Source organism: Schistocerca cancellata, chromosome 3, assembly GCF_023864275.1.
Source record: "Schistocerca cancellata isolate TAMUIC-IGC-003103 chromosome 3, iqSchCanc2.1, whole genome shotgun sequence".
In the NCBI taxonomy this organism is placed as follows: Eukaryota; Metazoa; Arthropoda; class Insecta; order Orthoptera; family Acrididae; genus Schistocerca; species Schistocerca cancellata.
The window spans coordinates 250,999,354-251,123,142 of record NC_064628.1 but is presented as its reverse complement, the minus strand read 5'-3'; the positions used below and the strand labels follow the sequence as shown (position 1 = coordinate 251,123,142).

The 123,789-nt window shown below is 41.9% G+C and overlaps 1 protein-coding gene across 1 annotated transcript; it reads right to left on the bottom strand.

The window, feature by feature from the left end:
- Window positions 1-17,735: 17,735 nt before the first annotated feature.
- On the bottom strand, window positions 17,736-111,376 carry LOC126174892 (uncharacterized). The gene is made up of 6 exons (XM_049921315.1): window positions 111,279-111,376; window positions 95,230-95,324; window positions 71,428-72,156; window positions 61,347-61,398; window positions 33,736-33,998; window positions 17,736-18,018 (listed from the first exon to the last, which is right to left on the bottom strand). Exons 2-6 carry the CDS (start codon window positions 95,302-95,304, stop codon window positions 17,965-17,967), a joined length of 1,173 nt encoding a protein of 390 aa, XP_049777272.1. The 5' UTR covers window positions 95,305-95,324; window positions 111,279-111,376; the 3' UTR covers window positions 17,736-17,964.
- Window positions 111,377-123,789: the final 12,413 nt, after the last annotated feature.

The following is a 123,789-nucleotide window of genomic DNA, read 5'->3' as shown; positions in this document are numbered from 1 at the left end:
ACCAAATAACCCTGTGACGAAACGCGCCGCTCTTCTTTGAATCTTCTCTATCTCCTCCGTCAACCCGATCTGGTACGGATCCCACACTGATGAGCAATACTCAAGTATAGGTCGAACGAGTGTTTTGTAAGCCACCTCCTTTGTTGATGGACTACATTTTCTAAGGACTCTCCCAATGAATCTCAACCTGGTACCCGCCTTACCAACAATTAATTTTATATGATCATTCCACTTCAAATCGTTCCGCACGCATACTCCCAGATATTTTACAGAAGTAACTGCTACCAGTGTTTGTTCCGCTATCATATAATCATACAATAAAGGATCCTTCTTTCCATGTATTCGCAATACGTTACATTTGTCTATGTTAAGGGTCAGTTGCCACTCCCTGCACCAAGTGCCTATCCGCTGCAGATCTTCCTGCATTTCGCTACAATTTACTAATGCTGCAACTTCTCTGTATACTACAGCATCATCCGCGAAAAGCCGCATGGAACTTCCGACACTATCAACTAGGTCATTTATATGTATTGTGAAAAGCAATGGCCCCATAACACTCCCCTGTGGCACACCAGAGGTTACTTTAACGTCTGTAGACGTCTCTCCGTTGATAACAACATGCTGTGTTCTGTTTGCTAAAAACTCTTCAATCCAGCCACACAGCTGGTCTGATATTCCGTAGGCTCTTACTTTGTTTATCAGGCGACAGTGCGGAACTGTATCGAACGCCTTCCGGAAGTCAAGAAAAATAGCATCTACCTGGAAGCCTGTATCTAATATTTTCTGGGTCTCATGAACAAATAAAGCGAGTTGGGTCTCACACGATCGCTGTTTCCGGAATCCATGGTGATTCCTACATAGTAGATTCTGAGTTTCCAAAAACGACATGATATTCGAGCAAAAAACATGTTCTAAAATTCTACAACAGATCGACGTCAGAGATATAGGTCTATAGTTTCGCACATCTGCTCGACGACCCTTCTTGAAGACTGGGACTACCTGTGCTCTTTTCCAATCATTTGGAACCTTCCGTTCCTCTAGAGACTTGCGGTACACGGCTGTTAGAAGGGGGGCAAGTTCTTTCGCGTACTCTGTGTAGAATCGAATTGGTATCCCGTCAGGTCCAGTGGACTTTCCTCTGTTGAGTGATTCCAGTTGCTTTTCTGTTCCTTGGACACTTATTTCGATGTCAGCCATTTTTTCGTTTGTGCGAGGATTTAGAGAAGGAACTGCAGTGCGGTCTTCCTCTGTGAAACAGCTTTGGAAAAAGGTGTTTAGGTTGTTAACCGCTGCGCCATCTCGTTCAGCCCAGGGAAGGCAGTCATATTGGATGCTATGGTTTCGAGAGAAGTCGGCGTTCTAACTCACCCAAAGATATTTCATTCGGTTTCCATCGCGACTTTGGGCTGGCTGGGTCATTTCAGGAATGTTACTGTCCACAGGATGCGTTGTCGTATTGACAAAAACAATCTTCGCCTCCGAATTGTTCCTCTACTGAACACAGTATAGAATTCTATTAAATGTGTTTATATCCTCTCGCATTTAGCGTTCTCTTAAGCGCAATACGGTAAGGACACCCTAACCACGAAAAATACCCCTATACCGTAATATCACCTCCCTCCTGCACTTTTGGCACTGCAGGAAACATTCGCCGGGTATTCGCCAGATCCAAATTCCCCTATCCGATTTCTGCAAGATATAGCTTGAATCAACACTCCAGCTCAGTCGTTCCCCGTACCGCACTGTCCAGTGGTGCCGCTGTCTGCACCACCTCATGGGCTGCTCAGCACTGATTACAGTTCTGTGTAGCTTATGAGGAACTGCTCAACCATAGTGCCGATTCTTTTAACTCCCGACACATAGTCATTCTGCTAGATGGATTGCTAGTACCTCTTTGGAACTTGAGAGTGAATCTTCTGATCATTTAAGGAGACTTTAACAAGCACCCCCCGCAATAGTAAACGTCTCTGTCCATGAATAGATAACTTCTACCTGGTCCTGGTTTGCTTTGGTTGTTCCTTCGCGTTTCTACTACACAATCACATCTCTAACAGTCGACTTGCGCAGCTTTAAGGGGTTGAAATGTCCCTTAACTGTTACTTTGTTTACGACAAATGACCAGTCAGCGCGGCGTGGCCGAGCGGTTCTAGGCGCTAAAGTCTGGAACCGCCCGACTGCGACGGTCGCAGGTTCGAATCCCGCCTCGGGCATGGATGTGTGTGATGTCCTTAGGTTAGTTAGTTTTAAGTAGTTCTAAGTTCTAGGGGACTGATGACCTCAGAAGTTAAGTCCCATAGTGCTCAGAGCCAACCAGTCCACGTCCGAAGTCAGTCAGCTCTCCCGCCGATCCATTGTGCTGTTATACTGCTTCTCTGCTGATAATAACCCGCCTCCTCTTACACTGGTTGGGACAGACCCTTGTGGCGTGTAGTGTTCGACTTTGCGTTACATAGGGGTGTCCGGATACTTTTGATGAGATAGTGTATCTGGAAAAATTGACAATAAGAAGGGACCGGATGACGGGATATGTGTTGAGACGTCAAGAAATAGCTTGCATTCTACATGTGGCAGCGGTGTAGTGCATAAACTGTTGGGGAAAACAGAGACTAGAATGTATCAAGCAAATAGCTGAGAACGTTGCATGCTAGTGGTACTGTAAGATGAAGAGGTTGGCACGTGATTCTCATCAAACCATGAGGAATCCTGTTGACCCGGAAAAAAAGCCTTCGACGTGAATGAAGATAAAACCTTGGGGTGAATTTTAACTTACGCTTAGGATTACTTAGCTTTCGTTTTCTAAAGAAAAGTTCAATTTTACAAGGATGTATGTTGCAGATTCATGTACTTACGACCTTCAGGAAATAATTTTAGAAAAAATTTTAAGTTTTCATGTACCGTTCGCAAATGTTCCGTAAGCCTACCAGCGGACGCACGACAAACATCTACACGATAGTCGAACTCTACCCACAGCTTTGAGAGAGTGTCTGGAGTTTATGCTTTCACCGTTGTTGCAAAGCAGCCTCACAGTTGACCCAGAGCTGTCGGAATGGGAGGCAATCTGACGGATTCATTCACAAACCCACACAAAACCGTACCGAGAAATCAGGCGAGATCGCAGGCCAGTGTTGCAGGGCGTATGCCTCTTACCATCCATACTTGAGGCAGCTCAAAGTTAAGAAATGCTCTTAAAATCAGATGCGACTACGACAATACTCCGAACTGTTGAGAAAAATATCGAAATGTTATCTGAATTGTGGTAAAAGCTAGTTCTCCAGCATGTCCAGATGTGTGATTCCTGTAATCGTCTTTTCTGTGAAGGAAGACGGTCCCTAAATCGTTTTTCTAGGAATGACGCAAAACGTATAAAGCTTTCGAGAGTCTCTCTCCTAAGTAGCTATGGTATGAGGATGCTGCTTTTGTAACACCTATTTTTGACTTATTTTGTATCTGTATCAGTATTTCTACGTCAATTTGTAGTATTGCTTATGTATAATGTATCTGTTATGGAAATTCTTTGACTATGTATATATGTTTCAGTTATGTGACTTTTTGAACGATGTTGTTTAAATTATGCTTGTGAATTTAGATAACTACTGAAATGATTGTCATGTAATGTACTATAAATGACTTGGTGCATAATTAGAGAACGTAGGGTTAAATGTAAAATATGTGGGGAAGCCACGCAGCTAGGGAAGTAGCCTGGCACAGTGGAAAAGGCGTGGTCGGTGCGCAAGTGGCAACTCGTTCTTTGTCTGGGCTGAGCAGTGCTGTGGTAAACGCTTAGTTAGCAGCAGCGGATAACAGTGGCTCATATTCCTGCAGTTTTGATGCCAGGAGACCTTAAGGGCAGTATTCATGGGCCTCGGATGCTCAATTTAGTGATACCATTATCATGGCATGGTTTTTGGCCATATAAAATTGTTACTTCGACACCAAGATCAGTAATAGGGCTGTCATGACTGCATCGACGACTGTTTAATAGCCTTTGAAAATTGCACCACAAGTGCCACCAGCCTTCCAATAAATTGTTTTGCGATTGGCACTCTGTAAATGGACTAAGTATTTGTGAAATTTGCTTGAATTTAATAGCAATAGTGGTATTACTAAGAAATCTCTATCTTACACCCGTGATTATCCCAAATCACAAATATGTACAGGATTCCTATCATAGTGAATTTAATTCCGAGTGTCCTAATTTATTACGAAAATGTGTCTGAACTTGAATTTAACGTTGTGTTGTCATTTTCACGGGCAATTATAATTCTGAGCAGGTCAAAAGACTGCTTATGAAAGCAAATTTCTTATTTAAAGAGTTATGGTTTGTTGTGCTTCACTTAACTAACAATTAATGATAACAATACTTACCTTTTCTGATACATACTGGTGTAGTTCTGTTAATGAGCATGGTTCTTCAAATCATGAAAGCTTAAGGGTCCTCATGTACCAGCCTAGTTATTTAATGCAGTAATGAAAAGGCTCCTTCAGAGCCAGTGTAGTTAGATTTGCATTCTGATAAGTTGCCTCAAAACGAGTTTAAGAAAGAACTGTTTACAGTGTTATCTATTGTAATGCAAGCTGGTTAATGCACAGGCATAGATACCCTGTATTAGGCAATGAATTTATAAATTATGATCATTGGTAGATCCCCTGATTTAAATTCAGAATCATTTCTAGCTTTTCCTTGTTCAGTATCGCTTCTAGTTTCATGTGTGTCATTATTTGGCTTTATGAACTGTTACACCTAGTTAGTTGAGGTACATGTTGAGAGGTATATGTTGCTGCTTACTATCTCATTGGCCATTTGCTTATCTGACTTACTAGTCAGTACCACATTTATCTACAAGGTTAGCCGGCCGCTGTGGCCGAGCGGTTCTAGACGCTTCAGTCCGGTTAGATAGGTTTAAGTAGTTCTTAGTCTAGGGGACTGATGACCTAAGACGTTAAGTTCCATGGTGCTGAGAGCCATTTGAACAGTTTTGCAACCTTAGTTTACTGTGTTATAGTGTGAACAGATATAAGGCAAGAGTTCAGTCAAGAAAGGTTAGGTTAGCCTTCGGACTGCTTCTGCTTTATTTTGCTTGATACAAGAATACCTAATTAGGCTGGCTACCTGTTTTAATAGGCAATGTTACAACTTACTTTTGTGCTGAGAGAACGTCTGTTCCTCATCCACCGTTTACTATTGTATACACTCTGCTGGAGTATTTCGGAAACGATTCCCATTTTGATAGCTCTGTTTCCATTACGTTCTCTCACGGTCAAACTTTCAAAAACTCTTCGCAGAGGTATAACGTCAGCATCGATTATCGTTTGAGGTGGTCGGTGGTAGCAGTACATGTTCCACAATTTATCGTTGCTGGCGGCCCACTTTTCCATTTAAATGGAACGTAGCTTTATCACTGAACACTAAATGTCAGAGGAAACTTATCTTCTCTCTCCAAGCCCTGCATGTATTCGCATAATTCTACACATTGTTTTCAACATTACTAACTGCCTTGTCCAACGAATGATGCACTCCACAGAAAGCAGTTCTGGATGATGGGCAACTTGTTGACGCAGCAGGACGTTGGCTCCGGCGTCGACCAATAGAGTGGTACCGTGCAGCCATAAAGACGAACGGAAATGTCGCCTCAATACGAGACAGACGCGGGAGGAATGGCTAGCTCCCGACTAGTAGGACGAGTATGCTTCTCTGGACTATTTGCGGAAACCGTTGAATGGTTCAAATGGCTCTGAGCACTATGGGACTTAACGTCTATGGTCATCAGTCCCCTAGAACTTAGAACTACTTAAACCTAACTAACCTAAGGACAGCACACAACACCCAGCCATCACGAGGCAGAGAAAATCCCTGACCCCGCCGGGAATCGAACCCGGGAACCCAACCGTTGAATGCACGCTACGTCTTGAAGAGGTGCACGGGGGATACTTGTGGATTTATAATTACATAAACAACTGGTGTCCTGAAACTGTTGGAGCATAATCGAATGATTTTAGCTGTTGGAGGTGCACTGCTGTATCCTCGACGAAAATCACGTAATTAGCGAGTGACCAAGTGATATAGCTGCACGACAGAGACACCTACCAGCAATCACAAGAAACTTAAAGCTGACGCGAAGGTAATATTTTAGCTTTTATGCTTAAGTTGTCCATATAGGAGATATAGTCTTACGAAAAGCCCTGTTCGCTTCTTTTAAAGTGCGACTCACAGAAATCCTTTCATGTTGATGTTGTCTATATATTACCATTTGCAGCTAGAGTTTTGTAGCCGCGTACGCACTGTGTCCGCCTCCATGTATGCTTGATCAGCGCGGCTGGCTGATATGCAGAAGACCCGGATTTTCCTTGCTGGGAGGAGTAGAACGGAGTGAACTAAGACTCACGATGTTAAATGAGGCGCTATTCGACTGAACAGAAGCGGCTCATAGTCACGAAAGCTGAAGAAAACGGTGCGCTGGCTACACGCCCTCCAATCGCATCTAGAGGCGCAATTGACAGAGGACGACATGGCGGTCGGTGTACCGATGCACCTTCCCCCTCCCAGTGCCTGCGGATGGCGTTTATGTACCCGGCTTCCACTAATATGAAGACGAATTTATTTTCCAAAAAAGATTATAAGAAACCGGGACAAAATGGCAAATTTTCCCTACATCTAACGCTGTCTCAGTGGTGGATGCGACGACTTAATCTTTAGCTCCATGTCGTCTCCGCGGTATGTCTCACAGAACGAAGTTTCCGTTACTGGCTTAGATAACCGACAGAATAGCTTAGTAAGATGACATCATTTTTCTATGGTGAGTGTCGTGCATGCTGATACATAGTAAACTTAGGTGTTTTACTTTTCCTCTTTAGCAGAACACTCTCCGTGATTAGCGTTTACGGCCAGTTAAGACTATGGGGTCTGGTATTTGGGCGTCTCTCTTGGTCCTTTTCACTATTTATATCGTCACAAATCATAATCACTTCGTATACTCCATCAAAGAATCTAAAGTTAAAAGATCTCAGTAATATGTCTGGATGCACTGGAGTCGAATCCTACGCTATATCATTTCTCCCTCCGTATCTCGATCTTTGAGAAGATTCGAAGGTCTAAAGAGAGATGACCTAAGGGCAGGCCGAGGCTTTGAGTTAGTTTGTGAGAAATGTAAAATAGTGGAACCGCAGTGCGCTGCCAGATATAGGCTGGAGTCCTGTTTGGGTATGGAGTCCCGTTTGAGTATACAGATTTCACTTGTCGCAGTGCCCATAGAGTAACTAATCGGAAGACAAAGTAATGACGTGATGTGTCGATAAGTTAATTTAGGCGCATGCTTATGGAGACAAACAAGGAGACTCGTCGAAAACTGCGTGGTTTGTGCCCACGAAGGTGGTATAGCGAATGGTAAAATAGAAAGATGTCATGCGTTGCAAGTGTTGTACTGCGAAACAAGTGATGGAATTCGTAGGAATATAACACGGCAGGTAGGAATGACATACTGGCCGAAGTGTAGCATTTAGAGCTGGTCGTGCGTCATGGCTGTAACGGCTCACTCGACAGAGCACTTGCCTGCGAAAGTCAAAGGTGTCAGGTTCGAGTCGTGGTCTAGCAGGTAGTTTTAATCTTCCGAGAAAATTCATCACTACTTTTATATTCCGCAAGCCACCATACGATTTGTCACGCAGGATACACGTTGTACCAAGATAATCCATGTTCTTGACGGATCTGGCGATGTTTTACTAGTAAAAGGAATGTTTTCATGTGTCTGTACAGTACAAAACATCTAAATCCACTGATAATAACGCTAGATGAAGGCTGGAGGAGATAATATGTTTCTTGATTCGCATTAGGACGTAAGATTACAGAATTTTAAATGTATGTCTGCACGCAGTCCACAACGTCTATTTTGTAGACTCTACCACTGGAGTTCGGTGACAGTTATTGTGAGATACAGGATGATGTAATTAATTCAGTGTTACCTGAAGATAATCTGTTAATCGAAACTAACGGTGAATAGACGTTTACCTCGTCAAAATCTATTGGTGGTTATTAACACGATTTTCTTCTAATATTTGCCATCCTGAGACACAACGTACACAAAATGTATTTAAAGGTTTTCTCTCATGAGGGTGACCTCCTAAGGCGAATTTTAAACATCTGTAGGTTTCATCTGATAAATCGTAGTGCAGCATCTGCCTGTCCCACCGCCACATTATGTGATCGTTATAGGTAAATGACTCTGCACACATATTCACATTTGCTTCCTTATTGGGAATGAGACCAGTAACAGATCGCCTATCGTGTAGTCGAACGCTATCGTGTCGTAACCATCTGCAAATCTTCCTGGAGTTCGGAACTGTTTCATAACGACGTGACTTCCCTGTACACAACGACGTTTTCCGCGAAACCCCCTTGAAGAAGCAGGAAACGTTTATCAAGTCATCTTTATCACAAACGGCAACATCCTGGCACCCTTGCCTGGGATATGCCGGACGCATATTTTCCTTCTAACGATGTCCCAACCACAATGAACGACGTATCGTAGCAATTTTTGAGTGTGATTGATGAGACTTTAGTGCGATGGAAAGTATACATTTTCTCAACTAGTCGTCACATAATTCATGCGGAACTGAACGGAAGGCTGTCTGATAACTCAAGAAAGAAGGTATGAATTATAGTGCCGCTATCTGTAGTCTCATGGTTCTCTTTGAACAACTATTGCAATGTGCGTATCGTGCAGTCGGTGATTAAAGGAATTCATGTGAACCCTGAAGCGCTTTCCGCTCTGTCCAAAATAAGTCAACATATGTGACCGTGAAGCTTGTTACAGGGTTTTACAGCGGGTTGGCCTCAGTAGGATAGCTCCTTAGTATTATGGATCTGTCCTCTGCACTGGTATAATCTGAATCTTTTCCAATCACGTATCCCAGTGACTATGACAGGCATTGTACACTGTCTAGTGACATTAATGTAACCACCTGTCAAAGTAGTTGTGTGGTTCCAAGGGACTGATGCGTAGTTGTGTTGATCCACTACGCCTTCCAGAATGAACCAAATCGCCCACACAATACCAGGAAAGCATTCCTCAGACCGTAACGCTCATCCTCCAGTCTGGACCCTTCCGACGACTGTAGCAGGGTATTTGTTTCCATATGTTTCACGGCCATCTTTCCGAAGTTGCATAAAACGTGATTCGTCTGAAAAGACCGTCTGTCACCGCTTAGTGGATGTCCTGCTGCAGAACTGGCGTGCAATTTACAGTCTTCGTCATCAATGAGCAGCAGGCAGCATTGGTGCATGAACAAGGCGTCTCTTGCGGTGGACGATATGCAGCAACTTTCGCTGAACGGTCGTTGAGGAGACGCCACTGGTAGCTCCTTATGTCATCTGGGCGATCAGTTGCTCAACAGTTGCACGTCTATTCCCCCGTACACGTCTCTTCAGCTGTTCTTTACCCCTGTCATATAAGCCCCTGGTGCAAAACACTCGCCTCGGCGCCGGTTTCGGATAATGTCATTTCGCCCCGCACGGTACAGTTCAACTACGTCGTCACACGAACGGTTTATAAAGTTAGCCGTTCCAGTAAGGCTTCCACTCTTGGCCCGAAAGCCAATGATCATGCCCTTTTGGACGTCAGACAATTCGCTCCGTTTTATGTACCCTCCACTGCGGGTACTGTCACCAGCGGTCTGTGAGTGGTCATTTACGCTGACGCGGTCACATTTAAATTAGAGATTAATCAGTTGTCGATGAGAAGGTCATTAGATGTAGAGATCAAATTCAGTTACAGAAAAGACGGGAAACAAAATCACTATGTCTATTTAAAACGAATAGTCCTGGAATTCACGCTGTTTACGGAAACCACGGAAAATCTCATAGGAGAAAGCCGCACAACACTTCGAAACCCTCTACTCCCAAATACGACTCCACTGCCTGCCAATGGTGGACCACCGCGTTGTTGACTTGCTCAGTTTGTGAAACCCTTTATCTCGAATAAATCGTCCAAGTTTTCTGAAAATGTAAACGTTTGTTTGTCTTTACTTTCACATCACATCTACTGATTTCCTTTCCATTCCGATAAGTACTTCATGGTGCGTCGTCTTTTCTTTTTTCTTTCTTTCTTTCTTTTATGTTTTTTTTCTCGTAGAGTGTACGCAATGTGTTCAAAATGCACCAATGCAAACAAACTATGCTCTGTGACTGAGCCTATCCCCCAGCACATATTTTTCTTTAGCGTTCACTCGTTTGAATGAGAAATAATTTTATGTCCGTGTATTTGATATTCAGAAATACGAAAGTTTGTATCCAATAAAGGCTTCAAGAGCATATAGTATCTAAAATTAGAAATGACCATTCAGACCATTCATGACTCACGTAATCATTGTAGTAACTGTTGGACGAATAACCAAAACGTACTTTTCAATAGACAGACGAAGACAGTATTCTTACTTTTATCCACATTGCCAACGGAAAATCTATTTATATCTGATGGCAAACTACCGTTTCAGATAATGAAATTTATTCCTGAAACCCGGATTTACCACTTATTGCGAGCAGTTTTCTAACCACTTACGTTTTCCGAGCACACTCCCCAGACCGACCTCAGCTTTCACATGTCACACACTTATCTATTTATTCTCATACATTATTAATTCATTTATCTACACACGCACATCCCGTGATTCCCTGCAAGTTTTAGAACCAAGACAACAAGAAGTCATGTTCTACCATTGTCGTTTTCGTCGCAGGCCCATCTTCGCCTTATGTATATTTATGTTCGATGACGAACTACAATCAAGTACAGAAATTTATTCCAGAAATTCGACTTAACTGTAATAGATATAGACGTACTATCTAAAGTGACGTATGAAAATTGGTGCCGGACGGAGACTTGAACCCGGATTTCCCACTTATCTTACCGCTTAGGACATCAGATTACACCTATCTATTTCCTTTCATAGATTATTAATTCATTTATGCACATTCGCACATCTCGTGATTCCACTGCACGTTTTTCGAATTAAGACATCGAGAATTAATAGTGTGTGAGATGAAATAGACAGGTATGTGACATATGAAAGCTTGGGTCTGTCCAGGGCTCGTGTTCAGGTAGCCTAAGTGGTAGGGCGAGTGATCGCGATAAGCGGGAACTCTGAGTCCGAATCCCACTCCGGCACAGGTTTTCAAATGTCGCTTTACGCAGTACAACTAGTTCCATTTTAGGAATGAATTTAAATGGAAAATCTGTTTATGTGAAGTTCTGAACAGTTCATCACAACCATGGAGAAAATATAAAACAGATACTATGATAGTATGAAGGTTTTCCACGGACATATCATATTTGTATGTAAACGAATTCCTTAAACAGATGTTTCAGGACACATGACGTGTGCATTTATGAATATCAAATAAATTTGTACACATAATTTACTAACTTGGATGAGCGCATCATGGAAAAATTTGCCTACGTGTGTACTCAGATCTTTGACATCGCATGCAAGAGTTAAAGAGCTTACCACTGACAGTGGGAAGGCCTCAGAAACCGCCAACTGATTCGCCTGCTACCGGTATTTGTGAGGTCCAAGGTGTACTTCCTAAAATGAAAGACTTTTTAGATATTTTGTCTCAACTCCCCACCGTTCATGAGTAAGCCACACCTAAAGTTGACGACGTGCAATCGGCTCAAAATTGACAGGATAAATAGATAACTGAAAATTGAGCATTTGCCATCATCATATATGTTGCATTCAAACGCATATATTCCTAGAAATCAAGGAAATAAATTTTCACGACTGCCGCTTATGTTCCCATAACTTTTCATCGAAAGCGCCGCTAGCGTAGAGACAATGGAATCTGACTGGAGACCAGAGAAAATGTGTTGGAGTCCCAAATGCTGCGCACTTTCTTTTTTCGTTTGTATTTTTTTCGTTCCGTTCGTAGAAATAGAAGGATTAATAAGGTGACTAAATCAATAAGGAATAATAAGGCAGGTAAATAAATTGTTCAAAGGCTTTGATTAGTAAACAATTAAAAGTTTAATCCTTGTCACTTTACAATGGTTCTTCCACTCACTCTTTCAGATGTACTCAGTTCCCTTCGAACATGATGGAAGTTACTTCTGATACAAACATTCGAAGCAAATATACTCCCAGCACTAAGAACATCTAATGAATCAATCTTCGCGCAACTACATCGTTCCTCCCAAAGAGGCGGCGGAAACAGACTTGGTTTACATTTCAAAATATTTCTTTTTTGAGAATTAATTTCGATGTATACCAAGCATACTATAACAAAAAATGGTTCAAATGGCTCTGAGCACTATGGGACTTAACATCTATGGTCATCAGTCCCCTAGAACTTAGAACTACTTAAATCTAACTAACCTAAGGACAACACACAACACCCAGTCATCACGAGGCAGAGAAAATCCCTGACCCCGCATACTATAACATTTCCTGAAAATCGGTGCTGAAAAAAATGTTGAAATGTGTGTGAAATCTTATGGGACTTTACTGATAAGGTCATCAGTCCCTAAGCTTACACACTACTTAACCTAAATTATCCTAAGGACAAACACACATACCCAGGCCCGAGGGAGGACTCGAACCTCCGCCGGGACCAACTGCACAGTACATGACTGCAGCGCCCAAGACCGCTCGGCTAATCCCGCGTGGCTCGGTGCTGAAAACTGATCATGAATTATGCTGTGAATTGCTATTACATCCTGCGGTTATGCAATTCTGCTGAGTTGCTGACGGTAACCTTGAATCTTCTAAATAAAGTTTACAACTTGGCGATAAAAATAAGCATAACATGGCTGGCACACAGCTGTGCATTTTGACAGTATTGCCCTATCGCCCAAGTCGGCTGACCCTCGTCGTCTGTAAATAAGCTATTGTTCATGGCGGCATTAGTTTGTCCACTCTAGGTATCCCCTATCCGACCTATCAGACAAAACTTGTTATCGGCAACATATAGTTTTAAAATGTTCTCCAGATATGTTCTGTAAACTCAATTTGTGAATTTATCGAATTTTGCAGCAAATGATGTAAGCATTTTATAAGAATTGGTTAAATTATTGACCTCTTGTACACACCGAGGACCAAATTAAATATGAGTTTCTTATAAGCACAGGGAAATCTTAGGCAACAATTTTCCGGACGCTATGGTGGAACATTGAGTCGCATGCAAAGACGTTACTTTAGTTGCCTAAACTACCTTTTGAAACAAGGATTCGTTTTCTCCCTTAAGCGTTAACATCCGTTGTATGCTCGTCTTCGCAGTAGTTTACTCGGAATCGTTTTCACACAAAGAGGCTTAAAACTTTAAATCTTTATTTATTCAAGTCGTTTAGAAATTTATTTGCATCTCTTGTTATTATACCTCGTTGATTAAATGAACTTATAGGACCACCTATTCCTACCCGTTTCAATGCGAGAAAAATCCAAACGAAAGAAAAGGAACTAGTGAATGCGCTTGCAAACTGAACACAGTTCAGAACTGTAGTTGAACAGCGTTTATCCTGTGGATACATTCGAGGCAGTCTTAAAAGTTGCTTTCCTCGATTTCTAGGAAAATGGGTAACTGCGGACCCCATGCTAATCATGATGAAAAAGTTCAGTTTTCAATTATCTGTCTATCATGTCTATTCTGAGTTGATTAGACGTCATAGAATTCAGGTATGGTTTACTCGAAAACGATGGGTTATTAAGCCAAAATTTCTTAATCCCTCCTTTTAGGTTCTACACAAGCGACCTGCCAAATATGAGCCAAATCGGTTGGCTATGTCTGAGGCCCTGCCCTTATGAGCCTCCAACGCTCCACAGTGACAAACACATATAAAGTGTATAAGAACTACAGCGATCAATCTTCGAACGCCATTTCCTCGATAGTTAAAGGAAGTGAGGACACTGAAGAACGGAGGTGAAGTACATGCAACGTTTCTTTACCAAAGGTCGGACATCAGATTAAGAGGAGGTGAGTGTAGGTGCGTTTTGTTTCATTGATGTGTTGTATAGCGTTCAAGTGGAATTATGAGTGAGTATATCCACACGAGGTAGCCGAGAGAGTTTGTCTATACTTCTGGACCATTTCATTATGTTCAGTAATTGCCTTCGTAAAGATTTGATATCTTGTGAATGTGCGATGTATTTGTGAGCTGAGCGATTTATTCATGCGAGTTACTATGGCGAAAATTAAAAATAATTTATAATGTTTGAATCGAGCTAACCAAGGATAACTCGACTAAGTTTTAAGAGAATATTTTTGTCGATACCATGAGTAGATTAATAACGAGTTGGTGGTGGGTAGCTCCTCGTTTGTGTTGTTAGCACTCGTCCATCTTACATCCAATGTCAACGTAAAGAAAAACAAGAGAGAGTGATGACAAAATATTTCTTTCTCCTTTGACTATACCGTGAGCCGTATTTCGTCATACGTATATTGATGAGACTGCATTTGTAGGTGATTACTAGTAAATAAATAAGGCATGCACTTTGCCACACTTGTTATGGCGGAACTTAAGTGGTTGTAAGTAATTAAAATGGAATTCCTTTTTAACTGTTTTGATTTCGGAGGACAGGCATGCCAGTGTGGTGCATTTAAGTTATTCTGTCATATTTATTGTATGTGATTATGGAGACCGCTGCTTTGTAAAGCAACTATTCGACTTAGTGTAATGTAGATCTCTTAAGTGCAATGATGAAATGATTAACGTGAATTTTAAATACATATATTAGCATTTGTTAGTTAGCGCCACTAAGGTATTATTTGCGTATGTATAGGTTAAGGAGCTAGTCGTTCACAATTTCGTTTTTGTCATTTTAATATAATGTAGTATACATTTTAGTAGGCAAGTGACTACCAGACAAGTAATTGCTAAGTATTGTCTAGTACGCAAAGAGTATTAAACTTTAAAAGAAGACGTGAAGGTGAAATAGGATGCTAACCCCTATGTATGTGAATGTTGCCAGCGACTTACGTTCGTCGGAGTGAAAGAAGGTGCTTTTAGACTGATGGGCTGGCTCCGCCGATGCATTCATGAGCAGACCCATAACGGAACGCTGAGGGGCGTGTCCTGCTCAGGGGCTTTCTGGTGGGTTTCCCGCTGAGAGCCGCAGTAGGTACATCCGGTAGTCTACGGCAGAGCACACTGGCACTGCTGGTCGTCGGCGTTACCTGCCAAGCCACCCAGCTGATGCGAGGGGCACATCCGCCAACCCAGGGACAGCTTTCTGAGTGTGTGTGCATCCCCACTTTCCTTACCGAAGGCGAAAGAGAACTCACGTCCAGGACGTCATGGGATCATAATTACTCAACAGAAACAATCTACTCCGGTGTTTTGTGACGCGAGGTGGAGGTGAGGCACACGAATTGGAGCAGCTACAGAGACAATGACTCTAAAGGTAAGGTTGTTTGGGAAATTGTAAACATGGCTGGAGCAGAAATAGTGTTGTGGACGATCACATTCAATGAAGAGGCAACTGCTAGTGTCAGAACTATTGAAATTTTGAAGAATTTGTAATGGTTCTTTATTTACGTGACCATTACGGCACTCCAGCCCCAATTCTCGATACCAGTAATATCGTACAATTTTCTATGAAGTAACAGATATATTTTTGTGACAATTTTCTCATTTGGTTTTATTAATGTATAGGTACTCCGATGTATCGATATATTACAGTGATATGGTTCTTGTGTGTATTCATTTCTGTGAGACTGTCATAATCTTTGACTTACTTGTAACCGTTTTGGCGCGAATGCGCACAGAGCAGTCTTTTTTTCACTTTGCAGAAGTTAAGTTGTTATTTCGCTTTGTTAAAGAACAGTCAAGTCTTCTGTTTGGTTAAAGTGGAAATTAAATATATGAAGATTGATACAAAACTGTTTTCTTGATGATGTGACAATTAAGAAGAAGTATAGGTCAATTTACAAGAAGTTTAATAAAAATGTGGATCGTGAACACCAAGTCAAAAATTATTTCTACCATACCATTGTTCTAATCTGGGATTGTTTGATCATTAAGAATTTCCTGAAAAACGCATTTGTTAGGTCTTCAAATATTGCTAAAATACAGATCTGGACCTTCTATCAGTCAAAGTGGAGTCACCCTAGAATCAGCAAGATAAGCCATAACAACTTCGACGAAACCTACGTGGGATTCCATTCAAGATAAGTGCCAAAATTAATTACCTTTTTACAGTGACTTCATTATTTCCATTCTGACGATACCATCCACAGTCAATAACTTTGTTGTTGCCCGATAAAGCGAACATATGCTGCGTGAGCAACTTTATTAATCTGATTTCTAACCTACTTTGCAAGTGGTGTTATTGTTAGAAGTTGCACTAAGTCGTCTTTGAACAGTAACATACTGAGTTTCGTGGTATATTGTTTTCCACGAAATATGAGTTAACGGGACTGGATTATATGCAACATCTCTGGATTTGGCGAAGAAAACATTACTATCACTGGGTCGGCATGGTATTATGAGGATCCAAGAACTGCGAGGACAACATCGATTCGACGGTAGCAGTTAATATTCTGGTAATATCGGTTAGTGTTTTTAGGTGGATAGCACCGTGTCATACACATAATACATCTACAAGGCTAACATTTTTTTAAAGGATTTACTATGACGTAATTAAATTTTCCACATACTGTAATGTGAAAGTAAAAAGTAGGTTCTAAAAGACAAGATCGAGATTGAATTACATTTAACAGCAACATGTCATCATCTTTTTGCTGGAGTGCAAAGATACAAGCAAGTGATCCCTCAATAGAACAAAAAACCAGTCCAAGTTGAAAATTTTTGCTTTTTATTCATTGGATGACTAGATTCTGGCCGAGACCCATTTTCAAATCATAATAACAAAGTCGAAAATGGCCCTTTCGAAGATGTTACAAATGTGCAGCGCACATTTACAGTCCATACAGCTATCTGTATGCACTGTAAATGTTCACAGCGCATTTGTGACATCTTCTAACATGCCATTTCTTTGTTATGATGATTTGAAAATGGGTCTCGGTCCTAAAATAGTCATCGAATGAATAAAAAGTGGACTGGTTTTTCGTTTTATTGATTAACAGAAGTTGCTAACCCAAGCTACTCCAGCATGCTGGAAGTTCTCAAGGTACCTCGCAGGAACCTTTGGAAGTCCTCCCTATCGATAAACCAGATCATGCCTGCCACCCTACCATTACACATTCTCGTAAGTATTATTTCAGAGCACTGAAACTTCTGTTATTTACATGTCCTGAGTGTAATCTCAAGTTGTCAGTCTTCATATTTTAATTATTTGTTGTTTTTATTCGTTTGTGCATTTAATGAGAATTGGCTTGTGAATGTTGTAGCTACCGTGAGCCGCCAGTTTGCCGTATGAAGTTACCAAGTGTTCCTGGTGCAATGCGTCTCCAGTCCCGTTGACAGACTCCAGCACATGACTGTAAATTGCGTGCGTTGAAGTTGTTGCTATAAATTGTCTTAAGATTGCGGTTTTGCAGGTGATTATATTCTTGTATTTGTTGTTAAGCCCTACGATAGTTAGATTTCACTCTTTTGTGGAGTACTGGATTCAGTAAATAAAATAATTAACTTTTAGAACAAATATTTTTTTGAGTGGAAACTTCTGCTATAGCTCCTTGCCCTCAATCCTTCAAGATTTTTTTTTTTCAGAAACATTCTTTTCATAGTAGAGAAATATTACAATAGTTGCTGGAAATTAAGGATGCCACTCGCCAACATATTTAAAAGCTGAACAATTTTGGAAATGTCGTATTTATTTAGTATATTGTACATATTCTAAAATAAACAGTAAACAGGTAAATAAATATTCTACAAAATAGAAGAAATAGAAAATTGGTGGTGATTTACAATCCAATTCAGGTATCACAGATATTGAATTCCTGAAATGTGGAAACAGGTAGTCACTTGATACCTATAATTTGGTGTATGTATATGTTGTATTTTGATTATAAAGACGTCATTCTCAGCCCAGGTTGTTGAGGAGCCGATTTACTGAATTCAGTGCAGAAATAGGTATCTGAAAGAGAGAAATGTGATGCTTTAGTATGAATATGCAGCGTTGCACATGAAACAAAATGAAATAAAACAGAGCAAACAGTGGTAGCTTAGGTAATACTGATTCATGCATTACGATGTAAACTTAAAATTCTCTTTCTCTTTACTCTCTCTATTTCTTCCTCTGCATCGTGACTCAAAAATGATGATTTATGACTGCAGTTAAGTAGAAGGACCGTCTACTAATCAAATGTTTCTTACTAGACCAGAGTCTCAAATGTCAAACAGCTATACACAAAATTATGGAGAAAAAATAGTTTTTATGAAGTGTTGTAATTTCTGAGTGCAGTTAAGTGTGATAATTGTATAATAAAAGTTATTGACTTGCTTAACAAAACATAAATATTTATGATATTACCACGATAAACTACTGTTGATATTGGCGTTGTTCAGCGTTTCGTCGTGCAAGGTTAGTATATGATTAACTTATTTAAGTAAAAATTTCATTTTGATGTAAATTGTTGCTAACATTACCTGTCAATATTTTCCAACAATAATAATTAAAATTCAGTCTTGTAAGGTTCAGGTGCTTTAGAATTTGCATAATCGATTATGAATGTATTTATATTTTGCCATGAGGAGTATTGCCATCGCTGCAGACAGGTATAATTCCCACGAATATACATTGAACTGAAGATGAAAATATACCAACTGCCATGTATTGCAGAAAGCACTTTAGCATTTGCTTTTTCTGACTCCAATAATGGCTTCACAATTACAAGCAATGTCAAAAACTTATCGTGGTCGTGTGACAATGAATTGGAATATGCGAAGTGCAAAATACATTTTATTTGCATATCAACATAAATCATGGTAGAAATTTAAACATATTGAATTGACTTAGAAGATGCTTAGTTACTTTTTACTCTACAGTCACATGGAGTGTTTCCTTCTTTAATGAACATGTCTTAGTATGACGCGCATATGAAGACTTCAGCGTTCATTACAATGTCTTCCACATTAGAAGAGTTACAGGGCATTAACATTAACTTTTCATTTAGTGGAGAGCTGAAACACTGACAGTGTCCTTTAGCTCTGTGAAACTGTTTGGTTGTTTTCTTGAAAGACTAGATTGTGAGCAAAATGTGGATCTGGATTGTTGAAGACTATGCAGAAATTGCTCTGGACCAGACACTTACATCTTGATGTTTGCCATGCAAACCCTTATAGGCTTGTATCATACTGTGATAACAAACAGATGATGTAAGTGATATGTATGGTAACAAATAATTAGAAAAGGCATTGAGTCACTAAGAAATAAGACATATCACACGGCTAAATGCCACAACCCAGTGTGAGTAAAACAGAAGCGTGTTGCTTCCATTGACATAATCGGTTGGTGAACGTAAAACTGGAAGTAAGTTTCAGAGGCAAAATTCATCGTCATAATTGGAGCCCAAAATATCGTGGTGTCATCCTGCACCATATACTATGCTTCAAACAACACCTTCTTCACTTGGCCCAAAAGTTGAGGACTCGAAACAACATTCTCCATAAGCCATGCGGAACTAGCTGGTGATCTTCAGCAACCACCCTGCGATCTTCAGCTCTGGGTTTGGTGTACTCAAGTACTGAGTATTTTATTTTATTTATTTATTGTTCCGTGGGACCACATTAAGAAGAAGTCTCCATGGTCATGGAACGAGTCAATACATGAAATTATAACACGATTGTAGAAACAGATAAAATGAAATATAAGAAACATATTCAGGCAACACGTCATTAGTTTAAATAAAGAAAATCAAGAATGTAACACTGGAATTTGCTTAATTTTTTAGCTCTTCCAGGAGCTCCTCGACAGAATAGAAGGAGTGAGCCATGAGGAAACTCTTCAGTTTAGACTTAAAAGCGTTTGGGCTACTGCTAAGATTTTTGAGTTCTTGTGGTAGCTTATTGAAAATGGATGCAGCAGAATACTGCACTCCTTTCTGCACAAGAGTCAAGGAACTGCATTCCACATGCAGATTTGATTTCTGCCTAGTATTAACTGAGTGAAAGCTGCTAACTCTTGGGAATAAGCTAATATTGCTAACAGCAAACGACATTAAAGAAAATATATACTGTGAGGGCAATGTCAGAATTCCCAGACTATTGAATAGGCGTCGACAAGGGGTTCTAGAACTTACACCACACATAGCTCGAACAGCCCGTTTTTGAGTCAAAAATACCCTTTTTGAATCAGAAGAATTACCCCAAAAAATAATACCATACGACATAAGCGTATGAAAATATGCGAATTAGACTACTTTTCGTGTTGAAGTGTCACTTATTTCAGATACTGTTCTAATGGTAAATAAAGCGGCATTTAGTTTCTGAACAAGATCCTGAACATGGGCTTTCCACAACATCTTACTATCTATCTGTACGCCTAGGAATTTGAACTGTTCCGTCTCGCTTATAACTTGCCCATTCTGTCTGATTAAAATATCAGTTCTCGGTGAATTGTGAGTTAGAAACTGTAAAAACTGAGTCTTACTGTGATTTAGCATCAAATTATTTGCCACAAGCCACGAACTTATTTCATGAACTACATTATTTGATAACGTTTCAATATTACACACAAGATCCTTCACTACCAAGCTGGTGTCATCATCAAACAGAAATATTTTTGAATCACCTGTAATACTAGAAGGCATATCATTTATATAAATAAGAAACAGCAGTGGCCCCAGCACCGATCCTTGGGGAACGCCCCATTTAACAGTGCCCCATTGGGACTGAACATCATTACCACTCTCAATATTGCGGAGAATTACCTTCTGCTTTCTGTTCTTAAAGTAAGAGGCGAACCAATTGTAAGCTACTCCCCTTACTCCATAATGTTCCAACTTCTGCAGTAATATTTTGTGGTCAACACAGTCGAAAGCCTTCGTTAAATCAAAGAAAATATCTAACGTTCGCAACCTTTTATTTAATCCGTCCAAAACCTCACAGAGAAAAGAGACTATAGCATTTTCAGTTGTTAAGCCATTTCTAAAACCAAAGTGAACATTTGACAGCAAATTATGTGAATTCAAATGCTGCAGTAACCTTGTATATACAACCCTCTCGATAACTTTAGCAAACACCGATGGCATAGAAATAGGTCTATAATTATCAACATTATCCCTGTCTCCGTTTTTATAAAGTGGCTTCACTACTGAGTATTTTAATCGGTCAGGAAACCGACCACTCCTAAAGGAAAAGTTACAGATATGGCTAAGTACTGGGCTAACATACATGGAACAATACTTCAATATTCTGCTAGATACCCCGTCATATCCATGAGAGTTCTTGGTCTTTAGTGATTTAATTATTAACTCAATCTCCCTCTTGTCAGTATCATGGAGGAGCATTTCAGGTAACAGTCTCGGAACACTTTTTTCTACGAGCGCTATATGATTCCCTGTTGGGACTAGATTTCTATTTAGTTCACCTGCAATATTCAGAAAGTGATTATTAAATACTGTACATATATGCGACTTATCAGTAACACGGACATTCCAACTACGCACTGATTGTATATCCTCGACCTGTCTCTGCAGACCAGCCACTTCCTTTATGACTGACCATATGGTTTTAATTTTATCCTGAGACTTAGCTATTCTATCTTCATACCACATACTTTTTGACTTCCTAATAACTTTTTTAAGCACCTTACAATACTGTTTGTAATGGGCTACTGCATTTAGATTGTGACTGTTTCTAACGTTTTGATATAATTGCCACTTTGTTCTACAAGATATTCTTATACCTTTAGTCAGCCACCCAGGCTGGCTGTTTGTGCTAGTACCCTGTTTTGAACGTTCTAACGGAAAGCAACTTTCAAAGAGCACGAGAAAAGTCTTGAGGGAAGCATTATATTTATCGTCTACTGTTGTTGTTGTTGTTGTTGTTATGGTCTTCAGTCCTGAGACTGGTTTGATGCAGCTCTCCATGCTACTCTATCCTGTGCAAGCTTCTTCATCTCCCAGTACCTACTGCAACCTACATCCTTCAGAATCTGCTTAGTGTATTCATCTCTTGGTCTCCCCCTACGATTTTTACCCTCCACGCTGCCCTCCAATACTAAATTGGTGATCCCTTGATGCCTCAGAACATGCCCTACCAACCGATCCCTTCTTCTGGTCAAGTTGTGCCACAAACTTCTCTTCTCCCCAATCCCATTCAATACTTCCTCATTAGTTATGTGATCTACCCATCTAATTTTCAGCATTCTTCTGTAGCACCACATTTCGAAAGCTTCTATTCTCTTCTTGTCCAAACTATTTACCGTCCATGTTTCACTTCCATACATGGCTACACTCCATACAAATACTTTCAGAAATGACTTCCTGACACTTAAATCTATACTCGATGTTAACAAATTTCTCTTCTTCAGAAACGCTTTCCTTGCCATTGCCAGTCTACATTTTATATCCTCTCTACTTCGACCATCATCAGTTATTTTGCTCCCCAAATAGCAAAACTCCTTTACTACTTTAAGTGTCTCATTTCCTAATCTAATACTCTCAACATCACCCGACTTAATTCGACTACATTCCATTATCCTCGTTTTGATTTTGTTGATGTTCATCTTATATCCTCCCTTCAAGACACCATCCATTCCATTCAACTGCTCTTCCAAGTCCTTTGCTGTCTCTGACAGAATTACAATGTCATCGGCGAACCTCAACGTTTTTATTTCTTTTCCATGGATTTTAATACCTACTCCGAATTTTTCTTTTGTTTCCTTTACTGCTTGCTCAATATACAGATTGAATAACATCGGGGAGAGGCTACAACCCTGTCTTACTCCCTTCTTAACCACTGCTTCCCTTTCATGTCCCTCGACTCTTATAACTGCCATCTGGTTTCTGTACAAATTGTAAATAGCCTTTCGCTCCCTGTATTTTACCCCTGCCACCTTTAGAATTTGAAAGAGTGTATTCCAGTCAACATTGTCAAAAGCTTTCTCTAAGTCTACAAATGCTAGAAACGTAGGTTTGCCTTTCCTTAATCTTTCTTCTAAGATAAGTCGTAAGGTCAGTATTGCCTCACGTGTTCCAACATTTCTACGGAATCCAAACTGATCTTCCCCGAGGTCGGCTTCTACCAGTTTTTCCATTCGTCTGTAAAGAATTCGTGTTAGTATTTTGCAGCTGTGGCTTATTAAACTGATTGTTCGGTAATTTTCACATCTGTCAACACCTGCTTTCTTTGGGATTGGAATTATTATATTCTTCTTGAAGTCTGAGGGTATTTCGACCTGTTTCATACATCTTGCTCACCAGATGGTAGAGTTTTGTCAGGACTGGCTCTCCCAAGGCCGTCAGTAGTTCCAATGGAATGTTGTCTACTCCGGGGGCCTTGTTTTGACTCAGGTCTTTCAGTGCTCTGTCAAACTCTTCACGCAGTATCGTATCTCCCATTTCATCTTCATCTACATCCTCTTCCATTTCCATAATATTGTCCTCAAGTTCATCGCCCTTGTATAGACCCTCTATATACTCCTTCCACCTTTCTGCTTTCCCTTCTTTGCTTAGAACTGGGTTTCCATCTGAGCTCTTGATGTTCATACAAGTGGTTCTCTTATCTCCAAAGGTCTCTTTAATTTTCCTGTAGGCAGTATCTATCTTACCCCTAGTGAGATAAGCCTCTACATCCTTACATTTGTCCTCTAGCCATCGCTGCTTAGCCATTTTGCACTTCATGTCGATCTCATTTTTGAGACGTTTGTATTCCTTTTTGCCTGCTTCACTTACTGCATTTTTATATTTTCTCCTTTCATCAATTAAATTCAATATTTCTTCTGTTACCCAAGGATTTCTACTAGCCCTCGTCTTTTTACCCACTTGATCCTCTGCTGCCTTCACTACTTCATCCCTCAAAGCTACCCATTCTTCTTCTACTGTATTTCTTCCCCCCATTCCTGTCAATTGTTCCCTTATGCTCTCCCTGAAACTCTGTACAACCTCCGGTTCTTTCAGTTTATCCAGGTCCCATCTCCTTAAATTCCCACCTTTTTGCAGTTTCTTCAGTTTTAATCTACAGGTCATAACCAATAGACTGTTGTCAGAGTCCACATCTGCCCCTGGAAATGTCTTACAATTTAAAACCTGGTTCCTAAATCTCTGTCTTACCATTATATAATCTATCTGATACCTTTTAGTATCTCCAGGGTTCTTCCATGTATACAACCTTCTATCATGATTCTTAAACCAAGTGTTAGCTATGATTAAGTTGTGCTCTGTGCAAAATTCTACCAGGCGGCTCCCTCTTTCATTTCTTAGCCCCAATCCATATTCACCTACTACGTTTCCTTCTCTCCCTTTTCCTACACTCGAATTCCAGTCACCCATGACTATTAAATTTTCGCCTCCCTTCACTATCTGAATAATTTCTTTTATTTCATCATACATTTCTTCAATTTCTTCGTCATCTGCAGAGCTAGTTGGCATATAAACTTGTACTACTGTAGTAGGTGTGGGCTTCGTATCTATCTTGGCCACAATAATGCGTTCACTATGCTGTTTGTAGTAGCTTACCCGCACTCCTATTTTCCTATTTATTATTAAACCTACTCCTGCATTACCCCTATTTGACTTTGTGTTTATAACCCTGTAGTCACCTGACCAGAAGTCTTGTTCCTCCTGCCACCGAACTTCACTAATTCCCACTATATCTAACTTTAACCTATCCATTTCCCTTTTTAAATTTTCTAACCTACCTGCCCGATTAAGGGATCTGACATTCCACGCTCCGATCCGTAGAACGCCAGTTTTCTTTCTCCTGATAACGACATCCTCTTGAGTAGTCCCCGCCCGGAGATCCGAATGGGGGACTATTTTACCTCTGGAATATTTTACCCAAGAGGACGCCATCATCATTTAATCATACAGTAAAGCTGCATGCCCTCGGGAAAAATTACGGCCGTAGTTTCCCCTTGCTTTCAGCCGTTCGCAGTACCAGCACAGCAAGGCCGTTTTGGTTATTGTTACAAGGCCAGATCAGTCAATCATCCAGACTGTTGCCCTTGCAACTACTGAAAAGGCTGCTGCCCCTCTTCAGGAACCACACGTTTGTCTGGCCTCTCAACAAATACCCCTCCGTTGTGGTTGTACCTACGGTACGGCTATCTGTATCGCTGAGGCACGCAAGCCTCCCCACCAACGGCAAGGTCCATGGTTCATGGTTCATGGTATCAGCACTATAAACATCTTGCCACTCTTGTTCCTTGATAAGGTTTACAAAAGTCGCTACAGCAACTGGATCAGCTTTCCTAAAACGTTGGTAACTATATTTAACCTGCGTTGCAGCACAAAAATCTTTTAGACTTAAAATTTGTGCATCATGATCTGAAAGGCCATTCACAATTCTGCTAACAGAATGCCCTTCTAGTAATGGCGAATGAACAAAAATATTGTCTATGGTTGTTCTACTGTTCCCTTGCACTCTCGTTGGAAAGAATACGGTTTGCATAAGATTATATGAATTAAGGAGGTCTACCAGCATCCTTTTCCTTGCACAATCACTTATACAATTTATATTGAAGTCACCACATATAACTAACTTTTTGTATTTCCTATAAAGTGAACCAAGAACCTACTCTAGCTTTAGCAAAAACGTTGTGAAATCGGAGTCTGGGGATCTATAAATAACAACAGTAAGAAGTTTAGCTCCACTAAATTTAACCACACCTGCACAACATTGAAACACCTTTTCAGTGCAGTACTTTGAAACATCAATTGACTCAAATGGGATACCGTTTTTCACATACATGGCTACTCCCCCACACCGCAAAGAGCTCCTAGAAAAGCTGCCAGCCAACCTGTATCCTGGTAAAGGAAGCCTCTGAATTATCTCCTTATTTAAGAAGTGTTCAGATATACCAATAATTTCAGAGTCAACATCTATAAGTAATTCAATAACTTTATCTCTAATGCCTTGTATGTTTTGATGAAATATACTAATTCCCTCATAAATCGGATACCTAAGCTATGTCGAAAGTGGTTTCTTTGTTAGAGAGACTTCCCTTAAAAAAATAGTTGAAATGGCTCTGAGCACTATGGGACTCAACATCTTAGGTCATAAGTCCCCTAGAACTTAGAACTACTTAAACCTAACTAACCTAAGGACATCACCCACACCCATGCCCGAGGCAGGATTCGAACCTGCGACCGTAGCAGTCCTGCGGTTCCGGACTGCAGCGCCAGAACCGCTAGACCACCGCGGCCGGCCGAGACTTCCCTTAAGCAGGAATACCTGTCAGCTGACTTCAATCTAAAAAAGGTACAGCTCTAACACCCACAACTACCGGAATTTTCCCATGAGTGATCCCACCACCCCCACCTATGCTGTCACCTATAAGCTTTGCCAACCTCCCCTTTCCATACCTGTTGAGGTGCAGGACATGTCGAGTGAAACCCGTCCTGCTGATAGACTCCACCGACACCACTGAATTGTGACTCATGCCTTCTGTCATTAGCGCACCCCCAAGTCTCATGTTATTACGCCTGACGGCTGTATTAATATGAGGCCGATCGTGACGCTGAAACAGTTCCACGAAATGCACATTCGTGTTGCCAGTCTGAGTGGCTATCTTTCCCAGGTCACCATCTATGTCATACTCCCCATCCCTATCAATACTATTACCAGCCCCACCCACAATCACTACCTGATCCTCTTTTGTAAAATCCCTACATAACCCCCCCCCCCCCTATGTTAAAAGTCACCTGAGCCAATCCTGCATTAGGCTTCACAATGCTGGTGACCTGGTACTCACTCCCCAAAACTTCCTGCAACTGCTGGCCTACACCTCTACCATGAGAACTACCTAACAGCAGAACCTTCTTCTTTCTCTTAGACTTTGCAACTGTCCTAGCCACCGTAACTGCTGAGGTCTGCTGCATACTTCCTACATCTACAGCTACTAGAGATTGCTCTCCACTAGACACTGACAGTTGGTCAAATCTATTACAAACACCAATAGTAAAACTATCTGAAAATCTCCTTCTCCTAGCAGATCTCTTGCCAACAGCCAGCTCCCATTCCCCAACCCCCTTCTCCCTCCTCATCCTATCTAGCACCTCCTGTGCGTTTTTCAACTGCACCTGAAGGGCACAGATCTTACGCTCCTGCTCCTCTGTCAACTTACTCTTGCTACATAACCTGCAGTTCCAGGAGAGGATCTCACCAGAATGCCCACTGGCTTCCCCACTGCATTCCCCCCAGTGAAAATACTTCGAACAAGTCTCACACCGCAATCCACTACTCACGAACCTACGGCAAAGCCCACACTTCTCACTCATGGTAAAATTTTACAGTTATTGAAACAAGAAAACAACTTTATCTAAGTTCCGCTACTACAATAAGAAGATGTTAAAAACTGATTACAATAATCACAAACTTGCTCCACAAGGAAAGTAACTACTATTATTGACAGTATTAATCAACAACAAATGAGAATATAACAGATACTAACACAGAAAGAAAATCAAACGTCTAATGACAGTAACGAAACTGAAAGCAGTTCGCAAAAATTTCTTCTGAAGTTATTTCACCGGAAAACACCAAGAACACCGGCTGAAGGCTAGTAAAGTTCCTAAATAAACTACTATACACAAACAATTAATTAGTACTCTGCTTTCGATGCGCCGCTACAGCTGCAACTGGTCAGCGCGGAATGGAAACACGAGTAGAGGTTAAGTTGCTCGATACGAAACACTCACAAATACCAGGTAACAACACAAGAAAGGCAAAGGTGAATGAAGAAACCACTAATAAGTCACTTATATAGTAAATATTAACACAAAAACCGTTAAAATATATATCTGCAACCTAAAAATAGATGAAAACTTAAAGAGCGATCTCACACGCAGTCACGCGCGTACATATATATATTTAAGTATTGTGCATGTGTTTGGATTAACAGTCATCATACGAGGCTTGTTGACACCCAGGTGAATACGACAATGCGCATAATATCTGGCGCAATCAGATCTACTCCATTTTATTGGCTTCCACTGTTAACTGGTATAATGTCTGCTGATCTTCGCAGATGTGCTGCCCTTATGAGGGAATTCCACAAGATCTCAAGGAATTTTAATCTACCTGTGCATAGCGACCTGCCACTTTTAAATCGTAAGAGACTGAGGTCACATCATCCAACTCTGTGCGATGCTCCTGACATGGTTTCTAAGGATTTCAAACCCCTTGAATAATGGAAAGGTCGGTGGGAAGCAGTGACTGATGAGCCCCTGCACAACATCTTCTTAGGTGCTAAACTTCCAAGTGGATTCGACCTACCACGTATAACGGATCTTTTACGTTGGGATAAATTTATTTTATTTTTTGTTAGATGTTTTCGTTAAATACACTCCTGGAAATGGAAAAAAGAACACATTGACACCGGTGTGTCAGACCCACCATACTTGCTCCGGACACTGCGAGAGGGCTGTACAAGCAATGATCACACCACGGCACAGCGGACACACCAGGAACCGCGGTGTTGGCCGTCGAATGGCGCTAGCTGCGCAGCATTTGTGCACCGCCGCCGTCAGTGTCAGCCAGTTTGCCGTGGCATACGGAGCTCCATCGCAGTCTTTAACACTGGTAGCATGCCGCGACAGCGTGGACGTGAACCGTATGTGCAGTTGACGGACTTTGAGCGAGGGCGTATAGTGGGCATGAGGGAGGCCGGGTGGACGTACCGCCGAATTGCTCAACACGTGGGGCGTGAGGTCTCCACAGTACATCGATGTTGTCGCCAGTGGTCGGCGGAAGGTGCACGTGCCCGTCGACCTGGGACCGGACCGCAGCGACGCACGGATGCACGCCAAGACCGTAGGATCCTACGCAGTGCCGTAGGGGACCGCACCGCCACTTCCCAGCAAATTAGGGACACTGTTGCTCCTGGGGTATCGGCGAGGACCATTCGCAACCGTCTCCATGAAGCTGGGCTACGGTCCCGCACACCGTTAGGCCGTCTTCCGCTCACGCCCCAACATCGTGCAGCCCGCCTCCAGTGGTGTCGCGACAGGCGTGAATGGAGGGACGAATGGAGACGTGTCGTCTTCAGCGATGAGAGTCGCTTCTGCCTTGGTGCCAATGATGGTCGTATGCGTGTTTGGCGCCGTGCAGGTGAGCGCCACAATCAGGACTGCATACGACCGAGGCACACAGGGCCAACACCCGGCATCATGGTGTGGGGAGCGATCTCCTACACTGGCCGTACACCACTGGTGATCGTCGAGGGGACACTGAATGTGATCGTCGAGGGGACACTGAATAGTGCACGGTACATCGAAACCGTCATCGAACCCATCGTTCTACCATTCCTAGACCGGCAAGGGAGCTTGCTGTTCCAACAGGACAATGCACGTCCGCATGTATCCCGTGCCACCCAACGTGCTCTAGAAGGTGTAAGTCAACTACCCTGGCCAGCAAGATCTCCGGATCTGTCCCCCATTGAGCATGTTTGGGACTGGATGAAGCGTCGTCTCACGCGGTCTGCACGTCCAGCACGAACGCTGGTCCAACTGAGGCGCCAGGTGGAAATGGCATGGCAAGCCGTTCCACAGGACTACATCCAGCATCTCTACGATCGTCTCCATGGGAGAATAGCAGCCTGCATTGCTGCGAAAGGTGGATATACACTGTACTAGTGCCGACATTGTGCATGCTCTGTTGCCTGTGTCTATGTGCCTGTGGTTCTGTCAGTGTGATCATGTGATGTATCTGACCCCAGGAATGTGTCAATAAAGTTTCCCCTTCCTGGGACAATGAATTCACGGTGTTCTTATTTCAATTTCCAGGAGTGTATATATATATTGTGAAAAGCAATGGTCCCATAACACTGGCACGCCAGAGGTTACTTATACGTCTGTAGACGTCTCTCCATTGAGAACAACATCCTGTGTTCTGTTTGCTAAAAACTCTTCAATTCAGCTGTTAAACAAAGGAACGGTTAGTCTCTGTACGAGTAATAAAATTAAATCTAAAAACATAATTAATAACGGCTAACTCCTCTTTAACAAACTGTATTGCGTGTCGTCATCGGGCAATAACTGCTCAACCCTGGAGACTTGTGTGGGTAAATTAGAAGTCGGGCATATAAAACTAACTTAAAAATCCATTCAAGCTACAGTGGAGTCGGCACAACACGACGTGGACAGTTATACACGCAAGACCTGGACTGCCATCAACAGAATCCGTACCAGCCATGGTCGATGAAGGGATGCTGTCTTTAAATGGAAGAAGCTGCCTAATCCAGCCTGTGACTGTGGGGCTCCATACCAGACTGTTCACCACATTGTCAGTGAATGCAGGATTCGAGCCTATCACGGTGCTGAAGAAGACTTCCTGCTAGCAACTCCAGATGCAGTGTGCTGGATTGAAGGACTGAATATTCAGTTTTAAAGCCCAACTTAAGTTTGGGTGTAAATATGTATATATGTTTACGTAATTGAATTTTATGAAATGTCTGTGTTAGCCATATGCTAAATAAATAAATAAATCAGTGACTTTGTAACACTTATGTTATACTTGTGTTTGCTACATGTAGCTTCTATGTTTTCCTACGTGTAATGTAATATCTGTGTTACTATGTTCTTTGGTTCAACATGTCTGTAAATAATTCTTCTTATTTTCTGCAAAGTTATTTGGCAATAATTTATTAGTAATTGTACATTTTGTATCTATGTAATAAAAATATATCAAAGTATTGTGTGTAAAATTGGTTCATTCATGTGGCACGTAGGTTTATATAGATGTATAACCTGAATGGAAGTCCCTCCACCAGGGAAAACTGTAAGCGGGAATCTTAGAAGGTGGTCTGCCGCGAAGTACCGCAAGAAGTGTTTGTGACATACACAGTCGGCGGTCAGCATTCATCCATTTAACACCTGGTTTGCTAAATCAAGCAAGAATAACCGCAAGATTAAATTAATTATCCCTCTGATGGGGATATATATTGTCTGTTAAGTCTTGAAATTTGTTGGATTGCTCTGAATTAATATACTTCATAAGAATTACTGGAAACAAAAAGTCGTAATTAGATTGTTTGATTTTCATTCTTAATAGAATCTTTGCGTAGTGCTAAAGGTAACAGGCAGCTGTTGTGATTATAAGCAGGAGTTATAGGCCATTACAGTTTAAATTTTTTCGCGGTTATTATTTAATTAATAGGTTTTAATAGTGCTTTCCTTAACATTATTGTGTTTATGTGTGTATCCTCATTGTGTTTGTTTTAAGTGGTTGTCCTAAACCCAGTCAGTAGGTAGAGCAGTCTCTGAATCACTTCCCCTCCCCCGACACCCTGATCCGGTAGTTCAGTAATTCTCACAGCGAACGTGTTTATGCAGTGCAACAACCATTCTAGAGATATTTCAGTTCTTGTAAATCTAACTCGCTACAACTTATTGAAAATGTATCAGATTAAGATTCTCCTTATGCTCTACATAATGCTCCATCTGAAAACAAATAATAACCATGTTGGTTAGCAATACAGTTCGACAAATATTTCTACTATACTGTGTTTCAATAGTAAAGTATTAAATTCACCGCACATCAAGATTAGCTTGCGCCCTCCTTACAAAGTGTTAGTGTGTAATGAACACTGTCTTTTTTGCTTTAGTACAGACGGTGCACGTTGGTGGCAGATACTTCGTTGCTAAAACATTTTAAACTTTCATGTGTGTTGCTCATGGTTAGCTGCCTGTCACAATTCTTGCTAGATTATACTGTTAGTTTCAAGTTCAATTTACAAATCAGATTTAAGACCCATGTAAAGCTACAACAGTAGTCAGTTTTCTTCATTAACAGTGTATTTACTTGGACTCACATTGCCTAATTACCCTCTTTTATTTAGGAGACATCAGTTTCACTTTACAACCACAATAGCATTGGCTCCATTCCAGATAAATTACACTACTGGCCATTAAAATTGCTGCACCATGAAGATGACGTGCTACAGACGCGAAATTTAACCAAAAGGAAGAAGTTGCTGTGATATGCAAATAATTAGCTTTTCAGAGCATTCACACAAGGTTGGCGCCGGTGGCGACACCTACAACGCTCTGACATGAGGAAAGTTTCCAACCGATTTCTCATACACAAACAGCAGCTGACCGGCGTTGCATGGTGAAACGTTGTTTTGATGCCTCATGTAAGGAGGAGAAACGCGTACCATCACGTTTCCGAGTTTGATAAACGTCGGATTGTAGCCTATCACGATTGCGGTTTATCGTATCGCGATATTGCTGCTCGCGTTGGTCGAGATTCAGTGACTGTAGCATAATATGGAATCGGTGGATTCAAAAAAATGTTCAAATGTGTGTGAATTCTTATGGGACTTAACTGCTAAGGTCATCAGACCCTAAGCGTACACACTACTTAATCTAAATTATCCTAAGGACATACACACACACCCATGCCAGAGGGATGGCTCGAAGCTCCGCCGGGACCAGCCGCACAGTCCATGACTGCAGCGCCCTAGACAGCTCGGCTAACCCAGCGCGAATCGGTGGGTTCAGGAGGGTAATACGGAACGCCGTGCTGGATCCCAAGGGACTCGTATCACTAGCAGTCGAGATGACAGGCATCTTATCCGCATGGATGTAACGCATCGTGCAGCCACGTCACGATCCCTGAGTCAACAGATGGGGACGTTTGCAAGACAACAACTATCTGGATGAACAGTTCGACAACGTTTGCAGCAGCATGGACTCTCAGCTCGGAGACCATTGCTGCGGTTACCCTTGACGCTGCATCACAGACAGGAGCGCCTGGGATGTTGTACTCAACGGCGAACCTTGGTGCACGAATGGCAAAATGTCATTTTTTCGGATGAATCCAGGTTCTGTTTACAGCATCATGATGGTCGCATCCGTGTTTGGCAACATCGCGATGAACGCACATTGGAAGAGTGTATTCGTCATCGCCATACTGGCGTATCACCTGGCGTGATGGTATGGGGTGCCATTGGTTACACGTCTCGGTCACCTCTTGTTCGCATTGACGGCACTTTGAACAGTGGACGTTACATTACAGATGTGTCACGACCCGTGGCTCTAGCATTCATTCGATCCGTGAGAAACGCTACATTCCAGCAGGATAATGCACGACCGCATGTTGCAGGTCCTCTACGGGCGTTTCTGGATACAGAAAATGTTCGAGTGCTGCCCTGGTCAGCAGGTTGTCCAGATCTCTCAGCAATTGAAAACGTCTGGTCAATGGTGGCAGAGCAACTGGCTCGTCACAATACGCCAGTCATTACTCTTGATGAACTGTGGTATCGTGCTGGGCAGCTGTACCTGTTCTGATTGACTCAATGCCCAAACATATCAAGGCCGTTATTACGGCCAGATGTGGTTGTTCTGGGTACTGATTTCTCAGAATCTGTGCATCCAAATAGCGTGAAAATATAATCAGTTGCCAGTTCTAGTATAATATATGTGTCCAATGAATGCCCGTTTATCATCTGCATTTCTTCTTGGTGTAGCAATTTTAATGGCCAGTGGTGAAACTATTGCTTACTATCAATAAGTAATCTATATTAGGCAGAGTTATAACTTTGCCTGAAAAGTCCCTGACAGCATAAACCATCAGTTTAAGATGTGAGACTGTTTGAATCTTCTGTGATATTCCAAGGTAAATGTGTTTCCCCTATTTCTCGTTACAAGGCTGGAAGGAGGGAACTAGCAGAGACTGTGGCACTCACGTTGAAGATGGCGTCGTAGTTGACGGGGTGGCCGCCTGCGGAGCCCCCTGCTGAGACCGAGGCGCCAGCGCTGGACGCGGCGCCCGACCGCGAGCCAACGGCCCCCTGATGGCTGGCGCTGTTGGAGCTGCCCTGGCTGTATGTGTACGTCTTCTTGGGGTAGTGCCGTCCCGCGCCGCCGTAGTTGCCGTAGCGTCCGTAGTTGCCGTAGCCTCCGTAATTGCCGTAGCCTCCGTATTTCACCACCGTCACCCCTCCAGAGGCTGCACAGTCCAACACAACGAAAAAAATTTTCAGCTGAGCGACTCGGTGGCAATACCATTGTGACAAAATAATAAATATCTAGGACAAATAGAGGTGTAGGGTCGGGAGAGAGAGAACAGTGGCGGAGTGGGGATAGAGTTGAAGTGAGGATGAGGGAGGAGGTTGAGATAAACGTGCGTACCAATGATGAAAAAATGAGGGAGCGGGTGGGGAGGGCTAGCTGGTAGCAGATGGGAAAGGAGGGTTAAATTTCGGGGTTTTTCAAAAGATAACAAAGTAGCCTTGAGGCTAGCGCATTGCCAGTTTCACTTATCATACAATTAAATACATCCAAAGAAAATTACCAGTTATTGATAGTATGCAAAAACGCTGTATAAGATGTCGTGCCCACTTGAAACTTCGCTTTTCTCAGCCACGCTCTCTATTGGAGTGCCACAATGCAATTAATAGTATAACAAATGTACTGACAGTACGCTATTCTCGAGGTTACTTCGTTAACATTGAAAATCCTTATATTTCTCCCCATCCTTCCGACATCCGCTTATTATGAGCCACTATTCCCCCCTCCAATACACCCATACATTTTTGAATGTTCGGTTTTTATCCTTCTCTTTTCTTCACTTAACATGCATCTGTACAATATAGCATTCCTGAATACATACAGTGATAGGTGCAAACCAGTTAAGATACATAATAGATACATAATACAATGCATAGATATTTCATGATTTCATGTTATTGAAATATGTGCATGATAGTGTCCATGATGAACGATAAATAGTAGCGACTCTCCACAGTTAGACTGAATATCCGTATTTCACAGTAATGTCACTAATTTTGTATTCATAATAGCAAAGTTTATGCATGTATCTCTGAAGAACTTTGCAATTACATCTATTGGTAAATGATCAATGTAAGGTGATGACCACATAGTTTTAGGTAGTTGATTGTGTCACACGTTCTTTTAACAGTTTGAACTGTGGAGTCAGTTACATGCTGTGTATTTCCCATCTGAATTTTGTTTTTATAAGCAATGAGATGAATACACTAAGCAGATTCAGAAGGATGTAGGTTGCAGTAGGTACTGGGAAATGAAAAAGTTTGCACAGGATAGAGTAGCAGTCTCAGGACTGAAGACCACAACAACAACAAGAAACAGTGACATCTCTTCCTATGGGCTGGAGATCCACCTAAGGTCACATTGCATTTAATTGTAAGACAAATGTAACTGACAATGCACTAACCTCATGGGTACTATGTTATTTTTTGAAAAGCAATGTAATTACCCCTTCTTTCCCGCCACCTTGCCTCTTAGGACTCCCTTCTTTCTCCTTCATTCTTTTTCGTCATTGTTACCCACGTTTATCTCAACATTTCGCATACGTCGTACTCAGCCCCACCCCCACGACAGGTCTGTTCTCTCTCCCCACTCCACACCCACCCCCATCTTCGTCCCCAGTTTTAACGATCTATTCTTATGTTCCTTCCCTTCATTCCATGTACACATGAAAAATAGCATATATGAAAACATACGCAGTGATTAATGCACACCTATTGGGATAAATGTAACTTTTATCGTTAACTAATGAATTTTATATACTCAAAGTGGGTTCATAATGTTGTCCATCATAAACTGCATATAGCAGTCAATATTTACAATGAGGCTACGGTCGTATACAGTTTATAAGTAAATCAGTAACTCTGTACCTGCACTACGATGTTTTACCCATGTCCTTCCAATGAAGGACTGTGCTTTCACATCGATCTCTTAAAGAACAATATGAAGTAATTTTACTCATTTCATCACTACACTTCTTGCATTTGCAGCCTGTCAGAGGCTTTTGCAAGTAAATTTAAATGAGAGATGTATAATGAGTTTCGTATTTACTGTGTACGTAAATGGTGAGTTTTGTCACAAGCTATCTCATCTATCGGTTTGTGATCTAACTCTAGTTATTACTTTTTCTCTAAATGCAACACCCTCTATTGGTTTGTGTTTTAACTCCACTTACTTCTGTTAGAATACAATTACTTGTAGGACAAATGTAATAGACAATTTGTTAGTTTTAAGATTACTTCTTAACTTTTTAAAATTTTAAAAAAAATAATATACACAATCGTGTAGGTAATCGGCAAACGTATCACTGCATCAGTGCCCTCCTGCCTCCGACTTTAATTAAGATCACGCAGCGTTATGATCAGTTTGCTCTTGGCTGTGGTACACAACAGATAACGAGACAGAATGTACTCGGTTTCAAGAGTATTTTAGCATGAACATTTTTCATATTTTCAAAATTTCGGAAGATATATCGATGAATTTTAGGAGATTCATTGTGACATTTATGTAACCATTACTTACTTATAATACCTTATATATACTTCTTCGTAACCCTTGGAAAAGATGTAGTATCGAAATGCGTAAAGCAATTTTCATCCAGTAAAACATGTAACTGAGACAAGCAAAGTTTCAGTGACTAATTACAGCACCAAGGACTCAGCTGGTTGGCTGTGCATCAGAGGAAGGTGTAGAGCAAGGTAAGATACTTTTTTGCAGCATGCTGTGTTAATAACGGGAGAGCAAATTGTGTTAACCAGTTTTATATAGAAAACAGCCAAAGTTCCAAGATAAAGCTTTTGTATTTAATTGATGACAAGTTTTAGTTTACCTGAACCTATTTTCAAGTCATCATGTGGAAGGGAAAGTTCAAATCACAATTTATCTAATAACTAGCTACAAAAATTTAGTGCATATAACAAGATACAGAGCATGTCATACAGGATACTTATACCAAACGGACTAAATGCTATATTCGATAGCAGCATTCAAACAATGTTATGATTGTACACACACTTATATCAACGTCAAGTTTTTCAGTAAAGACTAGCAGGATAAGCCTACAACTGATAGTCTACTTCCATCACTGTCACAAGGTAACGACAGGTAGGGGGCGTTCCATAAGGATGCAGTGAATTTTATTACAATTACCAATCAAGGACAAAAAATCAATACAATGGAAGTCAACTACCACATTCCGTTTTTTTTAATTTTCCAGAAACAGCAAGAATTTTGAAAGCTCTTTAAATTTTTTTCCGAAAACAGCAAGGCATTTAAAAGCGAAGAACAGTAAACAGTAGCAGCGCCACATATGGCGTACATAAACAATTGTCGTATGCTATGGTGATTCATCATTCGTTGTGAACCATAAATGCTGTGGAAAGAAACATAGTATGATATTTAAAAATGCATCACCTTTCTAAGTACTTCATTCTCATAAAACACTTAACGAGAAGCAAACCTAACAGAATACACACCAATGAAAATATTTTTAATGACTTCATAGGTAAAACAGAAATTAAAATGCTAGGTTGTGTCTTTCACTGTCCAAAATGCTGTGTTTCATAAAGGTATACAACATGATATGTGTATTTTAACCAGTAGTGAAGCAGGGTGTCAGATGCGTAAAATACATAAAGAGTTAAAACCAAAGAGAAACATCCATCCCGGAGAGAGGCGAGAAATGAAGCACCTCCCGGGAAAAAATAAGTTGACGGGGATAGGGTACAATTTATTGGATAAACTGTAATTTTAACTTTCCATGTCACAGGATGATTTGAAAATGGATTCACATAACTCGGATCTAGTCTTCACTTAAACAAAAAACTTGATCCTGAAATCTGGCTGTTTTGTACATCACATAGGGTAAGATACGCATCACCTTTCAGAGCTCATGAAGATATCAGCAATAGTCATAAAATTATCATCTCGAAAATATGAAGTTACGTTGTTAATTTTTTGTTCGTTTACAAGAACGTGTCTGCAGCCCTGGTACATATTGAGATACCTGCGCAACAGTGCTTTATTACACAGCTACAGAAGCCAAAACTAAGTGGCGACGTCGATTGACATGATGCAGTCTCGTGCTGCAATTCGTTTCCCGCATTTGAAGGGCAACAGTTCCTTCTGAGCTGGTCGAAGTGCATCATTGAATGATATCGAGGTGCAGACACTTCAAGCTTGGTCAGACAAGTATGAAAGATGGAGGACCACCCCTCTGTAAAGAAATGGGATTTGCAACAGATGTGGAGGCCGAGGTGCTCGAAGACATGTATATCAAAGTAGGGACGACTGTAGAAAGACAATCATGTCTCAGTTTTCAGCTGCATTTCAAGACCGTTTGCGCAATTCAAACAGCCAGTCGAACCGAGAAAGCCACAGAAATGTTGCAACTGGATCATACCAGTGCGTATGACTTATTGACCATATGAATCACCAAAGAAGAGCGCTGGATATTTCACTATGATCTCGAGATAAAGGAGAAAAGCAAAGCAGTGGAAACAGGTAGTTTCACAACTACCGAAAACGACGCAGAGGCAACCATTATCGGGCAAAGAGTTTCTGAGTGTTTTTCGGAACTGCTCTGTTGTGGAGCTGACAGATTGTGCTGGTAAGAGGCAAGCCGTCACAGCGGCATAGTATCGAAAGCTGAAGATATTACGGAAGGCGTCACGGAAAGCTATCAACAGCTTCTCAACAACATCCGAGCTCATCCTCTTCATGACAGTCACACATGCTATTTCTTCGGACTATCAAATTTTTACTCTTCCTCCAATATTTTCCTGACATGCTACACAGTAACTTCCTCCTCTTTCTTCAGGTGAAGGAACCACTCAATGGCAAGCATTTCCAGAATACTGACGACGTCTTGTTTCTGATGGGCATTTCCAAAAGGCAGACGTTTACAAAGAAGGTGATCGTCATTGGGAAAGATAGGAAGCATTGAAAGGTGAATGTGTAAAGATCAACTAACATCGTCACCAAAGTTAATGGTCGCCTTAATAAGTTTATAGCGAGTCGTAATTACATTAGTTAGTGTGATGAAAACACGTGCAGTGCAATTTTAAATGTTGTATAGTGGCACGTTTAAAATGCACCCAGTTTTCCTTGGTTTTCTGCTATCCAAATTTCACTAATATCCAGGAAATGCTGAAATACCAATTTGAAGACGACTGAATATAGACGACAGTTACCCCGAGAAAAGATACTCGCAAAGTACCCGCATTAACTGGAACATCTAGATCTATGGCCGAACTCCTCGCATACTGCTTCTGAATGTACCACGAAAAAAAATTATGCTGACTGCAACGCGCATACAGACATTTAAGCAGTCATTATTCGCGGAACATGTGGTGCAATGTCTCACAGTCGTTAGTACGACGGCGGGCTGTAAAGCAATGCTTCCGAATTTTTTATGTGAAAACTCTTAGTTATTATATTCTACACCTTTGTTGTTCATATCTGTGCAGGGGATATGCAAAATAATATGGACACCTGTTATTACTTGGGAATGGCTTATTAGTAAGGGGTTGGACCCAAATTTGCTCGTAATACCGCTGTGATTCTTCTTGGAATATTGGCATATAATGATTGTACAGTCTCCAGTGGAATGTTATGCCACTCTTCGATCCAGAAACTCTTCGAACGCTGCAGTTCAGTTCCGTGCTCCTCATATCACGATTGTACTGTCCTGGCTGTGTGAATGGGTGCGTTGTCGTTCTGAAATATGGCATCATTGTTGCTGAACGACATTTGAATCATGGGGTGCACCTGATCTCTTAAAATGTTCATATAATCGTTGGCTGTAACACGGCCTTTGAGACTAATGATGGGACGAACAGAGTACCATGATATGGCTGCACACACCATCACACTTCCACCTCCATGCTTAACCGTCGGAATCAAGAAGGCAGGACTGTAGGCTTCTTTTGACATTCTCCAGACGTAAACCCGGTCCGACGTTGCAAATAACGAGAACGTCCACCGATCAGCCGTCGAGGATTTATGCTCCTCACACTATGTTTTACGCTTCTTTGCGTTGGTTGTCGTCAATAATGGTTTTGGTATAGCAGTTCGTCCGTGAATATTCGCTTTATGGAGTTCTCGACAGAGAACCATTTCAACAGTGTGTTGCTGTTCCTGCACAGTTTGTTTAACTGCACGTTCAGATGGAAACGTGAACTTACAAGAACACGTGTTTCTCGAAACGTGCCGAAAACCCTGGTAAACACTCTACGATCAGGGATTCGACATGTCGGAAATCACCGGTGGTATTCTTCCATGGCCGTTCGTTGTGGCCGAGCTGTTCTAGGCGCTTCAGTCTGGAACCGCTCGACCGCTACGGTCGCAGGTTCGAATCCTACCACGGGCATGGATGTGTGTGATGTCCTTAGGTTAGTTAGGTTTAAATAGTTCTAAGTTCTAGGGGACTGATGACCTCAGGTGTTAAGTCCCATAGTGCTCAGAGCCATTTATTTTTCAAAGCAGCAGGAGCACTACCAGCGTAGAAGCAGTAACCATACACTCTATCTGCACTGTCTTCATTAGTGTAAATGTGTGGCATTTTATACAGCTCGTGTACAAACACAATTAACCGTTGCTTCTCTCTGGTACACACTCACTTCCTCACACTACTTTACTCGTAATACACTACGGACAGCTGAGAGTTAACGGGTTAATTTAATGGCAGAAAGACATCCCGAGCAAAGAAGTTGAAATCAACGAGGCAGGGTGGGCTGGAACAAAATTTTAAAGAGTTTGGATTGGTGAGAAACACACGTGCGTGATACTATCACAGAAACAAATCTATACTAAATGTATTCTAAATTGTAAAGCTTTCGGAATAGGGCAATATGTTCATATAAAGTTTCTTGCTTCAGATGAGCGTTCCTGTCATATCCCTGAATATTGACGTTTCCTCCTGGGACACGCTTTTACAGGCTATCCGTATGTACCATATGAGAACTCTTTGTTTTAATACGAGTACAACAGAAGTTTGTACGCTGTTAGAAGCTTACGTTAGTTCTTCCTGTGTTCTATATGAAATTTTGCAATTTTAAACAGAAATACAACCTGTTATATCTACCTCTTAGATTCTCGCACGCCTCTTGCATTCGCGCCGCTTTACTCAATTGTCACAAGACTGTTCGAGCGGGCTCGATTCTATATCAACCACTGTGGCATGTCTCGAGCCAGTTTGACAGCAAAATTTAGTTTGGCCACGCCTATGTGAGATCTGAATTTCTTCTGATTTTACCGTTGGACCATTTTGTGAGGCATATGTGCTAGTAAGTGATATGTTGCTTGATTCTTTATTGAATACGAGCTCTTGGAATTTTTACAGTAGTCCACGCCTCTTTTTAATTTCATTTTGCTTTCTTACAAAATTTTACATGATCCTGAACCACAGCTACGAGAAGTTAATCCAAATTTATGACTGAGATTTGTTCAATATGTTATATTACAAGGTCAAGAAAACGTTCCCAGAGACACTAAATGGAAAATATTATTATCTATTACTCGTATTATACCATTTTCACGCCTTAGTTTCCCATCTTTTAAGTTCACTGCCAGGATACTAGGCACATGTCGTTCTGTTTTCGTGTCGTAACAGGGGTAGTTCTCTGCTTATGTTTTGGTGTTCTGTGTTCTCCACTCACGACACTTTTCCTCTTTCCTCTGCAGAGAACCTGCTCATTCCGTATTTTGCCAGTCCACTTAATTTACAACATTCTTTTGTAGCGCCGCACCTAGAAATGCTTCGATTCTCTTCTGTTCACTTTTCCTTCGCAGTTCATGATAAATTACCATTCAATGTTGTGATTCAAACGTACAATCTCAGAAAATTCTTTCTCAGAAATAAGCCCACGTTTGATACTAATAGAATTATTTTGGCCTGGAATTCCCTTTTTGCTTTTGTTAGTCTGCTTCTTATGTCTTCCTTCCTTCGTCCATCATGGGTTATTTTGCTTCTAATGTAGCATATTTCCTTAACTTCGTCTGTTTAGTAATCACCAGTTTTGGTGTTAAGTTTCTTGCTATTCTCTGCTATTTCTCGTTACTTTCTTCTTTCTTCGATCTACTCTCAATCCATGTTCTGTACTCATTAGAACGTTCATTCCACCCGACAGGTCCTGTACTTCTCCATCTCCTTCATTAAAGGCTAGCAATATCATTAGCAAATCTTATTATAGATATCCTTTCACACTGAATTTTAATCCCAATAATGAAACTCGTTTTATTTTCATCATTGCTTCTTTTTAATACGAGCATATCGTTCTAGATCGTCTAATCTTTTTGTTTCCTCTTGGTTCTTGTATATATTTGATATTACCCTTCCTTCTCTGTAGTTTATTCATATTTTTGCACCATTTTACATTGTTGAACGCTTTTTGCAGGTCGACAAGTGTCTTGATTTTTCTTCAGTCTTGCTGAACGCAATGTCATGACTGCCTCTCTGGTGTCTACCTTTTCTTAAGCCAAACTGATCCGCAATTTTTTCCCTTTTTTCTGTATATATTATTCTTGTCAGCAACTTTGATGCATGTGCTTTTAAGCTGATTGTGTGATAGTTCTCACAGTTGCAAGTTGTTGCTGTTGCGTGGATGATGTGTTTTCCCGAAAGTCTGCTGATATGGCGGCAGTCCCATAGATCCTGTACAACAATATGAATAGTCATTTTGTTGTCACTTTTCCCAAAGGGATGGGTGTTATCTATTCCTTCTGACTTGCATGATCATAAGTATTCCAAAGCACTTTTAAATTTCGATTCTAGTACTGGATCATCCATCTACCTCATCCCAACTACAATTTATTCTTCTATCACGTCATCACACAATTCCAGACAAACCCTACTTTTTTTAGAAGCCTTCAATGTACTCTTTCCATCCATCCACGCTCTCCTCCTCTTTTAACACTGATATTTCCATCGAACCCTTAATTTTACCTTCGCTGCTTCTAATTTCACCGAGGGCTGTTTTGGCCTTTTTATATGCTATAGTCGGTCCTTCTGACAATCATTTAATTTTCTATTTCTTCACATTTTTCATGTAGCCATTTCGCCTTGACTTCCCCTCCCTTTCTGTTTATTTCATTTTTAAGTGATTTATATTGCTGCATTCCCGTCTTTTCCTCTATAATTTTGTTCTTCCTTCTACCGTCGATCAACGGAATTAGGTTTCTTCTTCTGTCATCCAAGTTTTCTTCGTGGTTACCGTCCTAATATCTATGTTTGCCTTTCCGCATGTGTGACTGAACTTTTTAGAGATATCCACTCCTCTTCAACTGAACTGCCTACTGAGGTGTTCCGTATCGCAGTGCAGACATCTTCAGCGAACTACAAACGCGTCTCACCCTTGCGCATGAGTTCAGTGTCCAACTTACTTTCACAATAATTCTTCCGTACGATTCTCTTACAGTCTAATCTTCATTATGACTAAATTGTGAGCTGGGTCCATTTCGTTTCCTTGGTACGCCTTACAATCGATAATCGTTTTTCGGAATTTTTGTCTAGCCATGTCGTAGTCCAGCTGAAATATCTACTCATGTAACCAGGCCTTTTCGACATATACCTCTTCCTCTTGTGAGTTTTGAACAGAGGAATCGCCTTTACTACTTAAAAATTATTGCAGAATCTAATTAGTCTTCTCTCCCATTGCTGCTACCATGCCCATATTCTCCCGAAATTCTTTCTTGTATTCCTTCCCTCACAACCGCTTTCCAATCCTCATGCTTATTAGATTTTCATCTCGCTTTACATATGAAATTACCCGCTCAGTATCCTTATATACTTCCTCTATCTCTTGATCTTCTACTTTCGACTACGACATCTATACATGGTTTACTGTCGATTCTGGTGAAAACAACCCAGTCACTAAACTGTTCTCACTAACTCGTGCGCTGCCCTACTTTTCCAATCCTCATGCTTATTAGATTTTCATCTCGCTTTACATACGGAATTACCCGCTCAGTATCCTTATATACTTCCCCTATCTCTTGATCTTCTACTTTCGACTACGACATGTATACATGGTTTACTGTCGATTCTGATGAGAACAACCCAGTCACTAAACTGTTCACACTAACTCGGTCCCTGCCCTACTTTTCTGTTTACAATAAATCCTACTCATGTTATACCACTTTCTACTGCTGTTGATACTACACTATAGTCGTCTGATCCGAAATGCTTGTGTTCGTTCCCCTGCCTTTTATCTAGATTGAGACTCAACATTTCCCTTTTCAGATTTTCTATCTTCTCTACCACTCTGAAACTTCTGACATTCCACTCCCCGACTTGTAGATCGTTACGTTTCGTCGTTTATTAAATTTTTTCTTCACAGTCTCCTCGTCTTGGCGGGTAACTCCCGGAGATCAGCATGGGGGACTAATTCGGAATCTTTGGCCAATGGAGAGATCATAGTGACACTTTTTCAATTACAGGACAGATTTCCTGTGGGTCGCCATTATTTGTCTTTGATGCAGTGCTTTCCATTGTCTACTGCATCCTCACACCTTTGATTTTAGCTGATTCAGCCGATTCTTAGGAGCAGTGTTCCACCCCAAGGACAAGGGAGGAACGTGAACATCTGTCCACTCCTCCGACCTCTTTGATAAGGCCAGTGGCCGAACATGGATGACTTCTTATACCGGAAGTCTTCGGCCACCCTTTCTGATGATATTTATTCAAAATCTAAACAGTGGGCAGATTCGACTCCAGGGGCCAGGAAATTTTAATTACTAGCAAAAGATGCTGTCCCTAGGCCGGAGCTCTCGGAACATACCCACGCTCAAAATGACGCACCATTTTATTCTATTATCGTTCCTGTTGCAAGAGTCTAGGTCGCAGTTCAAAGGATGAAAGCTACGTAGCTCGTAGTCAGGCGCCGGAGGAACAATAGCGCTCTGAAAAAAGCGATGTGAGAATGTGGTCGGGCGCGGCCTTCGCAACGCGGCCTCGGCGTGGCCTGGCCTGGCGTGCCGACACTGGAAAGAGCCTGCTCTGGCCGACCAGGAAGCCTGATTGGAGCTCCCGCGCACGCCGCACCCGCTGACAGCCGAATGCGTCAAGAGTGTTTTCCGTATTGTCGCCTAGTGAAGAAAATACGAGCTTAGCGAATATCGGCCTAGCTATGTGACTGGACTAAGTGATTCAGGGTAGAGAGAACTTGACATTTCGTTGTTAAAACAAAGAAATGGTTAGATGTTACAGTAACTTCAGGCGTCCCATGACTGAGTGCTATAGGACGGCTACCTCTGTCGATGTGTATAAGGAAACTCATCGACATGCCGGAAACTACGTGAAGCTGTTAGATTATAACGCTATCACTTATAGAGAAGTCGCAACGCTAAGAAACTGTAGCGGACAAACTATTAATGACCCCTTAAAAAAAGGAAAAAAATAATGGTCTCCTTGGAGCGCTGTAGATGGATTAGAAGTGAAGTGACCCTCCACCGGTGGCGTACTTCATAACAGTGAAATGGTATGTACACTGATGAGCCAAAAAATTATGACCACTTGCTTAATAGCTTGTTTGTCGTCTCTGCAACGAAATATATCACTGAATCTGGGTGTCAGGGATCCGACATTTTGTTGGTAGGTTTGTGGAAGTGTGTGGCATTATATGTCTACGTAAACGTCATGTAATTCCAGTAAAAAACGGGCCACTGATTTACGTACGCGGTGATGGCGCCTAACAGAGACCCAAATGGGAGCCATAGGATTTATATCAAGCGAATCTTCTCGCCGAGACACCGACGTGAATTCACTATAATGCTCCTCAGACCACGTTAGCACGGTTCTGGCTCCGAGACACAGATACTTGTATTGATAAAAGATGACATCGTCGTGGGGGAAGACATCAAACATACAGGTTGGCCGGCCGGTGTGGCCGAGCGGTTCTAGGCGCTTCAGTCTGGAACCGTGCGACCGCTACGGTCGCAGGTTCGAATCCTGCCTCGGGTATGGATGTGTGTCATGTCCTTAGGTTAGTTAGGTTTAAGTAGTTTTAAGTTCTAGGGAACTGATGACCTCAGATGTTAAGTCCCATAGTGCTCACAGCCATTTGAACCATACAGGTGGTTCGCAGCTGTCAGCGAGTCTTCGACTACTACCACAGGACCCATTCAAGCGCAGAAGAATTTCCCCTATAGCATAATACTGGTCCCACCGTCCTGCATCCGTGGCGCACTGCATTTTCGAGCCGCCGTTCACCTCGGCGACAGCGTTTGGGGAGACGACCATTGATCTAGTGTAGCAAAAATGCGACTCACCCGAAGAGCCGACACGTTTCCACTGATCGACGATCGAATATCCATGGTCCCGTGCTCACTGTAATCGTAATCGACGATACCGTTGGGTCAACATGTGATCACGTAGGGGTGCTCTGCTGCGGAGCTCCATGTTCAGCCATGTACGATGAACGGTGTGCTCAGAAACACTTGCATTGTGTTCTTTCGGCAGAGATGCCAAACATCACCATCTGTCCTACTTTACAGAGCAGACGAGCCTGCGAATCCCAAGTTCTGTAAATAGTCGTGAACGTACAACCATTTAGCGCCTAGTGGAACTTTCATTATCCTGCTACCTCTTTCCGTAGGTGCTCACGACAGTAGCACGTGAACATTCGACCAGCTTCACCGTTTTCGAGACAGTCGTTCTCCGGCTTTGCACTGCAATAATTTGCCCTTTGTCAAAGTCTTTTATTTCAATGGATTTTCTCATTTGCAGCCCGTTTCATTGCTAGGATGATCCGCATCCATGTCTGCTTCGCTTACATACTTCTGATACCGCCTCAAGTGCCCGCAACGGAACCATAATCGATCCAACTTCTAACTGCGCAGTGGTCATAATGTTTTGGCTGATCGGTGTATGTGACTGTTGTTTATATGGAATCAGATGTTAATAAAATGGTCAACGTGGAGACGTAATAAAATGGCAGAAAGAGGTTACCCTGATTACGCTTTTCCATGACTACACCATGAATGAAGTAGAGTGGCCAGATTTGTTAGTGAACCAACACGGATTTGCCAACCTGTCTACAAGGAACAGTGTACCACTTTCAGCCATGGAATACGGAATAAGAACAGTGGTCGTAAAGAGTTCATAATCGACAGGGAATCGAGACGTCTGTCATCCCTTGTCATTCAAAAGAGACAGGAATTTTTTCTGTCAGTGAATTCAGGTCCATTTCAAGCTGTTTCCGAGGAAACACTGCTACGAGAACTCCGGTCAGTGGAAACTTTGGTTTGGGTACTTTGAGAAACGCTGAAAATGTACTTATTCAGTGAGCGAAGCAACACATAAATTGACATCGAATGACAGTAGATGTATAGTGTGTTACGAAAATACGCTGTTTTGCCACTTTTTAAAGGAGAAAAGGCGTCAGGCACGCCGGCGGCCCAATGATCAGGCTGGAGGTTGTTCTGTTATGTTTTGCGAGTGTTTTTCATACCAGGAGTTGGCCTTACTCAGTCTAGTTACCGTGAATATGAACCAGAAAGCTTCTCGGCGACCAAGCGTTGCCCTTACTCCTGTATCTTCATGATGAGAATGCTGTGAATCCTTTCGACTTTCAGGACAACAGCATATTTGTTCACAGACCTTTATGCCTACACTCCTGGTTGACGAACACCCATGTACCCGATCGCACCTCGATTGGCCCCCTAAATCACCCGATCTTATTCCAATAGAAAATGTCTGTGCCTGTTTGGAACAGTAGGTCGAGCTTAGCAATGGCAATTCTCCTAATTTTGTAACCCTAAGAGATATAATAATCTATATGAGGCTTCAGATGAACATGGATACCTAAAATAACTTACGCACTCTCTTCCTCACCAAATCGAGGCGGTATTACACGATATTAGAAGGATATCTTGTGCAGATGATTCATTGCTTGTCCCGTGTGGTTATAAAGAAAACCCTGCAGAAGTTCGATACTTTCGTCAAGGAATGGCAATTGGCAGTCAAGCTAAACGAATACTGGGAAATAGTCATTCACGGAAAACTACTAATCGCGCGCTGTTGGACAACACGGCACAGTCATTTATGGGAATATCAGAAGTAACAAAAGTCGTTAGGCATTGGATAAGTTTTCATTCTTATGTCGCTACTAAACCTTGTCTCAGCGTGTAATTCATTGTAGGTTGGCTCTGTTGTTGCCATGCTGTGTTGTCTTCGACGTGCTGAGTTTTGCATCGTGAGATGTTAACTACGCGCGTTACGTTTTATTTGCCAACGGCCTTGCGACAATGGTAACACCAGTTCCCGTCAGGTCACCGAAATTAAGCGTTGTCGGACTTGGCTAGCACTTGGATAGGTGACTATTCGGTCGGCCGAGGGCTGTTGGCAAGCGGGTTGCATTCAGCCCTTGTGGGACCAATTAAGGATCTAATTGATGGGGACGTAGCGGCTCCGGTCACGAAAAGCGACAAAGACCGGAAGAGCGCTGTGCTGATCACATGCCCGTCCATATCGACGTCCAATGACACCTGTGGACTGAGGATGACACGGCGGTCAGTCGGTACCGCTGGGGCTTCAAGGCCTTTCGGAAGGAGTTTAGTTTAATTCACTATGTCTTATTTAGTGCACAGAAGCTGATAGCGTGCTTCACTCAGTGCTGTCTACTTTCGATCAGGCTACATTAGCAGCGAGGAATCACTGTCAGTTTCTATCGAGTACCTATGATTGGTATCCATTCAGTTAACCATCATCATCCACCCATCGAGTGCCTTGATGGAGTGCGCGAATAATAACAGTAGTATATCTGAGACTTTGTGTCCGGAAAGCAGATGCAAGGCTACGATTGATTATGAGAACCTTAATCAAATGTATTCACTCTCGGAAGAGGCACCTTATAAAACCCCCATTAAGCCAAATCCTGCGTAATGGGACTCTTACCAGGTATGATTAATAAAGGAGACAGTGAAGGTGTAAGAAAGAGCGGAATGTTTATTCACGCGTGCGCGCAGTAAGCGCAAAAGCGTCACGGATATGCTCAACAAACTGCACGTGGCAGTTACTGTAAGAGAGGTATCGTGCATCACGAAGAGGTTTCGCTGTCACAATAGCGATAGCATGCATTAAAGAGGAGTTAGACAATCTGTTACTTTGTCCCTAATACATCCAGAAATTCGAGCTCATACCGAGGCTTACCGACATAATTGACGAATATAATCAGAAAGGGGGAGGGGGAATGATAAAGGCATCCGATGATAAAGGCATTGTAAACTGGTTTACTGAGTACTGATGTTAATGTGGACACAGAAAATTATTTTTTATTTGAACCGTGTCCTCGTAAAGCAAACACAATAATATATGTCTACAGTGAAGTCTCTGACTGTAGTAACACCAGGACTGCCGCAGCAAGTGCGATATATGTATATATATAAACAAGCACGTGTGTGGAGAAGATGGACAAGTGTAGCTGTTCAACGGATATGTAAACGGACTGGACTTAAGTCATCTAGTTTATCCCTATACTACTGGTATGTCTTTCAGCAGATAGTGAGGAAGCCTACGTTATCAGCAATGCACCAGAAAGTGAACGGGTAGACACACACTTCAGATTTCTTGTGGATAAAAAAATTACAGTTACCACGTCGGTTTTTCCTTCCCTAAATCGAAAACAATTTGGACTTAGTACTTTTATCGTCAGTGCAACAATTTAAAAAAATGTTTTGACTATCGAAATCTGATAGGTGTTTTGCCTGATATTTGAAATAATTTCCCGCATTGGTAATAATTCGTAGACTTGATAAATGACAGCCAGTTCCCTCTTTAGAGTTCCACCTTGGAGTGTAGATTTCATGTCACTACAAGGAGACAGCACCCTTCATAGAACCGTACCTTGTGAGGCACTGTTGTCCGTCAACCAACTCTCAGGTTGGCACTATTGCTTTTTTTAAGATCTTCTCTTTAGTGATTCAGCATATACATTCTGTCTGCGTCGAATGCAGTGCTTTGTTGCAAGGCTGTTCGGCTCATCTTTCATTTTACACCTGGATTTGATCTTGATTTCATATTTTAGTATTAATTTGTTTAATAAATGGATGTCTGGACGGACGCTGGTTTTTTAACAACTTCTTTAAGAGGGAGTCCTTCCACAATAATCCGGAAATTTCTGGTTGCAACTTCGTCTCCATTATTTCGTCTGAGAGTGTTGCGATGTCATCTATTTCTTGGGCAAAGCAAATAGAAAGGTGCCCGTCGATCACCATGTCGCTGCCACCCGCCTACTTCAGTGCTGTTACTGTACCCGACACAAATAACGCAGATGTGAGACTGATAACAAAAGCGATCCTGATGTAGTTTCCTCCCACAATGATAGAGACGATTTACTTGTGAAGCTGTGAGCCGGCCGGTGTGGCCGAGCGGTTCTAGGCGCTTCAGTCTGGAACCGCGCGACCGCTGCGGTCGCAGGTTCGAATCCTGCCTCGGGCATGGATGCGTGTGATGTCCTTAGGTTAGTTAGGTTTAAGTAGTTCTAAGTTCTAGGGGACTAATGACCTAAGTCCATAGTGCTCAGAGCCATTTGTGAAGCTGTGAGAATAAACAAACTGTATCGCCTCCTGTTGATTTTTGTTTCATACGAAATGTATTTTAAAGGTATAACTCTTATAGGATATCCTAAAAATTTCAGTAAATAATTCCAACTAGGCTGCCTTTCGTCTTGTATAAAGTTGTGTAATGGTAAAAGTCGCATATGGATCGAATGACGTGATCAGTAATGATACTGTGTTTATTGCCTCGAAGGTGGCAGAAACACTGGGGGAAGAACTGTAAGACTGATGTAAACTAACGACGCTGATTTATAGTCCTCACTGGACTGCAACTTCAACACCTTATTGATCAAAAATCAAATGCTCTTAGAGATTTCGGCCATATAATCGGTTAAAATTAAACCATAGCACACGCCCCATCACTTCCCTGTCCATTGCTGTTAAGACGTAAACGCTTTGAGGTAGAAGTTGGCTTCATATATTTGCGATAGATCATTTATCTATCGTCAAATGCTGAGATCATAATCACGGCTGCGTGAGCAACAGCTGTTACTGTCAAAATCATAAGAAAAGCATTGTGAAGTAGATATCTACCTGCAAATACTAAACTGCAGGTATACCACCACATTTACCTACATCGTCTTAACGAGACGATAGGGCTGACTCAACACCTCTTATCTACGCTGTTTCCATAAGCTCCCCTGATGAGGGACGAATACCAGACAGTTTCTTTTCAGAGTATGCTGATACAATAGCTCCATATTTAGCAATGATATTCAATCGCTGACTCGTCGAAAGAACCGTGCCTAAAGGCTGGAAAGTAGCACAAGTCACACCAATACCCAGAAAGGACATAGCAGTAATACACTGAATGACAGAATCATATGACTATCCTCGATTTGCAGTAGGATTTTGGAACATATAGTGTGAGTGTACATTACGACTCATCTCAAAGAAAACGATTTATTGACAAACAGCCAACGCAGATTCAGAAAATTTCTTTTGTTGTGGAACACTACTAGCTCTTTATTCTGACTTAGTAATGAATGATATTGACAGAGGAAGTCAAATTGATTCCATATTTTTACATTTCCAGAAGGCTTTTGACACCGTTATCCACAAGCGACTTCATCGCGAGGAACGGGAGTAAAATGTGGCGTTCCCCAAAAAACTGTTATAGGCCACCTGCTGCTCCTCATCACAAAAACGATTTGACAGACAATCTGAGCAGCCACCTTACGTTTTCTGCAGAGGTGACTGTTATTTACGTTGTATAAAATAGTAAGATGATCGAAAAAAATTGCAGAACGAGTTAGATAAGATATTTGTATCGTGCGAAAAATGGCAATTGATTCTAAATAATGAAAAGTGTGAAGTCATCTATATGAGCACTAAAATGAATCAGCTAAATTTCGGTTACACGATAAATCACAAAAATAAAAGGGCTGTCAGTTAAACTACATACTTAAGGATTACAATTAAGAATAACTTAAACTGGAACGATCACATAGACAACGCTGCGGGTAAAGCTAACCAGAGATCACAATTTATTGGCAGAACACTTAGAAAATGCAACAGGTATAGTAAAGACAATGCTTACACTACGATTATCCGTCCTCTTCTGGAGTATTACTGAGAAGTTTGGGATTCGCATCTGATAGGATGCACGGAGAACATGGAGAAAGTTCAAAGAAGGGCAGCTCGTTTTGTACTATCGCAAAATAGGGGAGAGGGTACACCGGAAATGATACTTGAATTGGGCTGGTAGTCATTAAAACATAGGCGTTTATAGTTGCGGCAAGATCTTTTCATGAAATTTCAATCAATAACTATCTTCTCAGAATGTGAAGATATTGTTTTTGGCACCCACCCACGGAGAGGGAAATGATCATCATAATCGCGTTAGAGAAGTGAGAGTTCGCACGGAAAGATTTAAGTGTTCGTTATCTCCTTGCGCTGTTCGAGAGTGGAACGCTAGACAAATAGCTTGAAGGTGTTCCGGTGAACCCTCTGCCAGGTACTTAATTGTGAAGAGCAGAGTAATCATGTAAATGTAGGTAACTACGTCCCATATGCTTTATGTACATGTTGTTCGTCGTTGACAGGTTCTGTGGTTAGACCCTAACATTCTCTTGACCATGTACAAGGACCTCGTCTGCTCTGTCATCTATTATAAATGTTCCGTGTATCACAGCGCTGATAGACATGCAGTTCATAAACCTGACATGATACAATTCCGATGCCTGCGCGTACGCCTTGGAACAAAGAGGTCGGCTCCGACAAACATCTTATTAGTAGAAATTGCGGAACCTCCATTGTATATTAGATGTTAGTACTTGGCAAGAAAATTTATTTAGCAAAAGTGATTAGCCCACTAATAATTATCCTCCTATGTGAAATGAGAGGTAATCTTCCACTCATAAGATCTACCCGAGAAAGGTGCAAACTTTGCCCTCCACTATTGGCAGCTACGATGTCATATTTTGCTTTCCATTCCGATATCGGTTGAAAAATACCGATAATCACTATTGTTTTGGTACTATCATTTCAAGCTTCATTGCCGGCCGCGGTGGTCTCGCGGTTCTAGGCGCGCAGTCCGGAACCGCGCGACTGCTACGGTCGCAGGTTCGAATCCTGCCTCGGGCATGGATGTGTGTGACGTCCTTAGGTTAGTTAGGTTTAAGTAGTTCTAAGTTCTAGGGGACTGATGACCACAGCTGTTAAGTCCCATAGTGCTCAGAGCCATTTGAACCATTTTTTCCAGCTTCATCACTTACAATTATCTTTATCAGCCGCACTTTGTTCAGGTGTACACTAATATCTCTAGTCAAGAGACTTCAACAGTAAACGTGCGTTTGTTGTCCCGAAGCCGAAATGTTTCAAGTAATTTCGTCTGGCTCCATACTGGTAAATTTTACATGGAAGCGATAGTGCTTCGAGAGGCTCACAAGTTTGCTTGTTACACGCGGTTCCAGAACCTGCTGATAGTGTCAGCGTGCCGCGCTGGGTAAACGCGCGGTCTTGGACGCCTTGTCGCGGTCCGCGCGGCTCCCCCCGTCAGAGGTTCGAGTCCTCCCTCGGGCATGGGTGTGTGTGTCGTCCTTAGCGTAAGTTAGTTTAAGTTAGCTTAAGTAGTGTGTAAGCTTAGGGACCGATGACCTCAGCAGTTTGGTCCCATAAGACCTTACCACAAATTTCCAATTTAGTGTCAGCGTAATGCAATCTACTGAAAACCAAAAGCGGAGCAGTAAAATTAATATTGCCGTACTGGAAAGTATACGAGAATCATTTCCAAATTAACGAAGAGGTATGAGTGTCTCCTGTCTGTGGGTTCCGCGCTCAAGTAGAGTTGTTTCACAATAAAAAAAAACCAGCCAACTGACGCAGGAAATCAGTGCTTCTGAGAGCCCTACAATGAACGTCAGTATACCATCATCCGATCACAAGTTACGGAATCGAAAACTGCTTGAGGAAGAAAATGATAAAGATTGACGCCTTTCAACCTGCCATAGAGGTCAATATTACGAAGCGATCCAACCAGTAATTAGATGCCCCCCCCCTCCCGGCATCGAACATTTCAGGCTAGCAGGAAGATGCTAACAGCCTTGGTACAAACCATAGTTCAACTCCTTACCACTTACATCGGGTAGGCATCACGCGTAAGAATTTCTGCGACAGTCAGATTAATGAAGAAGCGTGTTTAGAGCACATGCTGTTTACAGCAGATTCTTCGAACCACAGTGAAACCGTTTACTGAAAAACCTTGTGAAATGGAAGGCAATCGTTCCAACAAGTGCTATTGTTTTACTGTACCATGAAGATCATCAAATATACAAAGCCCTTTTTGATTTATGCGATATATATAAGCTAGTGTTCTATTTGTGGCTACGTGGTGACTCTGATCTCAAAGCGTATGCTTCTCTATTTGTGTTGAATTCTCTGATTCCTTAGCTATACTGCACCTACATGGAAATTGCTAGTAATTTAAAATCATCTTTCAAACTGTTTCTGTTGTGATTGCGCTTTCTATACGATTTCATATTTGTATCAACCTGGCAGCAGTGTGCTTCAATAAACCCAAGCTAAATAAAAGAAATATAAGCAACTTAATATTGCGACGGCATCATTCGTTGCCAGGTCTGCTAGACAGAATTCTGGGACGCTGACAAGCAGGTAACAGGTAGACCGCAGTCCCAGCAGTGTTGAATGAACTACAAAGTGTAGGTACAAGGACTTATTGTCGGTTTCGACGAAACACAGGAAATATTCTTCGTACGTAAGTAACGTGTCGACCTAGAGTAACCACTCCATAGGGTCCAACTTATGGGTTTAACTAGCGACAAAATTCAGCTGTGCATGCAAAGATTATTAGACAAGATAATAAATTTTTTGATGTGCTATACAACTTTTTATTTCACATGACATACTTTTCGGGTTACAAGTTCGGTTCTCACGTTACGCTACTGTCTTGAATGCGAAATTATTGTCATGTGAAATTAAGATTTCAGAGTAGTACGAATTTGTATGTTTACATGAACAATTATTTTAATGACTTTTACTAAGATCTCATGTACAATTGTAATGTTTTTTTACTAGGATCTCAAATACAATCAACCAAAATATACACAAGCAGCCATTTGCAATACCTACCACCGCCACAAAATCTGCAGTTCCAGAAATCAGAGTACCAGATATTCAAAGTAGTTTATCTGTATCCCAAAGTCTGGAAGCGTGAGAAGCGGAGGACTCATTTACAGTAGATTGTGCGACGTAAAAATTGAACCATAAAGATCGGAGGAATCTGTTTCTAACATAACTGTCCAGGTCTAGTTAATGGATTCTCATTGCATATTTATTCTGTGAGAAAGTGTCCGTATTATCACATGAACATCTTGGAAACCGGTCAATTTTTAGGTGGTGGTGTTCTAAGGTATCGTGTTTCAAACACATACAGAGATCCATACATCGCTGGAGAACGTCTGTTAAGCCTCAAAATCAGTGAGATGAGGCGCTGCAACCAGTTGAACGTTTCTACAAGCGCAGATGGCTTCAACTTCTCTTCATCAGTGATAAAGACTGACAACTCGCCTCTGCTCTACTTGTGATTTTTTATTTCTGGAAATATCCACAACGAGTACTGAACAGCAACCTCTTTAGATCCAAATAGTTTAGATATAGCTAGTCTGCGTTGCATTGAAGAGGCGGACTACAGCCTCTCCACCACTACCAAGCACTCTTTCACAACTAAGCAGTGTTTTTCCTCTTGCGTCACGTCATACTGTGTGCGTCATATGCTGTAGAGAAAGAAAACCGACTGGGGTTCACAGTATCCTTTATTAAGTGTGTTCTTTTTGTTATGTAGATTATCATGTCTTGTTACTTATTTGTAAACGTGTATCTTCTATTAGAGTGCTTATTTTAATGCACTTTTTGGATACCGTTTTAGAGGTATATCTTGCTCCTAACTTTATCTAGTTGCGTTGCCCTTCAACAACCTGTTCAGAAAATTCTCTCTTCTTTCTGGGTTATGCCTAAATTTTGCATATTAGCGTAGTTATTTATTTCATTACTGATGTTATCTTGATAGTAACACTTTAGGTCAGTCTGATTACGACTGAATAAAAGGAATTTTTCGTGCGATATGCGTATCGCCTTTATTATTTGAAAGGCTTCATCAGTGTCAAATCTCATAATGCTGCTCTACTTTTGTTCCATTCGCAGTTGTAGAGCTGTCCTTCTGCTTACTACCAGTCGAAATTTCATTTTTACAGCAATGGTAAATGAACGCCCATTTACTTTATTTATTGTTTTGGATACAAAACCGGAACAATAACACGTGTAGAGTAGCATGTACGAAATTTGCAGCAGATGTTGCTTTTCAAATAATAAAGGCGAAACGCGTGTGGCACGAGGAATTACTTTAATTATACGTCATTAGATGAATCAGAAGTGATAATCACCCAGATAATACTACACGCAACTGAGAGCGACAGAACAACAGAAGTTAAAAATTTAATCACTAATGTTTGCTACAAGCCAATACAGAACAGGGATATCACTAGATAGGTGTTAAATTTATTACATGCGTAGCAGAAACACCACTCGTAAAAAATGGATATTTTGTGACACCCACCGAAGTTTAAAAAGATTTCATTTGCATCAAGGTATTTTATTAGACATCCTTTTGATCTCCTCTCATTTTACCCGGGCTTCACAATTTACTGTAAGTGGCTTCTTATAGTTATCTTGTAACGTTACCCCGTACGTCCTTCATCGGGAAAAGGCATCGCAAATAGGCTTTGGACATTTCAGTTAATAAGTAAACGAATATTATCTTATTTGATCGCAGTAGTCATAATGCGTCGAACGTGAATTCCAAATAACACATTCATCGCGTATTTATTTGAGCTACAGTGGCATTAAAGATACATAATACAATCAGTCCCTTTCTATAGAGCTCGTTTATTTCAAACCTGTCTCGTTAGCCGAGGGACTTCACTGTAGGACGATATCATTCGGTGAGGCAGTAGCTGCTTCGAATATTAATCAAGGAAGAAATTTTCATCCCAAGGGGATGAAGAGTGATTTACAGCTCAAGATTATTAGCCTGCGTTGGATACCAAACCGCTCCATAGTGTCTTCTAGAGTAAGCTTTCGGAAAACTGTTGATAGTGATTCAGCGATCCGATTTGGTGAGCATCGGAGACCCATTTGGTGCTATTTAAGATGATCAAGTCGCTTGACGACATCAGGTTTCGCCCTATCGTTTCGTTTCACTCCATTACCATCTAATAACACGAACATAGTAGTACAGTCCATAACCATTAGTCATCGACAACTACAACCACAACCTTATTGTTCCAAGATGTGTCTCGGAAGGTGTAATAAGACTAGCTCCATAATGACCTAGAGCAGACCAGTTGTGTCGAAACTCCGTATTCTACCCAACGCTCGCTGGATGTTTATAGGATGGTTACAATTAAGCTTTCGCTACTTGAGAGGGTCCCCAGGAAAAATGAGTGAGCCTAGGACAATTAATCTTCTGGGAACATTTTTAACGACATGAAAAAGAGAAATAACGAATAAACCATTTAAAGAAACACATTTCAATTTCAAGAGGGGAGGGTAACGTCTGTTAATTGCGTACCACGTTTACGTTCGAGGTAGCAGACTTTGCTCAATGTGACGACCATTTACACACACGACAGCCTGCTCTACTCTTGCCCGACACGTCTCAGGTGAAATATTGGCTACCTCTCCACAGTGCTCATCGTCAACCAAGTGTCCAGAACTCTCCGCCATGGCGACAGTAACTTCTTCAACAACTTGTGGCAAAATTGGCCATTGGCATCCCCCACGAGCAATTCCAAAATCGCCAGTTAATTCGAACTTCCGAATAACGTTCTTCAACCCAAATACTGAAAGAGAACCTCTCCGTACTCCTTTACTGCGTATATACTCAGGAAGGGCAGCAGACTATTGCTGTCGTTTTGATAAAACAGCTTTACAAGGAAAGCCCTGCCCTCCTTGTCCATGTTGACTGTCGGAAACTTCAATGGAAACTGATGCTTGTGTTTCATCCCTGTGTCGTCGTACTAGTATCGGCACCTGGCGACAAATCATGACACTAACACTACTAACAACGCAAATAGCGCAGCGCATACTCTGAACAACATTCCTATGATGTTGGGTACCCATTGTGTAAATAGTTTTCCATCTACACTTGTTTAAGAAGTGAAAGTTTAATTAGTACCATCCAGTAGGTCTCAATTGACTCCATTACAGTTTTATTTGTAGGTGAGAACCGATTGTAAAGTTATACAGCCACACATTTCTCTTCTTCCACATGTGCGAACAGAAATACACTTTCTATGTCTAGAACGAATGCTGCGAGGAAACGTAATTCTCTCTTAAAATGTGTTTCATTTGTGAAGCGCGTTTGAACGGTACTACTGTTTCTGCATCAATAAAATTTGGCATTTCTTGTCTATTAGAAATGACTGCTGTAGCTCTGCAACAGCAACTAAAATTTTAAAGTGTAATGCCATTCAGGATTTTATCTTGTGCAACATTTGTTCCATGAATTAATTCACTTTAAATGTCGAAGCAGTTCACCAGACAAACAAAATCCATACAAAGAAAACGTTGCAAAATGTGCAGATCCACTGGTATTGCTCGAAATCAGAAGACAGCTTCCTAAGCATAGAACTTGAAATCAAATTAATAAATTTCTTCAGATTCTTTGACAACGTTGTGAAATCAAACAAAATTAAAACAATAATGATAGAAAAAAGTAGTCATGTACCTGTTACAGAGTAAATAATTTTTATTTTTCATGTTATTACTGAAGTGTACCTTTTCTGTGAAAGTAATATTTATGCTTTATGGCGACTTTTAACATTATTTTTCCCTGTCTGTCTTATTACGGTTTTCTGCTAGCGATGATGGCCAACGGTGACTTCCTGCATATTATTCCCAAAAATGAAATATGATTTTACATTGCTAGAACCTATCGGACAAGTAACTCTATATTAGTAAGATTACGAGGTCGATGCGACATTTCACGCGAAGTACATATAATTAAGATGTAAAATATAAAAACAACTGAGAATGGGAATTACTTCCCGAAACGCATAGCACACAGGACAAAGTAGATAAGTTGGTTGGTTGGTTGTTTGGGGAAGGAGACCAGACAGCGTGGTCATCGGTCTCATCGAATTAGGGAAGGATGGGGAAGGAAGTCGGCCGTGCCCTTTCAGAGGAACCATCCCGGCATTTGCCTGGAGTGATTTAGGGAAATCACGGAAAACCTAAATCAGGATGGCCGGACGCGGGATTGAACCGTCGTCCTCCCGAATGCGAGTCCAGTGTCTAACCACTGCGCCACCTCGCTCGGTAGTAGATAAGTAATAAACTTGACTGCCAGCAGTGTGTGTTATTTTGATGGCGGCAACACGTTAGCGTTAAGAAAACAATATGTATACGTCAACATTACTCGCATTGATTGTGGTTCTAGGTGCCTTTCAGTACTCAATTATGAAACAGTGCAAGTGCCACCGCCAGTGAGATGTTCTTCCGTTGTTAGCCATGACGAGAAATTTCACTGTTATTTGAAACTGAATAGATGAAGCATAATTTTCATCGTCTTACAATATTTAATAAGTGTGTCACTGAACTGTTAATTATATTGGCAGCCAATTTGCATACCGGAAGTGTCCATAAACGAAAAGGATACGTAAAACGCAATATGTGGGTGCTTATAGCACTAAGGATATTTGAAAACATTGTACAGTAATACTCAAAGACATTACTTAAGAGTGTTAAACATATTCGATACTTTATGTTCTCCAATATTTACTTTTCAGTTTTCAGGTAAACAGTTTCAATTTTTTTCTTAACGTATCTATGTAAGTTGTTAGTAAAATTAGTTCTTTAAGTTGGTTCGTAAAATTTAACATATTATGAATTAACGTAACGTTCTATTTACAGATATTTACAACAGATCCAATTAGCAGTATCTTATACTACCAAACATGCAACACACATACAGAGATACAGTTTGTTTAAACAAAACAGAGTAAGAGTAGAGGGGAAAAGGGCGTACCGTCCTAATTTACAACAGCCTCTTATCGTCTACAAATGTACAAAAATATTCACTGGGCGAAAATCATGCACGTGTTCATTGGAAGAAAAATACGCAAGTGAAGGACACAGGGAGAGTGAAGTAGTGTTTTGACACTTGGTAAATAAATGTACGTATTTATCTATGATGTCCACACCCAGCCCGATAGATTTCCCTACTATTCGTGATACGCACTGTACGATAATCTTGGAGTTGAGCAGTCCTGGCACACCTCTCAGCTTATCGCTCCAAGCGGCCGCTATTAATTATGATACATCCTGTATGGAAATCTTACAGTCGTAGCGCCAGACGACGGTTTATGTCGCGTGTACCTTAAGTCGACTCTTGAGTCAGTGTAACGAGCATAGTTGTCAATACATGGTTGGTGTCATACTACAAAATCTGATCCTATGAGATGCGAAGATGTTTTTAGGACTCCGAATGTATTTGATATGGGTGGGCAATGTGTGGTATACTATAGGCGACTCTAGAAATGCCCATTTTGGAAGAATTAGCGTCGATGTTTAGACAGTCTTTTCAAATATGAAACTAATAACTGACCATGAACTGCATCTGTGTAATTGAGTTGTAAGGTTGTGTTTAGTGGGGTACTATTAACAGTGACTTCACTGTAGTTCAAGCTTTACATGATTTATCAACGAACGGCCAGGTTTGTCAGGCGAACTATTCCTGTTCATCTCTCCGACTTACAACCTATCTATCGTTTCTGTAAAGTGACATCTTAACCTTGGTGGGATTATTTACAAGAGGTCGGAAAAATGATCACTTAAGTCCCATAGGACGCGATTGGGGAAAGTTTGGAAGTGTTTAATGTCGAAAGAATGACGACGTCCGTTGTTTTATATTTTTTTTATTAAACTAGATTTAATGTAATTTTTTTCTAACCAAATCTCATATTTGAGTATGGTCATCATTTGGAAAGACATGTTACTGCATTAATACAGACTTTCAGGGAATTTTGGGAAGTTACGTAGAAAACGTTTCACGATTGTTGTAATGGTTGGCCGAAGACTAATATCGAACACTTTCGGTTAATGTCGCAGGTACAATCTTCAAGGTGTTGACACAAAAGTTTAGGTAGCTAGAAGACCCAACATGCGTAATATTTTATTTGAAACAGACATTTATGTTCCGCAGAGAGCTGTCGATTTCTCAATACTATGCTGCATATAACGACCAGTGGGAGCATTGTGCGTTGTGTGTAAGGAAATTATGAGATCTACTATTAAGGGTTGTATACTGCAGTAAAGTGGAAAACAATCATGCGGGAAATACAATTCAAGAACAGAAAGCCTAATTTCCATGCGGAGGGATAGGAACAAAGAGCGTGCTCTTCACTTGTCATGACCACAGATCCCAGGCTTGGCTACTTGCCCTGTTTATTGTTCAGCATCTGGTTCACGGCTTTCAGCACGGATGTCGGGATCTGAAAGAAAACAAAAGGAGGCAATGAGAATCAATGCTATGATAGCGACCAGGTGAACGGGGCAAAAGAGGAACTTCGTTTGGCATCTTAAAGTGAAACTAGTTTATTGTAAATTGATCTTAATGCACACACACACCCTATATATATATATAAACTAGTTTCACTTTAAGCTGCCAAACGAAGTATATATATATATATATATATATATATATATATATATATATATATATATATATATATATATATACGCTCGCGCTGACATTGATGTTTTTAATTTTTAAACGTAATAACCTTCAACTAAAGTCAAATGACACTTAACAATGATTATCAAGTTTGGAACATTTTTGTGACTAACTGTCATTTCAACAACGTGCAAACAAACAATACGTTGGGGATATTCCTGTCGTATTACAGCTCCTCTGCTGTTTTGGTAGCGGGCAGGCCGAAGTGGCCGTGCGGTTAAAGGCGCTGCAGTCTGGAACCGCAAGACCGCTACGGTCGCAGGTTCGAATCCTGCCTCGGGCATGGATGTTTGTGGTGTCCTTAGGTTGGTTAGGTTTAACTAGTTCTAAGTTCTATGGGACTAATGACCTCAGCAGTTGCGTCCCATCGTGCTCAGAGCCATTTGAACCATTTGTTTTGGTAGCGTTTAGGGAATTTACCTCATGTTACAAGCATTTGAAATAATTTATTGAGTTCAAGAACACTGTGATCTCGTATACCGGGTATTTATAATTAAACTTTCCCTATTTAACACGTTATAACATGGAAACTAATTACTGTACGAGTACCAGACATGGTAGCATTAATGTCCAGAGTATGGGATGCATGATTTCCATGCGTCACAGCGCCACCGCCCAGTTCGAACTATGGCCACCAGGTGCCGTGATCAGTCATCGTGATTCATGCTCTCTCACATCTGACAAGTCGCAGTGCACTTGTTGACGTGTGAACATGGGCTTGGATAAAAGGAGCAGGGTATTATTGGTAAAGCTCTGTTACCAAAGCAACAGTAATGCTGCTCCTGCACTTCGAGAATATCGCCGGCTGAAAGGATTCCGAAAGGGTCCTCTTTCTCCACCTGCGGTGCGGAGCATGATGAACTACAGGAAGAGGCGAACAACCGGTTGCACCACAGGTGGGTCATGAAATCACTGTTGCTATGGCAGACAACGCTGCGCGCAATTCCCGATCGTCAGACAGTCAGCGTGTTGTGTCACGACAGTTGAACACCCCGTGGTCCACTGTACAGAAGGTGGTTCGAACCATTCTCAAATGGTATCCGTACAAGAGCCATAAGCTTGCACCACAGGACGCACAACGACATGTTGGCTTCGTTAACCACTTTCTCGCAATGGTTGAAGTTGAGAGGGCTGGCCGTGGACCATCCTATGGACAGACGAAGCTCATGTTTCTCTGACGGGAAAAGTGAACTACCGAATCTGGGCATCTTCACGTCAAGTCACTGTGCTTGAAGTTCCTCTTGTGGTGAACGTGTCACCATACGATGTGGCTTCAGGGCTATGTTCATCATTGACCCATTATTTTTTGAACAGGTTGGCCCTCAAGACGTACAGTGTGACTGGCCAACATTACTGGGATATGCTTCGCAGCATGTCATACCCGCCCTGAAGCGCAGCATATCAAGAGAGGTAGTAGCATACCAACGGACATGCTTCGTTCTGTTGTGCATAATGCAATCCATCGCTTTCAGTATCCTCTGGACGTTGACGGGAGCCATATTGAAACCCTCTTGTAGCAGTACTGGAACCGGTATGTAATGGTATGATGAACCGTAACAGCACATTAAAAGTGTTTCAATTGAAGTGATTCTACATTATTTCTCTTCCCCATGAACTTGAAATTAACGCTACAATGTTTGGTCCTCTTACGGTTATTGGTTTCCACGTTGTAACGTGTTAAATAGTGAAAGTTTAATTATAATCACCCGGTGTTTGAGTTATAAGCACACTGCACAAAAAAAAAAAAATTAAAAAAAAATCTCCAGGAGATATACATGACGCTAATACCGTCTAGCACTGTCTGTAGCATATATAACGGCTTAAATTGGGCGAGTAAGGGACTCCACTTTCTTCACATATGCCATACACAACCATTCGTTGACGATTACATTTCGCAGAACTATGAAATTGCGGGAATTGGTATGTGTCACCCACTGTGCCAGATAGTAGCCGAGATTTTCCATCGCATTAAGATTGGGTGGTCTGGCGGGCCAGTCGAGTGATCGGGAAATCAATGACGTACCTGTACAGTTCTGGGAACACGGATGTTATCTTGGAACTCGAAAGTGCCACCAGCATACTCATCACGAAGATGTATATGAATGGGCAACATTAGGTCACAGAGAATGTTGAAATAAACATCCTGGTTCGTGTTCATGGTAACCTGAATGAGTGGGCACAAGTCATGATGTGAGAACACCACTGTACCCTTCATATCCTGTGGACCAGACGACTCGCGACGCGTCTAACTACACTACCCTCTCCCAGTTAGCTACTGTATGTATCTGTGTTGCTCCTTGACCCACTTAAGACGTGCAGTTCATACGCTCACATGGTTCAAATGGCTCTGAGAACTATGACACTTAACTTTTGAGGTCATCAGTCCACTAGAACTTAGAACTACTTAAACCTAACTAACCTAAGGACATCACACACATCCATGCCCCAGGCGGGATTCGAACCTGCGACCGTAACGATCGCGTGGTTCCAGACTGTAGTGCCTAGAACCGCTCCGCCACTCCGGCCGGCTCATATGCGCCTACGGGCAATTGCTTTTTGAGGGCTACTCCACTATTTAAGTTTATTGCATGCAGTTTGCTTCTCAATTTTCTTTCGGAAATTTGATGAGATGGACCAGAATTCACAGACAACAGAAATTCCCATTGGACTGAAGCCGAGTTTCACTGACAAGGTTTGAAACCCGTCCCCGGTCGCTATCAGCTAGCATCTTTTTACGACCACTGCTCTTACGCCGTGTTACGTGGTCTCGAGTTGTAAACCATTCATTGTAAACACGTTGGACAGCCGATGTTGATACTCCAACAAATTGAGCGACTTCATTCTCGGTGTGTCGTATGGAAACGTCGGAACATGGTAGCTCCTTTCCGCCATTCTGTTACTTTTACGCTGACGATCCAAATCATTATGACTGCCCACCGTAACGGTGGACGCCGCCTGGAGGCAAAAGTATACTAGCTGGGCAGACACGGACGGGGGATCACCATAGCGAAGATATAGCCTGCAAATGCGGAAATATATTGAGATAAGCGAGTTTGACAAAGGGCAGAATACTATTGTTACGCAAAGCCTGTGAACGAGCCTCTCGGAAACAGCGAAGCTCGTCGAATGTTCACGTGCTACTGTCGTGAGCACCTACGGAAAGAGGTAGAATCACTGCACCGGGTGCTAAATGATTGGACGTTCACGATTCTTCACAAAACGTGGGTTTCGGAGGCTTGTCTGATGTGGTAACTAGGATAGATGGTGTTCTGAGGCATCTCTGCCAAAAGGCACAATGCTGGTGCGTGAAATTCTAATACGCTTGCATGGGACATGCGGTAGTTATCGAAGACACGCTGACAGGAGGGTAACCACCTGCATCTCTTCATCCTTGATATCTTCCCCGATGTCATCGTTCAGCAGTATAACTGTCCGTGTCTCAGAGCCGGAACCGTGCTACAGTGATTTGAGGAGCATTGTAATGATGCTGATGTCTCGGCGACGAAATTCGCCTGATGTAAATCCTTTGGAACCCATCTGGGTCGCCGGCCGGAGTGGCCGTGCGGTTCTAGGCGCTACAGTCTGGAGCCGAGCGACCGCCACGGTAACAGGTTCGAATCCTGCCTCGGGCATGGATGTGTGTGATGTCCTTACGTTAGTTATGTTTAAGTAGTTCTAAGTTCTAGGCGACTGATGACCTCAGAAGTTAAGTCGCATAGTGCTCAGAGCCATTTGAACCATTTGAACCATGTGGGCCGCTAACGGGCACGATCACCCCCTACGTAAATCAGTGGCCCGTTATGATGCGAGTTACATGAACTGTGCGTAGCCATCTAATGCCACCTACCTACACAAACCTACCAACGAACTGTCGCATCCCTGATACACTTTACGCGAGAGGTTGCCTTAACCGCTTTGGTTATCCATCCACGACTCACGGCCAGACCAAAACTTCCATATGTCGTCGTTACGACGTCATAACCTATACTCGTATACACGTTATGTAATTACCATCCACAGGAGAGCATTTTAACTGAGTCGCTGCCTGGTATCGGCGGATAAATACGATACTGCGGTGCATACGGTGTTCCTACGTTCCCAGACAACACTTTGAATGAAGTCGCTCTATTTATTGGTGTATCAACACAGTTTGTTCAACGTGTATACAAGGACTGGTGTACCACTCGCAGCAGTGTAACACTGGGTAAAAACAGTATGAATGTCCGAAGGAACATTGCATCGTTCTTTTTAACAACACAGGCACTATAGTATTGTAATATTTTATCCCGTGAACCTAGATCTTAATGCGCAGATCTTACAAATTAAATTTCAAGGCCCAATGAGAAATACTTTAATAGTACTATTCGCGTAAAACTACAAGTTCTTTGCTTTATGATATTTTTCGGTAAGTAACTCATTCTTGCATCCACTAGCGTGAATTTCTTTATGGACGTCAAGATTATTGCTTATATATATATATTTTGGTCACAGTATAAAGGGTTGTCGACATCGTGATAATCACTGACTAAGTGACACTTGGGTCCTAAAATCGTCACAGATCTCATAAAATTGACACCATGAAATTTATTTGTTTGTTATTTATCTCATCTCTCCCTAAAAAACTTCATACTTGTTTACAAAACCAGTTATTATCAGAGGTTACATAATTCTCCGAAAAGTTTCGCCGAAAATTTGCTATAGCGTCTTAAGGTCAATGGTTATTAATGATACTGCGATGACAACCATTTAATATTTTACTTGATGTACCTATGATGTACTATGAATACATTCTTCGTGAATGTTGTGTAATAGGTCATAACAGGGAAACGGTAATACATAAGTGAAAATTGAAGTATCATGAAGGAATCATACATTTAAAGGAGATACTGCAAGTGAGTGACACACCATTCTGAAACAGAATATCAACAGGAAAACATTAGTATTATATGACTAAACATTGTGAACTGAGGATCATTTACGTACAAATATACTGTCTTTAGCCGAACCAACTTGTAGTCAACAGTTCGAGTCTCGGAACGTCGGAGTTACTTCTTTCCAAATAAGGTTCTATAAATCATATCGGTAAGATGAACACAACATATTTACTCAAATTCCGGGGACTGAGGTCTGTATGTGGTTTCATTAGCATCAACAGTGGTCCAAACATCTACAAGTGCACACTCGCGGAAACCACCTGTGGTGTTATGCAGTATTACGTTAGCTCTCAGGATCTAATTTTCTTACGTCATTTCGTTCCTCGTACTTTCCTCTTCTTGTTAGCCGTTCTGTGAGAAGTTACAGGACTTACGGGTGTGTTTGCGAGCATCGTTGGCAGGAATGCGGTAGGTTGCTGGGAGATGTAGCGACTTAATACGCTTTGCCGTCGTGATTGATAATGACTTGAAACACTATTTCAGAATTGATAAAGACTAGTTCAAGACTTGAAATAAAAAAGCTCTAGGTGCAATAATAATAAGGAATTTTGAATTTTTTGTGTAATACGATCTACATGTCAAGCCCAATAACGCATAAAAGGCTCAAAGTGGTACGAATGAAAATGTTGTACCAAATACAATCGACAGATGGCATGTGGTTTAGCAGCCACTGCTGTTCAAGTGTGTAAGGCTTCATGTTCCGTGCGATTACTCCTCAGTGTTAAACTGGCGGAGGCAGCAGATGTTTGTAACAGTTTAAGTGAAAAGAAACAGCGAATTAAAGGAGAACGTTGTGTGGCAACAATGAGGAGGAAACTGAAAACTGGAAGAAATGAATACATAAGTTCAAATAATAAAGGTATTCTTGCGAAAGTTCATCCAGCACAGGACGTAAGTCTCATTACTGATCGCTAACCTATACCATAACTGGACAGATTGTTTATTTTTGAGTTACTAAATGTATTGTTCCAGAAGATTTCCAGGGTTTGATACAGAAATCAAGATAAATAAAGCCACTTAGCGTCAGTACCATGAATGCATCTGACTTCTTAGATATCAAGTAAGCAGCAGATTGTAATATAAACAAAGCAAATCTAAACATATCCAATGTACAGTGACTATGGTTAGACAGACACAGGCCTCGTGTAGTTAACAGCAGGAGAAGCTTAAATGAAATTGATGCCTGGGAAGGTATCCCTATTTTGAGAAAAGTGGTAGAGTATAGGACATCAGGAAAATTCAGCTACCTGCCCTGGATGTCTGTGAAGGAAAGAAGAAAGATTTGATGGAAATGATGCAGTACCTGACAAATAATGACTACATGGAGTTTTACGAAAGTAGAATAATGGTTTACTATCTTTTAGCTGAAGTATGGCATTTAGAGATTTTCATTGCATTTCCACGTTCAGTAAATTTTTCGTACTATTACGACACAACATTGTTATTTGCTTTTCTCATGATGACAGAGTGAAACTTTTCGACATGACACAAATTTGACCATGGTATCAGTGTGCCTTTTTATTTTTGTTGTATTGGTACATGATGGGGAATAACATAAATCAACTGTTCTATTCGAATGCGCTGTATTTATATTGTTGAGGGTGATCTGCGTGAAAGACGTTGAGCCAAAGACGGCAACCACAGATGACAAGATCAATAAAGTACACAGTCTGGTACTAGACCATTGGCGGTTGAAATGGATGACATACTAGCTGACAGCACAGTCGTATCAGGGTACAGACAATGATGGATTGTACATGAATTTCTCAGCGATTTAAACCCTTTAATAAGGATTCAATTAACGTAGCCCTAGGACACTAAATGGGGAAAAGCTACATTGTCACTACAACACTGTAAATTTTACTACTCCATATTTTATTAAAGGAAAGACATAATTTACAGTTTTCCGCGCTAGTTAATTACAAGGCCTCCAGTGGATGTCACCTACAACGTAAGTGCAATAACAGATTGGCGGGAACCGTGAACTAGTACGAGCTGCAATCGTAAATTTTACGAGGGTTTAGAAATCTAGAGTTGATACTCCGGTTTTTTGACAGTATTTGAAGTACATCACTTTAAGCCAAGAGTGGAACAAAATTCAAGTCAGCGAAGACCGTAATGAAATGCAAAAAGACCTGCAGAGAATCGACTATAAGTGCAAGGACAGACACTTGACGGTGATAATAAATAAATGTAACGTATTTCGCAAAATTTGGCCAAGATATCCATTACACTTCAAATAAACTATTGGCGATTATTCACTAGAAACAAAATAGCTGGTACTACCGATCTAATGTGCTCAGCTCTTCTTGGCACATCAAACTAGTTGTAGGAAAAACATATGCAAGGCTAAGATACTGTGGAAGGCTGTTAAGGGAATGCAGTTGGTCCACAAGAAAGATCACATAACGTAGTTGTAGGCTTTGCTTTAAGACTCATGAGGAAATTCAGTTCATCCATGAAAGAAATCGTTTACAAAACCCTTATTATAGTGATTCTTCAGTAAGGATCATTATTTCTGAACCTGCGTCAGGCTGTATTAATAGAATAAAATTGGTTATCGAAAGAGTTTAACAGAGATCCTCAACAAGTACCAGCGGCAGATGGTAGAAGATGGGCGCGAATCTCGCAGAATTTTACCGTTGAAAATCTAAGTTCGTACGTCCAAAGAATAGTTGAGCAACATGTTACTTACCGTCACATATGTCTCGTAAAAAGACCATAACGAGAGACTCAGAGAATTTAGAGCTCATACGGAGGCTTACCGCTGCGCCATTCGCAACTGGAAAAGAGATCGTGGGGGAAATGATAGTGGTGTCACAAGTGTCATCAAACGTACACCATAAGGTGCAATAACTTGTGCAGAGTAAAAGCAGATATAAATGTGGAAAGAAAGAAAAGGGCAAAGTCGATGTTAATGTTCCGAAAAGTTATGACCAGTATTTCCTATAAATTAGAAAGATTCTTCAAACTGATTGTCTCCCAAAATCAGCTACAGAAAGCACCAAAATTTCCTGTACCAATAGATTAAATTGGAAGACTTCAGGTACACGTTGAATGATGATGCTGAAAACTGTGATTTTTCCAGTTAAGATTGTCTCTGTTGATTCTCGGTCTGCAGGTATGCCCAGTGTTGTCAAGTCCTTGAAGGAAGCACTCGAATAACGAATTTACGGTATCCAGATGATGATGGCTGCAGTTTGCTAATATCGATACACCTGACTGTCTGCACATGAAATGCACATGGGCCCTGAAGATGGCATACTGAAATGCCGTAACTGGTTGTCTAAATAAAAAAAATTAACTTACAAAAACGTACGGCTGCTTGGAGAATTTTATTCGTTACAATTAAGATTATGGTTGCATCGGCCTTGTGCTAATGAACAGCAAAAGAAGAGTTGAACACGGGTAACGAAATGTAGACAGATTAAATCAAGAAATAGTGTGAGAATTATATTAGTAGACTGGGCGGCAAACTGACTGGCAATGGCCGAGGTACAGAGGATGTAAAGCGCAGACTGGGAATGGCAAGCAGAGTATTTTCGGAAAAGAGAAATTCGTTAAAATTCAACATAAATTAAGTGTAAAAACTTCCTAAGGTATTTTATTTGCACGGAAATGAAACTTGAATAGTAAGCAGCTTAGCGTCGCTAAAGGTTAAAAAGTGACGCCATTGGATAAGTGGATGAATGGAAATGAGGGATTTAGAGTGATGAATCACGTCATATTCCTTGGAAATCCGATTTAAGGGTTTGAGTGAACCGAATGCTTGGCGAACGTTACCTGCCATCATGTTTAGTGCCAAATGTTAAGCATGGGTGAGATAGCGTTACGACATGAGTGTGTTTTTCGTGGTTGGGGTGTGTTCCGCTTATTGCGCTTAAGGGAACTATAAAAGCAGAAGGCTATGAACGTAGGGAGGATAACTCCGTCTCAGTGCCTGCATCCACGATATCAAGGACCAGTTACAAGAATGTAACGAGCAATAAATGAACTAAAAACTGTACTTTCAACCTTGATTTATTCCAGAGATCCAGTTTCGGTATTCCATTATGCCATCATCAGGTTCTCTATGATAACACAGTGGATGAGCTTGTATTACCAGACGAAACATCATCCAAAAGCGAACCATAATTCGTGCCAGCTTACCTTAAAAGCTATTCACTCGTAAGAAATCTGAGCGCTCAGGTTGTTTACGAGTGTACAGTCGTGTTACATGCTATGGCGCGGATACTGTTTCGCTTCTGCATGATATTTTGTCTGGTAAAACAAGCTCAGCCACTGGATACAAGGAAGGTGCTTCCCCGAAGATCACTCCACTGATAAAATGCTGCTCCCTGGGAAATTCTTGAAGTTATCCTAACGGGACAACCTTCCACCATCAGGACACAACAACAACAGAAATAGGTCAGCCATTATGTGCCACAGAGGGCCTTATGATGGCCCAATGGAATGCTGAAACTGGTTGTATCTGGAATAAATCAGAGATGAAAATACAGTTATTGGTTTACTTATTGCTATTTATATCTGTGTTGGTTGTCGTCCTGTCGTAACTCATGGTAAGAATGAATGAAGTTACAGCTGTTGTCAGCCAGCTTGTCGAAAGGGTGGGGAAGGGCTTCACGACTACCTTCCCAACCGAACCAGTGCATGCATCCAGCCCAGAGGCGGTGGACTCACACCGCTAAGTTGTTCGTAAATCTGATTCGATATTGTAATCACTGAAACAATGTCAGTGAAATTTCATTTCATTTCCTCGTTCCTTTCTCGGCATTTCACTTTGTTTGTCGTATAGAGTATATGGCTTAAAGTTAAAACTTTTGTTAATGCAAATTACTGAGCCATAAACTTACGTTGAAAATATCGTCGAACAGGGTCCTTCCAGGCTGTTGATGGACGACCTTGCCGCCGCCGCCTCCGCCACCAGTAGCGCCAACACCGTAACCGCCAGCACCACCACTGCTGCTGCTGCTACTGCTGCTGCTACTACTGCTACTGCTACTACTGTAGCCACCCCCGCCAACACCACCCCCTAGGCCGGCACCGGCAGCGGGGCCGCCGCCGCCTACGCCCGCTCCTGCGTGGAGCCCGCCGCCCGCCTTGTAAACGACGCCCCCGCCGCCGCCCGTGGAAGCTCCGCCAGCTCCTCCAGCCGCGGCGCTGGGTCCGCCGCCGCCCACAGTTGCCCCGGCGTAGAGGCCGCCCCCGGCCCTGTAGCCCAGGCCGTCAGCAGCGGCGCCTCCCCCTAGTCCGGCCGCCGCGCTGGGTCCTCCGCCGCCCACCGTGGCGCCGGAGTACAGCGCTCCTCCTGACGTGTAGCTGCCGCCTCCGTTCGAGGCGCCGCCACCGAGTCCAGCGGCAGCGCTCGGTCCACCGCCGCCCACTGTCGCCCCTGCGTGCAGCCCACCGCCTGCCGCTTGTGACGACCCGGAGGACGCGCCGCCTCCCAGGCCGGCGGAGGCGCTCGGCCCGCCGGGAGTTCCCGCCCCCGCGTGGAGGCCTCCGGGTCCGATGCCGGCGCCTGCCGTGAAGCCACCGAAGGAAGCCGACACTCCACCAGCCCCCAACGAGACAGAAGGGCCCTGTGTTGCAACACAGTGATTGGTTTAACTTACGACAGAGAATTTATGATGTAAAAATCGGTGTGCGTTGTGCGTTTGGAATATTTTGTAACCTGTAAAATGTGTGTTTGTGTGTGTGTGTGTGTGTGTGTGTGTGTGTGTGTGTGTCGTGTGTAAGCTATGAAATGTAACTTCCTGGCAGATTAAAACTGTGTGCCGGACCGAGACTCGAACTCGCGACCTTTGCCTTTCGCGGGCAAGTGCTCTACCAACTGAGCTACCCAAGCACGACTCACGCCCCGTTCTCACAGCTTTACTTCTGCCAGTACCTCGTCTCCTACCTTCCAAACTTTACAGAAGCTGTCCTGCGAACCTTGCAGAACTAGCACTCCTAAAAGAAAGGATACTGCGGAGACATGGCTTAGCCACAGCCTGGGGGATGTTTCTAGAATGAAATTTTCACTCTACAGCGGAGTGTGCGGTGATATGAAACTTCCTGGTAGATTAAAACTGTGTGCCGGACCGAGACTCGAACTCGGGACATTTGCCTTTCGCGGGCAAGTGCTCTACCAACTGAGCTACCCAAGCACGACTCAGGCCCCGTCCTTTCAGCTTTACTTCTGCCAGTACCTCGTCTCCTACCTTCCAAACTTTACAGAAGCTCTTCTGCGAACCTTGCAGAACTAGCACTCCTGAAAGAAAGGATATTGCGGAGACATGGCTTAGCCACAGCCTGGGGGATGTTTCTAGAATGAAATTTTCACTCTACAGCGGAGTGTGCGGTGATATGAAACTTCCTGGTAGATTAAAACTGTGTGCCGGACCGAGACTCGAATTCGGGACCTTTGCCTTTCGCTGGCAAGTGCTCTACCAACTGAGCTGTGATGCCCGCGGAAGGCAAAGGTCCCGAGTTCGAGTATCGGTCCGGCACACAATTTTAATCTGCCAGGAAGTTTCATACCAGCGCACACTCCGCTGTAGAGTGAAAATTTCATTCTATGAAATGTAGATTAAGTTCATAGGGAGTGATAAAATAAGCCCGTATGTTATCCCCAAGAGAACATACACTGACGGAAAAAAAAATCGTAACGCCAAGAAGGGGTTCGCGATCTAAACTAAATTGGTAGACGTGTTTTTACATCTTAAAAATGATTTCGCATACGAGTGGTGCTAGTAGCGCCACTATGAAGACGCAAATCAGGTTTGACTTAAATACACGTTGTCACAGGCGCGAGAGGAACTTACCTTTGCGATTGGACTTCGTGAGTTGATGCGGGTCAAGAATGACTTTAAAACGACAAAGGCTCCATCATTAGCGCCTCTCTGAGTCTGAACGAGATCCTGTAATATGGCTACGAGAAGCTCGATATTCCACTTGAGATATTGTAGGAAGACGTGGCAGGAATGTGGGCACTGTAAGTAGTGGCTGGTAGGGGTGGACACGCGAATGTACGGTCGCAAGAAGACCGGGCTCAGGATGCTCACTTGGCACTACCGAGAGGGGAAGACCGTCGTGTTCCGCGTACGGCTCTGTCGCATCGTAATGCATTTTTATTTATTTGAGTCATTATTCTTCTGACTAGTTTGATAGGGCTTGTTACGAATTCCCCTCCTCTGCCAACCTCTTCATCTCAAAGTAGACTTGCAACCTACGTCCTCTATTATTTCCTGGATGTATTCCAGTCTCTGTCTTCCTCTACAGTTTTTGCCCTCTGCAGCTCCCTCTAGTACCAATTAAGTCATTCCCTGATATCTTAACACATGTCCTATCATCCTGTCCCTTCTCCTTGTCAGAGTTTTCCAAATATTCCTTTCCTCTCCGATTCTGCGCAGAACCTTCTCATTCCATGCCTTATCTGTCCACCTAATTTTCAACATTCGTCTGTAGCACCACATCTCAAATGCTTAGATTCTCTTCTGTTTCGGTTTTCCCACAGTCCATGTTTCACTACTATATAATGCTACGCTCAAAACGTACATTCTCAAAACTTTTTTAATTAAATTAAGGCCTATGTTAGATACTAGTATACGTTTTTTGGCCAGGGATGGCCTTTATGCCAGTGCTAGTCTGCCTTTTGATGTCCTGTCATTGGTTATTTTGCTGCCTAGTAGCAGAATTCCTTAACTTCATCTACTTCGTGACCATCAATCTTGATATTAAGCTTCTCGTTGCTCTCATTTCTGCTACTTCTCATTACTTTCGTCTTTCTTCGATTTACTGTACTCATTAGACTGTTCGTTCCATTCAGGGGCCCCCGTCTTCTTCACTTTCACTCAGAATAGCAATGTCATAAGCGAATCGTATCATTGATATCCTTTCACCTTGAATTTTGATTTCACTCCTGAACCTTTCTTTTATTTCCATTATTGACTCCTAAATGTACAGATTAAAGGTTACGGAAGACTAAATGCGGCCTTACACACTATTTAATCCGAGCACTTCGCTCTTGGTTGTCCACTCTTACTATTCCCTCTTGGCTCTTGCACATATTGCGTATTACCCGTCTCTCCCTGTAGCTTATCCCTATTTTGATCAGAATTTCGAACATCTTGCACCTTTTTACACTGTCGAACGCCTCTTCCATGTATACGAATCCTATGAACGTGTCTTGATTTTTCTTTAGTCCTGCGTCCATTATCGACTGCAATGTCAGAATTGCCTCTCTGGTGCCTTTACCTTTCCTAAAGCCAAACTGATCGTCTTCTAACACATCCTCAATTTTCTTTCCCATTCTTCCGTATATTATTCTTGTTAGCAGCTTGGGTGCATGAGCTGTTAAGCTGATTGTGCGATAATTGTCGCACTTGTCACTCTTGCAGTCTTCGGAATTATGTGGACGATATTTTTCTGAAAGTTAGATGGTACGTCGCGAGACACATACATTCTAAACATCAACTTGAATAGTCGTTTTGTTGCCAATTCTCCTAATGGTTTTAGAAATTCTGATGGAATGTTATCCAGCCCTTCTGCCTTACTTGATATTAAGTACTCCAAAGTTCTTTTAAATAGTGATTCTATCATTGGATACCCTGTTTCTTCTAAATAGACTCCTGTTTCATCTTCCATCACATCATACAAATCCGTCCGCCCTCAGTTAACTCTTTCCACCTATCTGCTCTCTCCTCTGCGTTAACAGTGGAGTTCCAGTTGCACTCTTAACGTTACCAACCTTGCTTTTTATGTCAACGACGGTTGCTTCGACTTTCCTGTATGCTGAGTCAATCGTTCAGACATTCATTCCTTTTTCGGTTCCTTCACGCTATTCCTGCGCCAGTTTCGTCTTAGCTTCCCTACACTTCCTATTTACTTCGTCCCTCAGTAACCTGTAATTCTGTTTTCCTGAATTTTCCTGCACGTTTTTGCCCTTTCTTCTTTCATCGATCAACTGAAGTATTTCTTCTGTTGTCCCTGGTTTCTTCACAGACAGCATCTTTGTACCTATGTTTTTCTTTCTAACTTCAGTGATTGCCCTATTCATGGACGTCCACTGTTCTTCAAATGAACTGCCTACTGAACTATTCATTAGCGCACTATCTACAGCCTTAGAGAACTTCAATCTTATCTCATCGTTCCTTATTACATCCGTATCCCACTTCCTTGCGTATTGCTGCTTCCTGACTAATGTCTTAAAATTCATCCTACTCTTCATCACTACTACAGTACGATCTGTGCCTATGTCTGCTCCTAGGTACACCTTACAATCCAGTATCTGATTTCGGAATGTGTGTCTGACCATGATGTAGTCTTCCCCTATCACCCTGCCTTTTCCAAGTATACCTCCTCCTCTTGTAGTTACTGAACAGAGTATTCGCTGTTACTAGCTGAAATTTATTACAGAATCAATTCTTCTTACTCCTCTTTCATTCCTTGTCCCCAGTACATATCCTCCTGAAACAGTTTCTTCTACTACTTCCCCTACAACACCATTCCTGTCTCTCCTGACCATTACGTTTTCATCTGCCTTTGCGTACCGTATTACCCTTTCACTGTCCTATACTTTCTCTATCTCTTCATCTTCAGCTTGTAACGCCGCATCTATACCTGAACTGGTTTCCTGTCGATTCTAATAATAACAACCCTATCACTGAACTGTTCGCTGTAACACACTCATTGTTCATCATTTCCATTCATAGCGAATCCTACTCCCGTTATACCATTTTCTACTGCTGTTTATGTTACCCTATAATCATCTGACTAGAAATCTTTGTCTTCTTTCCATTTCACTTCACTCACCACTATTATACCTAGTTTTAGCCATTTCCAGATATTCTAGCTTCTCTACCTCATTCGAGCTTCTGAAATTCCATGCCCCGACTCGTATAACGTTATTTTTCCGTTGGTTATTCAATCTTTCTCTCATGGTCACTTCCCCCTTGGCAGTTCCCTGCCGGAGATCCGAATGAGGAACTGTTCCGGAATCTTTTGCCAATGGAGAGATCATCATGACACTTTTTCAATTACAGGCAACATGTCCGGTGGATAGACGTTATGTGTCTTTTATGCAGTGGTTTCCATTGCCTTCTGTATCCTAATGCCGTTGATCATTGCTGATTTTTCCGTGTTTAGGGGCAGTCTTCCACCCCAAGAACAAGAGAGTGTCCTGAACCTCTGTCCCCTCCTTTGCCCTCTTTGACAAGGCCATTGGCAGTATGAGGTTGACTTTTTATGCCTGAAGTCTTCGGCCGCCAGTGCTGATTATTAATCAACTTAAGCGGTGGCGGGTATCGAACCCGGAACCGAGGATGATTTGATTAGTCTTCGAAGACACTACCAGTAGAATACTGGTGAACAGCATACGTGCATATGTGCCAGTAATTTCAGCAGCAGTTCTCACCCAGTGACACAAGGCACTATTTACTTCAAGGATAGCTCCGAGCCAGACGCCGTGTATCGTGCATTCCACGGACCTTAAACCACCGCCATTTGCGACTTCCGTGGTTGGAGGGCGGGTCGAAAGTCTGTTGTGTTTTCTGAATAAAGCTGGTTCTGCCTCAGCGTCAGTGATGGTCCTATGTTAGTTAGAGGAAGGCCAGTTAAGGTCCTGCAATCAGCCTGCCTGCACGATTGACACAGTGCACATACAGATGGAGTTAAGGTTTCGAGTGTGATTTCGTATGACAGCAGAAGCACTCTCTTGGCTATCCCACGCAAATTTGTACGTAAAGCTGGTGGTTCGACGTGTTCTGCTGCCATTCATAAACAGCACTCCAAGGGTTGTCTCCAACAGTATAACGCTCGTCTATACACCGCTGTTGCAAACCAACATACTCTACAGGGTGCTGAAATGTTGTCTTGGCCTTCCCAATCACCGATCTGTCTCCAATCAAGCTCACATGGGACATCATCGGACGACAACTCGAGCGCCATCTACAACCAGCATTAACCGTCCCATACTGACCGATCAGGTGCAAAGTCATGGAACTCCATCCCGCAAACTGACATCCATTGTATGTATGACTCAATGCATGCACGTTTGCTTGCTTCTTTTCAACATTCTGGTAGTTACAACGGTTACTATTGTACCATCATTTCACATTTGCAATGGCTTATCTCTTACATTTACCTGAGATCTTACAATGTTAATCACCTAAATAAGTTACCTAGACAAACATATTCCCGAAATTTCATTACTCTACATCGATTATTGTTTTGTTTGCGACTTTTTTCCGTCAATGCAGTAAGTGAAGTGAGCTGACGCCAAAGGTATGGAAAACAGTAAAACAATATGTTTACATAAATTCAGATCAACATAAAGAAAAATGAACATACATATCGATATACAGTGTAAGTAACAGATAATTTTCGATATGTTTTAGCTTTCCATGTACAGCGTCCAGTGGGCGATGTGGTCGTTAGAGACGGAACGTATCTTAGGATTGTGAAGAAAAATGTTCCTAAGGAAACCTGAATCTGATCGATCGGGAGGGAATCTGAACTGTCGTCCTTCCAGACGCGAGTCCAGTGTGATAACACTCACGGCAGAACCGCACTATGGATCGAATCGTAGACCCCAGTAGATTGTAGATTCATACTTCGTGCAGTTCTTCAGGAGAGAATGAATAACGCAAACGAAATTTTATGCTTTTCTATGTCTATGCGGCCGAGTATCCGCTCTTCCCTGCAGATAGTCCTCTTCTACCCGCCGATTCGTGTAACGAATCTGCACCTATTGAGCTTGGCGCAATTCCAATCTCTCCTATCACACGTGATTTTTAAGGGATTATCATCTCTGTATACAAAAGGCAATGTCCTGACTGACTGACGGCCTAATCATCGCCCAGCCCAAACCGCTAAGGACAGAAACTTGAAGTTTGGAGAAGGTGTGGATCTTATACTGTAAGCATCGTTTAAGAAGGGATTTTGCAAAATCCAAACCCTAAGGGAGTTAAATAGAGGATTTTTGAAAAAGTCTGCATTAAGGCAATCTTGAAGCTAAGAACTAATAAAATCGGTATGTGGTTTCTCGGTCAGAAGTAAGGAAATACGTGATCCAACATTTTTGGAAATTTAACACTATGGGAGTGAAAGAATGGGTGAAAGCTTTTTTCGAAAGTATTTCATTGTTAAAGAACCACTAAAGTTTTTGAAAGCATCATCTTTGGACATCTGCATTTACCAATTAAAAAAATACGTTTCAGGTGAAACCAGGGAATAAAATGGTTGTGAAAATATTTCACTGCGAAAGCATGTTTGAAGCTAAATCTTTCAAGATTGGTGTTTGGCTTCTCAGTTAAAGATGAAAAAATACGTGTTTCACTGGTTTTGGAAATTCAGTCCCTAAGGGAATGAAATACGGTCAGACTTATTCACTGATTCATCATCGCCCAGCCCAAACTACTAAGCATAGAAACTTGAAGTTTGGAGAGGGTGTGGATCTTATACCGTAGGCAGCGTTTAAGAAGGAATTGTCCGAAATTCCATTCCCAAGGGGGTGAAATAGGCTTTTTGAAACTATGTCGCTATTAAGGGAATTTTGAACCTAGAACTACGAAAACTGGTGTTTCGTTTCTCAGCCAGAAAATAAAAAAATACATGTTTCGGCGTTTTTGGGAATTTAGCCACTAAGGGGGTAAACTAGTGAGTGTAAGCTTTTTGTAAATAAATAATAGCTAAAGAACTCCTAAAGGATTTTTAAGGCTACATCTGTGACAGCCAGTATTTGACTTGTCTGTTAGATATAAGAAAAAGTACGCGTCTGTGTTTCTGGAAATTTAACTCCCAAGGGAGTGCAATAGGGGTTGAAAATTTTTAAGAAAATATTTCATTACATTAAAAAAAATTAAAAGGTAAACTTACGAAAATTTGTATTTCACTTTTCGGTTAGATATAATGAAATATTTGTTAGGGGATGGAACTTGCTATGGAAATATCTCCAGAAGAATGCAAAAGGTATGATAAACAAAAACTTTAGACTTCAGATAACAAAATGGTTCAAATGGCTCTGAGCACTATGGGACTTAACTTCTGAGGTCATAAGTCCCCTAGAACTTCGAACTACTTAAACCTAACTAACCTAAAGACATCACACGCATCCATGCCCGAAGCAGGATTCGAACCTGCGACCGTAACGGTCACGCGGTTCCAGACTGTAGCGCCTAGAACCACTCGGCCACTCCCGCCGGCTCCAGATAACAGGGGTCAGAAGTACATTCGGGAAATACGACGCTTATATGACCTTAACTGGCGTGAAAAGCGTGTTTGTGAACAACGTAAAAATTCTATTAAATGGAAGAAAAAAAAACTCTGCTGACCGTACAATCTACGAGAGCGAAGCAGGGGGCGCCTAAGCTAGTCCCTCTACAATGTTAGGCACTTCATGCTTGTATCCTGTTCAGGACAGTATCCGAGACCGCATTAACGCGGTGGAGTTTTCCCTGGTACAGTATGTAATGTATTTACTATGAGAAACTGAGTAAAAGAGACATGTTAATCTTTCATAATGTTCTGTAAGCGTGAGTGCAGAAAAGAGGATAAATGTACTGAGAGGCGGAAGACCTCGTAATGAAGTTTTCTCTTCAATGAAGCATTTTTTTTTTAAATTTTAAATTCTTAACATCAATCGACCATGTTGTTTGTCAGAATATTTACGATCTCTGAATAATAATTGAGTATTTACAGTTTTGTTTGACTACGTACTTTTCTGATGGAAAAGTCCCGGTATTCGTGTAGAACCTCTTAGGGTTTTGAGGAAACATAGGTAAACGTAAATCTGGGTGACTAGACGGCAATTTGAGGCTCGTTCCTTCCGACCACGAATCCACTGCCATGACTAAATGTGAATTGCCGTCACTGTGAAAGAGAAGTAACTTTTGCCATTCTTTAACATACTCTTCAACTCTGAGTAGCTCTTGCAACCTATGTTATGAATTAGTTGTTCCATGTGCGGTAATCTTAGTCTTTCCCTACAGATTTTACCTCCTGTATCTCCCTCTATTAACCAGCAATGTCTTCAGACACAAACTGCCGTTCAGTCCCTTCTTCTTGTCAGTGTTTTCCGTGAGTCCCCTGTCTTGCTGATTCTGCGGAGAACCTATCTATCCCTTCTCTTAACAGGCCACCTACTTTTCAACAATCCTGTAGAGCACCACATCTCAAACGCTTCCGTTCTTTTCTTTTCAGGTTACCCCACGATCCATTATTCATTACCATACAATGCCGTGCTCTAAAAGCACATTTGCAAAATTTTCCTCAGATGAAGACCAATTTTTGATACTTGCAGAGCTCTCTTGGCCTGTCCTAATCTAATTCTTATGTCCTCCTTGCTTCGTTCGACATGTGTTAATTTGATTTCTAAGTTACAGAATTCCTTAACTTCATCTATTTCGTAGTACTCAGTTTTGCTATTAAATGTCACGCTATTCTTATTTCCGCTACTTATTATTTTTATCATTCTTCCGTTTACTCTCAATCCATGTTCTGTGCTCATTAGACAGCTCATACCATTCAACACGTTCTGTCACTGAGGATAGCAATTTCACAGCGAATTTTATTATTGATATCTTTTCACCTTCAACTTTAACCCTACTCTTCAATCTTTTATTTACGTTATCGCTTCATTGACGTATAGACTGAACAGTATAGAAGCGAAAGACCACATCTCTACCTTAAACATGTCAATCTGAGACGTTAGTCTTGGTCTGCCATTCTTATTGTTTCCTCTTGGTTGTTACATTATCCACCTTTTCTTGTAACTTTCTCCTACCTATCTCAGAATTATTAATGTATGCACCATTTTACATGGTCGACAAATCAAATTCTGTTAACTTGTTCTATTGTTTCTTAACTCTTTCTTCCGTTACCAACTGTAACGTCTGAACTGCTTCTCTTCTTTTCCATTTTTCTGCATATTATTCTTGTCAGCAACCTGGATGCATGAACCGTTTAGCTAATTGTGCCATAGTTCTCGTACATACCTGCCCTTCTTATCTTCTTGCTCGTGTGGATGATATTTATCCGAATGTTTGATGGTATATCTCCAGTTTCAAAGCTCTACACATGCGGTGCGCATACTGTAAGACCTTCGGTACACACACCATCAGATTATTTGACTTGTCGCTCTAACGAAGACGGCGAGTGTCAGCAATATGTCTCGTGGTCTTATCGTGGCGTGTTTATCTTCTGCCATTAGGTCAGAGAATAGAAATGCCACTTGCACACTTAGAGTAGCCGATTGACGGTGAACAAGTTTAAACAGAACTTGATTAATTTTCACACACATTTATTAAAATAATAAAAAGCATAGACATTACGTAACTTGATTCTGGATGCTGTTTACAATTGACAATCTGAAGTTCCTTTGGTCTTGGTACGTTAATCTTATTCTCACATATCTCTGATACTTGACAAAGTGTCTATTCATTTATCTTCATGGCTATGTACAGGAATATGGTACTCTTATTAGGCGCAGACTGAAACTTGACTATAGACTGGTACAGACTAATGTAGAGTGGTACAGACAGGTTCAGTTAAATGCAGACTAATGCAGACTGGTACAAACTGCAGCAGATAAATGCAGACTAATGCAGACTGAGTAATCGGAGGTCTGTACACTCGTTATAATACCTCGCGCATTCCGGTATCACTGCGCGAGTGTGATCCGCAAGGAGAAAAGGTTCTACGTTAGCAGCAATCTCATTGGCTGCGTTACATATTAACACGCGGATCGGCGGAAGCAGAATTTGGTCCATCTCTAAGGCAGCGCCATCTCGTAGTGCGGAGATGGACGAGCGCTGCGCCTGCGCTGTTGTGCTTAGCGGGGCACGCTCTAGTGCGAAAGTTGTGTACGCGCTGACTAGGAGGAACTATGTACACAACAACACACAAATACGAATCGACACTTGGCTGACACTTTACTCAATGATTTAGCAAATTACGAAGGAATATTACCTATCCTTTATGTCTTATTTGATCTAAAGTCTTCTAAAGCTCTATTTGACTTTGACATCGGACCCCCATGCATTCCATATCGACTCCTATTTCTTCCTAAATCACGTTATCAGACGAGTTCTTTCTGTCACAGGGACCTTGAGCTTAATACATGAGTTGGATGAAAATATGGAAACAGCAAAAACGAATCACTTTACCTTGTATAATGCGGTGTTGGAAAACCAATGGCATTCAAAACAGTTTGCAATCGTTTAGGAAAGGATAAACATAGGTCCAGTATGGTTTCAAAGAGATCCTCATACGACCCTCATTGCAAAATATTGGTACGCATCCTTCTCTCAAAAGTAAAGTACCGCTGTTCACTAATATTGAGATCTGGTAACTGTGGTGACCATGGGATATGCGACTATTCATTCTTGTGCTCCCAAAACCAGTTTTGAATAATGTCAGCTGTGTGAACAGAAGCTCTGACGTCTTGGAACACAGCATACCACTGGGAAACAGTCATTGTACTACGGGGTCCACATGATCAGCCAAAATGATCGCATCATCACTGGCAGTAACGAAACCTTGCAGAGTAACTGTGGGGGCCATGTAATACCTCCACAGGGCTGCTAAAATCATTACCGAAACACCGCCATTTCAAATTCTTTGGGCGTAAACTCTGCCAGAAATTGAAAACTTTTTGAAACTAGACCTATCCGACGAAATTACTGTCTTCTACTGCTCCATAGTCCAGGTTTTATGGCTTTGGCACCACGTTTTCCTGTCACGAGCATTTGCATCACTTATGCGTCATTTAGGAATTCCATCTCGCTCTGTAATTCCCTGCTTATGGTGCTCCTTTTGTGTTGTTTTGGTGCCGACAAGATTTGCAAGGGCAATATTCGGTTCTACGGTGACTTTTTCCATTATCGTATTTTTTGTCAGAATCCTCTTCAATAGCCGTCAGCCTAGATCACTCAATACAAACTTTCATGCGCTTCCTTCGACACGGTCCGTCTCGAAACAACGCATGGGCCCCCTTGGTTACGCAAGCGCCCACCATACGAGAACCAACAATTTTCCCATGTTGCAGTTCATGTAGCTCTGACGTAATTCACCCACTACACAGAATACTATCGTGACCAAGACAGACACTTTCATAGGTGCCATTCGTGGTCAAATACAACAGCACAACCTGCAGGCTTGGCTGCCATCTGCATTTATGTTCAAGCATGCTCTTCTCGATGTGTTTCCATATTTTTGTCCAACCCCCACATTTCCACCTACTCTCTCTCTCCTCTGCACTTCAGTGGCACGCCCATTGCACTCTTCACGTTGACGTCCTTGCTTTTAATTTCACCGACGGTTATTTTGATGTTTTTGTATGTAGAGGCATACCTGCCAAACACCATAACTTTCTTCGAATTATTCAGATTATTTATACAACCATTTCACCTTGACTTCTCTGCACTTCCTATTTATTTTATTCCTAAATGATTTATATTTTCTATTCCTGTGTTTTTCTGAAAATTTTTGTTATTTCTTCTTTCGTCGATAAAATTAAGTATTTCCGTTACCCAAGATATACTCGCAGTGACGTTCCTCTTGCCAATGTTTGTCTGTCTAAATTCTGTGATTGCCCTTTTTGATATGGCTATTTTTCTATAGCTGAACTGCCTGCAGTGGTCATTATCACAGTACCTACAGTCTCAGAGAACTTCAAACGCATCATTCCTCAGTACGTTAGTATCCGCTTTCTTTCCACACTGATGCGTCCAGACGAGTTTCTTAAGCATCAACCAATTTTCGTCACTATTGAGATGTAATCCAAGTCTATATCGACTCCTGGGTAAGCGTTAAAATCGGTGTCTGATTTCAGAATCTTCGTGTGATCAAGATGTATCGACTGGAATCTCTCTGTAACTCCAGGTCTTTCCCACTTTTTTCTTGTCATTTCTGGACAGTGTATTAGCTGTTACTAGCTGAAATTTATTGCAGAACTCAATTACTGTTTCTAATTCCTACCATAAAGCCCATGTTCTCCTGTAACTCTTTTATCTATTATTTCTTCTACTACCGCGTTCCAGTCTCTCCTTGATTATCACATCATCTCCTTTGACATAGTGAATTACCAGTTCAGTATCCTCATATATCTTCTCTCTCTCTCTTCACTTTTTGCTGGTGATGTAACCATCCAAATCTGAACTGTTGTCATTGGCTTTGGTTTAATATCGATTATGATGAAATTCTAGGACAATTATTATCATTTGCTGACAATTTTGGTGAGAGTTATAGGTTACAGATTATCAGCGTATCAGTTAACTCTTTTTTGTAATTTTTACGAACAAAATTTGTGCAGATCGCATTGTGTTTATCATTCTTCGTGCGTTACGTCCAAAGCAATCACCAAAAAAATATCGATAAAGTGTAGAAGATGGTATCCAAAGTTCTCTAAATTTTAATTTTGCTCACAGATGGTTACTAGTAAACATCTTAATTTAGTTTGTCAAGTGGCTGTGGGCCGAGTGGTTGGGATAGTTGTCGACGAGTTTTTCCATGATTTTGAGATGGCTGAATTGAAAGAGTAGTTTGTCTGTATAAAATTTTATTCTGGTCTGATAACAACAGAACCGCACCAAATGTAGAAGCAAGCTTTTTAATACGGCACTTTAGGTTAGACACAAACTTTGACTGGTATAGGCGTTTCAAAAGCTGAGGAACATCGACTGGTGATAAACATTCCTGTCGACCATCTACTAGCATCCCAACAAAAAAAGGTTCGTGAAGTGAGGAATATGATTTTTCTATCGTAAGCAGACAATCCAAGACCTCTACAACCCCTGGGAGATAAGATGTGCTAACATGAAGGTATCCTGACAGAAAAATTGAACATAAGACGAATTGGGATGAAAACGATTTGGCCTACAACTTTGGTGAAGCCAGACATTATCAGCAAAGGGAAAGAGGTCTGAAAGTAGTTTATTAAAAATTAAAGAAGAATAGTATAAAACAATTTTTATTGCTTGGGCCGCAATTTACTTTGGATAAATTATACGTGATGACGAGTTTCGGTTGTATATAACAACCATCTTCAGAGCGTTCAGATCCCAAATGCAAGTAAATATGCATTGGACAATATCGATAGTAAAAATCATGCAAAACATGTATTCATATTAAAAAGCACGAAGACTATGGTAATACTGATGTTAAAAGCTTCGTCAAGTTTGAATCATGTAGTAGCTTGTAGTCTTGCGTGACGCAGAAAAAGAAGGTGAGGGGGGTTGGGGGAGGTGGGGTGGCAATGGCACAAATAAAATTAGATTCATCATCCATTATACGCATTTGTAACAGGTGATACAGTGAGGAAGCTTTATGCAACGGCAACAAGAATTAAAAACGATCCCCTCCCTGGTTGACTGATCCATCATTATATACAGAATAGCCATCGTTGTTGATAGAAATTACAAAATGTAACACTGCCTATTTTATGTGTTGGATGGGTTACTCTCTTTTAAACAAGGGTGTGGAACAGTTTTAAATTCTTGTTGTTGTTGTTGTTGCATAATGTTTTTCACTTTATTGCCTATTATAAACGCATGTAATGAATGACTGATGCAATTTTACTTACGAACTGCGCCCCTCCCCTTGCCCCCTTTTTTTCCAGCGTCTCGCAAGATAATGGGCTACAACCAGGTTCGTCCTCAGTGATGCTTTTAACATCATTATTGTCTTGGTCTGATTGTTTATTAACGCGAATGCACATTTTTCGATGATGTTCGCTAGTGATACTGTTAAATGCATATTGACCTGCATTTACGATTTGACATTTTTGGTAACATTTTTGGGAAACAGAGATCTTGTAAGCTGTATAAACCAGTTAAAAAGAACACTGATTAGGCTGAAAAGGGTCATTGTAATTAAATAACCATCGCGATCTAGGCTGTTTTTTCACTGATTTTATGATCTGAAGATCGTTGTTATACACAACAGAAAGTAATCGTCACGTTTTAATTGCCTAATGCAAATTTCGGTAAAGGAGGTAAAAAGTTTTCTGTATAATTATATTTTTTAACTTTAATACGATTCAAGCTTTCGTTGAGGTTTGCCACTGGTGATGAAAGCTAGGTTTATGGTTATGACCCTGAAATTAAACAGCACTCCGCGCAATGGAAGAGTGCTTCTCCAGGTCGACCTTCACGAGTGAAAGGTACTACTCAGCCATCAATTTCCTCGTTTTATAGCCGGCCGGTGTGGCCGAGCGGTTCTAGGCGCTACAGTCTGGAACCGCGCGACCGCTACGGTCGCAGGTTCGAATCCTGCCTCGGGCATGGATGTGTGTGATGTCCTTAGGTTAGTTAGGTTTAAGTAGTTCTAAGTTCTAGGGGACTGATGACCTAAGATGTTAAGTCCCATAGTGCTCAGAGCCATTTGAACCTCGTTTTATGGTTTTATGTCATGTTTTTATCATGAAGTGTTTGTCTCTTCTGATCAGAAGGGTAGTAAAGAATTCTTTTACGATGTTCTGAAATTTTTGAGGAAGGAGATATGGAAGAAACAGAAATGACATATGATTGACTTGATGCTCCGGCATGACAATGCACGAGAGCATATTGCCTACCTTATGCAGGAGATTTGAATAAAAACATGAAGATAGTTACTCCTCTCTTACCATACTTACCATTAGTTTTGTGTGACTTCTTTCTCTTCACCAACAGCAAAATTAAGTTGAAAGGTGAATATTTAATGACACGGAGGAAATTCAGATGGAATCACAGAGGGTAATAAATTCCCTAAAAAGGAAAAACTATCAGAATGCATTTCAAAGGTGCAGAAACGCTGGTGTCGGCATATTCACTCCTAAGGTGACTATTTTGAATGTGCTGAATAGGGTTTAGGTAACACGTAAAAATTTTAATTAATACATTTCAGGAATTTTTGATTACCACTGAGTGATAGGTTACGAAATACATAGTATCTATCCTAACATTTATATTTTTGACCTGATGATAGCTGTGGCAGAAATGCACCAGAAGGGGTAACAAACGCATTGGGGTCTTGAGAAAGTCTGTGTGTGGATGTTAACTCTAATGACCGATCTCCATAATGATTTCCTACCCAGTGTAGTAATATTGGTATCTCTCCACTCCCTCGAGGGTTACATTGTTGTGGATTGGCAAGACAGCCAACCCACTATGAGATGAAGCCGAAAGGCACGCGTTTTAGCTCACGGAGGCTGGCGTGAGGTCTGGAACAGGTCAAGGAAATGAGACTAGCAAAAAACGTACGTAGCTGCTAGAATACTTAACTTTAATCCATAATTGGGAACATCGCTCTTGATGGTACATGTTTTACAGCATCAATAGTAACTGGTAATGGCGCCTTGCTAGGTCGTAGCAAATGACGTAGCTGAAGGCTATGCTAACTATCGTCTCGGCAAATGAGAGCGTAATTTGTCAGTGAACCATCGCTAGCAAAGTCGGCTGTACAACTGGGCGAGTGCTAGGAAGTCTCTCTAGACCTGTCGTGTGGCGGCGCTCGGTCTGCAATCACTGATAGTGGCGACACGCGGGTCCGACGTATACTAACGGACCGCGGCCGATTTAAAGGCTACCACCTAGCAAGTGTGGTGTCTGGCGGTGACACCACATACATTTTCTTGTAAATGATTGACACTTCTTCAAGGTTAAGAGTTCGCTTAGAACCGGTGATACAGACGCGAGATCGGAGCAGCTGGTCTGGGACTGGCAGAGAAGAGGGCAGGCTCATGTCTGCCACGGACAAACACTTGCTGTGCGCGCAACGCTGGAGAGCACCTTTCTCACAGTGGCCGGTGGCCTTTCCCGGGGAGCTCGTTACACGTAATGCGCTGATGAGCACGGAAGTGAAAGCGGGATGAGTCAGCTGTTCTCAAGAAAATCTCCATCCGTTAACAACACTAACCAACACATTGCATCATGACCAAGCCGGCCGCTGTGGCCAAGCGGTTCTAGGTGCTTCAGTCCGGAATCGCCCTGCTGCTACGGTCACAGGTTCGAATCCTGCCTCGGGCATGGATGAGTGTGATGTCCTTAGGTTATTTAGGTTTAAGTAGTTCTAAGTCTAGGGGACTGATGACCTCAGATGTTAAGTCCCATAGTGCTTAGAGCCATTTTACCATTTGAACCATCATAACCAGCCAGGCGGCAGAGTTGTAAGGCATTTGGAGTCGCATTCGGGAGGATAACTGTTCAAATTTGTATTTGATCATCAAGATTCGTATATTTGATGATTTCCTTAAATCACAACGCTAATTCCGGGGTGATTCCACGTCCAAACATTCTCACTAATAACACCGTCGCCGATGTGGCTTTAAATCTTATTCTGGTTTCCTTCCTTACATTTGCTCGTCGGCATGCATGATGTCACTTTATATCATTTCTTCCTAAACCGTAAATCGAGTTCCGAGTGCCAATTGGGAGTGAATGTGATTTAAATATGTTGTGATTGTGTATGTCCTTTTTAGCTGCAGAGAAAGAAAAGCACTGTTCAGGTAATACGGGTGATTATGTTCTTATCTTCACGCAAATTTTGAAGGTGGTAAGGAGAAGGAATGTTACTCACAACTTCTTTATAATCCTGGTAGCAATCATAAGAATCGACGGAAATTAAAAGCAAGAATTAATGGAGAAGGGGGTGAGACAGGTTTGGAGTGTATTCCCTACTTTATTCAGTATCTACAACGAGAAAGATGAAAAGGAAATCAAGAAGAAATCTGGAAAGGGAATTAAGATTCATGGAGAAGAAATAAAAACTTTAATGTTTGTTGATGACAATTTCGTCTGAAATGGCAAAGGTCTTGGAAGTTTAGTTGAAGAAGTTATCAATATTAATGGAAGTATAACAAGTGTAGTGGAATGTAGGTTAGGAAACGAGACTCTAAAAGCTGTAGATACGTTTTGATATTTGGGTAGCAGAGTAGCTGATGATGGCCGAAATAAACAGGGTATAAACTGCAATCTGGCAATAGCGGGGAAGGCATTTTCAAAAGAGAGCATCTAGTTAACTTCGAATACAAGTTTAGTATTAGGAACACTTTTTTCTGAATTTCTTTTTATTGAGTGTAACGTCTCACGAAAGTTAAACGTATAGGATAAACAGATCAGATAAATAGGTATTAGAAACTTTTGAAATGTGCACTACAGAGGCATAATGAAAATGGGATGGGTAGATCAGATAACTGAAGTACTGAATCAGCTTGAGAGAAAAGAAACTTATAGCAGAAATTGACCAGTTTATAGGATAAACTCCATGTTATCGACGAATAATTAATTTGGCCATGGAGGGAAGTGTACGGGTAAACAGAGTAGATGGATACCAAGGCTTGAATGAAGTAAGCAGTTTCAAATGTTTATAGGTTGCGCAAGATAGACTAATGGGGAGACACGTATCAAACCTCACAACATCCTCTCCAAAGTACAGTACTATGTTGGTAGGTTTTCCAAACAATTTCAAAACAGGTTCTTTCTCTGGACATTTATTATGTAGCACATCAATGCAATTACGAAGAGATAAGCAGATATAATATGTGGAGGAAAAAAATCATTTATGAACATTTATAAGTTAACCAGACATAACTCTCGTTTTTGGTTTGTTGAAGCATACAATTACTGATTTCGTTGTCTATTTTCAATTGTAAAGTATGGGTCTTGGTTGACAAAGCAAAGTGTAATCCGCCTTATCGGGCCATAAGTTACAAATAATCTTATGTAAGGCCACCGTCCAGTTGAACGTAGTGAGCGTTCTTAAATCACAGTGGAAATCATCCCAGAGAATGTCTGTGCGGCAGTCGCAAAAGCTTCCAGATAACATCTTCAGTTTTTTTGAGGATCAGCAACAGAAAGGAGTGACAGTGTGGCACAGAACACGAAGTAACGTGACAGCAAAAAGTTAAAGGTGAGAAGGTCAATGAGGTAAGTAAGGGGGACACTGTTCACTGTTGCAGCGCTGTATACGGTGTAGAACTGTCACCAGGCAGTCATGTAGCCTCTCCACCTTTGATGAAAGCCATGACAAACAATGATGTGCTGCGTAGGTGCCAGTCAGCTAAGTGGAACCAGCACAGTATGACAGATCACCGTGGGAACGTTATACGAAGGCGTAATGAAAAGTAACACCTCGGAATTTTATTCTGTTCTCAATGTCGGTTGAGGTATTACATGTAATGCTTATTACTCGGTAGATTTCCCGTTTCACTAACCAAAGCTACAACCCTCTGCTACTAGAAGGCTACGAATTTCACTGTGAAACACGGAGGTGTGTAAAGTAATTATGTCGGTGTCGAGATCCACGAAAAAGACAGGCCGCGGAGCGTACGTCACAGCGCGTGACACTGCAGGTGTTAAACGAGTGCCAGCAGCCGCCTCCGGCAGGGATCGACTAACTATTTCAGACACGTTTAAATGCATTCAAGCTCTCAACAGCACACGACAAAGTTAACACCTTTGATGGGTACATTTTCAACTACATGTCAATTTCCCGTGGGCCTCGCACGGAACCGACAGTTCCGAAGTGTGGCGGACAAGCCGTCGAGTGTGACACAAGTTCGTTGCGGGGACTGTATTTCTCTTGAGCCCCAGTTGGTGCGAGACAAGAAGCGGTCTGTTATTGGATCTCTGGCAACAGAACAGCTCTCCACACATGAGCCACCTTCTCATTCAGCTTGAAAATGTCACTCCACAAACGGGCGCTGCAGTATCTGCAACAATACCCTGCTTTGGGTTCACCGCCGTCGATCATCCTACAGTCAGTCATGAGTTGGCCCAATCCGATGTTCATTTATTTACAAAACTTAAAGAATACCTTCGAGGACTTCGCTTTGATCGTGATGAATCGGTGCAAGCAGTCTGGTCTCTCGTTGGGAGAAAGGCGTTCGTCGCCTGGATGAGTACCTGACGGAAAAAATGTAGATATGGATAATTAAGATGTATAATATCATAAACTTTCTTTTATTTAAAAAGCTTTTTGGAGTTTTCACATAAAAATTCGGAGGTGTTACTTTTGATCGCGCCTTCCTAGAATGGTGGCAAGGAGCTATCATTAACGGTCATGTCCAGGAACACAAAGTAAATTTATTTGCCCGATTTGTTGGCGTATGAAGCAGTAGTGTGCCATTCGCACCGACGTAACATGACTTAAGAACGATGTTCGTAAGAGTGTTCTAGCTGCTAGTGACTGGAGACGGGTGTCACGCCTCGACAATAGCAGACGGTTTCAAATCCGTCTGGAATTGCTACTGTCAGTGAATGCAGGTGCATCTCAGTTTCCGACCTAATGTTGCGAAGGACTATGTTTGCTCTGCATTACTTGAAGCCCCGGTAATGACCATTGGTCATAGTCGCAAATCAAGTTGCACATCTAACGAACAAGGAAATCGGGTAGTAGTAGTGTGGTCCGACGAATCGCGATTTTGTCTCTTTTAGAATTATGAAAGGCGTTGAGTGCACCGATAGTCAAACGAAGCGCTTGACCGCAGTGAGTGGAGAGTGTAGTTCAAGTCGAAAGTGTTTATGTAATGTGTGGCTGACGTTTATCTTACCGCGAGTTGGTTCCAGTCACTGAGGTTATCGTGAACACGATCAGGAGGTTTATTTCAACGTTCTTGGTGAAGTAGTGCTCACATTTCTTCTACATCTTCTTGGTCATTATTAAGTGGACACTCTTGTCTTCAAAGATGACAACAGGTGTGTTTAGAGAGCTGCACGCATACTACGTTTTTAGCATCGTACACTACCGATAGCACGCCAGGCAGTCAACACGCGAAGTTGCCAAAAAAAAAAAAAAAAAAGGCTCTGAGCATTATGGGACTTAACTTCTGAGGTCATCAGTCCCCTAGTACTAACTAACCTAAGGACATCACACACATCCATGCCCGAGGCAGGATTCGAACCTGCGACCGTAGTGATCGCGTGGTTCCAGACTGTAACGCCTAGAACCGCACGGCCATCCTGGCCGGCGCGAGGTTGCCAGTAATTCACGTGACCGCCCTGCCAAACTTGTGTCCAGATTAAGTCCATTATGTATTGACGAGGTGTCTCTTACGGCTGAATAACTTTTCGTCTGGTGTGCTGATACGAATGATAGCTCTGCTTTGTGCGAGCCAGTAAACAGTTACTGAGTTAGTTGTCTACTGCCAACTAACTTATCGCATATACAACGAAATGTAATGCAACAATACTAGATGTAAAAGTTACTGCATCATTATGTCAGAAACATATTTCACAGAGGACAGGCCTTTTAACTGTATTAAATCGTTTAGACAAGAAGGGAATAGAGGCTTTTGAAATGTGGTGCTGCAGAAGATTGGCTCAAATGGCTCTGAGCACTATGGGACTTAACTACCAAGGTCATCAGTCCCCTACAACGTAGAACTACTTAAACCTAACTAACCTAAGTAAATCACACACATCCATGACCGAGGCAGGATTCGAACCATCGACCGTAGCGGTCTCGCCGTTCCAGACTGTAGCGCCTAGAACCGCACGGCCACTCCGGCCGGCTGCAGATTTCTGGATATTAGATGGGTAGATCACGTAAGTAATGACGAGGTACTGAATAGAACTGGGGAGACAAGAAATTTGTGGCACTACTTGACTAAAAGAGGGGATCGGTTGATAGGACACATTCTGAGACGTCAGGAGATCACCAGTTTAGTATTGGAGAGGTGTGGTGGGGAGGGGTAAAAATCGTAAAGGCAGACCAAGAGATGAATACAGTATGCAAAACCAGAAGGATGTAGGTTTCAGTAGCTATTTGGAAATAAAGAGACTTGCACAAGATTGAGTAGCATGGACAGCTGCATCAAACAAGTCTTTAGACTGAAGACCGCAACAACAACAACAACAACAACAATGTTAGATACCCTTACATTGTACTTCTTGTTCAGTAATGACACGAGAGCATGCTAAAAGTAATGACCATAATTTTTTTATGGGAAGACTCTTAGAGCTTTTTGAGTAAAACAAACGCTACTAACGATCTACACCTTTATTCTTCATGTCTCAAAATAGTCACCCTGACGATGGACACATTTCTCCAAACGAGAGACTGGTTCACTGATTTTTGACTTTGTTCACGGAGCCATAACCTCACCTCTTCTTGTAAAGCTTCATCACTATCAAAGTGAAGTGGTCGAAGATTTTTTTAAGTTTTCGATACGAATGGAAATCGAATGGTGCCAAGTCGGAATTGTATGAAGGGTGATCGGTGATAGTGAACCCAAGGTGTCGTATTGTTTCAGATGTCGCATGGCTCGTGTGCATTCTGGCATTGTCACACTGAAGAAGAGGGTGCTCCATGAGTGGTTGAACTCATAGAAACTCGATTACAGCACACCGTTTATTAGGCACCGACACAGCTACTTTACACACTGCTCTCTTACATGCTACAATTCGGAGCCATCTATCGGCAGAGGTCTGCAGATATGTACAGTAAAGAATAAAGATATAGAATGTTAATATCGTCTGTTTTACCATCGCTCCAGGAAATTATCATAAGACACAGTTTACTAACAGAGAAACAGAGCGTTTTTGATTAGTATACATGTACACTCAATTCAAAATTGTAATAATATTTATATCATGCACTGGCACAGTAGTTAGGTAAGAGATCAAATGTCAAGACCAGTAAGTGAATGTACAGGGTGGTCATAAATAGTGTGAAAACCTTGTAAGGGGTGCTGCGGGATGAGCTGTGCTGAGAAATAATTGTTAAGAAAAACAATCGGTATGTCACCCCGTTTCCGAGTTGATTATCGTTGAAGTTAGCCAATCAGGCCGTTACTAGCAAATTCAAGCGTAGATGACAGCACAAGAGACTGATTCACCTTTGGCTTGGTTTCGATCCTTACGACCATCCCAAATCTACTTACTGTATTAATATCTTGTTCGGTGTTAGGAAACCAAATGAAGATCGTCTGAAGATACTGTCTCTGGCGCGACCCTTGAATCTGCGCTCGCAACAGCTTGATTGGCTAACTTCAGTGCTAATTAATTCATAAACGACGCAACGTATGGAATTTGTTGAGTTCTCAGGATAACCTACAGTTACAAGCTTTTTAGATTGTTTCTGACCACCCTGTATTTAAAAACAGGGGATGATGAAATGAAGATGAAGTAAAGCCAGAAGTATATTGCATAATTCCTGGAAAAATATGTAACGATTTGCACACGTTCTATCCTTGTAGTGTATTTTCATGATGAAGTTTCAAAGGTAGCGGAAACTGACAGTATGATCCATTCGACGACTAACGAAGTGAATGAAACAAAACCTTATTTTTACCGCATATCTGCAACCGCCTTAAGAAAGGATGCCACTACTTCAAGCATAACTCGAGCTCCTGTGCCTTACAGAGCTTGCTTTTATTGCTGTTCAATAAGCTCTTTTCTTATTGCCTTTAAATACTTTCACTTAGTATTCTTACCAATGAAAATATTTCTACAGTGCATTAGGGCGTTCATATTAATATAAGACGCTAAATATCATGGCAAGTTTTTTCAATATTCTGCTCAACGCAGCCGTGAGAGTGAATTATGTCAAAGATCATACCAATTGCTCAGCGAGCACGTAACGAAGGAATCGCATAAGATCAGAAAACAGGTTATGAGGGAGATGGAGCTACAAGTGCAGCAATTATACCAATACAAGTGTGAGTCACGGTGGTGCAGAGCGGAAATGTAGGTACTCACCCCTGGTATGCCAATAACAGCATCTTTGGCGGCTGCCGCCGTCACTAAAAGCAGCACTGTCGCGATTCTCGCCATGTCGGCTACTCGGTCAGTCTCTGGAACAAAATGCGAGATTGGAGTCAAATATTTTGGTACTGTCAAACACAGAGCAATATTTCAGTAACACATGGAACAGCTGGGTGAGACTAGTACCTGCTTGGCCTAAACATATGTTCGTTTGTCTGAAGTGAAAGAAAGCAAATAAATAGAAATTACGCCTTCACGAGAATTGAGCGCAAGTGACATTTTTCTGGGAACCTGACCGTGTGGGAGTCTCCGGAATGATAGAACTGTTGAAGTGGTGAATTCTTCTTCACTTTCACTGAGGAGAGCAATGGCATCAGCGAATCTGATCATTGATAGCCTTTCTCCGTGAACTTCCATACAACTCTTGAACCTTTCTTTTTCCGTCATTGCTTCTTCGATGTATAGACTGGAGAGTAAGGGTGAAATAGACGCCCTTTTCTGTCCGAGCGCTTTGTTCTTGGTCTTCCATTTTTATTCTTTTCCTCTTAGTTCTTGTACATATTGTGTATATCACCCGTCTTTCCTTAGAGATTTTATCCATTTTTCTCATAATTTGTAACATCTTGCTATTATTCGTCTAACGATTTTTCTTCAGCCTTGCTTCCATTGTCAGTCGAACGTCAGAACTTTCTTGTGCCTTTACTTTTCCGAAAGCCAAATCAATAGTCCTGTAACAGATCCTCAATTTTTTGCCATTCTTCTGCATATTTTACTTTCAGCAATGTGGATGCATGAGCTATTAAGCTGTTTGTGCGATTTGTACCTACTATATTCAGCAATGTGTGGATGATATGTCTCCAGACTCATAGTTCCTACTCACCAGCTTGAATACTCGCAGGATTACCGCTTATGTCAAGGATTTATGAAATTTAGAAGGAACATTATCTATCTCTTATGCCTTATTTGATTCTAGTAACTCACTTTCTACTCTGACTTCCTCTTCATGACGAATCATACTCCGGTTATACCATTTCCTGCTGCTGATGATATTCCCCTACACTCGTCTGACCATAAATCCTTGTTTTCCTTCCATTTCACTTCACTGACCTTCACTATGTCTCAACTGAGCCTATGCATTTCCCTTTCAGGTTTCCTAGCGTCCCTACCAAATTCAAACTTCTGACATTCCACGCTCCAATTCGTAGAACATCCTTTCGTTGGTTTTCCAGTCTTTTTCTCATGGTCACCTCCCCCTTGGCAGCTCTCTCCTGGAATCCGTATAGGATACACATCATGTGTCTTTAATGCAATGGTTTCCATTGTCTTCAGCAGCCTCATGCCATTGATCGTTGCTGATTCTTCTGCCTTTAGGGACAGTTTCCCATCCCAAGGGCGAGAGGCATCTCTGAACCTCTTCCGCTCCTACGCCCTCTTTGACAAGGCCGTTGGCAAAACGGGGGTGACAAGCGGACGTCATTGGCAGCCACTGCTGATGATTTTCATTCATAATTTATGCTGTTGCTGGGTTCGTACCCTGAACCGATGACGTTTTGATTACTCGCCAAAGACGCTAGCCTTTTTTTGTTTTTAATGCTGGTTGCTCAGTTGAGTTACTGTAATAAATGTTTCTTATCTACATGTTTATAACCATAGAAAAGTTTTATTTCTTACTGTACAGCGGTAAACAGTTGCTGGATAGGTACGAAGCTGTAAGGAAAGTGACAAAGTCAAGGGACACCTTTCCTCTTCTTCATGTTCTTATCGAATTTCTCTCTTTTTCTCTTTCTTTTAAGTATCTTTTCTTTCTTTTCTCTTCTTCGTCGTCTGTATCTTTCCCCTTAGCGATCAATTTCTTTCTTTTGTCAACAATTTTTCTGTCATATATGTCTGTGTCATCGAGCTTGATGTCTGTTCCTCTCTTAGTAGCAGACACCTATGTGAATATTTTGGCAATCTCTTTAACATCTAGGGCATGCTGTTTCAGTTTTGAGTTGATTGCGTTTTTTATTCCAGTGTTCATGACAAATTCACCCAGGTACTTGAGGTGTTGAACCTTTGTGGTGTTATCATATCTTGAGGTGAGGCAACACATGTCTGCGTGTTTGGAGCCCATGTACTGTTCTTCCTCGTAAGAGGAGAACAAATAGTGCGAAAGGACGAATTACGATTACCAAAGACAATCTTCGCCGTCATAAACGGGCCCCAAAAAACCTTGATAAGATGGCCAGCCGACACTCAAGAGGATCTCAGTGTCTGATGACACACTCCGAAATGCATTGGCGACAGATTACGAGAGATCGACTCTTACAAGCTCGCGTCAAAATATCTAAAATAAAGAATTCAGGACTCAAAAGTGCGTGGGCACTGCAACAGACCCATAGTGACACGAAAAAGATTAAGAAGAAAACAAGAAAATTAAAGACAATTACTGGTTCTTCTTGCTCCAAAGCGTTGTATGAAATAACAATAAATTAACATTCATAAGAAGTGGTAATAATAAATAAATCAGCTTTCACGACATGTGATTTATGGAATAAGGGTGGTGGACAGCGATATGAACTTTATACCTATCGAATACGAGTCCAGTGGGTTAGCCACTGCACCTGGTCTTTCGGTGTACATGAAATAATTACGCATTTTGGTGTAGGAGTTGCTGGTTATTGTTAGGGAAGGCGAGATATTTAACGTGTAGAACCGATGCCGTAAACTTTTCCGTATATAGGCAGTGCCGGATTAAGGTATTACCACACTGCGGTGATCAGTCGAGGTCTACGCAGCAAATCCGATGCTCAGAAAAGCAGCGGAGAAAATCTCAGCATGGCGTTTCGCCGGTCCTTGGCCGTAGTGACGACAGTGTAGGAAGTGGCGAGTGACCGTCTGGAAATTGTACGAAGAAGAACGCCAAGGTGTTTGCGTGTGGGGGGAGGGGAGGGGGAAAAAGGGGCGGGGGATCGGGGGATGTCGGGTTACGCCAGAGCCGAGCGGATGCGTGCTCACGCATGCGCGGTCACACGCAACTGTGAGTGTCTTGCAGCTGCAATTAACAACCGCAATGGCAACGTGTTGCGAATGAGACCCCAGTCATTCTTTTGTCTTCTTTATATGACAGCGGCTGATCTCATCAGAACGACAACTCGCTGTACTTCTGGTGACCGCTTGATGGAGGCGAAATGAGGCAAAGAAAGCTTCTGGATAAACCTTTAGTTATGGTAGTTCCATATTTCATTTTTGCCTCTCCCGCTTTTGATTAACTGCTATTTGTCCCATATATGTGACGACTTGTCTGTAGTTTGTCGTGCATTGTATTTTGATTCAACAATGACCGAGTCTCGTGCCTGAAGCATCAGTTGACATCAACACGTATTGGTGACATATGCTGCACTTCCATCTTCCAGAAGTGTGCAAGAATTCCGGACACATTTGCTGGAGCGCATCGCATGTAAGAAACCTGAGCGTTCGTCTTCACTCTTTTGCTACATCATGGCGGAGATATGAATGTTTACCTTCTGCTCTAATTTGCTCTCTGTGTTTGCTGTACTCTCCCTTCTGTATAACCCACGGGATACAGGAGATGTAGTGTCGTATGTTGCGCATCTCTACTGCGAGTGATCGGATAGGTCGCGGAGTGAGTAAGTGTCGGACTACAAGCCCAAAAGTTCAGTATTTATTTGTTATAATGTTATTTTCTGCCACATATCGCTTCTTTCACTTGCGACAATGCCCTGTCAGTATGTGAAAATGACAAATTCTACCGTTGAACAGGCTGGGTAAATCAATTCAGTAGCCAGAGAAAAATAGGGGCTTAGCACCTTTAATACAAGCGTGCCTACTAAAACACTGTGATATCCAAAACAAAGGGCTAAGCAGATGTTGGTTTTTCTAAACGGGGAGAGACGTTATAATATTGAAATAATTTAGCTTTTGACAGAGTAATGATTGGAAACTAGCATCCCACATCTGCCCAATAATGAACTACGTGATCTCTCAAGTTGCACACTCTTCCTAGGGAACGTGTTAGCATGGGTTATTAATTGCCAGTTGGTAACGATGCCTTCCCCCATTTAGCTGTAAATCGGAGTGTATGCCGTAATTTTTCCCGCATAATACAAAAGTATCAACAATTGTCACAGAAAAATGTGAGGCATTTCTGATAATTAGTCTGGTTTAGCGGAGTGTGCATAGGATATTCTTTTCTGCCCTGATTAATTTTCTGTAAAGGCTATTTGTCAACAACAAGTCATTTTAATAAGGCTCGAGCTTATTGTTTCAACATTTGAGAAGGTATTGCTAATGCCGTCTGCAGTGTGAGGCTCATGTGTTGTTATTCTTAATGTCTGAGACAAATCGCTCATGACGCCAGCCTGTTTGAGTGAACGTCCTTCTCAGAAGCATTTTCCTACAGACATTATGGTTTCCAAGTAATACTGTTGCAACGAGGCCAGCCAACGTACAGTGTGAGTCACATTACACATCTCAGTTCTCAGAAGTTAGCAGTCTCTCCACACATTAACAAACGCCTTAAAGTTTTTTCCTAGGCATATTTAATAAAAGGAACAGGTTGCAATCCTCAGTAATCCATATCCTATGTACACATTGCCATAAAAATTTGAAATCGTCAACGAATGTGTTCCAGAAAATTTTTCTTAAAACAAAAACAAAAGTAATTGCTGGAAATGTCGATAAACACCGGTGCACATTTAGTCCCACACACGCACATAGTAAGAGATCACTTTGACGTATTTTCTAAATTACACTGATTTTCTAAACAAGTATTGTACCTCTGTTAAAAGTAAGAAGTTAGATAATAAGGAATAGAGTTTGAACAGCCTCTTCTGAGCAAATCTACTGAAAAAGATCTTGGAGCTCAGTCATGGAAAGTATTATAATGACGAATGCATGGACGAGTTTACACAACCCACCGTTATGAACAAAGTCAACAGAGGAGAAAATGTAATGAGGCTGCCACAAGGCAAAACATATAGATATTCATCCGAGCACGAGACACAGCTGAAGTTTTGCGGTCTTCGAATATGATGTTAATACGACAAAAGTGGGACCAACACCCGAAAACCATGGCAGAGAAGTATACAGGACGAATTGATCAACGTGGTTGAAATGATGAATGAACAAGAAGAAACATCTAAACCTGATTCTTGTGAGCCGCTTGAGGGACTGCTACCATATTCCTTTCGAATGTAGAGTGAATGGCAAGAAGTCCTTAAAACTTGGTTCTATGTAGGCTATAATTCTTGTGTTTGTCAGGGAGTACTGATAACTTCGACTGCAAACATCAGTATCCGCTGTGTCAAAGGTTTTGTAATATGACTGGCTTATTCTACTTGAGAGCAAAGGAAACAAATACTACTGCGTTTATGTGCCGACTGTAAGTGAACTGACTGGGGCTATATAGAACAAGTCTGTTTTTATCGATGATAATCATTCCCCTTATGTTATTTGGATAACGACGATAGTACTTAACTCAGTAACATTGAAGCGTAAGGTATTCGGTTTACAAGAAGACGTCATCTTTTCGTCCAGTCTAGATGTTATCATCCATCCAAAGGTCCGAGTCACGAGTAAAAACTTGATCAAAAGGCTGAGTTAGCCATGTGAGAACAGCCCTAAATCTCTAAATAGATTTCATTCTAAGTAGCCGGCCGGGTGGCCGATCGGTTCTAGGCGCTACCGTCTGGAACCACGCGACCGCTACGGTCGCAGGTTCGAATCCTGCCTCGGGCATGGATGTGTGTGATGTCCTTAGGTTAGTTAGGTTTAAGTAATTCTAAGTTCTAGGGAACTGATGACCTCAGAAGTTAAGTCCCATAGTGCTCAGAGCCATTCTAAGTAGTACTAGATATTGACTGTTAATATTTTCATTTCGTTTTTGTAGTGTACAAAAAGCTGTGTTCTAATTAGGATAACTATTTGCTAGTAGTCAGTTCAAAAGCTCGTTTCTTAAGAGTGATAACACACAGCCTACAAAACCGTCTAATATAATTGTATATAAGTCGAGATAAGAATGCAGCAGGCTTTTATAAAAGCCAGAACCAGGATCAGGGGGAAGTGTTGGCCACGACTTCGGCCAAAATAAACCTCTTCTTTTTCCCGACGTTATGAAACTCGTTAGATTTAAGTGTTGTAGGATAGTCTCAGTATGTGTAATGAAAAATTCTGAGCAAACATTACGTTGAAATTTAGCTGCAATAGGTAAACCAGAGTTAATTCCGGTTATAAAAGCATAAAACAATTTGCTTCCTGTAAAAACTACCAGCTGACAGCTGGGGTTTCAAGATAAAGTTTTCTGTTTAGCAATTCTTTGCATACATTTGATTCATAAGGGTAAACACTGGTGGAAGAATTACAATGCATTGCGTGTAAACAGAAATGATGTGGATTACTTCACAAACGACAAAGATATAGGGGAATGCTTTCGGGGCGATTTATGGCAAAAAAACGACATTTTTATGTTTGTGGGAAGGCAGATTCCGTACTGGGATTCCTCGGGAGCACTCTGGGGAAACATAATACAGTACATCCACGAAGGAGATCGTCGACAGAGACGTTCATAGATAAATCCTAAAATGTTTTACATTAATCTGAGACCTTCGGAATTTCGGGTATAAAAAAGGAGCGAGGGAGCATCACACTAACGCTCAAGTAACCACTTTGGAGGACTAAATATATCTAATTTTATTAGTTATATCTTGTTGTTAAAACTCCCAATACTGGTTTAAATAATTATTGCCATTAATAGAGTGTACTACTCGACCACACTTACGATCTCTTCAAAGACGTCACCTCACTCGTAAAACACACGGTAGCCAAATAGTGTCAGTCATGAACTAACAAACTATATACATTTGCTATCGATCTACACTCCTGGAAATGGAAAAAAGAACACATTGACACCGGTGTGTCAGACCCACCATACTTGCTCCGGACACTGCGAGAGGGCTGTACAAGCAATGATCACACGCACGGCACAGCGGACACACCAGGAACCGCGGTGTTGGCCGTCGAATGGCGCTAGCTGCGCAGCATTTGTGCACCGCCGCCGTCAGTGTCAGCCAGTTTGCCGTGGCATACGGAGCTCCATCGCAGTTTTTAACACTGGTAGCATGCCGCGACAGCGTGGACGTGAACCGTATGTGCAGTTGACGGACTTTGAGCGAGGGCGTATAGTGGGCATGCGGGAGGCCGGGTGGACGTACCGCCGAATTGCTCAACACGTGGGGCGTGACGTCTCCACAGTACATCGATGTTGTCGCCAGTGGTCGGCGGAAGGTGCACGTGCCCGTCGACCTGGGACCGGACCGCAGCGACGCACGGATGCACGCCAAGACCGTAGGATCCTACGCAGTGCCGTAGGGGACCGCACCGCCACTTCCCAGCAAATTAGGGACACTGTTGCTCCTGGGGTATCGGCGAGGACCATTCGCAACCGTCTCCATGAAGCTGGGCTACGGTCCCGCACACCGTTAGGCCGTCTTCCGCTCACGCCCCAACATCGTGCAGCCCGCCTCCAGTGGTGTCGCGACAGGCGTGAATGGAGGGACGAATGGAGATGTGTCGTCTTCAGCGATGAGAGTCGCTTCTGCCTTGGTGCCAATGATGGTCGTATGCGTGTATGGCGCCGTGCAGGTGAGCGCCACAATCAGGACTGCATACGACCGAGGCACACAGGGCCAACACCCGGCATCATGGTGTGGGGAGCGATCTCCTACACTGGCCGTACACCACTGGTGATCGTCGAGGGGACACTGAATAGTGCACGGTACATCCAAACCGTCATCGAACCCATCGTTCTACCATTCCTAGACCGGCAAGGGAACTTGCTGTTCCAACAGGACAATGCACGTCCGCATGTATCCCGTGCCACCCAACGTGCTCTAGAAGATGTAAGTCAACTACCCTGGCCAGCAAGATCTCCGGATCTGTCCCCCATTGAGCATGTTTGGGACTGGATGAAGCGCCGTCTCACGCGATCTGCACGTCCAGCACGAACGCTGGTCCAACTGAGGCGCCAGGTGGAAATGGCATGGCAAGCCGTTCCACAGGACTACATCCAGCATCTCTACGATCGTCTGCATGGGAGAATAGCAGCCTGCATTGCTGCGAAAGGTGGATATACACTGTACTAGTGCCGACATTGTGCATGCTCTGTTGCCTGTGTCTATGTGCCTGTGGTTCTGTCAGTGTGATCATGTGATGTATCTGACCCCAGGAATGTGTCAATAAAGTTTCCCCTTCCTGTGACAATGAATTCACGGTGTTCTTATTTCAATTTCCAGGAGTGTAAAACTGAGATGTGGGGGCAATGAGTACTTCAATGGACAGTGTAATAAAAAACGGACGCCGACAAGTGTGAGTATTCCAATTCAGCTTAATAAGTCGTGGCAAAATACTGACACGCATTATTTGCTGAAGAACGGAAAAACTAGCAGAAGCCGGTCTCAGAGAAGATCAGTTTGGGTGGCGGAGAAATATAGGAACACGAGAGATATTAGAGATCAAACGACTTATTTTAGAAGGTACATATAAAAAAGCAAATCTACGTAATTAACATTCATAAATCTAGAAAAGGTTCATGACAATCTCGACTGGAACAGATTCTTTGAAACAGTGTAGGTAGCAGAAATGAAACACAGAGAGCGAAAAGAAACCAGATAATAGATATAAGAATTGAACAACATGGAAGGGAAACAGTAGTTGAGGGTGGAGTATTACAAGATTTCAGCAGTCCTCAATGTTATTTAATATATCTAATGATCGCGCAGTAAAGGACTTAAAGGATTCAAGGAGAAATTTGAAAAGGTAATTAATGTGCAGGAGGAAGGAGTAACAGCTCTGAGGCTTGCCGAGGACTCATAAATTCTGTCAGAAACGGCAAAGGTCTTGGAAGAGCAGTTAAACGGAATGGATGGAGTCTTGAATGTTCAGATGAATAGCAACAAAGCAGAGGTACTGTTATGTAGTCGAATTAATTCAGATGATGTTGATAGAATTGATTCGTTTTGCTATCTGGGCAGCGAAATAACTGACGATTGCCAAAGAAGAGAGGATATAAAATGTGCACTGGTAAAAGCAAGTATAGCATTGCTAAAAAAGACAATGATAACATCTAAAATGAATTTAAGGATTAGGAAGTTTTTCTAAAGCTGTTAGTCTGGAGCGCAGGCTTATGCGGAAGTGAAAAGATGATAAATATGGCAAAAAGTTCAGACAAGAAGTGATTAGAAGCTTTAGGAATCTGACACTAGACTGCTGAAGATTAGATGGGTAGATCATGTAACTAATGAAGAGGCACTGGATTGAGTTCAATGGAAAAGAAATTATGACGGCACAACTTCACAAAACGAGGGCATCGGTTGATAAGACAGATTCTGATGCATCAAGGAATTGTCGGTTTGGTACCAGAAGAAAAATGTTGGGGCAAAGCTATAGAGGGGGGCCAAGGCTCATCTACAGCAGTAACATTCAAACGAATGCTTTTAGCAGAAGTTATGCAGAGGTGAAGAGACTTGTGCACGATATCCCAACGTGAACAGCTGCCTCAAATCGGCCTCCGGACTGAAGACCGCAACAAAAGAAACAATAATATCTGAAACTATTTCCCCATAGAGTAATATGAATAATGTGAACTTCAACAACAGCGACGTAGGTTCTAACGTGTTACACTAATGTGATTTAAGAGAGACTACCGACACGATATTTGTCGTAAATCTTCCGATCTCTGACGTTTCAAAAGTAGGGAGGGAAAAAGCGAAGTATACAGGGTGGAGGAAAATTCCGCACTTAGCAGTCGGCATGGGATTCTTCATCCCATTTCAAGACGAAAGTGTATCTAGCAAAAGCTAGTGCCGCCAACAGTTTTAATATAAATGCAATTTAAGGAAACGAGGCTGTTATAAAGCAGTAAGTGCGTGCAGCATGGCCGAAAACGGCTAACATGAACTCTGCACTGTCCCATTAGATCAGTGAGACGAGGCAATGCCGTGACGAACGATATGTAGACTCGCAGACGTTTGAGGAGCATTGGCACTTAAACATTTCTTTTTTTCAGTTAAAGCCTCAAACTACATCCACTATACGCCTCTACAAAGCGATGTCTTGTGTATTTATTTCTATTACTGTTACCCTAATTCAAGCATTAAGACATAAAATAACGTAAACATACTGTTTCGTCTGTGACACAATTAAAGCCAATAGATGTTAATAATGGATACAGTAACATGGTATGTACCAAATGAGGTACAAAAAACACAACAGGAAGGCTACACTAGAACCCACATTCTGCTTGCCCAATAATTCCATTCAGTACTTTTGAGATCCAGGCTTATCTTCATAGAACCGGTACATACACGTATGAGCGATGTTCACATTAAAGATGTTCAAGGCGACCAACTTGAATTTGCAAGCACTTCGATACTCGCTGGATCATACTTTTCTGGACCCTTCACAACACACCTGCATCCACCATTGCCGAAATGGCATGCACGCGAGTTATTAGGTCGTGTACACCCATGGGTGGAGTACTAAGATCTTATTCCTTTAAGTGTCCCCACAAATAAAGGTCTAGTAGATTAACGTCCCTGAGGACGTGGAGGGCAGAACATTGGGCCTCCACGATCAATCAATTTCCCAGGAAGCACCTCATTGAAACAGTTACGCACATAATTCTAAAGTGTCCCGGTGCATCATCAAGCTGAAAACACAGCTGTCGCCGAACCGCAAGTGGAACGTTTTCAATGTGTCGGGAAAAAGATTGTAAAGAAAGGTATGATACAGGGGAGCATTCAACTTGTCCTGCAACAGGCAGAGGCCCAAAAGCACTCGTTGCATGATCCCAGCTCGCAGTTTTATGCCAAAGCGTGCCTGAAAGCCACGTTGACAAGTAACATGTGTGTTGTGTTCCCACCAATAACGGCTGTTGTGGAGGTTGAAAATACCTTCACGAGACAAGCTATATTCTTTAGTCTATATCATGATATTTTCAAAATTTCGTTATCTTCCACTTGGTGTAGAAGCCATTCACAAAAGTGTTGTTACTGAGTGCAGTCCTCTGGCCTCAGGTGTTGAGTTAACGTGCCATTATATTGATGCTGTTCTTCATCGTGCAACACTTCCACACCCAGTCTCTGAGGTGTCTGAAACTGCCTTGTAATACCACCGGCTCTTTGCTGAAGTTGTTGGTGAACTGTTTCAAGAATCATGTCCTCTGTTTGTGGAGTACGTCTAATTCTTGGACGACTTCTGTCCATTACTTGTGGCGAAGATTACCGGATTCCCGAAGGCCTTGCTCCAGGCGATGAAGAACGTACTTATCGGAACAGCGCCTTTGAGGGTATCGTGCAGCACACACGTGAACAAGAAGAGCAGCTTGGTTATCGGATGCACCCAGCACCAAAAGCATATGGACATGATCACCGTTTATATACTCCATCGGGAAGACGTCTTATAAGAAACCTGACAGGACCGGTTATGGTTGTGCACTGCGCGGTCGATACACATGGATGCAGTTTAATGGATCAGTCATGTGACAGGCTATTATTATTTGACAATAAACGACGGGAACTAGGGAACAGACGTCGTCTCCATAGACGTGTTTTTGAAGTACACCCAATCTGATTTTGCTAGATTTACCTATGTCTTGATCTGAATGAAGAATCGCATGCCAACCACCAGATATATAATTTTTTCTTCACTCAGTGTATGTAATACAGCTACAGTGTGTGAAGTGCTTTGGACGCAACAGCTGAAACCGCATAACTACGGAGGAAGCTACATGTGGCTCCTTTATTTCTGCATTAGCTGCAAAGTATTCCAGTTTCCGTCTAACGACCGGTCATTGGTAGGTGTGATAACTAATAGCCGGGAAGCGGCACTGATGGGGACAGTGGCACTCCGCGTGTTTTGCCGCACCCGGGGCATCGTAATAAAATGACGAAACAGTTCAAGAGTACGAGTCCCGTCGCACGTAGGCTTACTTCGAAAACCTCGTTAAGGCAGTAAGTTACATAATGGATAGCGGGATTCTAGGGAAGGAAGCTGAAGTACGTGAAATGTTTCCTCTATTAATATTCATCTCGAATCGTGAAGCACTTGGCGTGGCTCACTTGCTACCAACGATTGTCCTAAGATTACTAAACACAGGCAATCTTGGCAATCATGCAAAAGAAAAACCCTTACTGTCATATCTGAAATTGAAACAAACGTTTACAAGCAATTGATGGTTTTGAGCTAAATAATTATTTACCGCAGCTGCTTCTAATAAGTCTATTGGCGATAGCCCATCTGTGTTTGTGTATATGGCCCTTCCTTCAACAAATGTTCAGCAAACTTGTTCAATCTGCAGCTCTGTGCATTCTCAGTCAGTCTAGAGACTACAGTCCTGCCCCGTTTGACTAATATACAAACAGACAGTGCAAGTGATTTTATCAACACCTCTGGTCGCAAGTGATCATTTACAGCTGAGAAAATCTCCAGTCTTAAGCTTCACTTATCCAATCAACTAGCCACACACCCCCAGGCCTCAGTCCGAATTCACATTCATATCCAAAAACTTGTATCACAATAGAATAGTCACGATGCCTTTCTTTGATTTTCCTTAGAAACTTTAAAAATTCTTCCGTACAACTTACACATTTTACAGTTTCATTTTAGGTAATTTTGTTATATAGTGTGGTTGATATTACCAACTCGTAAATTGTAATTTAGCATTGTAGTTTATCATGTTTGGTGTGTAATATGAGTGACGCACGCTCAATTTGACCTGTCTCATCGAATATAATGGTCAAATATTCTGTGGGTGTTGACAGTACCTTTGTTACCTATACTCTAGCGTCTCTTGTGGACGCTACTCTGTTCTTTTTGGCGATGATCTTATAAGCCAAAAACCAGTTGGAAGTAAGAAAAAATATATTATTAGAACAAGAACGCAATTAGTTTGCTTTTCAATCTAGAAAATGAGATTGTTCTACCAAGAAGTGAGGGAAGAATCCTATAAAATATGACATTACTTTACTTTGGATGTTGCTACGGTTGATGATTTTACTTGATCATCAGCAATACAGTCTTTCTCATACAGTATCTAGAGTGCCAAGGTATCACACTTAGTTAAATGTGGGTGATGGTGTCAAAGGACAGAAGGGTGACAAATTTCTTGTTTACATTTGAAGCGCAGAACACGAATTCGCATCTTTTAGGAGTAGACAATGTTGGATAGGATAATAATTGGAAGGAATTTTTCTATTTGAAAAGGCGTATTGCAGCTTTATCATTGTTTTCTACTTTATTTAAATAAATGTGTAGTTTGCAGTAGATTTACTTTAAATAATGAAATAAAATATAGCTGAGTTTGCATTGAAATTCATGTATCGGACAACATGTACTGGTTCTTTTGTTCTACTAGTATGTACTTCTCATTATCGTACCGTATAAACGAACATCTACACAGCGAAGGAATAACATCCTTTTGCTAGAAATTCGTGACGGAAAACATTTAATAACAGAAGAACAAATTTAAAAAAAACCTTATTCGCTAGGAACAAATTCATATTTTCGGACATTTCGGAATTTGAGCTATCTGTGGGACGCATTTTCACTTTTCCCTCTCTTTTCAGCGTCTACTGAAGAAGCATGATAATATAGTTTCTCAATTGGGTCGAGAATATTGATATTTTGACGATCTATATTTTGACTACGTACCTATGTGACGACGTGAGCTTAAGGAAAATTGACAGTGGCTAGTTAAGGAAAATTAAAATTAGTGCAGAATTTTTCGTATAAAAGAATTTCTATCGACAAACCTAGCAATCTGAAGTTTCTGTATTCGCGGAAATTGTTTCGAACTGTAGGTGAAAATTACATTCATTATTGCAATTAGTACTATCGTTCTCGCTGTTCAGTGACAAATGAAAGTTAGGATTGCAATGAATGATGGTCAGATTTTGGGTAGGATTTTACGTTACGTAGATACTCAACAGCATTTTATCTACATTTCAACCCGTAAAGTAATCTGCACATTATCTTTCTCTCCATTGCTTTTATTACTTGCTATTTAATTTCCCATTCTTCAGACTAAAGTAAGGAAAAAGTGTAGTACATCTCACTGTTTTCCAAAGGTTAATGCTCGCTATATCAAATACGTAGCTCAGTCTTCTACAGACATAGAGCATCACTATTTCAAGCAACGTTAGAAGCATTCGTTTTCTATGTGAGGGATAACACTATTACGGCAGTAAATGTACTACTTTTAGAGCATTTCTTAAATAAACTAGCCTCTCCATAAATACGTTAAGTAATATTTTAAAGGATAGACAGAGAATAAACACGTCACAAAAACTAGAGTTATGTACAAGCTTTATAAATTTAAAACAAATTTTACATAATCTTCGGTTACCAGTATAACTAAATAATTTTAGCAGCCGAAGTTTTCTTCTTTCCAACAGAGGAAACATTTGATGAAGCTAAACAATTAGTAAACATCTTGCATAGCTGTAATTTCCCCTCATGTAATACATATGGCTCCAAAACCGACAAGTAATGACAGGGAGGGTTAAATATTTCTGAGTCCTTGTACTGTTTACAGGACTTATTTCACTTCCCATTGGGACTTTTAGTTTTTCTGCAGAAGCCTTAGCTATACGTGCAGCTCCACATTACTTGGAGAACATCGCAGTAAAAAAACACTTTGATTTTAAGGAGTTGTGAAAACTTGCTCCAATATATGTAGCCGCCACCCGTTCTCATTCAATGTGATTAGAATATACACTAAGAAAAACAATCTAGGGAAGAAGATAAAGTTTATATGGATCGAAGGACACGCTAACATTAAATGTGATGAATTAGTCGATGACTTGGAGAAGACAGACTCTAGAAATGGCGCATTTAAAAACATGTTATTACAGACATAAAAGTTGCGTTATATAGAAGAGCAAGACGCCAACGGGAAGACCAATATCAATCATCGATACGCAACAATAGGAAATGATAGAGACAAATATCGGAAAATGTTCGCTCGAAGTCCTGATTCCCTGGTTAAGGAAAATAACACTTCGCATGAGATTTATTCACGAATCATTTTCCAGTCATCTTCACTAAATGCATACTCGAGAATGTTAATGTGATGTTGTAAGATATATCTATCACATTTTTTAAATGTAAATTTCGTGCAGCCAGCAAAGTGATTTCATGCAACAATTAATACGGTCCCATCAACCCTCACCAAGTAATATAGCAGCTCTCTATCAAAATAATACATTTCTTTTAAAATAACTATGGAACTTGTAAATAAATGTAATCTTACGATGTAAATCCCCAAACAAGTCCTAAAGAATTATGAGATGGCTGTATCCTTTGAGCCCAAAAGCCAATAATTAAATAATACGCCAGTGTTTTCGCATTCTTTAAAGATTGTGAAAATTGATGAGTTTTTTTTTTGTGCTACATTGTGTCGCTGTTGAATTGTCAACTGTCAAAGAGAGAAGTCAAGATACGTGAAAAAAAGGAGATATGTTTGCAGCATTGCAATTCCCTACATTTCAAAGTAGACATATCAGTTCCATTTGCGTAAAGGTAATGACATACGTGCACCAACATGCCAGAGTAATGCATAGTACGTTCCATTAGATGCCGTTCTATACTTCGTAAATAGGTGGTTGGAGCTCGACAGATTTATGTTGCAATTCGAGACAAGTATGCCTGCTTTAGGTTCAAATGGCTCAAATGGCTCTGAGCACTATGGGACTTAACATCTGTGGTCATCAGTCCCCTAGAACTTAGAACTACTTAAACCTAACTAACCTAAGGACATCACACACACCCATGCCCGAGGCAGGATTCGAACCTGCGACCGTAGTAGTCCCGCGGTTCCGGACTGCAGCGCCAGAACCGCTAGACCACCGCGGCCGGCCCTGCTTTAGGTCTAGAGTATAATGTAGCACATATAAAAGAAATAAGGCACTGCTACTACTCGAGGTATTATAACACACTCCACGGCCGTGACGTCCGCCGCTCCAGCAGCAGCCGTCTGCGGCACCTACCTGCTGTAGTATCTGCAGTGTCCGCTAGAGGATGCGCCCGCGGTCGCAGGCGGCGAGCTACTGACTGAAGCTCGCGGCCGCCTCGCTATATCCCTGCGAGGCCAGCAGCAACCGGTGTGTTTACATCTCATTGCCACGCGGCTAAGCCGCTCTCGTGACCGTCACGGCCGAGCATAGAACGCAGAAGAGGAGGTTGGACTTTGCCACTGGTAACACTATACTGCTCGGAGGTGACAAAGTCATGTGATAGATATATCCACATATACAGTTGGCGGTAGTTTCGCGTACTCAAGGTGTAAAGGGCAGTGCACTGGCGGAGCAATCATTTGTACTCAGGTGATTTTGTACACAGGTGATTCAGATGGAAAGGTTTCCGATCTGATTACGGTCACACGACGGGGATTAATAGACTTCGAACGCGGAATGGTAGCTGAAGCTATACGCATGGTATACTCCATTTCGTAAATTGTTAGCGAATTCATTATTCCGAGGTCAACAATGTCAAGAGTCTGCCGAGAATATTAAAATTCAGGCATTTCATCTCACCACACATAATGGCCGATGGCCTTCACTTACGACCGAGAGAAGCGGTGTTTGCGTAGATTTGAGCTAACATATAAGCAACACTGCATCAAATAACCGCAGAAATCAATGTGGGACGTACGACGAGCGCATCCGTTAGGACAGTGCAGCAAAATTTGGCGTTTATGGGCTGTGGCAGCAGACGACTGACGTAAGTGCCTTTGCTATCGAAACGAAATCGCCTGCGGTGCCTCTCCTTGGTCCCACGCCCGGGTTCCCGGGTTCGATTCCCGGCGGGGACAGGGCTTTTCTCTGCCTCGTGATAGCTGGGTGTTGTGTGCTGTCCTTAGGTTACTTAGGTTTAAGTAGCTCTAAGTTCTAGGGGACTGATGACCATAGATGTTAAGTCCCATAGTGCTCAGAGCCATTTGAACCTCTCCTTGGCTCGTGACCATAGAGGTTGGACCCTAGACGACTGAAAACCCGCGACTTGGTAACGCGAGTCCTGATTTCAGTTGATAAGAGCTGATGGTAGTGTTCGACTGCGGCGAAAACGCCACGAAACCATGGAGCCAGGTTGTCAACAGCGAAATGTGCAAGCTGGTGGTGGTTCCGTAATGGTGTGGGCCGTGTGCACATGGCATTGGGTCCTCTGGTCTAGTTGAAACGATCATTGACTGGAAATGCTTTTGTTTGGCTACTTGGAGGTTATTTGCAACAAACAACGATGGAATTTTTATTGCTAATCATGTGCCATGTACCGGGCCATTATTCGCGATCGGTTTGCAGAACATTCTGGACAATTCTAACGAATGGTTTGGCCATCCACATCGCCCGACATAATGCCATCGAGCATTTATGGGACATAATCGAGATGTCAGTTCGTGCCCAAAGTCCTGCGCTGGCAACACTTTCGCAATTATGGCTGCCTACAGAGGCAGCATGGCTCAGCATTTCTGCAAGACACTTCTAACGACGTGTTGACACAATGGCGCGTCGAAGTGCTGCACTATGCGAGGCAAGAGCAGGTCCGACACTGTATTAGAGGAGAGGTGCCCCGTGACTCTTGTCGCCTCAATGTATGTTTCAGGAAGATTCATCCGATTTCGCTGGTTTGAGGAGCTGTTACCCGAGGTTCAGTTTGGCTTTAGGAAAGGAGAGGCATCAGAGAGACAGTTATGGCTTTGTGCTTGATAACAGAAGAAAGATGTAAGAAAAATCAAGCACATTCGTGGATCTGTCGACTCAGATAAGACGTTCGTGAACGTAAAACCGTGCAAGGTGGTTGAAATCTCCAGGAAAATAGGTGTGAGCAAAAATGGTTCAAATGGTTCTGAGCACTATGGGACTTAACATCTGTGGTCATCAGTCCCCTAGAACTTAGAACTACTTAAACCTAACTAACCTAAGGACATCACACACATCCATGCCCGAGGCAGGATTCAAACCTGCGACCGTAGCAGTCGCGCGGTTCCGGACTGAGCGCCTAGAACCGCGAGACCACCGCGGCCGGCAAAATAGGTGTGAGCAAAAATGGTTCAAATGGTTCTGAGCACTATGGGACTTAACATCTGTGGTCATCAGAGACAGGAAATATGCAATATGCGCAAGAACCAAGAGCAAGAAATACGAACGGAAGATCAAGAACGCAGATTTGGCTTAGAAAGGGTTTAAGACACAAATGTAGTCTTGCGTGTCTTCTGTTCAATCTACACATCGAAAAAGCAAAGACGGAAACAAAAGCAAATTCAAGAGTCGTACTGAAATTCAGGACGAAGCAATAACAATGATAACATTTGCTGATGTGATTGCTATCCTCAAGGGAAGAGAGGGTGAATTGCAAGACCCATTAAATGGTACGAACAGACTGATGAACACACGGGGAAATGATTGTAAAACCGAAGACAAACAAAAATAATGAGGAATGGCACAAATGGGATTAGTGGTAAGCTTATCATCATAATTGGAGGCAACGAAGAAGACGAAATGAAGGAATTCTGTTACCTTGTAACATAGACGAAGAGGGCATTCTTGGCCAAAACAGGTCTACTAGTTTAAAAGTTGGACTTAAACTGGGTTAGAAGTATCTCAGGAAGTACATTTGCTGCACAGCATTAAGTGAAAGTGATTCGTGGACTGTGGGGAAACTGTTAAAGAAGACAATCGAAACGTTTGTGATTTGGTGCTGCGATCAAATGTTGAAAATTAGGTAACTGGTAACTTATTCAGCGTAATTCCTACAGAGCTATGCCGTCCATAGAAGGAAATAATACCGAGAGCTTCCAGCACTGATTTCTGGATTCTAGTCGGTGTTGCGAAATAGTCGCCTAACAGGGAAGCTTAAAAAAGAAAAAAAAACCTATAGGAAATGTCTCTGCACTCATGCAACGATCTTTTGGTGACATTAGGTGCTGGTGCTTACAAAAGTGGTCAACAAAATGATATGGTTTAAAATCAACACAAGTTAATTTATAAGGACTTCATATTTAGAATAAGAACCAAACGTGTCGTGTACTACCTTTCCTAATTGTTCACTGTTGTGTGCACCTAAGGAAGGTGTTCGATATGAAGATAGCAGGTAGCGAACCCTAGCCACAAATGGATGAGGCTAAATGGAAGTGACCTGTTGACACACTACCTACACACTCTCCAAAGGACAATATCTCTAACACAGAATCACTAGAGGTAACAAGCAAGTGCACTAAAAATCATTTGTTGAAAGAATATACATCACAAAGTTGATATTCATCGTTTGCTTTGTGAGAATGTGTGGCACTGCTGAACCTAATCAGAATTAGCACATTAGATGATTTATAGTTGTGATAGTTTCAGTGCAAGGAGCTGGGAAAAAATATTTTATTTCGTGAAGCCACTACTGCACGTACCAACTGCCGTGGAGCTTAAACTGTAAATACAAGGAATTAATCCGATGTCAAAGAACTAAGATATTATGTTTGTAAACCCGAAACCGACAATATATGAAAGAACTTTACGGTCTTGGACTGCTAATGAAAAGCCTGTTATGGAGATAAACTCACGTAGAAGGACGTCCTCTTAAAGCAAAGATAAAAATTAGCTTGCTGAAAAACTACGTACAATTTGTGTTATTGCTCAGGTGCTAAATGAAAAAATGACACCGACTCTCAGCAACCTATCGCTCTAGTCGCAGATTAAAAAATGTCTGTATTTGGTAATATCAGGAGTACTTCTCTCAACTATCAATTGTCCGCCACTTGTAGCTAAGTGGTCAACGCGACAGCATGTCAATCCTAAACCTAACTAACCTAAGGACATCACACACACCCATGCCCGAGGCAGGATTCGAACCTGCGACCGTAGCGGTCGCCCGGTCCCAGACTGTAGCGCCTAGAACCGCACGGCCACTCCGGCCGGCTCTTAAAGGACAGAAAAGCGGAGATCGTCGGGATGATTAATTTGCAATTTACAGTTTGAGTCCTCCAGAAACGTTAAGAAAGGAAATGAGAAACTAAAAAAAATTACTTGGTTTTTGGAGTTCATTGCCTGTCCCCTTGTTGAAGTCACCGCAATGTTTGAGAAAATATCGCACTTGCTAATATGTATCGTTGTATTATTTTACTGCCTCACTGTTCTGCGCTACTGGAATTACTGTCTGTAAGTGTGTACAGAGGATAAAGGGAAAATGATAACAGAAATGTATATGCTGTAGAATTTAGTCCTTAAACGTTAAATTTACATCTTCATTTCTTCAATAAAATTGAAAAATGCAGAGATAAAAGAATATTCTAATGAAGAATACCATAGTATATTAATGATTTTGCGGTTACGTCTGTGTGCAACTGAATTAATTGCGAAGAGTATTCAGTGGCCGGCCTTGGTGATCGAGCGGTTCTAGGTGCTTCAGTCGGGAACCGCGCGACTGCTACGGTCGCAGGTTCGAATCCTGCCTCGGGCATGGATGTGTGTGATGTCCTTAGGTTAGTTAGGTTTAAGTAGTTCTAAGTTCTAGGGGACTGATGACCTCAGATGTTAAGTCCTATAGTGCTCAGAGCCATTTGAACCAAGTATTCAGTGGTGTAAAACACGCCCTATGTCCAAAAATTCCAGAGACTGATTTTATTCCTTGCCCCTAAGCGATTTCAGCGCAGTAATTAGCCAGGCAACATGAGCTAACAACTCTAAGCAACAGATGTTCATTCTACTGGACGTGCGCCATAGTGTGTCAGAGCTGTTTTGTCGTGAACGCAATGGAACAACGAATTGAACATCTCTGAATCAGGCTCTCGAGACATTCTCTAGCATGTTTTTATGAGTGGGAAAGCTTGTCTCCCGAACAAAAACGACGTGTGGACGCCTGCTGCCACTTAATCAAAGTGAAAAACACAGACAATTATTTTCTGCAATAATCATGACGGTGTTATGAGTACGAAGCTACCACAAAAGACAAACTCCAATATTGGTTCTGATGACTCGCCAAGACCGAAGAAGGTGTAACTTTGACGTGCGAGATGAATAACATCTCAAAGAAGGTCTTTTCTGACAGGTTCAGGTGGTTGTTTGAACGATATGTGTGCTGTACGCAATACTTGCAGTGTTTGTTGATGTTGCAGGTTGTACTAAATGGTCATTGCTTTTCCGATGGTGAAACTGATATATATATATATATCATTGTCGTCGTCAGCGATTTGAAATCCTTTGCAGGATAAAGGGCTTCTCTCTTCCATCCATTTTTATGGTCCTCAGGTAAGCAGGGATCGCTGTTGTTCCTGCACGTTTTCCAATGTTATTTGGCCACTTTCCATAAGGTCCTCGTCGCGGCTTTCATTGGTCAATCTTCTGTTCATTCGGCCACATGTATGGCTCACCCGTCTCCATTTCGATTAAGTACAGTCAAGATTAATTTATCCATTTGATTGTGTTCTCTGATGTGTTATTATTTGCTTTATAGTCCCTCCGCATAATTCCAAACTTGTGTGTACATATTACTCACCGAACAATCCTCAGCTTTGCTACGATTTTTGCTTTAAACTCAACGTGTCAGCACCATAACAGAACAATGAGAATATACACTAAATGGGATGATTTGTTTTCATGTAGTTCGGAAATTTAGTTTTGTAAATCGTATATACGAAAAGCACTTAAACTACTTTTTCTTCCGTTTATTTTTCTAACTATTGAGTCGTCTTTTTACAAGTTAAAAATGTAACATTGTCAATACGTTCTATGACTTAATTGTTAGCTCTTTCAGTTTTTTGTTCGATGTGTTCCTTGCACGTTATTTTGGATTTACTACAGTTGATTTTTCACTCCTGCATTCAAATGTACTCTTATGTTCTTCTCTTAGTCCTTGTCTCGTACGTGGACTTCATATGACTGCTTGTCTTGGAAACCAATATTTCCTTGAAAAACGTTCAGATGGCCTGCAGTAGATGTAAATAACAAATTAATCAACTTGAAGCAAACAGTACATAAACAAAACGGAGACGGTTGCCATATGTTCTACTAGCACGTGTTGCTTTCCGCTAACCGTTTTCAAGGTCTTAGTTCCTTTGTCGGTGCTGAGATAATTTTTTTGTATGGGAGTCACCTGTCCGTCTCCTTTATAATTTCTCGATTCCCACTGTTCTGACTGACGTATGTATATTCTTGAGTGTGTTAACGCGTGTTGAAACAAAAGTTTGTTTCTCAGGACCTGTTGGTTCAAATTTCTTTGACTTAAAATTTTTCTCAAAATTTATTCATCTCAAAGTGATGATTCATAGACACTGTTCCGGTACATATTTTCGACCGCGACAGGCAAATTGTCGACAGCGCTATATCCACCTCTGCACACAGCTTGTTCCTTTCTCAGAGCTAAACCGAATATTTTTTCAGTGCTGATGGCGATAATTTTAGTCGTTGTCTTGTACACTGCGGAAAGTAGGATTATGAGCGCATAATTTTTTTTGTCTCGGTTGTTCTCTTCCTTTTGAATTGGAACAGTTATACCCTTGTTTTAGCTTTGGTGCATTTTCTCCTTTCACAAAAATTCTGCAAACGATTTTCCAACTTCTGTTTGTATCACCTTGACTCCAACTTGGGCCATTTATATTCAAACACCATGAAGCCCAGCCGCCTTTCGTTTCCTTATACTCTGACTGGCATTACACATTTCATTTTGCACTAATTCTGAAATGTCATTATGTCCGTTTTGAACATATTTTTTCTGATTCATCTCCTAAACTATTCAAAAACTTAAGGAAACCTTAAAAGAGATAGTAAAATGTACTCTATCTTCATTTTCTGTGCCCTGTGCCTTCTGCTAACTTACCAGACGAAATTTGATGCCCACCCTGCACAAGTTTCTGTTTTTACCGTCTGCACACTTTTAGTTTTTCAGGTATTTCTCTTACCAAATTGTCATTATATCTTTCACATTGGAAGACATTTAAGAAAAGCTTTTTTCTTTTTTTTAAGAGTATATAATAGGCCTACACGATGTAAATATAGGTACCAAAAGATGACAGCATGTTTGATGCCAAACAATTATTAGAAATAACAAAGAATACGCTGAAGTTTTGTAAATTTTGTACGAGTCATAGACATTAAGTATTACTGTTGCAGCAAGGAAGTGTTTAAGAAAACTACCTCTGCTAATAAAATTTAAGTTGGATTTTAATATCTTGAAATACGATGACTTATAAATGACGTTGGTCTGTGTGTGGCTGTGAAGACACTTTAATAAAACGCAGTCAAACAAACACTGTAAAATAAAAAAAAAACTTTTAATGGGTCAAACATGTACACATTCGACTGTAGTGAAATGGTATGAAAATGTTTATCTTCCCCAGGGGTGTACTTACCGTGTGCACGTAGAGGCTTGCTTAATCACATAAAGCCGTGGGCTGCGCCAGCTGTGGTGGCAGAGTCTCCCTTGCTGGACAGGCTTCAGCTGATGAACTAGACGAAGGGCGTCCCACAACGCATCATCTCTTTCTTATGTCGGGAAACCTCCCTGAGTAATTATCCTTGTGTTGCGTGGAGTACCCTGATGTCGACCAAATAGATCCCCAATTCTCGTGGAATAGAGAACACTGAAAATAAAACAAATACTGAGGGGCTTGATCAGACCTCATATACACAAGCATCAGGGTTATCGTCGATAGAAGCAGCTTTTGCGATTGGATTGGGCGATAGGCCAGTCCAAGAAGTGGAAGCTGTTGCTGCAAAATTGGACAAGTTCGAAATTGAATTCTTGTCTTGGAGTCGGATGAGGAAACTTCTCAAAGAACATAATGAAAAAGAAGGCCCAATGGGTTGCTAAACATAAATGGAGGAAGCTAAAACGTCTTGAACCTAAGACCTCCAAAAAAAGGATTGGCTCAGAGTGAAGGGGTAATCAGACTCCTTCTATCTCTAAGGCAGTAAACCAGAGATCAAGGGAGCAGTCTAATTCTCCCATCTCTCAGGATAAACGGAACCTAGAAAAAACTGAAACAAGAAAAAGGGAAACAGAGTTATAGCACTGTAGCCTCGGTTTTCAGGATGGAGATTATCCAACAGTGATTTCCGCTGGTCAATGTAGCTTCGCGACAGGTGGTGCTTGCTTATGTGGCTCTCTTTAATAAGACTGGGGAGGATACAAGTCCAGGCCCCAAATCCAGGAGGGTCTATCTGGACAAGGGTGTTCTTATACTTGTGTGTGAAGGAACAGAAACTACATAGCCGGATCAGGGACTAGCACGCAGAAAATCGGGCTGTAATTCAAAAACAGAAACACAGCAAGCTAATGATGCCAAAACCATCTTTCGAAAGAAGCTGTGTAATCCTGAACTTGAACAGGAGACAAATCAAAATAATGATAGGCCTCATGACTTGCCATGGGAACTTTAAGAAACACCTACACTTAATGGATATAGAGAAGAAGAGCCTAGCGTAGATTATGTGATGGGGAGGATGAAACTGTACCAAATCTGATCTTCCATTGCGAAGCTAAGGACGTCAAAAGATACAGACTATTCGGGTTATTAAAGCCTGAAGAAATCGTGTCTAATAGGTAACTAGTAAACGGTATCCAACTACACTCCTGGAAATTGAAATAAGAACACCGTGAATTCATTGTCCCAGGAAGGGGAAACTTTATTGACACATTCCTGGGGTCAGATACATCACATGATCACACTGACAGAACCACAGGCACATAGACACAGGCAACAGAGCATGCACAATGTCGGCACTAGTACAGTGTATATCCACCTTTCGCAGCAATGCAGGCTGCTATTCTCCCATGGAGACGATCGTAGAGATGCTGGATGTAGTCCTGTGGAACGGCTTGCCATGCCATTTCCACCTGGCGCCTCAGTTGGACCAGCGTTCGTGCTGGACGTGCAGACCGCGTGAGACGACGCTTCATCCAGTCCCAAACATGCTCAATGGGGGGACAGATCCGGAGATCTTGCTGGCCAGGGTAGTTGACTTACACCTTCTAGAGCACGTTGGGTGGCACGGGATACATGCGGACGTGCATTGTACTGTTGGAACAGCAAGTTCCCTTGCCGGTCTAGGAATGGTAGAATTATGGGTTCGATGACGGTTTGGATGTACCGTGCACTATTCAGTGTCCCCTCGACGATCACCAGTGGTGTACGGCCAGTGTAGGAGATCGCTCCCCACACCATGATGCCGGGTGTTGGCCCTGTGTGCCTCGGTCGTATGCAGTCCTGATTGTGGCGCTCACCTGCACGGCGCCAAACACGCATACGACCATTATTGGCACCAAGGCAGAAGCGACTCTCATCGCTGAAGACGACACATCTCCATTCGTCCCTCCATTCACGCCTGTCGCGACACCACTGGAGGCGGGCTGCACGATGTTGGGGCGTGAGCGGAAGACGGCCTAACGGTGTGCGGGACCGTAGCCCAGCTTCATGGAGACGGTTGCGAATGGTCCTCGCCGATACCCCAGGAGCAACAGTGTCCGTGTCCGTAGGATCCTACGGTCTTGGCGTGCATCCGTGCGTCGCTGCGGTCCGGTCCCAGGTCGACGGGCACGTGCACCTTCCGCCGACCACTGGCGACAACATCGATGTACTGTGGAGACCTCACACCCCACGTGTTGAGCAATTCGGCGGTACGTCCACCCGGCCTCCCGCATGCCCACTATACGCCCTCGCTCAAAGTCCGTCAACTGCACATACGGTTCACGTCCACGCTGTCGCGGCATGCTACCAGTGTTAAAGACTGCGATGGAGCTCTGTATGCCACGGCAAACTGGCCGACACTGACGGCGGCGGTGCACAAATGCTGCGCAGCTAGCGCCATTCGACGGCCAACACAGCGGTTCCTGGTGTGTCCGCTGTGCCGTGCGTGTGATCATTGCTTGTACAGCCCTCTCGCAGTGTCCGGAGCAAGTATGGTGGGTCTGACACACCGGTGTCAATGTGTTCCTTTTTCCATTTCCAGGAGTGTATTTTTAAGGATATCTTTACTAGAATCACAGGGAGTGAAACTGCCAATAAATTTAGTTTTGGTGTGGGCAAAAGTGGGCTAAGACCACTGTTGTTTTTTCCTCCCTGCATTAATCAAATAAAGTAATATCAGCTTTATTTATCAAATTTCCAGAAATTCCGAATGAAGCAATAGTATAAAATCACACAAGCTCTTTTATGGCCTTCTGGCCTTTTGGATTGTAGAAATGAGGTCGTTGGACAAACTGTGGATTTACAATCTGCTGTTACATTCACTTGTTCTTACTGAATACAGGGCAATAAACGCAGATAGATTATTGTCCAGATGAGAAATCTTAAAAATTTGATAATGATAAGTTACATTGATAACTTTTTGAGCAGTGTAGCACTATTCATAACAACGGTTATGACTTTAATCTAAATGGTACATAAGTGAGGAAAATAATAAGAAATCTACATAATGATATGATAGGAACTGTAATGTTTTATTACCGTCCACGAAATCAAGATGGTGAAGCAAGATGGCCACTGGGTTTTCTGCTGATGCCACATCCTCTCCTACATTTATGTCCAGTCCTCTTAAATTTAAACAACCCACCTCACCTTATGAAATCACAGCTTGCACATTTAAACAATTTACCCCACCTTTTCTACCTTAAGTTTGAAACCTAAGAGCTGACTTGCCCTATGTTTAAGGCCTTTGAGTTACGCTAAAATAATTCTTACACTCCAAATTCTAACACGCTTTTGCTATGTGGTAGGAATGGATAGGAGTGTTTACGTCTTTACTTAAACAAATACTGTGCATGGAGGGCCACACTTGCTGCTCTCCAAGTCCCGAATCACGACACTCTTTGCTGTTGTTGGGTGACCAACGACTCTTGCTGACAGTGCCTCGCCTACTGCTTGACTTTTCCTGGTGCTGGGCCATGGCACACCCCGCCACCTCCAAAGAAGAGCATCGGTTCCGAGTCTCAAGTATAGGATCCAAGAACGCACCTGCCTGTTAAAAATTGCGGGAAAACCAAATGTCCAAGACAGTAGATCCAACTTTTCCCATTAGTATATCCTATTTAATGGTACTACACTCCCCCCCTCCCCCCACAATGCCTCTAAAATCACAGCCCCAAGCATCGGAAAAATGTGGGTTCCTTTCCAGCGTGGCATTTGTTAAAAAAAAAGACCTAAAAATTCCTATCCTGTTCCTATTACACAGTACAAGTGAGGTGGCAGTTGGGGAAAAAGGGGGATTATTTAAGCAAAGGGCAAATAGGCTTAGGGAAAGTCACGTCTTGGTTTCAAACTTAGGGTAACTGGGGTGAGATAAATCATTTTAACTTGCAAGCTGTGACATGGAGGGGGTCTTGTATAAAATTAAGACAACCGGACTTAAACGTATGACACATACATACTTAGAATGTCCTACTTTGCCCAGGTCGCCATACTGGATCGCCATCTTAAATTTTGACAATGTGGATCCACTATCTTGGATGTTCAAATAGTACGACAAATGCCTGTTTTTGAAATTACAGCCAATTTATAATTAAGACATTTGGGCTCTGAGCTGCGACATCAGAGCAGTGGTGAAAAGCCTATGAGCCTTTAATCTCCCACAACATTTTAAATTTCCTACCATTTTATAAATAGGGTAAATGACATGGCTGGGTGAGGTGAAAATCTGGCAACAGTGGTAGATGGCATCATCAGTGACATTAGCAGAAATTTGGTAACGATGCAGACTGCACCAGTAAAGGTACAGCCCCATTACTATTGTTAACGTAAACTGTGTATACCTAAAAAGAGAAAGGAGCGAAATGTGAATTGTAGCAGAAGTGGAGATATAAGGTTCTATACTGGTAATAGTGACTGACAACTCTGCCATCGGAAATGGGGGAACTCTTTGTGAACCTCTGCTAACAGTCTGGCTGGACACCACATTTGTAATGTTAGTATCAGATAAAATTACATACCTAGGAAACTTTCTGTTCTGAACATACATTTTTCTGAAAAGCATCATACTGTTATCACACTATTCTAATATGACTATTTGTCTCCGACACAGACATGCTGTGGAGCAGCACGGTAAATGTTTGAGTTTCTCGGTAACGGCTATGCTCACGTCAACTTATACGCAGAAAGTGTTAATTCCCGGAAACACATATCTCCGTTGATGACTAAGGATCTGACATTCTCTTCAGTTGATGTAATGAAATGATGTAGACTGTAAACGCTGCACATTAATCAGATATGTCGATAAGTAAATTTCCTGGAGATAAAAAAATGCAGAAGACGTCTACAGACACGTCTTCTTAAATTTGTTTGGTAGGAACTATGCATTAGCAGAAGTTAGAAGTCGGCAAACGCTTTCTTTTACTTTTTTCCCATAAGTTTCCTGACTAGGCACTTGCTCCCCCCGTCTTCTTCTACTGTGACAGTATCTTCATCTCAGAATACTAAATGTTTTCGGTTAGGTGCCTCACGTCTCCTCTGTTGAACGGAAATCTGCACTGCACAGTGGTCGTTTTGGTGTGCACTGACATGCCGAAGAAATTCAAAGCTTATGG

What these genes read in the sequence shown, in the direction of transcription:
- LOC126174892 (XM_049921315.1), bottom strand. Translation starts at nt 95,304, where the DNA reads ATGGCGAGAATCGCGACAGTGCTGCTTTTAGTGACGGCGGCAGCCGCC. An exon ending in TGTTCGACGATATTTTCAAC is followed by an intron (nt 61,399 to 71,427) that starts GTAAGTTTATGG and finishes GTTTTCTTTCAG; the next exon opens with ATCCCGACATCCGTGCTGAA. An exon ending in GATGCTGAACAATAAACAGG is followed by an intron (nt 33,999 to 61,346) that starts GCAAGTAGCCAA and finishes TGGACTGTGCAG; the next exon opens with CCTCTGGAGGGGTGACGGTG.